We start from the raw sequence: 144,179 nt of genomic DNA, 5'->3' as shown, positions 1-144,179 counted from the left end.
TAATTAAGTCCCCACCTAACTTCCTCCACTGGAGGGGTACCAAAAATTGCTAACTCACACATTCCAGCATTATTTTTTGCCAATGATGCAGTTCTAATGATTAGGATGCCCTAGTGCCTTACGCACTCTGGAAGAGTCCTTAGTTGCCATATCAAAACTACCCAGGAATGAGACAAACTACAGGAAATCACACGTCTTTGGGGATAACGCTGGGGACAGTAGACACCAGCGTGCCCATGTGATGGGTCAGCTGAGCAGTCCTTGCTGCATTTTTTATGTTTTTTTTTTGGTGCAAATTTTATCATCCTTTTTTCCAATATTGTCTTAAGCATATTCTGAAACTACTTGCCTTCAAGAAATGTAGGAACAGCTTAACATACCTTTAGATGTTAGGCAGTCCTGATGTGTGTTACAGCGTTTGCCGTTTCCTATAAACTTCTGTCAGAATGATAGATGGGTAATGGTAGCAGGGGTAGTTCATTGCTAAGTTAACGCAAGTTATTACAGTAGTTTTTTGTATGGAGTTATGCTTTTAATGGACTATGTATTAATGTTTTAAAGCTTACTGTGTGTTCTCAACACATTTTTTAATGATTTGTACTGTGTTCTTTTATGATTTTTACTTACATATTTGATTACCTTAAAAGTTTGATGCCACCTAGGGTGCCACTTATCCCTGGATGGAACCGCAGTGTAGTACTGGCAAGACTCATGGGTCCTCCGTTTGAGGCATTTCGTTCCTGTCCCTTGCAATTTCTTTCCTAGAACATAGCTTTCCCTATAGTCATTACATAGCCATGATGCACAAGTGATGTGCAAGTCCTCACTTTGCAAGAATATTTTATCCAAGTTCATGCAGGCATGTTTGTCCTGATGACTTGTCCTAAATTCATCCCCCAAGTGGTCTCTCCTTTCCACCTTAAAAAAACAATTAAACTGCCAGTCTTTTTGTATCACCCAGATTCCTTAAGTGAAAGAGCTCTCCACACTCTAAATACCAATAGCGTTAATGTACTAAATTGACGGAACTAAACCTTTTAGTAAAACTCAACAGCTTTTTGTTGCTTTTGCTAAACCTTGTAATGGTCACCTTATAACAAAAAGTGGCATAGGTAGACAGATTGTTAAACGTATCCTAAAATGCCATCTAAAAGCCAAGAGGGTTCTGTCCACCCCAATTAGGCTGCATCCTACCTGGACGAAGGAGGCAAACATAGGGTTTCTGGGGAATATTGCCTTTGCTGATATTTGCAAAACAGCTACATGGTAAACTCCTCACACCTTTACCAAGTATTCCTATATGGATCTCCTTGCCCATCAACAGGTTAAAGCTGTCCAAACATTATTAAAAAATCTGCTTCAGACATCTGAATCATTCACTGACTAGCTAGGGGGGTACAGCTTTATAGTCTATGCAGAGCATTTGTATATACATCCACGCACGGTGAATGTAATATGTTACCCTATAAGCTTCTGTTTGCTTGTAATGCCCTAGGTTCAAATGCATTTACCCTCCTCCCTGGATTAATTGTGTTTGCACATCTCTGTAACATTAACTGTTTACCTTATTGTTATACACCCCTTTACTGTACCCCACAGTCTGTTTACTAGCCACTCTGTACTTCACATACTGTCCGAAAACAATCTGACGATGGAGCTGGTGCCCATGAGCATTCCCCATCAGTGTGAGTGGTCACAGAAGACCATGTGACTTGAAGGAACTTCTTCGAACAAAGGAAGCTTGCAATGTCCAAGCCCAAAACTAGACAGCAGGAATATGCACAGCATGTTCATCTACTGGTTTACAAGCTATGAACGGATGCTTACAGGTTAAGTACAAAATTCCTTTTGCCAGTGTCCTTGACACCTCCTCAGCCCTGCCACTGGCCTACACTCATCCACTCCTGGCACAGCCCCAGAAGTCTTCCTCCTCTAATAAGGTCATGAAGAGGGTAGCAGAGTTCCTCTACCTATAACTACCCACCAAAGAGGTAAACATGAATGTCCTCACAGAGGTTCTGCAGCCAAGGCAGACATCCCAGAAACCCCTTTTACCTTTTAATGAGGCCCTCACTGATGAACCGCTGGGCATCTGAGTGAAATCAGCATCTTGCCCACCATGAACAGGCAGATCGTGAGAAAAGACAGACCTGCTCCAAGAAGCACTGCTTTTCTCCTGGAATGTCCCACACCAGACTTTAGTGGTCCAATCCTCTACCACCAGGCCCACCCCAAATGCTTTTCCAACCACTCTGCCAGATTAAGTCAAAGCACATTGAGATATTTGAGAAGTGCATGTCTTCTTCTGCCAGCCTTATCCTAAGTTCTGTTAACTGAGCTGTCTCCTAGGTTGGTATTCACATGGGACATGGTGGCTGAGATCTTGTCAGCAATCCTGAAGGACCTCAGTACAAGTCTCCAGTAAATCATGCACAACTGGCAGGATGCAGCAAAGTATGTTATTCGCTATACCCTGGACACTACCGACTGTTTTGGTAGGGCAGGAGGAGGGACCTGTGTGGTGCTCTGGCGCTACAGCTGAATATGTTCCACAGGTTCTTTAGTGACATTCAGCAGTCCCTGAGGGACATGACATTTGATTGAATGTCTCTCCTTGGCGACCAGGTGGACTCAGCCTTGGAGCACTTCAAAGAGAGCAAGACAGTGCATTCCCTTGAACTGGCGCCACCTTGACAGTTGCCACAATAATTATGTCTCCCTCGAGGCCTTGGATATGGGTTCCAGAAGAGGCCACCTCAGACTTTGCCTTAGCAAAAGAAGACTTGCCAGGCCTTCAAGTCAGAGGTTGGATCAGGCCACCAACATCCAGGACCCCAGGAGCAATGAACTACCCAATCCCCTGCTTCCACGGCTGGTGCAAAACCAGTTTAATTGGCCCTCACCTGCCAGAGTCGCCTGTTCAGAGTTTGTATAATTGTTTACCTCCCTGAGTGCCAGTGCATCACATAAGACATATGGACGCCACAAATCAGATAAGCTCCCACCTTTCTCTCCACCCCACCTAAAAATGCCACCTACATTGCATTGACTCCCATAGGACCACTTGTCCATTCTGCAAAGGGAGGCTCAGGCTCTCTTGGAGAAGGGAGCCATAGGGAGGGTTAGGACTGATTTTTATTCATCTCATGTGCCGAAGAAAGACTGAAGCCTCCATCTTATCCTCAACCTTCACCCTCTGAACTGCTTCCTCAAGAATGAACAACTTCAAAGTGCTGATGCTGATACAAGTTCTATGTGCCCTGGAGGCAGGATAGTGGTGTTAGACCTACAGGATGCCTATTTTTATATCCCCGCCCTGCAGTCCCACAGAGGTTAGCTCTGGTTTCAAGCAGGCCACAAGCACTTTGTTTTCAGAGCTCCGCTCCGGCCTTGCCAGTGCTCCTTGAGTGTTTATAAAAGTGATGGTGGTGGTCACTGCACATCTTCAGAGGTTAGGAATATCAGTCCTCCCATAACTGGCTGATTGGTTGTTAAAGGCAAGCTTACATCAGACAGTCATTGACCACCTACAGATGACCTGTTGACATTGCTGGAATTTTCTATTAACATGCTGAAATCATACCTGACACCTTTACAGATGCTTCCCTTCATTGGAGCCATCCTAGACATCGTGCTCCACCATGCCTTCCTCTCTCCCTCAACAAGTCCAGGACATTTGGGTCTTGTCCTGATGTTTCAACCTTTGGCCTAGTTATCAATGAGAGTAATTCTGAGGCATTTTGGCCTCCTGCATCCTTCTCATGTAGCACACCAGGTGGCACATTTAGACTCTGCAATGGGATCTGGTATCTCAGTGGGCTCAGCACTAGGAGAACCCTTTGGATTTCATCAAGGTATTGGAGGAGACTGCAAATGATCTGCAGGGTGGCTGCTGGACTGCCATTGGACTTGTGGCAGACTCCTCAACCTACTCCACCCAGAGCTAACGGTCATGACAGATGATTCGTTGCTGGGTTGGAGAGGTCATTTTTGGGACGTGGAGGTCAGGGACTCTGGACTCCAGCGGAAGCAAGCCTTCACATCAACTCACTTGAGCTACGGGTGATTAACTGGGCATTGAAAGCATTCCTCCTGCCCATCAAGGGGGAATTGTTAGTGGTTCTCATGGACGACAACACCAAGTGGTACAGCAAAAAGCAAGGTGGAGTCTGGTCTTGGGTCTTATTACAAGAGGCTCTGTACCTTTGAACTGGCTGAATCATCAGAGCATCTACCCTGTCATAGAAAACCTAACAGGATCTTTAAATGCCATGGCAGACAAACTCAGCCCAGGTTACCTAGCAAATAAAGAACGACAACTGCAGAGGGTGTCTTCTGGTAATAGGGAGAAAAGTGGCTCGATCTTTTCTCCACCTCACAGAATGCACAGTGTTCAAGCTTTTGCGCTTTGGAGTTCCCAAGGCAGTTCTCATTCTGTGATTCCTTTGACTAGGATTGAAACTTTTGAATTCTCTGTGCCTTCCACCTCTGTTTATGCTGCTCCGGGTTCTGAAAAAGATAATTAATGTCAGGATCCAAATCATCCTAGTGTCTCCAGAGTGAGCAAGGAGAGTGTGGTACACAGAACATCTGACCATAAGCATTTGTCCTCCAATCCGACTGCCTCGCCAACCCTCTCACCTCCCTGTCCTGTAAAGTAAAATCTTTTTGTCCCAATTGTTATTGTTCCAATACAGAGATGTTAACAAGGGCAGAATCTGAACACTAAGAAAGAAACTGACATCAGCATGCAGAGGTGACAAATATGTAAGGTCCCAACATTGCATCTGTAGCAGGAAGGATTCTTTGCAGAACTGCCCAAAGCCACCTACAAATGAGTGAGGGAATTGCTGAAGACAATTCTCTGGACCCATTCTGGCGCATGGAGGTATTCAGAAGGTGAGGAATCTGCAGTTAAATAGAGTATTCACTAGAAAGAGATTTATCGAAGCTATGCAACTTGTTCATCATACCCTCTTCAGTTCCTTTCATGGAAAGTAGCCTTTATAGTCTGAAAAGTACCACACCGGAAAGGTAATGTGGTTTTATAAGATTTATTTAAGATAAGATGTGTGTGTCCAACAGGCCAGACAGCACAGCTCCAACTGCCATTTTTATAACATTTCTGACACTACATACATTTCCATAGCTATGGTTGTTATGCTGCCACCATTTTAGGTTTTGTTGAACAGAACCTAACACATCTCCTCCCCTACACATCCTATATTCACACCCTATTTATGACCCCCTCGTATGTTTCCCACTACAAAATTTTAAAATAACAATTCTCTTATTTTTTATTTTTTGCATTTCAGTTTGGTTTCCAATTGTCTACATTGTCTACATAATGAACATACATTTACTTGTTTATTATTTGCACATAGTCTTTATGCCAAACTGGCAGTCATCTTTCTCCTTTAGATCTCAAATACCTGCCTGAATCCAGGATTGTTTTTCCACTGACTGCTTTTCTTCCAGACATAATTATTATATTTTCTTCAGATAATCTTTCTGTGTTCCACCATTTCCCATCATTGAATTGAACCACTCTTTCCCTGGTGGCAAAAACTCTCATAGGGACCAAAAATTTGGAATGACCTTTGGAAATTATCCCTGGCAATCTCACTTTAACCAAATCTCCAGCTTTGAAAATCTCTTGATGCCTACTTTTCTCCCTTTCACTACTCACACATTTGCTTTGCACATTTTCACAATTTTGATAGACCTATTTACATTTTTCCTCTGACACCTTCATATCCCAGATCTAAGGCCTAACCAACTTAGTTGTAGCCATCCTGCCACTCAAGGCAAATGATGACACCTCTGTGGTAGCATTGGGAGTGGTTGGTAAAGCCTACAATAATAACTTCAGTTGTTTCTTCCAATCTAACCCATTTGCTACCGACAATTGAATGTTGTCCTTCGTCTGTTGCATCATTCCACTAACCTATTACTGCTGGGATATTATAAAGTAGTGGTTATGTGCTTCATACCCCAATGCAACAAAAACTCTTATACTTCTTTGATATAAACTGCACACAATTGTCCGTAACCATTTCACCCGGATCACCTTCTCTCAGAAAAATGTTTTGTAAAAATTAATTCACTGCTTCAGTTTTGGCCTGTCTTACAAACTGAACTTCAGGTCATCTGGCCCCGTAATCTGCCAAATCCAAGCTGTATCTGTTTCTCTCTGCCAACACATGCAGAGGTCCTATTATGATGAAACCCAATTTGAACCAAGGTTTTTCTTATAGAAACAACTAGCCACAGATTCCTTATCTTAGAATTCTTCCCCAGGCGTCAGACTGGATCCGGAAAGTTTTCCTCAGCAGTACCTCTGCACGTCGGTAGAGGGCGTCGAGCGACTCCGCAGCAAAGTCATCCCCTCACATGACGTCAACGGACCTCATGTATTTCCTCCTTCGACACGCTGACGTCAGTTTCTTCTTTTCCGTGCAGCAATGCGGATCTGGTGTCCTGGGTACCTCGAGCCCGTTTGGCTTTTCTCTCCATTGGGTATTTTGTGTCATTTCTTGTCAGTGAATAGTTTATATGCCTTCTGGGCTTAGACCCTGTGAATCCTGTTCCAGGCAGATGTCGGCCACGGACCCTCATTCCATTTGTTTGTGGTGTCTGGGGTCTCATCATATCTCCGACTACTGCGATGCCTGCCATTGTTTGAAGCCGAAGTCTTTGAGGAAGCATCACATTAAGCTCCTTGCGGTGTGGGTGCACAGGTCCCCTTTGTGCCGGTGTCGCAGTCCGTCTTGGTCTTCACGGTCCAGGGAGCGCTCCAGGAGCCATTCTCGGATGGTTCTGTCGACCTCGGTTGCACCCTCGGTGTCTCCAGGTAGGTCAACCCAGGTGCCTGCACGCTCTTCGGCATCTCCACCTCCGCGTTCTTCTCCAGTGAAGTCTGTGCCTGTGTCAACCCCATCCCTTCTGCTGTATCCCAGCACCGGGACGACTATGGACCAAATGCAGCGTTATTATACATCCCTCCATTCTGTCTTTGGTCCTTCCTCTCCCTCTGGAGCGCCTTTGGGCCCTATGGAGATTGTGAGTTTTTTGGCAGGGTTTTCTCCAGCGGTTTCCCCCTCAGTTCCTGCTCATACTCTTGAATCTGACTGCGGAGTCGGGTCGGCGCACAGCCTCGTACGACCTCTGTCGCCTTTGCCTGATCTTGTCCTGATGCCCCTCACATCGCTATTGGACCAGTCAACTCAGCTTGACATGCCTATATTGATCTCTCCGGAGACGGACGAGGCCGCTTCCAAGGAAGCTTCCCCCACTCGACATCGGTTGACGTCACCACCGACGCCAGGAGCAGCGCTGGGGAATTTGCATGAGGCTTCTGTGCTTCTGCTTTCTGTACCTCTTGCACATCTTCTTGCTCCTCTTATGGGGCCCATTCCTGGTTCATCCTCAGATTGGATACTTGATTTGGGTACTGCTAGTGGTCTAGACTCCTCTCCAGTGTCTAGCCTGCTCTCGTCTCCTTGCAGAGATTTTGAAGTGAGTGTCTGCTGTTTTGGGCTTGCATCTTCCTATGGTGCATTTGTCTATTGATCCGTTGTTATCTTTTACTCAAGATCCATCTGGCACCGAACCAGTTCTGCCTTTTTGCGAGGCTCTCTACAATATCCTCTAGGTGTCTGGACTCAGCCTGTCTCTGGCCCTTCGGTGGATTGTTCTGTTTCACACAGGCATCTGCCAGCACAGACAGACCCCTTGTGTCTCCGCCACCACCCTTCTCCTCAAGGATTTGTTACTCAAAGTGCTTTGGGCGATCCTGCTCTGGAGCAGGTTCCACCCACTCTGCTGCACAGAGATTCTAGGCAGTTTGATGCTGGCGGCAGGCATATTTTTGCCTCTTCTAATGCTGCTCTTCGTTCAACACTTCCTGTGTGTTGGGCTGCTTTTCCCATGCTCTTTGGGACTCTGTGGAACATTTACTACTATCACTTTCTGACGATGTTCTCCCTGCTCTGATGTCTTTGATCAGAGATCATAGATGGTCAACAAGCTGCTTGACTTGCAGTCCAGTCCGGTACGGATTTTACCGATTTAATTGGATGGATCATGTCTGCTTCTGTTGACATACATCGCAGGGCTTGGATGGCGGCTTCCAGCTTCTCATTTCCGGTGCAAGATGCTCTCCTTGATATATCATTTGATGGCAAGTCGCTTTTTGGGGCACACGTTGATTCTGCCTTGCGTCGTTTCTGTGATTCCCATGGTGGGGACTAATGTCCTTCCTCTCTTGCACACGTCATCGTCTGTTGCAACTATATATGGACTGTCAAGTTCCTCTCTGGTGTGGGCATACTCAGCCCTTCTCTTTTGTTATGGTGTTTGTTGTGTCAGTTGGATTGCTTCATACTCGTATTTTTGGTTGCGTTGTTCTTATCCACGTTGGATCTTTTTGCGCTTCTTTTGGTGCACACAGTGTTATTTCTTTACTGCTGCTCCTGTCAGCGGAGCAGTGGTTCGCATGCCTTATCTTGTGCCTCGGCTGTAGCAGCCTCCTCTGTACCGGGGATTACTTCCACAGCCATAACAGTATGGTCCACCATAATTGTCATAGTGAGTTTCCACTATTCCTTTAGTTTACATTTGGCAAGTCTTTGCCGTGCTTGGTAGTATCTCTACTTTTGAAATGGGCTGGGTGCCCTCTTCTCATTTGGCCTGCTTCCTGGCAGAACGTCTGCCTTTGATTGGTCTTTTCCTACCACGGTTCGTGATTTTCTTTCTGTTGTCCATTGCTGCCAACATGCCTCTCCTTTGATTTACCCTTGGCATTTTGCCGTTTATCTCTGTTGCTAAGAGATTGGGTTGGACATTTGCTCTTTGAGCTTTTGGTGGTGGATGCTGTTTTACGCATCTTTCTTGTTTTATTCCCAATGTGGACGTATATTGTGGTACTCCTTCGGGAGCCAATTCTTGCCTACTTTTGGTAGGGTCTCTCACCTCTGGTGTTCCTTCCTAAGAAGGTTTCTTTTCTTATTTTTCCAATGGGTTCTCCATTTCGTGCTTTTCCTCTGCTACAGGCTCACATTTGTGCTTGTTGCAGTTTTTGCTCCATGTCTTTTAGGATCAGGGAGCTATGACTCAGTGGCAAAGTCTTCTGCCTCTAGCGGTACAGGCTCCTCCGGACAAGGGTTCACATCCCGCCAATGCTATCAGGGGCTGCTAATCATTTGTGTTTTTGGTTCTATCATACCCACTGTTGATCACATTTCTTCCAGGGCCATTGTGCCCTAGCTCAATGATTGTACCTTCTACCTTTCGAGGCACTGGCTTCCCCATTCCAGGGATTCCAGGCTTCCCTAAAATAAAAATAAAAAATAAATAAAAAGAAACCAGAATTCTTCTGTTGTGGTACTGTACTGATACTGTCCATTTCACTATGGGGTTCTTGCCTCTAATTCACATTGTTTTATTGCCAGCTCCTTTATGGTCATTCCTGAGCTGGATAGTCCCTGTGTTGTTGTTTATGGGTTCTTGCTTTCTTTTCCACAGGATGTTGTGGGTTCTTTATCGTACTCCCTCTTCTTCAGGCAGTGCGGTTTCTCGTTTTGACCCTTACAGAGATATCCTTTATTCTTGGATTTACTCCTTGGTGCCACTTTCTACCCCCCCTCACCCTCCCCACCTTAATAGGTGGGGTATGGTGCTAATTCCAATACTGGCTTCTGCAAGATTTTACAAATTGCTCGGTGCCCTCTTTGCCCCTCATCCTCCTTGTTCATGCTGATAGCCTGTGATGGAGTACTATCTTTTGTGTCCTGTTGTCGGTATTTCTTTTGTTGTTTTTTTGGTATTTTGCTCCCGGCATATGGGGGGGTTATTCTAACTTTGGAGGAGGTGTTAATCCGTCCCAAAAGTGACGGAAAAGTGACGGATTTACCACCAGCCGTATTACGAGTCCATTATATCCTATGGAACTCGTAATACGGCTGGTGGTATATCCGTCACTTTACCGTCACTTTTGGGACGGATTAACACTCCTCCAAAGTTAGAATAACCCCCATGGTTTGCTCCCCTTCTGGGCATGCCTCTAGGGTCCCTTCCCTAGTGTTTCTTATCTGCTTGGTCATTAATTAATTAATTCACATTGGTTCTGTTGGATCCCTCCCGGACCTTCTACCCTTCTGCTTCCGGGATGGTTCTGTATTTTTTCTTCCAGCTGCTGTTGTTAACACCTTGCTTATTTACTGTCTTTCTTCCTTGGCATGAGCAACGGTTGTCTTTCAAAATCTCTTTACGTCTTTCGGGACCTTCTCACTCTTTCAGACGTGTGTCTCTTCACAGGTCTCAGATTCAATATTCTTTCACCCCTCATATTCCTTACGGGGTGCTATGCTTGGTTTCTTTGCGATTTCAAGGAGCTCTGGCTTGGTGGCAGCAGGCTACCCCTCTACAGGTGTTCACATATCACCAACGCTCCTACATATTAGCAGGTTCCTTCCTTTATTTCTGTTGCACAAGTCTTTGGGTGCCTTGGTTTGCGGTTGATAATTCAGCCTCCAGTTCCCCTGTCAGCTTGTTTTCTGACATACATTTTTGCTCTGAGCTCTCGCAGGAACATCTGCTCCTTTTACCTTGTCATTCCAGTTCTCCTTCAGTGCTCTCTCTTTTTCCCCCTCTATCATTACCATGCCTAGTGTATATCAATACACTTTGTTCTTGAGCAAGGCCTTACTGGTCTTTCCCATTTTGTTGTTCCTTTTGAGCCTGGAGTTGTTTCTCTGCTCCTTCTGAGCCTACCATCCAGTTCGTCTGTACTCTTTCTGGTTCTTCATTCACTCTCTGACTGGAGTACTCTCTCATTCTGACATTAAGATTGTTGTATGTCATGGTTCTGCTGGTCTTTCTCTTTGCATCTTTTACACATTTTATATCACATGTGTGTCTGTCTTTTCTGGTGCCCCTTTATAGGGTTCCATTTCATCATCTGCTAGTTTTTTTCGCAGGTTTCCCTCCCCTGTGGGGGTGGTTGCTGCCTAGTCTCAGATGGAAGTTTTTCCTTACCAGCCATGACTTAGCTTTTCTGTAGGAAGCTTGACTGATGTGTGGTGGGTACCTATGGTACTTTCACCTTATACCAGGTCCAGGTATTCCCCTCTAAGTGAAGTGTAGGCAGTGTCTAGAAGCCAGGCTCTCTAAAGGTAGCTGTGGATGAGCAGCCCAGGTGAGACATGCAAAGCTCATGCGATACCACTGTAGTCACACAGCACTTACACACATGAAAGAAAACACCCAGTTGTACAAAAATAAATGTACTTTATTTTTGGAACAAATCACCACAAAATATTAGACAGGTGACGCACCCTTAGGAGGTAAGTAATACACTAAGGGCCATATGTACAAACACTTTTTCCCATAGGCACAGAATGAGGAAAAACCTTTGCTACATCTGGCCCTAAATAAATACACTAGCAATTAGAAATAGGCATAGAAAATGTTAGAAAACAGTGCAAATAGTAATAACCAATAGTGACCCTAGGGGGAGCTCAAACTATATCCAAAAAAAATGGAATGCGAACAAGGTACCCCCACCTAGGTAAGTGAAATGTGTAGAGGGAAGCTGGGGGTATTAGAGAATCACAAAGTTAAGTAGCTCGTACCCCCCAAGCGACCAGGAATGCAGGAACAAAACACTGGGTTTTCCCCGAACCACCCAAAAAGAGGAAAAGAAGAAAAAGAAGACACCCAGAGAAGACTGCAAGAAAACCAGTGGTGGATTCCTGATGAACGAAGACCTGTGGAGAAAGGGGACCAAGTACAAGAGTCACACAGGAGTCCAGGAGGAGTAGGAGGTACTACCCACCCAGCTGTGCATGCAGGAGTTGATCGACGGTACTAAAGAACAGGTCAGCCCTGCAGCCCTGGAGCCTGGGAAGAGTTCCTGATGGATGCAGAAGATGTCCCACACTGGAAGGAAGATTGCTAGTGGGTGTCAGTGCGAGATTGCCACCAACAAGCCTTGGCATAGGCAAACTCGTGGTTAATGGAAAAGAGGAGCTGCCAGGGACCAACAAGCCCCAGGAGGACTCAACCCAGGAGGGGGAGTCACCGGGGACCCTCAGCATCACAGAGTCCACAGGAGCAGAGGCAGCACCCACAGGAGTCCCACTGGACGAGGACAAAGGAGTCTCAGAAGAGGCCCACGCAGCAGGATAACCACGCAGGAGGCTGTGCTTTGCAGGTTGGAGTGCTGGGGGCTGGAGCTGCACGTCGCCTGAAGATCCCTTGGCGGAGATGCAAACAAGCCTTGGCAGCTGCAACAGACGGGGTACACAAGGGTACTGTCCTGCGTGGGAAGGCAAAGGCTTACCTCCACCAAGTTGGCAGAGAGGACCAAGAGGACTACTGCTGACCACCACCTATGATGATGCAGGATCCACATAGCTCAGCAGGAGAAAGGATCCACGCAGCCGGTCGTCGCTTGTCGTAGGTGCATGTGGTTGCAGGAGAGTGACTCCTTCACTCCAAGGGAGATTCCTCATTCTTCATGTGCAGGCTGAAGAGTTGCAGTCTTCTGAGGACGCACAGCAAGGAAATTGTTGGCAGGAAAACTTGAAACAATGTTGCTGAAAAGTCCTTTCTCCTTGGAAGCAACTTGTCGGGCCCTGGAGGTTCCAGTCGCAGTTCCGGAGGCCAGAAGTCGAAGCAGAGGTTGCAGTGGAGTCCTGCTGGAATCTTGCAGGCCGAATCTCAGGACCCACCCAAGAGAGAGACCTTAAATAGCCCTGAAGAGGGATTTGTCAGTTAACCAGGTAATCACCTATCTGGAGGGGGCTTTGATGTCACCTGCCTGGCCTGGCCACTCTGATGCTCCCAGAGTTCCCTGCCAACCTTGGAAACAATATGGCAGAACCCAGGGACCCTCTGAAGGAGCTCTGACACCACCATTGGGGTGGTGATGGACATTTCCATTGTCCAGTTTCACACCAGAGCAAGGACTGGGGTCCATGATCTGGTGTGGACTGGTTTATGCACAGAGGGCACCAAATGTGCTCTTCAAAGCAAACCAGTGGCTTGGGGAGGCTACCTCTCCAAAGCCAATCACACCTATTTCCAAAGGGAGATGGTGTTACCTCCCTCTCCCAAAGGAAATAATTTGTTCTGCCTTCCTGGGCTTGATCAGATCAAGCAGCAGGAGGGCAAAAACCTGTCTGAGGGGTGGTAGTGGCTGGGCTGTCTGGAAAACTCTGTAAGACTGGTGGTAGCAAAACTGGGGGTCCTCTAAGGAGCCCCAAGATTGCATGGAATCATACTTCCAATACTTGCAACAGTATTGGGGTATGATTCTGATATGTTTGATACCAAACATGCCCAGTTTCGGAGTTACCATTATGTAGCTGGACATAGGTAGTGACCTATGTCCAGTACAGTCGTAAAATGGCATCCCCCCCAATCACAAAGTCCAGGAAAATGGATCTGAAGTTTGTGGGGGCACCTCTGCTGGTGCAGAGGGAGCCCTCACACACAGGTGCTTGCCCTCTGCCCTCTGGGCTGAGAGAGCCTACCATAGGGGTGATTTATAGGGACCTGGTGAGGTGACCTGTAGTGAAAATGGGTGCACGCACCCGTTTCATTCAGGTTGCAATGGCACGCCTGCAGAACCCTTTGCGTCGGCTCCCTATGGGTGGCAGAATAACTGCTGCAGCCCATGGGGATCCCCTGGAACTCCAATGCCCTGGGTACTGAGGCACCACATACTAGACACTTACATGGGGGGACCAGTATGCCAATTGTGGGAAGAAAAAGTTACCAGCAGCCAAATTTAGTGGAGAGAGCACAGTCTCTGGGGTCCTGGTTAGCAGGATCCCAGTGAACACAGTTAAACACACTGACAAACAGGCCAAAAGTGGGGGTAACCAAGCTAGAAAGAGGCTACTTTCCTACATTTTCCCCGGTGGATTTGCAGTTCCTTTTCTCGTATGAGTCACGTATGTTTTTCTCTCACACACTCTGTCATGACCCTGGTTATTCCTCTCTCTTTCCGGGTTGTTTTGTGCGAGACTGGTGTGGTCTTCTCACATCCCTCCACCAGTTTGGGGATTGTTTGGGTATCTAATTCTAAGATAAGGAATCTGCAGCTAGTTGTCTCTATCAGATGGACAAGTTACTTACCTTTGGCCTCATCTGGTAGAGACACAGACTAGCCGCAGATTCCTTATTGACCCACCCAGCCTCCCTGCTTGCAGAGTGTGTCGTCTTCAATCTCGCTTAGTGTGTTTTTGGGTGTTTTGTAGTTTTGCTACGTCTCAAGATTATCTTTTCCTTTCTGGTTGGCATATTGCGCTGTTTTTCTATTTTATTGCCAGTTTCTCTGTGGCTGTGGTTGTTCTGCGGCTTCAAGTCACTGAAGAAACTGATGTCTGCACAGGGAATGTATGGACTCCGCTGACGTCATGTCGGGGGCAATGTCACTGCGGAGTCGCTCGATGCCCTCTACCGACGCACAGAGGTACTGCAGAGGAAACATTTCTGGATCCAGTCTGACGCTTGGGGAAGAATTCTAAGATAAGAAATCTGCGGCTAGACTGTCTCTCTACCAGATAAGGCGTTACTGAAGGTAAGTAGCTTGTCCATCAGGAACTGGTACGACCTCCACAGGACTAGGAAATGTAACTTGAGACTTATTGCTAACTGCACATGCCATGCATTCCCTCACATAGTGCTCCACACTACAATCCATGGCTAGCCACCAACATATTTCTTTGATTCTTCTTTTCATCACTCTCATACACACATGTCCTTCATGTGCCAATGTCAATACTTTATTATGCATTCCTAGAGGTACTACTAGTACGTCCATTCTTTTCATTACTCCCTTGTTCATGCTAAATTCAGAAAACACATGCTTAAATGACATAACTTCCTCTGTAACATCTTTTTGAGACCATCCTTTGGCCAACAACTCAGCCACCTGCTGAATACCTTTATCTTCTTGTATAGCTGACATCCACTCTTCTTCCCTCATACATTCATAATCTGAACCTAGTAATGATTCCACCAACAAAAAATAATCTTTTGAATCTTCATCACTCCCTACATCCTTGCTTGCTAGCCTAGACAAACAATTAGCAAAGATGTTCTTAGCTCCTGAAATGTATTCCAACTTAAATTGAAATTGCAACATCTTGTAATGCCACTTGGCAATACATGGTTAGCCTTACTTGCACCTGTGGTAGTAAACACCCCCAACAAAGGTTTGCGATCCACACAAACTGTAAACTCCATTCCCCATAAATAAGTTCTGTAATGATTCATACCCCACCAACATGCAAGGGCCTCCCTTTCAAAAACGGAATATGTGGACTCTGCACCTTGTAACAGACGCAAAGCAAAAGCTATGACCACTTCCTTTTCTTCTCTCTTTCGTAACAGTACAGCTCCCAAACCATGTTGGCTGGCATTCATCACTAAAATAGAGGAATCATGAGTATCATATGGTTGCAATGGAATAGCATTTACCAATTCTAGTTTTATAGTTTGGAACTCTTCATTTTCTACTTCATCCAATTAAAGTGTTGCGATGAGACTTGTCACTACAATTGGGAATGAAACAAGCATAAAAATCCAACATTTTAAAAAATGACCTTAACTAGTCTTTGTTTTGGGGTTCAGCGATTCCTTGATCGCTTTCATTAAGTTCTCCTTGGATTCCACCCCCCTCGAAGTTAACTTGTATCCTAAAGAGTCCACTGAATCCATAGCAAACTTGCACTTAACTGCCTTCAGAGTAATCCCCTTCTCCATAAGGATGGTCAAAACTTTACCCAATGATCTATTGTGGCTTTCCATATCCTTCCCATATACTAGAATATCATCCTTGAAACATTTTACATCTGAAATCCCTGGAAACATAATATCAACCACACTTTGAAAAACAGCTGAGGCTGATGCCAAACCAAACGGCAACCTCTTGAAACTGAAAGCCCCAGCAGGCGTGACAAATGATGTAAGATGAGGACTACTCTTGTGCAAAACAATTTGATGATATGCAGATGACATATCAAGTGTGGTGAATACTTTGGCATCTTTCAGAAAACTCACCATTTCAGTTTTATTAGGCTAATTATGTCTATCCACCCATATTTTCTCATTCATCTCTCTCAAGTCTTTGCACATCCTTAAACTACCATTTTGTTTTCTTGCTAAAATCACCGGTGACAACCAGTCTGAACTTTCAATTGGTTCAATTATTCCTTGTTCAGTTAAACATTTGAATTCCTTTTCCGTTTCTTCTCTCACGACTAATGGCACCCTCCTAGGCTCATGAACCAGAGGCTATGCTCCCTCCTTTAAAACAAAGCAACACGAAAAACCTTTAACTTTGCCCAATTTCTCACAGAACACATCAGGAATTTTGTTCCCCAGTTATGTGTTCCCATTGCCCAAACATTCACACGTTTATCCTTCAACAATACTTGCTCTTGACTGTTGGGATCTAATATAATTCATAGGTTCTTCTTTTCCAACCAACCCAATAAACATGATCCTCCTTTGGCTACATACACTGTTGCTAAAATACTATAGGGGTCATTACAACCCTGGCGGTTGGTGTAAAAGCAGGGACACACACATGTGTAGTGAATCCTAGTTCATTTTAATGGGATAACAGGAGTTAGCTTAGCCTCTGGCTTGCAGACTCATGCCCCCGTCACCTAGTGACTTTTAACCTACTTAGCTTGCTGTGTCTTAGCCCATTTAATTATTTATTTCTTCTAAGATGGCTGCCTTGTTTATAGTTAGGCCACTTGTTATGGGTAACATTATCAGTGTCACCACGTCAAGATCAAGCACCAAAGACAAACAAACAGTAGGTGTTCACACTTAGGGATTTTCCCTCTCTATACTTTCGAGAGATTGTTTATATTAATTGCCGTCCCAAGCATGTCTGTTATCTATTGTTTAGGAACACACCTACGTCAGGGGTCCTTGTAGATCTGTATATATACATCACACTTTAGACAGATAATCAGAGGGATTCCGACCAGAGGGCATCGCCGCCATCGCTGATACCGATGCTGCAGTCGTCTTGACGCTGACCCAGTCTTCGTGTCCCTGCGGAGTCTGAGATAGAGACCTCATTCCAAGGTAACAAGGGTTGGGGGCTCCTCTCATGGACATGGCATTGGCAGATTAGGTTTAACAAACCCAGCTCTCCTTTAGGTAGGAGGTAACTCTACTGTATCTGTGTCATTGCCTGTGTTTTTATGAGACATGATATATCTGTGAGAAAAGGGTAATCTCCGTTTGACCACGACACTCCCTGAGATATCTTATTTTCGAGTCCATGTGTAACGGCTGCCATAATTCACCTTTTACTATTGTGTTTCTGGTGAGGTGCTGCTAGTGAGCCGGTAAGGTTGGGACAACAGTTGCGACTTGTTGTAGGCAAGACGTAGTTGCCTACAAACAAAAGTACTGTCATCCTTAAACCAGCAGTCTTGCTCAGAGCAAGAGTCCAAACTACGACATGGCGCCACCAACGATGGTGTTTAGGCACTAATTTACGGACACCCTATCACTGTCTCACAGACAACAGGTACCCTAAGTACCATTATACGGAGATGTCCGTGGTCTTTGGGAAAATCCTCCTCCGCTAAAAAGGTAACACCTGATTAAGCTGTAGGTTGTTCGAGCTCGAACTCATAAAAGGACTTTACTACCCATTTTTGGTGTTCCGTTTCTCTAAAGAAATATGGCTGATGCCATAGACATTCCTGAAAATGCTAGGCATGCACTAACACAACACTTATTAATGCATGGCCTTACCGAGTAGGGCGGGGATGTTACTCTGATAATAGAAGCTAATGAAGCATACCAAACAGAAACATTTTACTGTTGCGTCACCTTTCCTGAGGTTGACCAAAGAACGCACACATTTCACACACATGAAGTTGCAAACGCACCTTTACGGTACCAAGCATACCAGTATCATGTAATATCGCTCACCTACCAGGAGCATCAGAACTGGTTCGAAGGTGCCCTACCACATGTACTACAAAGAGTGAGGTTAGGTCCCTTAAGTAATGATGGGCCTACGTGGCCTATGTTTGCCACATACACTCCTCATCCAGGCTTACAGAATATGCTGATAGCAGATTTACGAGTTTTATATAATGAATTAGTGGCATTATATAGAAGATTAGTCTAGTTCGTACTGCGAACATTGAACATACCACCAGCGCGTCCAGCACCACCAGTTGCTGGTGGTTATCCATTGGCTACTGGGATTAATCCACAAACAGTGCATACTATTATGGGTAAAGTGCCCAAGGATAGGGAAAAAATACCGTTCTGGATTGCCCAGAAAACGAATCAGCTGGAAGCTGTGTTTCCCCATATGGGACCAAAGGAAAAACATAGATTGCTCACTATGTGCTTGCCTTTTGGGATGGTTCCCTCGGTGGATGACTGTGCCACATGGGGTCCAGTCTTTGCTGCCATATATACTACCACACATGGTACCCCGACACTTGCCAACTTGCTGGAAGTGTTAAAACAAATACAAAATGAGCATGGGGCTGCACCAGCCCTGGATTTGGGGATGAAATTAATGCGTAACTTTGACGCCGTATCCTAAATAATACTCAGTAATATTAAGGGGGAAGCGGTAGCACTGGCAATTTGCCAGCGTTTCCGGGAAACTCCAAACCAGGCACAAGAGAGACAGCTACAGAAAATAATTTCCGATATCTATACTAGTATAGGACGGGATAGTTTGGGAGAGAAACCAAAAAAATTTGAGTTACAAGGTACCGCCCACAAGGAGGGTACGAAGCAGGCACAAGAGGGCTCTAAGAAGCACTGGGACAAACAAAAAGATTTCAAAGAAAGGAGGAATAAGAGAGCTGATTCTCCACACCCGGAAAACTCCGAAAGGAGATATAATCTCAGAAATAGGGAGCACATTAAAACTCCAGACAGATATACTGATTCACCTCCCTCTTGTTCCTTTCAGGACGCACCGGATAGATGGAGTGAGAGAGGGGGCCATCCAGATCGACGTCCGGAATATGTGAAAGAGAAGAAAGACTCACAGCAGTCTACCATTAAAAAAGAAGAAAAGATTCCTCAGCAAAAGCCACAGTTTAAAAAGAAGAAGGTGGCAGCACTGACAGTTAAAAATGCCAGTAAAATTGAGAACGCTGTTGAGGAACAAGATGTGGGCAGTGACTCTGTTAGACAGTTCGGCAGAAGTCACGATATGTCGCCAGAGCCTGAAAGATCATCTGGATGCGACAGCAACTAGCGATTACATCGCGGTTGAAACAGCGGATGGCCGGTTCTCCCCCCCAATAGGGTTTATGATTTAAAAATTCAGATAGAGGGAGACGTGGAGCGCACTATTAGTGTAATATTTTGGGATGAACTTACTAGTGATATCCTATTGGCCGAAAGAAACTGGCCACCCGAACACGTCTGCAAGCTCCCGCATGGGGAAGATGTCATTTTGCCTTCTTTCTCCGATCTTGTTCCAGAAGCAGCGAAAGAAGCCTATGCTGCTGAATGGGATTTAACGCAGGCACCTGCACTATATCGCAATCATGTAGGTTGGGACAAGGAGTCTCCTTGTCATATTATTCCCGTTAGGTCTACACCCCAACAGCAGCCGCTATACCCTGTTAGACATGAAGCGAAAGCTCCTGTGAAGGAGATCCTATCACAACTTGAGTACCAGGGAGTAATTGAGCCCTGTACATCTGCAATGAATATTCCGTTATTCCCTGTTGCAAAGCCAGACCATTCATATAGAATAGTCATTGATTATAGACACTTAAATAGTCATACACGCACATATGCTATACAAAATTCACACAGCACAGCACCGATAAACAATATAGTGCGTAAAAAATATAAAACATCATTAGACATATCTAATGGATTCTTCTGCCAGAATTTAGCACAGGAAAGCCGGGACCTAAGTGCATTTTCATTTAGCTCTCAGAAACGCTTTTGTCGTTTACCTCAAGGCTATAAAAATAGCCCAGGCCTGTTTTCAGCCCGTGTAACATCAATATTACATGATATTGATTCCGAGGCATTGTCCTATGTGGATGACATATATCTCACAGACGACCTCGACATTCATCTTGCGAGGGTCGATCGGATCATATTGGGGTTTGCAGACTTCGGTTCTAAATTCAATTTTAAGAAAAGCAAGATAGCCTTTCTTAGTGTATTATTCCTGGGATATGAGCTATCAAACGAGGGGAAGGGCCTGGCCCGCACTTTCTAGAGAAATGTGCTCAACTACAGCCTCCAAACACACTTAAGAAATTACAGTCTTTACTGGGTTTCTTCAATTTTGGCAGAACATTCATTCCAAATTATGCAGAACGCATCAAGCCACTTTATGACTTAGTTCAGCCCAGTTTTTCTAGCAGACGCTGGACAATTGAACACACACACATCCTTAGGGACATGCAACAGGACATGCTAGAAGCTAAACACTTACACACACGTGACAATAAAACAAACATGGTCATCAGAATAATTGCTTGTGCCCTTAGATTTACTAAAGTCACCTTTAATGAGGACGGCACGGTATCCATAGCATATAAAATCACATTTATACTCAAATGCTGAACAGCGTTTTGCACCTACAGAAAAAATTCTGACAGCAGTTCCGATGGCTGTCATAAAAGAGAGGCCACTTGCCCAGGGGAAACGTATTATTGTTGTCTCCCTGGTGCCGGCCTTAGAGGCTGTCACCAAAGCAAGCGTTCCTAACGCTAAGGCATTACATCCATGTTGGATTCAATGGGCAACTTCTCTGACCGCCACTGATGTCGATTATATATTCGATCCCAAGCTTCAGACACAAGAATTTCTCCAGTATGAACAAGAGTACCCCGCTCCTCTGAATATCTTGCCACTTGACAGCTACCATACTGTCATATACACTGATGGTTCGGCACAACCGGCTGTAGGTACTAAACATTAATACTCGGCAGCTTGCGCAGCTGTGAGCGGGGTGATGGAAGATGGAGTTTTCCACCCTCACAATACCTACACGCAGACCTTAGGGGACTGCACGGCCCAGTTGGCTGAGCTTAAAGCTCTTATTCTAACGCTCGAACATACTGAGACAGGAAGCCAGACTTTGATAGTCTGTGACTCATATTACTGCGTCCAGTCATACAATGAATATCTCAATCATTGGATACTGAACGGGTTTAGAGATTCTAAAGGGAACACAAATAAACACAAGACATTGTGGGGGAGGGTGGCTGATCTTAAGGATAAGCTACTGTATGTCCATGTAGTCCATACATTGGGACACCAACGTGTAGGAGTACACGTTACCGGTGATCCATTGGCTGATGAGGCGGCCAAAACAGCAGTAGCTACGGCTTCTGTGGCTGCAGTGACTCGTTCACAAACGAGAATGGATAATGAAATATTGATTGCCGTTAAAGCTTCGGCTGCAGGCAAGTGCCTTCCGAAAGGATACCCTACAAACAATACTTACTATATCAGTGCACAGAATGTTGCTTACACAACGATTCCTGGGGTTGGAGATCGAGTGATCCCCAATGAAGACCAGAGATTAGATCTAATTAAAGCAGCGCATGAGGGTGTCGCTTCTGCACATGCTGGTATACAGGCCACGATAACACTCCTACAGCAATGCTTCTGGTGGCCTGGTCTATGCAGAAGGACAAAGCATTATGTCCTTTGCTGTGACATTTGCCAGCAGATCAAGGGCTCTAATATCAAACTCCCACCGCAGACATCCCTCTTAGTGTCCAAGAAGCCACTACAGTGTGTGTACCTGGACCATTGTGGTCCCTTATAGCCTGATGGTGCATACAAATACATTTTAGTAGCTGTAGATTCCTGTTCTAGATTCCTGTGGGTATGGCCACAGCGGTCGGCTGACGCCGGACTGTTATAAAAGATTTGCTGATCTTTATCGGTACATACGCGGTTGCAGCATTCCACTCGGACCAGGGCCCTGCATTTGCCTCTAAGGCATTCAGGGACAACATGGGGACGATGGGTGTTGAACTCCATTACTCCTCACCATACCATCCCGAGGGAAATTCGGTCGTGGAGAGGCGGAATCGTGATCTAAAGCAGTCCTTAACAGCTTGAGTATTAGGTTTAGGCTGCAGTTGGTTACACCACCTATATGGGGTCCAGAGAGCACTGAATAATCTGCCAAGACGGTCCTTGGGGGGACGCTCTCCATATGAGGTTCTCTTTGGGATACCTATGTATGTCCCAGATCTTGATGCCCCTGGTATGGTGGCAGCAGACACAACATTTGACATAAAAGAACGTCTCACTGTTTTACAGGAGTTTCAACAATTTCGTGATGATAAATCATCTGCAAGTGCTGCCACCTTGGGAATAAGGGATTTGGCGAAAACTTCAACTGGCTGGATTCCTAAAGTTGGGGATCTGGTTCGTGAGAAGATCGCTGTAAAGGAGGAGTTTAGTCCATCATACAGGGCACCTGTACCAGTCTTGGGAAAACAAGGCACCAGGACTGTCATCTTACCACCACTGTCTGGTTCTAAGACAAACACATTCATCTCCATTGATAACATCAAACTACACCATATGGCCGATCCTTCACAGTAGACCAGGAGGTCCCTTGGGTGGTTCCCGATCCCCTCTCACTACCCAACAGGACATCCATCTACATAGTAGGATGAACATCACTTCTACAGACTATGCAACAATGTCAACTGCTGTTCCAGACAACTCCTCTACCATGGGGAGGGCAGAAAATTAACTCTTGTTGGTTTCAGTCACATCTTCAGTGACCACCCCGCTTCAAGATTTAGCTGTATTTTACACAAACACTTCAACGACTGATGAAGTTGTATACCAAGAGCCTCCACGTGCAGTGGACCAGAGTACATCGGCTCCTGTGTTTGCAGAGACTACCTCTGGCTATTTCATTGACATTGATGATTTTTCTTCAGATTCATCCACTACTGTGATTGACAATGTTACCAAAAGTAGTAAGCTGTACCGATGGCTTAAAAAGAACTATTAGAGAGGCCCATGGAACTACTTGTGGTTCTGTTTGACATATTCTGCATTATTTTTATGGATTGGTTTTGTGACTGTGTTCTTTTTACTTATAAATTGTCACTATATTCCTGATCGCTCCTCTGTGGAGCCTGTTGATGAAGTTTTAACACCACATCATTCTTCACATAAGGTCCGAAGAGATTTGTCCCCTGTAAATATTACAGCAATACCGATTACTGATGGGATTGTGTGGGACAAAGTTCCATTCGATATATACAGGCCTACAGAAATTATTCAAATACCATGCGTGTTCAAAATTTCAATGACTGATGTAATTACACCTGATGTTGTCTCTGATGATTGGGATGTCCAAACAGTTGATTCCATGCTAACTGAAATGAAGGACTATTCCGCTTTTGAAAGTGATGATGTATATGATTATACAATGAATTATGGGGGAATGTTCTGCTTTAACAATTGGGGACATCACTACCTACACCGTGCCACTAGATACAGGCCAGTGTTGAACTACACACAGTGGGAACACTGTTCTACACCACTGGTGGGGAGTCCAAAGTATTATAGCGATAAATTTACATACTTTTCTGGGCATGATACAAGAAAAGCGGAGTCGTATTATTTCAAATTACCTCCAGCACAAATTAGAAAAAGTTTGATAGCAGGATCCCAGTGACACATATCAAACACACTGACAACATAGGGTTTTCACTATGAGCCCTGGGCCCTGGCTAGCAGGATCCCAGTGAGACAGTAAAAACACCCTGACATATACTCACAAACAGGCCAAAAGTGGGGGTAACAAGGCTAGAAAGAGGCTACCACCCTACACATAGGTATTGACCTATGTCCAATGAACGCGTAAAAAAGCGTGCCCCGAACTCACGAAGTCCAGGAAAATGGTCCTGGACGTTGTGAGGAACCTCTGCTAGTGCAGGGGAGCCCTCACATACAGGTACTTTGCACTCAGCCTTCAGGGTAGGAAAGCCTGACATATAGGTGACTTATTAGTGACCTGGTGCAGTGAAAATGGCTGTGTAAGGGTGCATGCACCATTTCACACAGGCTGCAATGGCAGTCCTGTAGAAGCCTTTGCGTGGGTTCCCGATGGGTGGCAAAAGTAATGCTGCAGCCCATAGGGATCCCCTAGAACCCCAATGCCCCGGGTACCTAGGTACAATAACTAGGGCTTTATAAGGGGGCACCAGTATGCCAATTATGAGTGGATTAGGGTGTTAACATTATACAACAACTAAATTTATGGGGGAGAGAGCATTAGCACTGGGGTCCTGGTTAGCAGGATCCCAGTGACACAGTTAAACACGCTAATAAACAGGCCGAAAACCATAAGCACTGGGGTCCTGGTTAGCAGGATCCCAGTGACACAGTCAAATACACTGACAAACAGGCCAGAGACCATAAGCACTGGGGTCCTTGTTAGCAGGATCCCAGTGACAGTCAAACACACTGACAAACAGGCCAAAAATGGGAGTAACCATGCTAGAAAGAGACTTTCTCACAAACCAATGCAAACAGTTGTAGCAAAGGGCACTTCAAAGCAGTCTAGCATGGTGACAGCCCTCTGTTAGACCCATGCTTCCCTCAGTATGTTGACAAGCGCCATTCCATCAATCACTTATTGAGAATATAAACAGAATCTAGATAGATAACCCCAAACAGACATTCAGCTTAATTCCGAACCCTCTGATTCTCTACCAGTGGACAGTCTTCAATCTGCTTGTTTTTACGCAATAGATTCACAGACATCCTCAATTCCGTGTAATGACATCTGTATTTAACCACTGCTCCATCTTGACCACTGACTCCCCTTTGTAGTGCACACCGCCACATTGGTGACCACCAGATCCATTTTGATTACAGACTCCATTTCGTGCTTAACTTAGCTTTAGCCACTGTCACGTTAGAGGTGCAGACGGACAAGTTATGCAATGTGTTTTCCGCTTATGTTTTTACTCTACGTGTTCTCTTCTCACCAAGGGCTAGGACATAATATGGGGGAGCGACCGGATGATAAGGATGTACCAGGAGAATGTTTATGGTACGGCAAGGAACAGCTTAGTTTTGAGAACGCACCTTGGGATCTGGCCAATCTCCGTGTGTTTTTTCGAAACTGACCTTAGGCAGCAGGCATTTGAGCAACAACTCTTCAAAAGGGGGCGGGGGAGGGATTTCTAGAATTCTCCTCTCCTGCTAGTTTATGGTATATAATAGGCTGAGACCAGGCTGGCGTGAACAGATTAAACTCTGGTTGAGACAAGGACGCTTGTGCTCAACATTCTCCCTTGAGGTTAGTTCTCTCTCTTCATGGTCGACTAGGTTCACGACCTGTTGCTGGCAAAAAGAGATGAAGCAAGTGCGCCCCATAGTGATGAATAATTTTTTATTATTATTTCTATCTTTGTATTGTGCATGAACATATAGTCACTGTATATGCAGATATATAATCCGTGCTTAAATTTGTGTATTTTTATTGTTTGGTTTTATGCTCATTATTATGCTATTACCATGATTATTTTTGGAGCTGTATTTGTGTTGCTGCATTTGTCCTAACTCCTCTTTTCGCACCTTAAACAGTGCTTTAATAAATGTGTTACTCAGACTAAGAGCTTTGCATTGTTGTAATTCCTTTCATTCATGTCTCCTCTCAGTTTGCAGTAAAGCAGTACACTTTTATTTCACTGCGGTGATTTTCTTCAAATGTGCACTCAGGTTGTATACCATTGACCTTTCTATTTAAATCTTGCAGAGTGCCTTGATAAATGTGTTTCTCAGACTGAGAGGGTTGCATGCCAGAAATTCCTTTTAGAATTTGTGTATTCTTCTTGATCTGCAGTAAAGCAAAACACATTGGTGTAGTCAGGCAGTCTGAGGAAGGGGTTGAAAGTGTAAGATTTAAAAGTGAAAAATGTTTGGCAAAAATTCAAAGGCAGCAGCGCAAACCATTTCTAAAAATGCATTTGAAATTCCAGGATTGATGAGAGAGCTATATAATGTTTTAGTGAACGAGTTCTCTTGCTTATCTGGACTCTGAATTTTGGGCCAAATGTTTGGGGAAGGCAGAACCACAAGACGTGGTTATATGTCTAAAAAGGGTGCCTATTACATGGAAAGATGACCTTTCTGTTCTTGCAGACAGGGTTGGACAATTATGTCTGCCTACAGGAACCATAGCTGAGCGTGCTGCAGTTAAAGTTGCCCAGAACAGACTTCGTAAACGTAGAGGTAGAATAAATCAGAAAAAAAGTTCAATTAGCCATTGCCAAAGCCGGTGTAAACTGGATTCCAGATTTGTGAGATACCAACGTCTGGGACAGTAGTGATTTTTCAAGCTCTAGTCAGAAAGAGGTTAAAAAGGGGTGGGAGCCAGTGTCAGCCAAATGAACACAGCAAGAACGAAGTTCACGCACAGCCAATATTCAGACGAAAATTGCAGCACACACCACAGAATCCACATGGAATTTAAATGCATTCCTTAGAAGATTATACCAGCAAGAAGTTAATGATATCAGAGACAGATTTAAACAGAGAGCTGGGGAAACATTACTCACTTGGATGGTGTGTTTATTGGATACCGGGGCTTCTGGTGTCATGCTGGATATAGGAGATGCTCCTAAATTCTGCTGTCTTAGCTCAGATCCTCTTATACAAGAACAATTTAGGAGTTATCAGGGACCCCAGCAGGATACCTTACTGCAGTTAGCAGTTGATTGGTGTAATCATAAGTATCCTACAGAATCAGGTTGGCCCCCAAATGATAAACCCTGGTACACATTAAGAGATGCAATGCAAATACTTAAAGAGGAAGTTATGAAGACAGCTTTCTTTCTGAATGATGCGCATCATCTATTAGACGGACCGCTCGCTGTCTCAGTGCACAATATAATTATTCGTCTGGCTCCTCCAGCTTATAAGCAAGTAATCATGACTCTTCTAATTAATCAGAGACGGCAGTCATTGAAGTATGTGCTTGAAGCTGTCAGGGAGTTAAGTGATTTAGGGCAATAGGACAAACCAGAGAGAGCTTCACGTTCTGAGAGTCACACACATAACAACAGGGTGTCCAGGAGAGACATGTTTATGGCATTACTAAAGGATGGTATCAGCAAGGAACAGATTGATGGGATAGATACCAAAGCTTGTGGGAGATGTTCCGCAAAAGAGGTTTGGATTGGAAGGAAGGTAGCATCAAGGTAAACAAGCAAGATAATAAATGCGCAACCCAGAACCAGCCACAGGTGCAGGAGGATGGGAAGGAAAGGGAGAAAAAAATGTCTTCACGAGGGAGGGAGGAGGAAGAGTTGGACAGCCAGTGGTTAACTTTGGAGAACAGGGACGGGGAGAGTCTACTCGCAGGTATAAAAATATATATATCCAGATCTGACTTGGGCAAACGTTGCCCAGTTTAAATCAGACTAGGAAACTGGCCATACTCCTGTACAAAGTTGGGCTTGTAAAGATAAAAGACAGATTTAGAAATACACTGAAAACACAGAAATATGCAAAAAGTTTGAGCATTAGTCAATACTGGAGCTGAGGCCTATTTAATTTATGGAAATCCTAAAAAGTTTTCAGGTCAGCAGTACACCATCACAGGGCTGGGGGGGGAAACAGACCCTTGCCGTGCAAACTACAGTTCAAATGAAAATAGGAAGAACACTAAAAAGAGAGTATACTGTTTTAATTGTGCCCCTTCTGGAGTACATACTCAGAATTGACCTTTTAAAAAGAATGACTTTGGACTTGGATGATGGTTATCAGTTTGGGTCAAAAAGATACATTTCAGTGGCAGCCACGAGAGTGGGTCATCTGAAGATACCCCCAGTGAAGGTGCCACCAGCCAGCAAGCAAGGTAATTTGTTTAAAGCAGTACCGCATTCCAGGAGGGCAGAGGAAATACGTGAAACCATAAAAGATATGATTGAAGCTGGTGTAATAGCTCCAACCACCACTGAATGGAACAATCCCCTATGGCCTGTGCGTAAACCTGACAGGTGCTATAGAATGACAATTGATTACAGTGAGCTGAATAAACATACGCGCCCTTTGGCAGCCACGGTCCCAGACACCATCCCTTTGATTGAACGAATACAGAAACATAAAGGGACATGGTGTGACACCATTGATATTGCCATTGCGTTCTTCTCTGTATCCTTTGCCCTAGAATGTCAAGAATAATTTTCTTTTTCACATGCTGCCAGACAATTCCAGATGCTATCTTTGCCAGTGGGGTACATAGAACCATCATCTGTCACTGGCTGGTGGCAGAACACCTGGATGAAGTATCTATCATTCCAGGCATGCAATTGACCCATTACATTGATGATGTGATGATTCAGCGAGAGACAGAAGAAGAGGTGCAGACTCAGTTGGAGCGAGTTGTGGAACTCTTGCAGAGGAAAGGGTAGATGATTAATTCAGACAAGACACAAGGATCCTCTCAAAATGTGAAGTTTCTAGGGATTTAGTGGAATCAGGGACACAGGGATGTGTTGCCGCAAGCAAAGCAAAAGATTATAGACTTTGACACTCCCCCGCACTTAGCAGGAGACACATCGATTCATTGGATTGTTTAGTTTTTGGAGACAGCATATTCCTCATTTGAGTCCGATCTTGGGATCTTGGACCCTTTGTACAAAGTGACAAGAAAATGTGAGTTTGAATGGGGTGAAGAGCAGCAGTGTGTGTTTGATTTGGCAAAGGAGGCAATTCAGCAAGCTTTAGATTTGTGGCCAGTACAGGATGGAGACATAGAGTTGTATGTAACCTTTCAGGGGCAATATACCAAATGGAGCATGTGGCAAAAACAGGGAAGAACAAGGGTGCCCCTGGGGTTCTGTATTTAAAAATTACTTAATTTTGGGGAGTGATACACTCCTTTTGAGAAACAACTGCTAGTGTGTTATTGGGCTCTACTGGACACTGAAAAAATAACCCTAGGTCATAATGTGATTCTAAGACCAGAGATTCCAATAATGCAGTGGGTGATGAGTTCACCCAAAGCACACCACATATCACATGCACAAGAAGCTAGTATCATACTTTGGAAATGGTACATTCAAGATAGAGCTCCAGCGTGACCTGCAGGCACCGCCACTCTACATGAACAGGTGTCAGAAGCCCCAGTGTAGGGTGAGAAGAGGGTGTAGGAGGTACCACATGTAAAAGAGTCACCAGTGAGATTGGGTGAGCCATTTGAATCCTTGTATCCTGAGGATAGGAAGCATGTATGGTTCACCGATTGTTCAGCCAAATATCTGGGAGCTAAAAGACATTGGAAAGCAGTGTCATATAATCCAGTCACCAAAAAGTTGTTGACCACTATAGGAGAAGAGAAGAGTAGTCAGTATGCAGAATTGTATGCTATGTAACAGGAGCTCCCAGGAACTTGTCATATTTACACTGATTCTTGGTCCACTGCCAATGAGCTAGCCACCGTGCTTCCCACGTGCTATGCTCATAAATGGTTCATCCATTCAAAGGAGGTGTGGGGCAAATAGTTGTGGCAAGAAATTCGGGAAATGCTGGAGCAAAGTACAGTTACTGAATATCATGTAGATGCTCACTGTCCCATTGATTCACTAGAATGTTGGTTGAATTCTCTTGCAGATGACAAACCCAAAATCTCAGAGGCAGAAGTGGCAACAGAGGATTCTGCCTTGGTGGGGATGGCTAAGTGGGTGCACCAAAAATGTGGACACCTGGGAGAGAAAACCAGTTACAGGTGGGCAGAGATTAGAGAGATGCACATTCCCCTAGATTCGATAAAAACTGTGATATTGCAATGTCCTGTTTGTCAGCATACACAACAGAGATCTGTCTCCCAAACTGTTGAGGTCAATTGGGGAGAGGAAAGTTACCAGGACAGATATGGAAAATGTATTACTTTGAGCCACTACTGACTAGTCGCGGGTGTCAATACGCCTGCCCAGTAGTGTACTGTAACTGAGCCGACGCGACCCCGTTACAAGGCGATCCCCTGGGACGCATGGAACAGCACCCTGGGGGCACCTCCCAGAACCCAGAAGCCATTTTGCAGGACGACGGCCCGGATATCCGGGAGGGACAGTCAAATCGAGAGACTGCAGCGCGGCCGGAGGAGGAAGAAAGGAGCCTGACCGAAACGCCGGAGGAGAAAAGAAACCACGAACCGCCGAGAAGAGGAGAGGGAACGCCGATACGGAGGATGGCCCCTCAAACAGAACCCTCGCAGAGCGCTTCGCAACGCCACAGTGCCTGTCATGTCCCTGGAGAGACATGGCTTTCGCAGGTATGTGCCTGCATGCTTAAACCTTCAGAATACTATTGGTGAAAGGGTTTTTCTCACCTTTTCAACTTCCATTTGAATTTTCCTTTTATTCTGTGTTTTGTTTTTCCCTTTCCATTTGAAGATACTGGGGAATTTCTCTCTTTTCTCTTTTTTTAATTTTTTTTTGTTTGTTGCAGTTTGGTTGTTCTTTTTTTTCTCCTTTTTTTCTATGCCTGTCGGGTTCAAAGAAAAATGAGTTCAGGACCACGTCTTATAAGTTTGAGGGTCCTATAGAGTCTACCAACAAAAGGCTCATTTTGTTTTGTTTGTTTTGTGTTTCCAAAAACCTACATAATTTCTTTTGGGCAACTATTAGCTGGGATCACATTCTAATGATTTCCTGGTGATATGTCCCCCTCCCCCAACCCCACCCCCTACCCCACAAACTAAGAGGTCTGAAAGAAAAGACACTTACCTGTATTATATATTTTTTTTCTTTACTTTGGGGGAATGACGCCAACACCGCTCTTCTCCATGAATCCCGCCATAACTGAAAAACAAGAGAAAAAGAAAGAGAGAAGAAGACCAGTTAACAAAAGGACGAAGAAGGACTTAAGAACAACAAAGATAAAAGACTAAAAAGAAACATTTGTTGAGCTATAACAAAATAAATCTATGAAACCTTGTTATATCGTTATCTCTTGAAGCCTCATTTCTGATCACAGTAAGAGAACCCACCACAATGGTGTCAGAAGTGGGATTTTGAAACACAAGAGTGCGGATCCCCTACACAACGCAATGGAAACGAGACCCACTCTAGAAGACATGATACAGAGACTGGCCGAAGGCCAACGTCATCTCCAGATCGTATGGGAAGAACCCAAAGGGAAGCAAAAATGGATAGGGAGACACTTCAGAACGCTCTTAAGGGTCAGGCTACCATAATAGCCAACAACCAACTAGTACATGAGACTGCGTTACAGAAGTTAACAGATGCAATCGCAGCAACTCTGGTACACCTCAATGTACCAAGTTCAGTCCTCCAAAAATATCAAGATGGTTAAGATCCTAACGCGTTCTTCACCAATTTCAAATGTGTCGCTACTTCTGCCACCTGGCCAGAAGATCGATGGGGCCAATATGTGGCTCCTATCCTGACCGGGACCTTACAAGCCACCTACCAGGCTATAAACCCTGGCGGTACCAACCCATATGCTGAAATCAAAAAGGGAATCCTGGAGAGACTTGGACATGACACAGAATACTTAGGTTCCACAAAACCAAGTGGACCCCTATGGAGAATCCACAAGCCCTATATTTTTGGATCCAAGACCTGGGACGTAAGTGGTTAACACCTAATAGCCCAGATAGGGATGAAATAATTAAAATTATCTTATTAGAATCATTCCTGGAAGCCTTACCACCATCCACCCGAAACTGGATCAAACAGCATCCCAAAATAAATACCACCACCGCAATAGATCTCGCCTGTGCATACCATCGAGGACCTGAGTTTAAGACTGGAATATCAAAAGGACAATCAACAGTACCCCATTCTTCAGTTTCAGTATACCGACCGAAGCCCATTAAATCCCTTGAAGATCTTCCCCTACCCAGAAGCCTAGGAAAAAAAACCAATCAATTACCACAATTCTATAACTACGCTGAGTGGGGTCACAATGCACGGAATTTGTCCCCACAAAGCCGACAACTCAGAGCCTATGGAAATTGGGGTTACAAGAGGTAGAGTATTTTATACGGGAAAGACGCACCCCAATACACCAAAGATTTGTATGTCAATGAACGAACCACCCTGGCACTCATTGATTCAGGCTGTAGCCAATCCATCATCAGGGCTGATCTAGTAGACAAAACGTTGTCCCCAATAGAGGAATATGTATCTATCTGTTGCATTCACAGTGATCAAAAACTTTATCCATTAGTCCCTGTGTCAATAGAGTGGAATGAACAGAAAGAGACTATGCCAATGGGAGTTATTACCCATTTAGTCGAAGACGTCATTATTGGAACAGACTTTTACAATTTCCCAGAATTGTTGAATAGTATTAAAAAAGAAAAGGGAAGAAGATCATGGTGGGAAGAGGCCCCTTTTTCCCAGATACATATTTCTGCAGGGAAAAATAAACCTAAAATGAGCAGGAGAGAAAAAAGGGAAGGAAGAAAACCCTATCAGAGACAAGAATAGTCTCCTAAACCTGATTCTACCTGAAAGACAGTGCTAGCTACCATACCCTCTTTCCGAATACGTCAGCGGGAGGACCCTGCTCTAAAACATGCATTGGAGGTTGCGAGAACAGATAAGACTGGACAGGTGGGCCCTTATTTCATAATACAAAAGGGATTATTATATCGGGTAACAAAACGTGGTGATCAAGAACAAACGCAATTGGTAGTACCCCAACCTTTTTTAATACAAACCCTACACCTGGCCCACAGTCTAATGGGGGTGGTCATTTCAGAAGGGAAAAAAACAAAGAGTACCTTTTGCGTCGATTTTATTGGCCCGGGGTCTTCTCAGATATACGTCGCTTCTGTCAACAGTGCCCTCATTGTCAAAATAAATCTATGAAACCTCATTATATCATTATCTCTTGAAGCCTCATTTCTGGTCACAGTAAGAGAACCCACCACATGTACACTTATTCTGGTTACCTGATTGCTGTTCTCTGTAAACGTGCCACCATAACTTTGGACTTGTTAATGTTATATCATGGAGTACCACTCCAGGTCCTGAGTGACAATGAGTCACACTTTAAAGGAAAATTGGTGCAGGACTACTGTTTACAGTACAATATCGAATGGATATATCATATCCCTTACTATCCACAAGCCTCAGGGCTGATTGAGAAAATAAATGGCTTGTTGAAAGCTCAATTGCAAAAATTGTCTGATGGAACTCTAAAAAACTGGAGAGAGCATTTAAATGAAGCTCCCAGATCTGGGTTTGCACTCAAAGGTATTCAGGTCTTGGGGAGAGTGATCGATGCAGACTACCAAGGAGAAATTAAAACTATTCTTTTGAATTTTGGAGATACTGATTTGATAAAACACCCTGGAGATGGGATTATTCAAATGGTGATTATCCCATTGTATGGAGGAATAGTTAAACAAGGATCTGCCCCAGACCTTCTTACAGTATGTGGGGAAGGAGGTTTTGGTTCAACTGATAAGAATCCTGGTGCTGAAGTGTGGGTAGAATCCCTGAACCATCAGAAATCGTATCTAAGGGCCAGGATAATGTTTTATTAACTATGAAACCAAGAAAGGACAAATGGGAGCACATCCCAGCTGACAAATGTTATTTGTGAGAATTATCATACTTTTATTTTACAGATCATACTACAGCTTGCTTCTGTACTTAGTGTACAGAGAGACCCAACACACCCAACTTCAACCTGATTGATCGACCACATCGAGCGACACCACTGCTACACTTGATGGAGAACATCAGAACCGCCTTAGCACAAGTTCTGCTCAACAGGTCAGACTTCTGCATGGGAGCTATGCAGAGTACTGTGGATGTTCTATCAACCTCTTTGACTGCAATACATACACCTGCAAGTGTCCTGTTGCGTACGTTTAATGCCACCAACCAGGATGGGGATGTTGAAGAACATGATGTGAAAACTAATTTCCGTCCATATGAGTATTGTAGGGAGTCTCAAGAAGCAGCAAATGAGAAGTGGGATGATCTTACTCAAATAGTTACATGCAATATCACCACATGCGATGTCTGTTACCAGATGTCTTGTATTCCTCGTGATTTTGGAAAATGCACCCAACTGCGTCTAGAAGGAAAAACATAGGCGGTCATTATGAACCTGGCGGGAAAGACCGCTGACCGCTGTGTCTGCGGTGAACAGAATCCCACCGTTGGCGGTGAATGGAAACCTGCCATATAATGAACGAAAAACCCAACCCCGCCAAAAATTCCCAGACCACCACTCCCCGCAATGACTCTGTCGGCGGGAATCCCGGCCCACCACACCCCGCCACCGCCAAGCACACCCACATCCCGCCCTCCAAATAATGATGCACAAATCACCTCAGCGGACAGTAGAGGACAGACGACCACACACCCAGCACGACATCATCATCACCTCCTACGCCGACAACACCCAACTTATACTCTCCCTTACAAAGGACCCCGCCAGCGCCAAGACCAACCTACAAGAGGGTATGAAGGACGTCACAGATTGGATGAGGCTCAGCCGCCTAAAGCTGAACTCTAAAAAACGGAAGTCCTCATCCTCGGCAACACCCCGTCCGCCTGGGACGACTCCTGGTGGCCCACGGCCCTCGGCACTGCACCGACCCCCACAGACCACACCCGCAACCTCGGCTTCATCTTGGACCCTCTTCTCACCATGACCAAGCAAGTCAACGCCGTGTCCTCCGCCTGCTTCCTCACCCTCCGCATGCTCCGCAAGATCTTCCGCTGGATCCCCGCCGACACTAGAAAAACCGTGACCCACGCCCTCGTCACGAGCCGCCTGGACTACGGCAACACCCTCTACGCCGGGACCACAGCCAAACTCCAAAATCGCCTGCAACGCATTCAAAACGCATCGGCACGCCTCATCCTCGACGTACCCTGCAACAGCCACATCTCTGCACACCTGAGACACCTGCATTGGCTCCCAGTCAGCAAAAGGATCACCTTTCGACTTCTCACCCACGCACACAAAGCCCTCCACAACAAGGGACCGGAATACCTCAACCGACACCTCAGCTTCTACGTCACCACCCGCCTCCTCCGTTCCTCTGGTCTCGCACTCGCTGCTGTCCCTCGCATCCGCCGCTCCACGGCGGGTGGGAGATCTTTCTCCTTCCTGGCGGCCAAGACCTGGAACTCCCTCCCCACCAGCCTCAGGACCACCCAGGACCACTCCGCTTTCCGGAGACTCCTAAAAACCTGGCTATTCGAGCAGCAGTAACCCCCCCTTTCCCCTAGCGCCTTGAGACCCGCACGGGTGAGTAGCGCGCTTTATAAATGTTAATGATTTGATTTGATTGGCGGCTGAGACCGCCATGGGCGGCAAGTGGACTCAACAGCAACAAGTGCACACATTGGATAGGCGTATCACCCACACACCTGACACACATCCAGAACCCCTCAAAACACCTGCAGACACACCCCACAATCCCTTGCAACGAAACCAGGACAAGAAGACGGAGAGCACCAGAGCCAGACAGCGAACAGCAGCATACAGGAGACGCACATCGACCCACAGAGGAGCACCCTTACCCCGTCCCCAGTCCCGACGCCATCCACCACACTCACCATGTCCCCCACCAAAAATCCACGCTTCACCGAAAGGAAGCAAATTACCATGGTGGACGAGATCCTGAAGGTGGAGCCACAAATATTCGGGCCGAGGTGCAGCACACACCCATCGCGCAGAAATTGGAGCTGTGGCAGACCATTGTCCACAGGGTGAATGCAGTGAGACACCATCCACGCACCAGGAACGACATCCGGAAGAGATGGAACGACCTGCAGGGGAAGGTCAGGGCCCTGGCATCTAGGCACCACATCACAGTGCAGAAGACTGGGGAAGGGCCACCACCGACTACACTGACTGGGAGGAGAAGGTCCTTGCCATCCTGCACCCAGAGGGACCCACTGGAGGAATGGACTCAGGTAAGTCATCTACAATTACTCCATATACAACACATCTGCAATGCATGCACCACCCCACCCCACCCACACCCACCTGGACCTACACCCCACCCAGCCATTACCCACCACATCCACCACCCTGCACTAACTACAACCCACTAACAGGCCCACATCACTCCCGCTGTGCACAGCCACCCACCCCTGCACGTACCCACAATGGAACAATACCCCACACCACAATGCAACCCCACCACTGGCACTAAATGCTATGTCAACCTCACAAAGGCACCCTGGAAGGCCACTGAAATTAACACCAGCACAAAAAGCACAGTCCTGTACACCTCAAACCTACATGCATATGTAACAGACATGTGTATGTCCCCCAACAGGCACCACCACCCATGCAACCCTAACTGACGGGACAAGGAGTGCCACTGCCCTCCAGAGAGACAGAGCCACCTCACAAGACCTTGACGAAGGATCCCTCGACTCTGATGAACAGGCAGGCCCCGCACACAGTCCTGGATTCTCACCATGCAGCAGCCCCACCCAGGAAACCACTGTCACCCCTAACACCCAGTCAAGACCAGCAGGCCAGGGGAGGCGTACCCTCACCAGTGTACCCAGGGCAAAGACTGGTGGAACACAGCTACAGAGGCCACAGTCTCTCACTCCCAACATGCAGGAAGGCGAGGGCCCCAGAACAAGTGGCACATCAAGCCCTTCTAGGGGACTCAGGCACAGGGGGCTAGGGCAAGTTCAAGGGTCTCAGTGGGACAGGGGAGAGGCCACAGGATGGATGCAGCAGCCCAGGACGTTATTGCAGAGGTATTGGGGGCCTACCAACCTACCCAAGACAGGTTGGCACAGATTGTGTCCACCCTGGAGCAAAGTCAGAGGATACAGCAGCAACAACACAAACAGACCATGGAGCAGTCGATAGAGCACAATGGCCACCATTGCTGGGGCACTGCTGCAGTTGGTAAAAAAACTGCCTGACACCCACACCGGACAAGAGGCCCCCACAACAGCCCTGGACAACCAGCATCTGATGACCCAAGCAGCAGAAACATCCCAGGAAATACCCTCCCAGGAAGCGCATTTACCCGGGAGGCAGTGGCGGCCAGATCCAAGGGCAGGAGCCCTTTAAAAAGCTACTATCGCGCTCCCGCCCAGCGGGAAGCGCATTTACCTGGGAGGCAGCGGCGGCCAGATCCAAGGGCAGGAGCCCTTTAAAAAGCTACTATCGCGCTCCCACCCAGCGGGAAGCGCATTTACCCGGGAGGCACCGGCAGCCAGATCCAAGGGCAGGAGCCCTTTAAAAAGCTACCATCGCGCTCCCGCCCGCGGGAAGCGCATTTACCCGGGAGGCAGCGGCGGCCAGATCCAAGGGCAGGAGCCCTTTAAAAAGCTACTATCGCGCTCCCGCCCAGCGGGAAGCGCATTTACCCGGGAAGCAGCGGCGGCCAGATCCAAGGGCAGGAGCCCTTTAAAAAGCTACTATTGCGCTCCCGCCCGCGGGCCGCGCCCGGGCCAAGGGCGGGCCCGTCCTGCGCCCGTCTTCGTCCGGATGAGGCTGGGCTGGGCCTACTCTCTTTCATCCACTGTCTAAATACACCAAGTAAGCTTTAACTTATACATTTTCAGGTATACCACAACCTTACAGGCACAATGGGGAAAAGGAAAGCTGCCGATTCTCTAGATCCTTTGTCAGACAGTAAAAAGCAGAGGAAGTGCACTGCTAAATTGGTCACCAAGCCCAAAAAACCCTTCGAGGAGATACACCAGTTGTTTGATGAGGTTGAGGCAATTTTAAACTGTTCACCCAATCATAATGGTGCCTCCCTCGGAAAAAATGCCCTAGTGCCACCTGGGAAGATACAAGACTATTTTAAGAAAAGGTCAAAGGATCAAGGTCTGGACCCAGGGTTGACCAAAAACAGTGCAACTTTATTAACAACGCACCTGCTATCCGTCCCCCCCTCAAATGATACAACAAATACGACAAATGTATTGGTGCACAGGTGTGGATCTCCCCATGTGGAAACAGAGGGCAACATCCCTAATTCTGCCATATCACCGAGTCCTGCGATCAATCTGATCTCGAATATACCTTGTAGAAACCGGTTTGAGGCCCTAGCCGAGGATGACGAAACTCCCAGAGTTCTTGATACAACAACAGACGATATCAGTAAAGAAGCTATCCATTGCACCCCAAAACCAGTCCCTGTCTCCCTTTCAATGCACCCTGCCACTGAGCCCAGCAATGCCCTTATACTTCAGAGAATAGAAGAAGTTAGGACCCTGGTTTTACAACTGGCCAAATGCTTCCGGGAGAGCTTGGAGTGTGGATGCAAGTGCAATCATAGGGATGAAGAGACGAATATAGGCCATACAATGCCTGATCCAACACTATCAATCCAGCTTGCACAGGGGGGCCAGGTTAGTGATCATCAAAAGGAAAAGATATATCGGGTTGGCTCAGATGGGAACGTAATACGCCCAGAATCCAACACCACACAGGCGAGCCAATATTATAAAAGACCATTAGATGAGGCGGATACTATGGGAAACCATAGTGCCATTAATAAATTCCCCTCAGGGCCCTCAAATTACCTGCCATCAAAGAGCCATAAACAGATTGACAATCTCCCACTCAGGAGGTCCTATGTCATTCCTAATGACAGTGACCTATTTGCTCCCAAACACGCTCCCGGTTGTTTTAATGGCCCTTCCCTTCAGAGGACTCCTCACGATCCAGTTTTATTGTCAAAACCCCAATGCCTCAAGCCTGGAACTAATACTCTCTTTTTAAAACAAGTCCCGAAACTGCTTCCTGGACTCAGTGAGGATCATGAGTCTAGGGTCAACAAAGTAACCACTGGCTTACTGACCAAAGGTCCACTGGCTACGACACCAAAGAAACTGTCTATCAGTTATACGTTCAGATATCTGTAACACTAAGCGGTGGTGTCCCTTAGGATCAACATACGACGTAATTTCAATCGAGTTCCACAATAGATCCCTGGTAGAAAACCTTGTTCTGTTCAATGACCGAACTCTCCATCTTATGGAACAAAGAAGGGGGTACATCACCTTAGAGACAGCACTGGAGATGGAAGGCCAACTACAAATTTCTGATTACTCACGTAACAATGCAACTAGTATTCAGTCCAGGCATGTCGACTCTATCCGGCCTAACCCAGTATGACTGGTAATAGCCCAGGGACCAATTCTCGGGATTAGTTTAGCGGAACCCAGTCCGACGATTTCTGATGGACCTACTGATACAGAGTTGATTCCTGAGAGGCTCAACCCGCAGCCACCAACCCCGGTCCTTGAGGAAAAAGGCATATCAATCATGACATGGAATTTAGCAGGCCTTGGGAGGAAATTAGACGACACTGACTGGTGCTCGTATATCAACACCCAAGACATATGTCTTTTTCAAGAAACATGGACTGAAGAGCTGACTACCCTAGATGGGTTTCTTTCTTTTAATGTGGCAGCTCAACCCTCCACAAAACTGACGGGTCGAGCTAAAGGAGGACTTCTGATGTTAATAAACAAAACTGTGCAGTGCACATATAAGACTCTAAAGATCTGATGGGGCTACAAATTACGTTCCAACAGGATTTCACCATAACGTTTGTCAATATTTACGCCCGCTCGGTTTCGCGAGGGGCTGAGTACCAAGTTTTCAAACAGCTTCTTGATTTTCTAGACACCTAGCAATCAACCTCCTACCTAATAATAGCTGGGGATGTAAACTGCACCTTTGAACCCTCTGTGATACTAACTGGTCTCACAGAGGATGAAGATCAAACATAGGGGATTGCACAGCTGACTAGTGATAATAACTGTGTTGACTCTCGTGTAGCTATCCAATTGGCATCCCTTTGTTTGAAACATGGTCTCAGGGCATGTAATGGCCGCATGCCCTCTGACCTGGATACTGCACCCACTTTTAAACGTGGTTCAATTACAAGCGTAATTGATTATTTTCTAGTGGATGTGAGACTGTGGCCCTTTCTGAATGATATGAAGGTGGATGTTAGAACCAAAAGTGACCACTATCCCTTGCTACTCTCTATGTCAGGTGATGTTTTTGGTAGGACTTTGAACAAACAAACTACCTTGGTCCCTATTCCTACCATGAACATCACATCTACGAAGGTCAGGTGGCCAAAGGTCCAGTCAAACCCCTACCTGTTACGCGAGATTTATCAGGCTTTTATAGATATCCTTGCTCCATACAGTGACCACGATTCCAATGATATCCCCTTCTTATCCATACACGAAAATATGATCATGAGATTACAACGTATATTCTATAGGAAGGTTGGGGCAAGACACCAAGGAGCTACTTCTAACACATGGTTTGACGAGTCCTGCCACACGGCCAAGAAAGGATTAAAAGGTGCCCTCATGAACGGATCCCATGGGGAAATACTATTAGCTAGACGTACTTACAAAGAATCCATCACCCGAGCAAAAAAAACCTGGGAAGATACAACTTGGCAGGGATTATTGGATGCTACTCAATCCAACAATAATAAATTGTTTTGGGAATTGTTAGGTAAACGAGAGAAAGAGGGCAGGATTGGTGTGAGAAGCCATATACAGCCAGAAAAATGGGTTGACCATTTCTCTGGCTTATACAGGAAAATTGAGACCCCCACAATCTTAGTTACAGGGGAAGCAGGCCAAGATTTTCTTTCTACCCCTGATGAGCATTATGGACCAGCTCCTCTTGTAGGGGGCTCACAGGATTTTAAGAGCCACATCTGCTTTACTACCAAAGAAACAGCCAATGCTATTAGTTCTTTAAAACTTGGGAAAGCTCCAGGCCCAGATAAAATTCCGGGGGATCTCTACTCGTCTGAACCAATAGTCTGGACTTGGTATATCAATACACTCTCCAATAAAATTGCCGAAGGGGGGCAGATCCCCATGACATGGAAGGGTGCAGAAATTATCCCCATCCATAAAAAGGGTAACGTAAACCTTCCGACAAACTACAGACCAATCAGTCTAATTGATAACATCCAAAAAATATTTGCCAAGCAACTCCTAGGTAGATTAACCAATTGGGCCAAAGATCAGAACATTCTTTCCCCTCTTCAAGCTGGATTTCGACCAAGGACCAGTACAGTAGACCAGGTCTTTAGACTGGCCATTCTGTACTAGAAGTATACTGCCCTGGCTAAACAACCATTATACATCGCCTTTGTCGATTTGAGATCAGCATTTGATCTGGTCCCGAGGGAAAAGTTGTGGGAGGTGCTACAAAAAATAGGGACTCCGGCCAATCTAATCCAACTTTTAAAGCGGTTGCATGAGGACACATATACGCAGGTGAGATGGGGGAACCTAGGCGAACTAACGGACAAAATCACCAGAAATAGGGGTGTTCGCCAGGGTTGTGGGTTGGCACAATTTTTATTCTCTATTTTTATTAACGAGGTTGTACAGGTTTTAATGACGTGCCAGAATGATGCCCCCACCCTATGCGCTCAAAAAATTCCAATCCTTCTTTTTGCTGACGACTCTCTTCTTATTTCTAAATCTCCCATGGGCCTTCAAACTCTTATCAATAGATTTAACTCCTTTTGTCGAGATTACGGCCTAGAGCTGAACCATAAAAAGACCAAGCTAATGGCGTTCCGCTCAGGAGTGCGGAAGAAATGTACTATCCATTTAGAAGGGAATCTCCTGGATAAGGTTTCTTCCATTGATTATTTGGGCGTAAGGATTGCTGATAATCTGAACTGGGGAGAACAGATCAATAAAAGTGTGGGTCGCCTGCAGCATGGTGCGGCGTCAATCCTGCGCTTCTACAGGGGTACGACAGCAAAAACTGTCTCCCCGGCAATTAAGATCTATATCGCCAGAGAACAGGGTGCCGCCGCATATGGAGCAGAGGTCTGGGGGTTTTCTGACTGCAACAGGCTCACTATTAGTGAGAACAGTTTTGCGAGGTCCTTGTGTGCTTGTCCTCCTAGTACTCCACTGATACCACTGTTCTTAGACTTGGGCCTGAGACGCATAGCCGATCTAATTATCTTAAGACCATTTTTATATTGGATACGACTATGGACTAACCCCGAATTAGACGTTTATAAGACCTCACTCCACGACCTGCTAAAGTGTTCTAACTCAACCTCTATTCCCTGGGTCAAACATGTATCCAGTTGGTTTAACAAACTCGGCCTCAGTCACTTTTGGGAGGAACCCCATAAACTAGAAAAGGCTCACTCCATTGTGCTGAAGCGCATATATTGGTCCTATGTATGCAATGATTATATTACCCACAGAACTTATGGCACTTTAACAAATCGCTTCACAGATTTTAAGTGGTATCCACAATTTGAACCATATTTAGACAATATTCCAGACATCCTCGTAAAAGCTTATATGCCAGATTCCGTTTCGGGTCGCTGCCGTTGAAGTCATTGATGTGCAGATGGGGTACAAAAACAGATACAAGTACATGCCCAGTTTGTGGTGCAAAACGGTTGAACATTTTATGTTTTTTTGCCCTGCTTACTCCCTTCCCAGGTCTAAGTGGATCTGTCATATTTGCTGTGAAATGGGGATAAGAGACTGTGCCTCTGCTTTGAGGATTCTAAAAAGTCACCATTCTACGGTTTTAATACTTGCTGTTAGTAAATATTTATTAGTAGCATGGCGAATACGTAATTCCATTGTAAAGACTGCGTTTTAATCTAGAGCCCTACTTTTACTCTTTTACTCTTATAAGAACTGTAGGAGGGGGGTTGAAACCGTATTATGTGTATTATGTGTATTATGTGTACTGAGAATTTTAATTAGACTATGCTTTTATCCATGTTCCATAATATTTTTTATCTATGTTTTATATTACTATTATCATTATTGGTCTTATCCTTATTCTTATTATTATTTTATATTCGCTTTGATGATTGATTGATCGAATAAAGCATGTGTTTAAACTAAACCCTCCCAGGAAACCCAAGGGCCAACCATGCCACCCCAAGAAGCTCCACAGCAGGCGCCGAAACATACTCTTAGGCCAAGATATGGCACTGGAAACCCAGCTAAGAACAAGGCCCTCTCCAACAATTGACTCTGCTACTACTGAAAAGCAACCATCCCACGCATTCACCAACAACACTTAGTTGAGGGCAATATGAAGTACTATTCGACAAAATGGACCCATCTAAACCATCCAACAAGGCTGCCACCAAGTTAGTTTTGAGGACACCCAACCCTTACGACTCCCATCACTGTATATAGCACATTTCACTCAATTCTACCAATAAAACACATTTTTACACCTGTAACACTGTCCCCTGTCTTAAATTGTGAACAAAGTGGAGTATGGATGCAACAGGCAGAGAACAACTTTATTGTCAATTTGTGCTTGATGGTGGTACTGTGTGCCCAAATGGTGGCAAGGAGAGAATGCATATATTTTCTGTCAGTACCATGCAGAAGTGGTCCATGTATCACCTATCATGACCAATCCCCCCTATAAGACAGAGCACACTGACAGTTGTAGTCACTAACCCCAATGACAGGCTTAAGTTCCACGCAGTTATTGGAAGTAGAGTTGTATCAGTTGGTTCCTGGAATGGAAATCTTCCCCTTCCTCATCCTCACCATCACTCTCCTCACTTCTCTGAGGTAGCTGATCAGGTCCTATAGCACCCTCCACCTCCAAGAGCGGGATAGAATGTCTCACTGCCACGTTGTGCAGCATTCAGCAGGCCACCACTATTCCACACACCTTATCAGACCCATAGGCCAGGGAACCCCCAGATATATGTAGACACCGGAATCTAGCCTTCAGAAGACCTATAGTACGCTCTATTACCCTCCTAGTACGTCCATGGGCCTCATTGTATTTCCTCTCTGCATCTGTCCTGGGATTCCTCACTGGTGTCAGGAGCCAACGCAAGTTTGGATAGCCAGAATCACCTACAAAATGGTTCAATACAGACTCGTCATTGTTATGCCCCTTAGTCAGACAGGCTGGTTTTCTGCAATGTGTCAGTTATTGACAGGCAAACTTACCTATGATCCACCCTCTGTCCTCTTGTAGTTGTTCCATCTTCTGTGGCACACTACTGTTCCTCAACACAAAAGAATCATGGACTGAACCTAGAAACATGGCATTCACATGTGAAATGTACTGGTCTGCAGTACATACCAATTGGATGTTCATGGAGTGAAAGTTCTTCCTGTTTCTGTACACCTCTTCACTGGGGGTATGATGGGTATGTGTGCGCCATCGATGGCACCTATGACATGGGGACTGTTTGCAAAGGCTTAGAAGTCAGACTTGATGGCAGGGAGGTCAGTACTTTGGGGAAACCGCACATAGGATTGCAGATGTTGTACAAATGCATTCAGAAATCTTGTCAGTACCTGGCTGAACATTGGCTGTGAGAAACCAGCGCCCATGCCCACTGTCACTTGAAATGAGCCTGTGGCCAGGAAATGGAGTACAGAGAGCACCTGCACCTCAGTTGGAATGGCATGCTGATTACTATTTCCCAGAGTTAGTGCAGGATCCAGTAATGCAAAAAGGTCCTGAATAGTTGCAACTGTGAGTCTGTAAGTGATTATGATCTGATGCTCCACCATGGTCCCCATATCCACAAGTGGTCTGTACACCGATGGTGCCCTTCCTCGCCACAAGGGTCGGTACCTACGAGTGGTTACAAAAAGGAGTGATGAAGACACATACATAGGCACACTTCTCAACATTTCTGCACTGCATTGTTCACTGTAGTGTCTCTACAATAACTGCTACCTGACAGATATACATGTACATCACTAGGAGGGAACAGAATAAATCATGTGTGCTACTACATGGAATGGATAGAGGCCTAGGTGCTTCATGTGGCTAGTAGGCCCTGCATTGTGAGTAGTAGGAAATTCAAGATGCGTAGGTGATGGCAAAATGTCTGCCCACTGTAGATCTGCCCCTTTGTGGTGGAAGTGACCTCATACCGCTAGCGGTTGACGTTACAGCGTAAGGCGGTAAAGACCGCTGTTCACACCCTCATTAGCTAACATGGATGCCAATGGGGAATCCTGGCGTATCATGATCGCCGCCGGCGGTGACGGTGCATACCGCTGCGGAACATACGCGCGTTCGTCATCGTTTGATCACTTGACTCCCTGATCTCGTGCGGACAGGTACTCCACTCTGTGTACTGCTGTGGCCTGTCTCTGGCTATGGATGTGCCACGTGGTGCAGGTGAAAGGGCCCCGGTCTTCACCCAGGAAGAACTGGAGAAGCTAGTGGATGGGGTCCTGCCCCTGTACGGCAAACTTTACGGACAGCCAGAGGTACAGGTGAGTCTGGGTTTGGAGGGCACTGTGTGTGTAATGGATGGTGTGGATTGGACATATGTTTGCTCCTCTGAGCCTGCATGGACCATGGTGCATGAAATGCTGCGTGCAACTGTCCTGTATGTCTGAGAGTACTGTCCGTCCCATGTTGGGCAATTTGCCAGCTGTTCCTATCGTGTAAGTGCCTGACCTCTGTGTTCCATTTCTGTGTCGCTCTTCTAGGTCAGCCCCCACCAGAAGAGGGCACATTGGCATGCCATCGCCAAGGAGGTGCGGACCCTGGGGGTCTACAACTGGCGGAGCACCTACTGTTGAAAGAGGTGGGAGGACCTGCGGCGCTGGGAGCGAAAGATCAGTGAGGCCCAGCTGGGGAAGTCCTCCCAACATCGTGGAAGGGGTGCCCATCGGGCACTGACCTCCCTCATGCGACGGATCCTGGCGGTGGCGTACCCAGATCTGGATGGGCGCGGCAAGTGGGGAGGCAGTGGCCCACGGATCCTCCAAGGCAGAGACAACGGACGCCCAGGGGACCAGTGGGTGAGGTGGTGAGGTGACTTCCACGGGGGAGGCTACTACCACAGGAGGTAGCGACCCTGAGACCTCCTCCGAGGGGGGTCCCCCAGCGGTGGCGGACCCTAGTGCACACACCACTACTGTGAGAACTTCTGCCACCCCATACCATCACCGCCCTCCCTTCTGCTCCCCACCGAGTTGCTCGTGCCCGCCCACCCAGAAAGGTGGGCGTCTCCTTCGCCCCAGACACCTCCTCCCCTGCCCCAATCAATCCTGCTGCCCTCACAGAGGAGGCTATTGACCTCCTGAGAACCATCTCTGTAGGGCAGACAACCATCATCAATGCCATCCAGGGACTAGCATCACAGGTGCAGCAGACCAGTGCCTATCTGGATGGCATTCACGGTGCTGTGTCTACCCTACAGAGATCTTTTCAGGCTCTGGCCTTCTCTTGGATGGCAGACAGTTTCCCTGGCCGTTCCGTCCCCCCTCCAACCTCCTCTACCCCTTCCACCACCCCACTCCCTTCACCCGTCCAAAGCACACACTCAGACCCGCTGACAGGCACATCAACACACAAGAAGCACACTTCAAAACACAAGCACCACACCTCCCACCACAAGCATTCACACAGCCAACAGACACCTGCACACACAACGTCCACTTCCCCCAATGTGCCCACTTCTTCTGCCTCCCTATCTTTCCCCTCTACATCCACACCCTCATGCACTGCACCTTCACTCACTGTTACTGCTCCTCTTCCTGCACTCACCACAATAGCAGACAGCCATAACATGCACCCCATATACCACACCTGCACTCACCGCCTCTACTGTAGTTGACACATGCAGCACACTCACCAGACTTGCAGACACCCACCCAACATACATCCACACTAGCTGTCTGTCTTCTCCCACTGTGTCCACCCACCCACCTCCCAAGACACACAAACACACCAAGACACCCACCCATCAGATATCCACCACACTACAGCATACTGAGCAGTCACCTGCACCCACTACACACACCCCTACACCCCATACATCCACTCCCTCTGCCTCCACTCTCACGCCCTCATCCACGCCCACCCCAATTGCTCCCAAGAAACTTTTCCTCCCCCGTACTGATCTCTTCCAATCCACTGGCCCACCCCGTCTTATCCCCAAACGTGCCCACCTCCTTTCCCTTTCTGCTCCTTCCACATCAAAGCCCACCCCGGTCCACCCTTCAGATTCCCGTGCCCCTTCGTCAGGGAAGAAGAAGGCCCGGTCAGAGCCTAGGCCGTCCAGCTCCACAAGAGCCAAACAGCCCCCACCCCCTTCAAAGGAGAAGCCCACCCCCCTCCACCCTCCACAATAAATTCAAAGGCCCACCCCTGTCGAAAATCCCCACCACCCCCTGCCCCCCTTCCGTGAGGTGCCTGGATCCCCATATGGTGCCCCGTGCTGTGGAGTACCCAGCACTTGTGGGAGTAAGGTGGGGCCTGTTGTGGCCCATGACAATTGGGATTTTACGGACTGGCCATTGGCCCTGTTTGCACTATTGGGCTCAGTGAGCTTCTTATTATAGTTTCTATGTGGCCTGTGTTTGGGCTGCACGCAGTTACACCCTGGTGTTTGTTTTAATTTTTTATGGGTGTGGGGCTTTTGTATATACTATGGTCAAGTTGCATTGTCCTTCGGTCGGGTACATACCTCTTGGTGTGGGGTGTATGACTTGTGCTGCTGGGAAGGGTTGGGGGTCGTTGCCTGATGGGTGGAGTGGGTGGGTATGTAACTGTGCCCTTTCCTCCCTTGTGTCGTAGGTTGCGGTACTTACAGTCGTCGTCTTCGTCGGCGGTCTCGGTCGTGTAGGTATATGGCAAGGAGCAGGGCTAACATGATTTGCAGCTCTCTATCCATGGCTGCCGCTGCACGTTCTGTGGGACTCCGGTATGTGGTTTCTTATATTGGGTTCATTTCCGCCTGGCTTTGTGTGGCAGTGGTTCCCGCCCCAGAACTGGCGGTGGAATGGTGGTTCATTATTTGATGGGCGGGTTGGGCCTTTCCAACGGCCCGTGGGCGGACTCTGCCGTCATTGGCGGGACTCCTCTCCTGGCGGTGGGTGGTTCGCGGGATGCGTGTGTTTCGTTTGGATCATTATTTGGCGGTTTTTGACCGCTCCTCTGTTGGCGGTTTCTACCGCCACCGCCGGCGTAGCAGAACAGACCGCCATGTTCCTAATGAGGGCCATAGTCTTCTGAAGAGATACCTTGGGGGACACCAAACTCTGTGTTTTTACTGAATGGATCAACATTGCAAAAACATAACCAACCACATGGCTTGTCATCATCTGGTGACTGCTGCCTGTTACATCATACATGTTAAATAACCAGTGGGGTGGTTGTTCTCTTGTGGCAACATTACTTTCACCTACATTCCTGCTAATATCACCGGTAGACTGTGTACCTTTACACGATTTAGGACTCATGATGTTTCCATTTAACTCTGTACATACCCTTTATCCTAGGGAGGCAGCTCAATTAAGTGAGGACTGTGATTCAGATATTCAATTATTATCCCAATCAGAATATCTAAGCTGGAGTCTTTCTATTGTAGGTGTACCCATGTTAGCTGTTTATAATACTCAAATGATCAATAAGTTGGCATGCTTAATGGTTAGAAATATTAATCACACTTCTCTTGCTTTCTGTGAATTCTTTCTAGATATACATGGTACTAGAAAAGCTACATTAGAAAATAGGGGCGCTATTGATTATTTGTTATGAAAGCATGATCACAGGTGTTCAGATTTTCAAGGCATGTGTTGTTTAATCTGTCAGACAACTCTGAATGCATCCAGTCCCATATTGATGCTTTGGTGAAAGGAGTAAAACAAGATGTAGATTAAGGGTGGTGGGACTGGTTATTTCAGTAGTTGCCTGATTTGTGGCAACTGCGCAAAGTTTTGGGTGGAATTTTTGTGGTGATTGCTCTTGTCATTTCATTATGTTGTTGTGTACAAAATACATACCCAATTTGCTTGCAATGTTTAAACCAAAAAAGTTGTTTTTAGACCTGTATGTTATGCAAGTCATTGGTCAAATGATAGAGTGTAATCATATCTGTATTTAACCACTGCTCCATCTTGACCACTGACTCCACTTTGTACTTAGCCTAGCTGCACACCATCACATTGGTGACCACCAGCTCCATTTTGATTACAGACTCCATTTTGTGCTTAACTTAGATTTAGCCACTGCCACATTAGAGGCAATGTGTTTTTCGCTCATGTTTTCACTCTACGTGTTCTCTTCTCACCAAGGGCTAGAACATAATATGGGGGAGCAACAGGACGATAAGGATGTACCAGGAGAATGTTTATGGTACAGCAAGGAACAGCTTAGTTTTGAGAACGCACCTTGGGAACTAGCCAATCTCAAACTGACCTTTGGTAGCCAGCGTTTCAGCAACAACTCATCAAATGGAGGGGAGGGGGATTTCTAGAATTCTCCTCTCCTGCTTGTTTAAAGTATGTAATAGACCAGGCTGGCGTGAACAGATTGAACTCTGATTGAGACAAGGGCGCTTGTGCTTACCATTCTCCCTCAAGGGTGGTTCTCTCTCTTCACAGTCGACTGGATTCACAACCTGTTGCTGGCAAAAAGAGATGAAGCAAGCACGCCCCATAGCGATGAATTTCTTTTGATTATTATTTCTACCTGTGTATTGTGCATGAATATATAGTCCCTGTATATGCAGATATATAATCCATGTTTAAATTAGTGTATTTTCATTGTTTGGTTTTATGTTCATTATTATGCTATTACCGTGATTATTTTTGGAGGTGTATTTGTGTTTCTGCATTTGATCTAACTCCTCCTTTCGAACCTTAAACAGTGCTTTAATACATGTATTACTCATACTAAGAGCTTTGCATTGTTGGAATTCCTTTCATTTGTGTCTCCTCTCAGTTTACAGTAAAGCAGTACACTTTTATTTTACTGTGGTGATTTTCTTCAAATGTGCACTCAGGTTGTACACCAATGACCTTTCTATTTAAACCTTGCAGAGTGCCTTGATAAATGTGTTTTTCGGACTGGGAGGGTTGTATGCCAGAAATTCCTTTCAGTATTTGTGTAAAGCAAAGCACACCGTCAACACAGATTATTTGTGAGCAAGATGCCCTCAGATCCTTCTTCCATATCACCAACATCTCTCTCAGGACAGATCTTGTCTACTAACAAAATCCAACAATGGCCCAAGAAGGTCCTGCCAACTGCGACCCCCCCCATCCCCTAGCTGCATCAGCTGACAGCCAATGCAAAATCACTTGCATTCATACTACACCCGCCAATGGCTTTGGCGGATGGGAGCAATTGCCTCCCCTATGTGTCTATGTTGTGGCACAGCAGTGGACACCTTCCTTCTCACAGTATGGGACTGCCCAAGACTGGAGAAGTTCTGGAGTGGCATACTGACATGCTTGGGGGAGGTCCTTTCATGGCAGGTACCCCAAAACCCTCACCTTGCCCTCCTACACCTCATGGAAGACATGGGTGAACATAGATACTAGAAGTCCCTGTTGCAGCTGGGCTTCACACTAGCCAAATGAGACATAGCAAAAGATTGGAAGGCATATTCCCCTCCGAGGCTCAAAGTATGGAAGAAGGGAATGGAGCATTGCATAGTATGGAGATGGCAGTATACAAAGCTTGGAGGTGCCCCCACTAACACTCCAAAATATGGCAATGTGGGGCAGATTATAGAGGGATAGTATTACACAGTTTTACGTTAAAGCACAACTAGATCCCAAATCACCTTGGGACTATATGTACATAGCAGACTGGGAGGGACGGCTAGGAGAGGTAGAAGAGAAGATATACACATGTCACAGTCCATTTTGTGACTTGGAACGTGGGGGGAGGAGGGAAGGGTGGAGTGGGCAGGTCAGTAATTCATATAGTTGATGTAAAACTTGATGTACGCAATTTTTCATTCTGTAGACCGGTAGACCAATGTATATCTTACTTCTATACATCAATAATAAAACAAAAAAGTTCCCCAAAAAAACAAAATCACTTGCATTCACCCTCAAAATAGAGGACGTCTCTTCCAAAGAACACCTGGCTATAAAAACTAAGGCAGTGTGACACAATTTTCCCTCCTCAAAAAGTGAGATGTTTCCTGTCTGAAGCCAGACTCTGAACAATATCTAAACCTTACTCCTATTTCACTGTGATGGAAACAACACACTACTTACACCATCTGTCTGACAGCACACTGACCTTCTGAAAGACATTCTACATACTTCTGCATGTCTCCTCAAAGACTGGAAGAAGTTCAAGCAAATCATCCTAAGGTGAAAGAACTACACTGGGTCCATCCTGCCAATTTCACCTCATGTATATCTATATGTGTGTTATTTATGTATGTATATATGTGGTATTTCTGTAGCGTGAACCTAGCCAAAGGGCAGCAGTGCACTGTATGGGGTCAAGACCAACATAAAGCCAATGAATGATAGGAGAGATGACTTGTTTGTGGTTTAATGTATTATGGAAATGTGTTCTTTAGAGAGATATGTCTTCAATTATTTCCTAAACTGGAGCAGCGTTTCCGTGGTCCTGATGGATATGGGGATGTTTTTCAGATTCTGTGTGCAATCAATGGAAAAACCAGGTGCATTATTTTACTGTTTTTACACTTCTTAACCTGCACTCTAAATGATATTTAGGACATGTATTTTCTGCTGGGTGGTCTGTTTCTTTGCAGTAGGTAAGCACTCTATAATTAACTTTATATACATACATACATTCACACAGACTTGGTTGTGAGCATTGAAAAGATGGGTGTGAGCAACAGTCCTTCCCTTGTGATGTTGAAAAGTACATTTGAAAGGCACCACTGCAACATGTGATGGGCCCTTTCCCTCTTGCCTAATTTTTGCTTTCATAATTCCAAGATTACCTTTCATCTCCCTGCAAGAAAAGCAGGAAACAATTCTTGTTAAACAGGCCTCTTGACTTGGTAAGGAATAATTATCGAGCACTAGTAAACTCTAGTTAAACGAAAATCAAAAAAGTGTAAGCTAAGATGCTCAACACGTCAGATAATTGTGATTTTAAACAGCTCTCTGAAGAAGTCTTGTTTTCAAATAATACTTCCAAATATGGCACAATGCCCTGTGTGACGTGTAGCTAGGGGCCCACCATTAATGAAAAAGCACTGTTAATGTGCATAAACATGTTTTTCTAAACCCATCAGTAGAAGATAAAACTACAACTCCCACAGTGCACCTTGATATTTGCTAAAACATTCTCTCTCTCCAGCTTAAGATCTCCCATAAGAAGGTTTTGCGTGGCCTGTATGCAGTTGCCATTTTAGATTCAGCTCCTTAACATTGACATATCGTTTCTCTTTTCAGTAGTATTTTTTTCCAAACTGTGGATAAACATGTTTTTTAAACCCATCATTAGAAAATAAAACTACAACTCCCATAGTGCACCTTGAATTTGCTAAAACATTATCTCTCCCCATTTTAATATCTCCCATAAGATGGTGTTGTATGGCCTGTAAACAGTTTCCATTTTATATTCAGCTCCTTGAAGTTGACATACCTTTCCTCCTTTTGGTAGTAACTTTTCCCACACCTTTGTGCGTGAATGTGCTGCATGTGCATCTGTGACAATCAATGACACCTTGTTGTCTGAACAGCTAGTTCCATGGTTGCACATTTGGAAACACCATGGCCCTCATTACAACCCTGGCGGTCGGTGTTAAAGCGGCAGTAATAGCACCAACAGGCTGGCGGAAAAAAAAATGGAATCACGACCATGGCGGAAACCGCCAACATAGACAGCCACTTTAACACTCCGACCTCTACGGCGGTAGAAACAAACACCGCAGCGGTAACCGCCAACAGACAGGCGGAGGACAAAGTACCGCCCACCGTATCACAACAAGCCTATCTGACACTTTTTCCGTGGCAGAACCAACGCTATCAAAAGCACGGTGGAAACAGTACACAGAAGGGAAGCCACTCACCTCTCGACACCCAACGAGGAACCAGGAAGCCATGGAGCCCGACCTACACATACTGCCAATGCTGGTCTTCCTCCTGCTCTGTCAGGAGCAGGACAGACGCCATTGACGACCACAGAGAGTACTGCACCTACAACACAGGGGAGGGGGGAGGGAAAAGAGAGTGACACACACACACGCAACACGCAATACCCCCACCCCCACCCTCACCCACAACACCATACACACAAATACATGCAGCAACATTACATATACATCCCACCCCACCCCCTGGAAGAACGCAAGGACAAAATTAAATGATTGTAACGATTGTAATCATGAAAAATCTGATAGTGAAAGTTCAAAATTCAGTATATACAAATATGTACACCAACTACACAAGTCCGGATAGTGTACCAATCATTGTCCGTGGACCAGTGGTCCCAAAATGCATGGGCGAAGCCCACACAAGATACCTGACTCGAAACGGAGAGAACACTGCAGGGGCATCAGATCGAAAATAAACAGGCACCTCAGGGGCAAGAGAAGGGGGGCACCTCAGCCGGATGAACGCACAACACCACTGCTGCACGAGGGGGCTCCATGCCCATTGCTGTATCCTGGGGAGTACAAAGCCACAGTCTCTCAAGTCTTTCCAGTGGGTGGTTTGCCCACTGGTTTATCCTGGGGAGTGCAAAGCCACAGTCTCTCAAGTCTTTAGAGTGGGTGGTTTGCCCACTGCTTTATCCTGGGGAGTGCAAAGCCACAGTCTCTCAAGTCTTTACAGTGGGTGGTTTGCCCACTGCTGTATCCTGGGGAGTGCAAAGCCACAGTCTCTCAAGTCTTTCCAGTGGGTGGTTTGCCCACTGGTTTATCCTGGGGAGTGCAAAGCCACAGTCTCTTAAGTCTTTCCAGTGGGTGGTTTTCCCACTGGTTTATCCTGGGGAGTGCAAAGCCACAGTCTCTCAAGTCTTTACAGTGTGTGGTTTGCCCACTGGTTTATCCTGGGGAGTGCAAAGCCACAGTCTCTCAAGTCTTTCCAGTGGGTGGTTTGCCCACTGCTGTATCCTGGGGAGTGCAAAGCCACAGTCTCTCAAGTGGATAACAGTCTCCACTGGTTCCGGAGGGGGCATTGTGCCCAGAGTGCTTCATCCTGCCAAGGACTGAGGTAGTGGATGTGATTCTCCACTGGTTCTGGAGGGGGCCTGGTGCCCAGAGTGCTTCATCCTGCCAAGGACTGAGGTAGTGGATGTGATTCTCCACTGGTTCTGGAGGGGGCATGGTGCCCAGAGTGCTCCACATGCAGTGTGGCCGGTCCCATTCCCTCACCTGGGTGTGTGTGCCACGAGATTACCTAGGAACGGGTAGCATGATACGCCATGGAGGCAGAGACATACCCCACACTGCTGCGGCTTCGCCTTCTACCTGCAAGTGCAAACAGTGATGGAAGTCATGCCTCATGGAAGCTGGGCAGGGTCCAGGAAGTCTCCTCCAGCCTCGGACGACTGACCACTGGGGATGGTAGCCATGTCAGTGGTGGTGCCACTGTTCGAGCACATCGCGGGGCTGGTGGAGGTGCTTGCGGCATTGTCTGTGGCGGCGGTACTGGCGGTGGTGCATGGGTCAGCACCTGTTGAGGGACACAGCAGGACGTCTGCTGCAGCCTCGGATGGCTGCCCTCTTGGGAAGATGCAGGGGACTGTTGCTGAGGATGCAGATGTGGCGGTGGCTGTGCAGGTGGCGGTGCTGGTGGCGGGGCAGGTTGCGGTGGTCGCCGCCGTACAGGTTGGTGTAGTCGTGGACAGAAGGGGTGACACTAGTTCATCAGTCGGTGCCACCGGGCCCTGTCCTGACCTGCTCTTCTGCTTTTGTCCCTTCCCCACCTTTGATGATGCCGCAGGTGTCTTGCCACTGTCCCCTTTTGTTTTGGCAGAGCCCTTGGTGGCTGGTAGGTGTGGCTTCTCCCTCCGGGATGTGGACACCTTCTTCATCTTGGCAGGTGGCGGAATGTCCTTGCCCTCGCTACGTGGCACACTGGCAGCCCTGACGGGTGGCGCACTCGATGACCCGGCAGTTGCTGGGACCACTGTGCCTGGGGATTTGGTGGCTGAGGTGCTGGGCTGGGACCTGGAAAGCCCGGCCCTGGGGGAAGGGCAGTGGGGGGAGGTGAAGGGAAGAGGACAAAGTTTGCCAGGAAAAGTTTTTTAGACACACTGGGAAGGGAAGATGGAGGGGGTTTGGGAGTGGAGGAAGAGGTAGTGGTTGTATGAGGTGTACGTTTGCTGAATTTGGGTGAAGGTGCATGGGCCGGAGGCTGTTGTGAGGTGGATGGCTGTTGGGTGGGTGTATGCCTTCGTTTGTGTAGGTTGGGAGGAGGGCTCACAGACACCCTGGGAGAGGACACTGGGGATGTGTGCATGGTAGTGGGGGTGGGCGTGCTGGTGATGGGGGTAGTGGCTGAGGACGTAGTGCATGCAGGTGTGAGTGGAGACAAGATAGGGGGGGAGGAGAGGGACACAGTGGAGGCAGTGGCTTTTGCTGTGACTGCATGGGGATGGTGCTTGTGTGAGTGCTTGTGGGATGTGTGGTGCTTATGTTTGCTATGTCCACTCTTGTGTGTTGATGAGTGTGCATGCTGGTCTGATGGTGTGCTTGGGATAGGCTGAGGTACAGGGGATTGGGTCGGGGTGGAGGAAGTTGGAGGGGGGAGGCTGGACACAGGGACAATAGCTGCCATCAGTGCTGAGGCCAGAGCCTGAAATGCTCTCTGTTGGGCCACCTGCCCAGAATGAATGCCCTCCAGGTATGCATTTGTTTGTTGCAAATGCCTCTCAACACCCTGGATGGCATTCAAAATGGGAGATTGCCCAACAGTGAAGGATCTCAGGAGGTCAATAGCCTTCTCACTGAGGGCAGCAGGGCTGACTGGGGCAGGGCCTGAGGTGCCTGGGGCGAAGGAGATGCCCACTCTCCTGGGTGAGCATGCACGGGACACACGCTGAGGGGCTGCTGGGAGGACGGTGCTGGTTGGAGGGCTGGCGGCTATACCTGTTGACGCGATAGGCACAGAGGTGCCCGCCACTGCAAGGGAGCTCCCATCAGAGGAGTCGCCGCTGTCACTGGTGTATGCTCCTGTCCCCGCCGTGGAGCTCCCCTCGCCCTCCGTCCCGCTGGTGGGTTCAGACTCTGTTGCTTCACCCTCCAGGGCCAAGTGGGTTGCAGCTCCCTCCTGCTCCGGTGCCACTGCTCCTCTGCCAGATGATACTATTGCACACAAGAACAGGGAGACAAAACAAAAAGGGGGGGTAAAGACAGAAGAAAAACATGTTCAGTGCATGCAACACCACTACCGTTGGCAGACACAACACACAGGAAGCTGCCCTTTTCACTACGCCATGCACTAACAGTTCCTAGCAAATTCACATGCCCATGGGGTACGAGGCCTAAGCCCAATTGCTGCACACCTGGAAGTCACAGGAGCCTGACTAGGTGTAGATGGCTATTACCAGTAGTGGGGTTGGGGTGCCACAGAGCCTGCCTAACAAGGGACCTTGCCTACCAAGTTCGCCCTGGCCTAGGGGAACCCACTGCCCACCTCCCCCACCCAGACACCTCGTAATGAGTGCAGAGTCAGCTGAATGAGAGTGTATTCATCCCCTTGTGGCTGCTGTGATGCCCTCAAGCGCCCATCCAACTCCGGATAGGCCACCGCCAGGATCCGGTACATCAGGGGGATCATGGTGCAACGGGCACCCCTTCCATGTTGGGAGGCCATCCCCAGCTGGGCCTCTGCCGTCTTCTTGCTCCAGCGGTGCAGGTCCTCCCATCTTTTATGGCAGTGGGTGCTCTATCTGTGGTAGACCCCCAGGGTCCGGACGTCCTTGGTGATGGCACGCCAAATACCCTTCTTCTGGTGGGCACTGACCTAGAGGAAAGGTATAGGAGAAAAGGAAATTACTCACCCGTCTAGACCGTCATACTCATTGCCCACCAGTTCCCACCAATGCCCTGACGCACATACACTCACCATCCTCACATGCAGGCCTCTGGCCTCCCCCCATGTATCTTCCATCCACACCACTCAAAACAGGCATTGCCCACGCAGCATGCTCACAGTTTACTCACCTGTTTGTCTGGAGGACCATACAGTTGCGTGTACTGGGGGAGGACCCCATCCACTAGTTTCTCCAACTCCTCCAAAGTGAAGGCTGGGGCCCTTTCCCCAGACACTGTAACCATCGTCGCTTCCAGACACAGGTCACAGCAGCACTTTCAGTGTAGGTCCTCTCCTGTTGAAGGTCAGGTATTAAGTGAGTGAACAGATAGAAAATGGCGGTCGCGTCCACGGCGGTGCGTACCGTCACTGCCGGTGTACATCGTCCTTGGCTCCTGGGACCCATAGGGCCCAATGTTAACAAATGCTGAATTGCGCCGCGTTCTTCGACTACCCACCACGACGGTGTACATTGCCAGCGCAGTTACCTCATATCCCCTTGTCCCACCTTACAGGTCAGGCAGCCGCCATTTCAGGGAGCCACATGGGATGGATAAAAACTGCGTCACACATATCTAGTCCGGGAATACAGACAGATACCGGCACATTGCGATTTACCAACGTTTCAGAAAATAACACATTGTGATACCTCAGTGTTAGATGACCCTCTGCTCGCTGTTCTCCTCCATAAGGCACGTCTGCTGGGGCAGGTGATGAGATGGCGGCATCCTCCGGTGTACAGACCCCTGGGGGACCTGTCGACAATGGAAGAGAGACACATCATAATCACATACAGACTTGATTGTGCAACAATCCTGGAACTGTGTGCCCAGTTGGAGCCAGACCTGATTTCAGTTATCTGCCATCCCACAGGAATCCCCCCTGTAGTGAAGGTTCTGTCTGTACTCCATTTCCTTGCCAGTGGGTCTCTTTTCAAACAACAGTGGCCATGGCATCAGGGATGTCACAGCCAATGTTCTCTAACATGTTGTCCAGAGTGTCATCTGCCCTGCTGAAACACATGCGCACCTACATTGTGTTCCCTCAGGTGGAGGATTTGCCCACAGTGAAAGGTGACTTCTATGCCCTGGGACATATCCCCAACATCACTGGTGCCATTGATGTTACACATGTGGCATTTGTACCCCCCGCAGGAATGAACAGTTGTACAGAAACCGGAAAAGCTACCATTCGATGAATGTGCAGATGGTGTGTTTGGTAGACCAGTACATCTCCCATGTGAATGCCAAGTATCCTGGCTAAGTGCATGACGCTTACATTTTGAGGAATAGCAGCATCCCTTATCTGATGGGGCAACTCCAGAGGCACCGTGTGTGGCTAATAGGTGAGGCTAAGGTCCCAACACAGTTGACATAGGTTTCTGAGTATGGGGTTGTCCCTAAGGGATGGAGGATGTCCAACAGTTGTCCCTCGACATTTGCAGGTGACTCTGGTTACCCCAACCTGTCATGGCTACTGACCCCAGTGAGGAATCCCAGGACAAGGGCAGAGGAACGCTACAATGAGGCACATGGGTGAACTAGGGGGATTATAGAACGCACCTTCGGCCTCCTGAAGGCCACATTCCAGTGTCTCCATCTGACAGGTGGCTCCCTATACTACTCATCGAAGAAGGTGTGCCAGATAATCGTGTCCTGCTGTATGCTGCACAACCTGTCTTTGCGACGCCAGGTACCTTTTCTGCAGGAGGATGGGCCAGATGGTGGTCTTGTGGCAGCTGTGGAGCCTGTGGACAGTGAAGAAGAGGAGGCAGAAGAAGAAGATGTCAACAACCGAAACAACATCATCATGCAATACTTCCAGTGAGACATAGGTAAGACGATGTAACTGCTTCCCACATCTCATACTATTGTTGGAGCTAGCATAAGTCTGTCATTTTCACTCAGTGTATGTACCCTGACTTGTTACTTTGCATTTCCATTTCGCAGATGTGGGTCCCACTTTGTGCCCTCTGCTATGTTTACTGCTGGCCTACAGCTGTGTTACATTGGTATGTGAACATGTACATTGACATTGCTATATTTCAGAGATGTTGCAATTTCACATTTGTGAAAGCACAGACTGACTCCAAATTGTTTTGTGATTCAACTGTGTTTATTTCTGTGCAAATAAGTGTGGGGGGGGGGGTTGTAAAATGGGCTGGGTGATGGTGGAGGAATGTCCATGGCAGAGTCCAGTCTATTTGTTTCACAGGTGCATTGTCCAATGTGGCATAGGAAGTGGAGCAATGGCAGTTTAAGGTAGACAGGGTGTCAAAGTGGGACAGAAGGGTGACATTCAGGGGGGTCTTATTTCCTGGCGGGGGTCTTGGCAATGTTCTCTGTCTTGTTCCTGGATCTCAGGGACTGTTTGCGGGGTGGTTCCCCATCTGCAGGGGGTGGGATGCTGGTGGCCTGTTGTTCCTGTGTGGTGCCTCCTGTCCACTAGCGCCGGCGGAGGTGGAGGGCTGTTCATCGTCCAGGCTAGTGTCAGGGGCCCATTGGTGTGCCACTGTGTCCCTCCTGGTGTTGAGAAGGTCTGCCAGCACCCCTGCAATGGTGGCCAGGGTGGTGTTGATGGACTTCAAGTCCTCCCTGATCCCCAGGTAGTGTTCCTCCTGCAGCCGCTGGGTCTCCTAAAACTTGGCCAGTACCATGCCCATGGTCTCCTTGGAATGGTGGTAAGCTCCCATGATGTTGGAGAGTGCCTTGTGGAGTGCCGGTTCCATGGGCCTGTCCTCCCACTGTCGCACAGTAGTCCTCCCAGCCTCCCTGTTATCCTGTGCCTCTGTCTCCTGAACCGTGTGCCCACTGCCCCCAGGTCCCTGATCGTCCTGTGTTAGTGGGGTTGCCTGGGGTCCCTGTAGTGCTGGACACATTGCTGATTGATGTGTCCTGGGGGCAGAGGGATGGGCCCTCTGGGTGGGTGGTGTGGTGGTGTTTCCTGAGGGGGGAGGTTCAGTGGTGGTTTGTGACTGTGTCAGGGGAACCGATTGTCCCGAGGTCCCTGATGGGCCGGGCTGGTCATCTTGATCCAGGCGTGCAGAGCTGCTGTCATCACTGTGGGCCTCTTCTGGGGGAGACTGGATATGTCTGGCACCTCCTGTCCGGTGACGTTGGGTAGGGGTCCTGTTGGGGTGTAAATGCATAGTTATTGTAACTGTGTGTGCCATCTTGTGCAATAGGTGAGTTAACCTCTACTCCTGTGCTTGCATTATTGCTGTGGCCCTTGTGTGATTGGTGATTTTGGGGCATGAGTGAGTCTCTCTACTGGACATGCTTTGCTGATGGGTGGCCATGCATTGGTGTTACATGTAGGGCTTGGTTTTGGGATGTGTGGGTTGGGTTAGTGGGGTATCTGTGGGTTGTTGGGGCGATGGGTGTGAGGGTGAGGGTGGGAGTATGTGATGGCATGCAGGTGGGGTGGGGGGGATAAAGTAGTAAAGATTTGCCTTACCAGAGTCCAGTCCTCCTGCTACTCCTGCGAGGCCCTCAGGATGCATGACCGCCAAGACTTCCTCCTCCCATGTTAGTTGTGGGGGAGGAGGTGGGGGTCCACCGCCAGTCCACTGTACAGCAATCTGGTGTCTGGATACCACGGAACGTACCTTCTCCCGTAGGTCGTTCCACCTCTTCATGATGTCATCCCGTGTTCTTGGATGCTGTCCCACTGCGTTAACCCTGTCGACATATTCTGCGCCATAGCTCCATCTTCCTTGCAATGGATGTCTGCTGCACCTGTGATCCGAATAGCTGTGGCTCTACCCGGACGACATCCTCCACAATGACCCTGAGCTCCTCCTCAGAGAACCTGGGGTGTCTTTGAGGTGCCATGATGTGGTGTGGGTGATGTATGAGGTGGTGCCTGTTCTGATGTGTGAGGGGATGTGTTGGTGTGTGTTGTTTGAGGTGCGTGGATGTTGTATGAGTGCTGGTGTTGTGTTAGGTAGTCTCTCTTTGTAATTTTTGGTTGTACGGGTTTGGGGGTGATGTGGTTGTGTGCTTTATATTGGATTGGGTGTGTGGGTGTGGTGTGTGTATGTGTATCAGATGTGTGTATTTTGAATTTTCCAATGTGGTTGGGTTTTGTTCGCCTGTGTGTATTATGAGCTCGGCGGTGTGTACCGCCAATGGTTTAACGTGGTTGAAAGACCGCCGCATTGATTCGTGGGACGTGATACTGTGGGTGTATTCCTGTTGGCGTGATGGTGTAGGTTTTGTTATTGCCAGTTTATTACTGACCTTCGCTGTGGCGGACTTGTGTGGGTGTCTGTATTGTGGCGGATTCCGAGCTGTGGGTCATAATACCTATAGCGGAATTCCGCTGCCGCAACGGTATGTTGACGGTCTTCTGCACTGCTGAAAGTGGGATTTACCTCCAGGGTTGTAATGAGGGCCCACGTCACTTGTTGTTCTTGGTGTGCTTGTTAGGAGACAGCTCATTTTAGCCAGACGAAATGAACAAGCTGATCTGCATCTCTCTCACAGTGTGATAAGAATACTACTTTATTATATAAACAGGTTCTGTGCTATTATTTGGGTGAGAGGAGAACTTCCATGCCAGAAATATCACAGAATCACTAAGAGCTGTTACTGAGATACTGCTCTGCTGACACTAACCTCCATCCTGCCAGAGTAGATAACTTATCCTGGCTTCCAGACACCTAACACTAAGGTATGGGGCTTAGACTATCCCCACTGATGTGGCAGAGGGTACTCCCACTATGCTTTCTTTAGTATAGTCTTAGACACACATAGAAGTATACAAACATTAGCTTTAGCAACAATTGCCATGGTTTCACTGTTTGTTCTGTTCAGCATTTTAACAATGCTGGTTTCCTTAGTATGTCTCATCTTGCTAATAATTGCAGCACATGCTTCTTAAACAAGAATACGATCATTTCAACAAATGTCTTGAAATGCTCCTTGTATCTTATGTTTACCTTGGGCGAGCAAGAGTAAATAATGAAATGGTCAGATCTGTTTCCACTATGGGGTTAGAGTGTCATATTCGAGGTTGCCAACAACATCTCGCACTGTTCTGTTCGGTGGTTGGATATAGTACTATGAGCTAGCTGAGATACAACAACACTTACTGATAGTGCATGTGTACTGAGTGTCTATACTGTGAAAATCATGTTGGTCTAATGCACAGTCCTGCTATATTTGCAGGAGCCATATAACATGGTGCCACCAATATTTTAGGCCAGGTACTTATTTAACAGGGTCTCCAGAGCAGTTTTCTCACATATGTCCACAAGGCTCCTTCCACCCCATTATGGAGGTGTCTGGGGTGAAAGGGATTCACCCTCTTTAGCTTCATATGAAGCACCTATTTATGTCTGTAGGTTGTTCAAGTTTAAACACTTAAAAGGGTTCCCCACTATAGGTTGCTTTTTTTAAAATATGATTCATTAAACTTGGTGCAAGTGATTGTTATTCCTGTTAACTGTGGACAGGCAGTACCTGCACATTTAACTGGATGTGGGCTCACCCCTTGCAGGGAGATGTTACCTTCGTGGCTGAGGCACACAAAGGTTATAAATGCAAATCATTTTATTCCTGGTACACATTCCTGCAGTTGACGCAAACACAAAAACTTTTCACAATTGCACTGAAGCAGTGATATCAGGCCACTGCAGAGCTTATGAATACTTACAAATACCATTACCATTTCAGGAACATCAAACTTGGTTCCAGGGAATCCTTCCACATGCATTACAAAATGTAAGACTGGGTCTCCTCAGTGATGATTGGTACCTAGCCGGTTTTAGCCGGCTTCACACCAGGTTCAGTTAGACTGTACAGATGTCTAACACAGTTTGTTGTGCGTACAATAATGACTGCCCCAGCAAGGTCTGCATAGCCACAGATAGCTGTGCCTGCAATTAGTCTGGTTACTATTAATGGCATTGTGGGTAAAATACTCACCAAATAGGAGGACATTCTCTTTTGGATTGCTCAAAAAACAAATCAGCTTGAAGCAATGTGTCCCCAAACAGCCCTAAAGACAGATTTATAATTCTTATTATGTGTCTACTGCTTGGAATAGTTCCTCCAAATGAAGACTGCGCTACTCGGGGTAAGACATTTTCTGTACCCCATCAGTTGCCGTTTTGTCTGAAGTGCTAAAACAAATCCAGAAAAATAAGGGGCGGCCCCTGCCCTGGACATGGGGATGAAATTAATAGGCAGTTTTGCCACAGTACCATCAATGATTTTAAATAATATTAAAGGGGAGGCAGCATCATTGGCAATATGCCAGCTTCTTGAGCCAGTCGTTCCTGCAGATCAGGAACACAAGATGCCTAGAATAATTTATGAGACCTACGCTTCAAGAGGCCATGATAATTTAGTAGCCAGGCCTGGTAAGCCACAACCTAACATAAGATCTGATTCAGATACCACCAAGCAGACACCTGAGTCTTCTAAAATCACTAGGATAAAACAAATAAAAAACAAAAAACACAAGGTGGACCTCCACAACATAAGCCCACTAAAAAAAGTTATTTGCTTAAGCGTGATACACTGAAACAGCCTGATAGGTATCAGTATTCTGATACATCAGTATTCTGATACACGTCCTTCTTGTTTATTTCAGGACTCATCAGAGAGGAAGTCAGAGAGTGGGACAAGGGGAGTACAGACAGGAAGAGTATGTGAAACCAAAAAAGGACTCACAACACTTCTGACTGCACCATAAAAAAGGATGAGAAACCTCCACAACAAAAACCCCATTTCAAGATCAAGAAAGTAACAGGACTTTCTATTAAATATGCCACAAACACTGATCTTGCCAGACTCTTTAAGAGTTTCTGATAGTGCGACCTAGTCATGATTTTATTCAAGTTGAAACCCCAGATCAGCGGTTGAGTCCTCCAGACAGACATTTTGATTTGGACATTCAAATCGAAGGTGATATCCCACATGCTATTAAAGTAATATTCTGGTCACAGTTATCTAATACTTATGACATTCTCTTGGCTGAGGTAAATTGACCACCTGAGTTTGTTGGAGAAGTCCCACAAGGGGAGGATGTAATGTTACTATCTTTCTCTAGTTTTGTTCTGGAGAAAGTTAAAGATTATGCCCCAGAATGGGCTCTTGCACAACCCTCTGCATTATATCACAATCAAACAGGGTGGAATAAAGATTCCCCTTATCTCATATTTAAAGGTCCAGCTCTCAAGCACAACCACAATACCCTATTAAACATGAAGTTAAATGCCTTGTTAGAGAAATTTGAGGCCAATTAGAATATCAAGGTGTCATTGAAGCTTGTACCTCTCCGGTGACTAATCCTTTATTTCCAGTAGCGAAACCAGATCATTCTGATTGCATAATCTCTGACTATAGATATTTAAATAATCGTACACACATCTTTGCTCTACACAACGTACACAGTATAGCTGTGATGAACAACATGGTTCGTAAAAAATACAAATCAACGTTGGATTTATCCCATGGCGTTTTTTGCCAAAATATAGCGCCTGAAAGGAAATATTTGATGGTGTTTACCACCCTAGGGTCACAGAGAAAATTCTGTTGACTTCAAGGGGTTAAGAACAGTCCAGGCAGGACTCTTTGTGGCCTGTGTAACGTCAATTCTACAAAAAATGTACTCAGAAGGGTTATCAAATGTTGAGTACATTTACCTCCCAAATGAAATTTTAAACACAAATTTCGCCAAAGTGGATTGCATATTTATAGGATTTGCAGACCACAGCTATAAATTCAACTTCGGAAAATCAAAAATTGCTTTTCTTAGTGTCCTCTTTTTAGGAAACAAATCATCAAATGAAGGCAGAAGCTGTTCACCACACTTCTGAGAGAAGTTTGCTCTTTCGCAGCTCCCAAATGCATTAAAAAAGCTACAATCACTTATTGGCTTTCTAAATTTTGGTAGATCATACGGACCAGATTATGCATACTGAGTTAAACCATTGTATGACTTAATTCGTCCATATTTTTCAGACAAACATTGGTCTACAGAATACACAAATATTCTCAGAACATTGCAAACTGACAGGTCTGCATCCAAGCACACACTTGTGCTAGCCAAATAAATTTAGGGCCTTATTTAGTTCTTGGAGGTCCCAATGCCAAGCCGAGATGGTGGCCGACCTGAGTAGACTGTCAAGCTGATGATGTTCCACCTGCCATATTTAGAGGCTACAGCTCTGCAACATCTGGTGGCAGTTCGCTGGTGGAGGGAGGACATTGAGGGGCCCAATGGACAGCAGACAACAGCAGTGGCTGTGGAATACAGGCAAGTGACACACACAAACTGTACCTTTGCCATATGTGCCCCCCTGCACTATACAAGACACACCACACCACATACACAACCGTATCCATTGCCGGTCCACCACAACGCAACACATATATGCCGCACGCAAACAGTGACAAACATCCATGACACAACATACATTTGCCATTGATACCCCACATACTCACACAACACAATCACAACAACCAACACAGCTACACACTCATCTACAAAAATACACTCACACAAAGGCACAGCACACATCACAAAAATGACAACCACACAACACCACTCACCTAAATGTTGCATGCAGCAACACAAGACACAACACAGCATACACAATATCACAGTCTTATGAAAGCGGCACACATACTGACACAACCACAGCACCCACTCCACCTCCCTCCTTCTCACACACCAATCGCACTACGTACACACATATTGACTCGCACACTCAACTCGTAGCATAACATTACAAGTATAGGCCCCTTGCCAATGTGCATGCATGGACACAGTTGACAGACGTGAATGTACCGTCATTGTGTTGCCAGCATTCATTTGGCAATGAATACTGGCACCATAATGGCAGTTGTGTATGTGTGCATTATGTGTTGTGTACCATTGTGCCCCCATCCAAGTGTGTCCCGCTCGTATCTCTGACATATGCATGTCGTAGTAACTTTAAAAAATGACTGTGACATGCATGTGCCTGCCGTGGTCCCGACCTCCCGTGCAGTGCCCACCCTATGCACCCTGTCAATGTGGCGTCCCTGCTTTCACGTTTTGGTGACAGTAGCAGGGGTTGTGTTTTCCAGTCGTATCCAGTCAAAGACAGGGGTGGAATGGGGAAAAAGGTGAGTTTCACCCCTTCCCCCCAGCCCCCAATCTGCCAACTCCAATGTGGGGGTCGCACCAGCACTTTTTTCTTGGTAGTAAGGCACATCCAAATCTGTACAATGGGAAGGATGACTGAGGTCCTGCCAGCATCCTCTCTTACCTCTTTTCCCTCTCCCGCCATCAGCACAGGTGGTATTTCTTGGCGGAGACAGTGGTTCAAAACCGGGCTTTTGTCCATGGGACTGCCAACATCTAAATACGATGAAGGTGTACATGTGTCACCTTTAATGAAGATGAAACAGTACAGACTGCATATAAATCATATTTGTACTCTAAAGCATAAATGTGTTTTGCATCAACTGAACAAATGATGACTGCAGTTCAAACAGCTGTTCTGAAGGAATGTCCATTGCCTCCTGGGAAGCGAATAATTGTGATTTCTCCCATTCCAGCCTTAGTCTCTGTCATAGAGATGAGCGTTTCTAATGTCAAAGCCTTCCATCGACAATTAATTCAGTGGGCCACTTCCTTGACAGCTACGGATGTAGATTACATTATTGAACCTATATTAAGAATACAGGAATTTCTCCAGTATGAACAAGAATACTGAATGCCAAATTAAAGTTTACCTCTAGATCAGTATAATTTTATAATAAGTACTGATTGTACAGACCAGCGCGCATTTGGTACTAAGCATAAGTACTCTACAGCAAGTGCTGCATTGAAGGGTGTTGTGAAAGATGGAAAATTTCAGGCACAAAAAACATACACAGAAACTTTGGGTGACCGTGCCACTCAGTTGGCCTAACTGAAAGCTTTGGTTCTGACACTGCAGAATATGGATCCTGAATTCCTGACACTTAAAGTTGTTTGATTACTATTACTGCGTCCAATCCTATAGTAATAATTTACATTATTAGCCCCGGAATGGATTCTGAGATTTTAAAGGTAACTCTATCAAACATAAATTTCTTTTGCGAAAGGTGGCAGGATGAAAAGATGCTGTGCCACGGCTCATGTAACACATACATTGATCATAAGCATGTTTGAATATACATTGTAGGGAATTCATTGGGTGATGAAGCTGCTTAGGCGGAAGTTCAGATTGCATAAGTAGCTGTGATTACTCGTTCTCATGAGAATTGATGATGACATCATGGCTGCGGTCACTGTTTCAGTTTGTGGCACACCATTACTGAAAAACATTCCAGCAAACTACTTTGCGTGCCCAAAACATTCCTTTTGCCTGCATTCCCAGGGTGGGTGATTGAATGATACCCAACCAGGACCGCAGGTTGGACCTAATATTAGCTGCCCATGGAGGATTAGTGTCTACTCATGATGGTGTACTGGCTAAAGTTTTATTGTTTTAGAAACGCTACTGGTGGCAGAATCTATACAAACAGACTAAACAATATATCCTCACTTGTGTCATTTGTCAACAAATTAAATGTTCCATCATTGCTCGCCCAACTTCTAGTTTCCAATAAACCACTACAATGTGTCTATTTAGATCATTGCAGACCACTCCATTCAGATGGTGCCTTTGGGTGTGGCCACAGTGATCGGCTGACGCTCAAACTGTTATCAAAGGCTTGCAAATCTTTATTGGTACTTAAGCAGCAGCAGCATTCCATACGGACCAGGGACCGACTTTTGCCTCTAAGGCTTACCAGGAGACTATGGAAACCCTGAGTGTTGCTGTGCATTATTTCTCCCCCTATCATCCTGAGGGAAATGCAGCAATGGAAAGGAAAAACCATGACTCAAAGCATCTAGAGTATTGGGTTCAGGTCATAGTTGGATCCATCACCTGAATGGGGTCCAGAGAGCTCTAAATAATCTGCCTAGAAGATCTTTGGGTGATCGGACCCCATATGAAGTCCTGTTTGGGTTCAGATGTATGTTGCAGATTTAGATAACCCTGGCACATTGGCGGCTGATGTACAATTTGATAACAATTAATGTTTTGCTCTCTTCTAGGAATTACAAGATTTCTGGGATGATTGCTCCTATGGGAATTGTAAACATTTTGCCACTGACGAAGTGAAGGAGCAACCAGCAACTTCTGGCTGGATTCCTAAAGTTGGGGATCTGGTCCAGGAGAAGATTACTGAACAGAAGAAGTTCAGCCCATCATACAGAACTTCAGTGCCTGTACTTGGTGTTCAAGGTACTTGAACTGTGATTTTTCCTGCGCTTGATGGTTGTAAACAGAAACGAGTTTCAATTTATTTAATTAAGCTCTGTCATGTGGCCAGTCCTACACAATAGGCCACAAGGATATTTAGGTACTTCCCTTTCTCCTCTCCCTATTATTGCCCAGGAGATCTCTCTAAATATATTTATTTCCTTGAGGGCGGCTTCTGATTCTGATCATGCACTTGTGTCTGTTTCTAGTGTCAACACAGGATATGTTTCTGATGTGGATATACAACGCTCAACTGCTACTATTGGCAACACAATTATATAAAATCAACCACATTTGGAGTTAACTACAGATTCTCCTTTGCCTCATACAGCTCCTGTTTTTTAACATACTGCTTCTGGTTATTTAGTGGACATTGATGATTTTTATTCCTAGTCGTCACACGCTTCCTTGCCTGGTGCTCGTGCGCTATAATTTTGGTTGAAAAAGACTTACTGTATTTCTCCATGACACTATCTTTGGATTGGACTTGCTTTGTTCTTTCTTTTCATCTGGATTCGATTTTTTATAGTGTCCATTCAATAGCAGAAAAAATACTATCACCAAGAATGTTCTTCTCCAATTAATAATGTTCTTTTCCAGAACTGGTAGCTGAAGTACCCAAGCCCCAGACTTCCACGGATAGGGACAGAAGAGACCTTTCCCTTGTGACTATTACGTCTATTCCCGTTCATGATGGTATTGTTTGGGATAAGATTGCATATGACATTTTTGGTCCAATAGAAACTTTACAAATTCCATATGTTTTTAAAATTGCTTTGGATGACTATCACTCGTGGTGCTGTCTCTGATGATTTGGATGTCAAAACAATATTTAACATGTTATCTTAATTAGAATCTTACACAGTATTCTAAAATGAGGATTTATATTTGAATTCTGCCCATCACTATTTATACAGTATAGAGCAAGTACACCACATGCTGTTTTTAACTATACACAATGAGAACACTGCTTAAAACCACCCTCAGGGAGTCCCTAACAATACTTATAAAAGTTTCACTATTTTTCTGGTCATGTTCCCACAGACCTGGTTTCATTTTACTATAAGGTAACACCGTCACCAGCTAAGAAAAACATGCTGACACAAACAATATTAATTTATTCTGATTCCTTTGTTTCCCATATGACACTGAAGGGTTATGAATATTGGAAGGATAACATTAATTCAAAATAAAATTTGGGTACAAGATACTGGCAGGCCCAGGACATTGAGCCCTTATTCAGGGCTTGTTTGATTCTTAGGCAGATGATAGTTTTAACCAAAACTATTCAGCAGGCTATGTGTCTTGACTAACACTAAAAATGTAATCACATCTATCATTCCATCTGTTGTACAATTTGATAAATGGCAGCAGTATGTTAATATCACAGAAGAACAGCTTAATGAAATGGTGCAGAATGGTACATACAACTCCTCACTTTTTGGTTCAGAAGGGTAGGTGGTGTGACCTGTTGATACTAAAGGCTGCAAAGCACATTTTCTTTAACTCTTCCAAGGGTTTTAAAGCTAGCAGACCAAATCCCAGGTATGCCCAGTCACAACACTCCAGTGTGGTAACTAACTACAGTGTGGGTACTCCACGTAGACTGTTGCAAAGCAACATTTATCCCTCCTAACTGAAAACATGGATCTGATGGATTTTCAATTAGGTCCCAGATCTTCATGTTCAAAATGCTTTCTTTATGCTATTTACAATGAAGTTTGGAAGGTTTCCCAACAAGAAGCCGCACAGAGGTTGTATTAAATTGATAAAGAAAATTTAGGAAAGACTTTGGCTGTTGTTGATAATGGCATAACTGCACTATCGACTTGCATTAAATCACTGAATTATAATGTGTCATCTGCGTTTGATATTATACAAAATTATGTGTCTGCCCTGTTACATGGTCAGAATCAATTAAGATCGATTTTGCAATTGAGTTGGACATTGCAGATTTTAAAATCAAACCGAGTGGCATGAAGATACTTGAATGAAGCTGAATTGTTTTTCCCTTACAATTTGTTTCATTTCCAACAAGTGATGTCAAAGAAAGACGCAACATGCAGCATGCCTAACACAGAGCATTTGGAAAAAACTGCCTTCCACAGTAACTGAAACACCTTCAGATGTGTGGTTAATCCATGGCTTCATTTCCTTGCGATTTTCTATATTTTATTTCATGTCTTATCTGAAATACTTTCAAGTACGCAGATGTGAATAGATGGGTGGGAGTTTCCTGCAGGAGACATGGGTTCTACCCTTCAATTAAAGATGTATGAGTGGCAAGTGAGAGTTTTTTTTTTTTTTTTTTTTTGGAAATGAATGCACAGTTTCCTTGGGCCATTCATTGCTTTGTAAAGAGATAACACTGTATAGCACATGTAATGTGTCCATAGCCAACTTGGCATGTTATTTGAAGGATGTTCACGTATCCTTGGTTAAGTCAGTTTTTTGTTACTTTCAAATGGAAGTTACTTGATTCGGAATGACCAAGGTTACTGTAGAATGAAGCCTAGTGCCCCTTATATTGTAACAGCTTCCAAGATCGTCACCTGCCGTATGACTGTGTTATACCCTCCAAAGCAGGCGGCGGGGGAAATAACCTTGTGATCAACTGTCCCTACTTCTAAAATTAACTTTGATTAGCTGAGCCGACTGAAAGCCTTATTGTTTCCAAAAGAAGTAGCATTAACATCTGCCAGATAAACTTTTGATCTCCAGGTCGATGGATCATCTTCAGAAATCCACTTGCTGTTGCACACTAATTCGCCACTGCATTTCAGAGAGCTTGTGCACCATATTTTTAATGCTTCAAACACTGCTGGTGTGGTACACTTTTTAAGTCAATTGGTTCTGTATTTGTCTCTGCCTTTCAGACTGCAGCGTTTTCAGAGACATTCCGTCTCATTAATCCTGTGCATTATTATCTTGGTCTTATTTTGTGGCTCTGCCGTGGAAGTGTCAGAAAATGACCAAATGGGGATGCAAATACCACACGTCCTTCTGTGTCATAAGCATATGGTATAGTACTTTGGATTGTCTACGCTACTGGAATTAAAGGACAACTAGTCCTGGTCTTTCCGGCCTGTGTGGTTTCAGGGTGTGCAGCCTGTATTCAGCTGTCTCTGGTGCTCTTTCAAATGCGCACTGGATATATGCCTTGTATTATAATCAGCTTAGACTATGGACATGGATCTGCTGGTGTCTCCATTGGGGATGTACATTCAGGCCCTCATTACAACCCTAGCGGTCGGTGTTAAAGCGGCGGTAAGACGGCCGGCGGTAAAAAAAAATGGAATCACGACCATGGCGGAAACCACCAACATAGACAGCCACTTTAACACTCCGACTGCCACGGCGGTACAAACCGCTTGGCAGTCACCGCCAACAGACAGGCGGAAGACAATGTACCGCCCACACTATTATGAGAGGCCAATCCGCCACCTTTTCCGGGGCACAACCAATGCGAACAAAAACATGGCAGAAACAGGACTTGGAAGGGAAAACACTCACCTCTACACATTCCACGAGGAACCAGGACGCCATGGAGCCAGAACTCCAAATACTCCCTGTGACTGTATTCCTGCTCCTCTACCAGGAGCATGAAAGATGGCGGCGACTACCACGGTGAGTACTGCACCTACATCACAGGGGAGGGGGGAGGGAAAAGAGAGTGACACACACACGCAACATGCAAAACCCCCACCCCCACCCTCACCCACAACAACATATACACAAATACATGCTGCAACATTACATTTACACCCCCGCCCCACCTGGAAGAACGCAAGGACAAAAGGAAATGAGTTGAATGATTGTAATAAATAAAAATCCATTAGTCAAAACTTTAAATACTGTATATACAATTATGTACACCAACTACACAAGTCCGGATAGTGCACCATTCATAGTCCGTGGACCACTGGTCCCAAAATGCATGGGCGAAGCCCACACTCGATACCAGACTCCAAACATAGAGAACACTGCAGGGGCATCAGATCGAAATGAAACAGGCACCTCAGGGGGAAGGGAAGGGGGGAACCTCAGCCAGATGAGTGCACGATGTCAGCTCCACGAGGGGGCTCCATGCCCATTGATGTATCCTGGGGAGTGCAAAGCCATAGTCTCTCAAGTCTCTCCAGTGGGTGGTTTGCCTACTGCTCTATCCTGGGGAGTGCAAAGCCACAGTCTCTCAAGTCTCTCCAGTGGGTGGTTTGCCCACTGCTCTATCCTGGGAAGTGCAAAGTGACAGTCTCTCAAGTCTCTCCATTGACGGTTTGCCCACTGCTCTATCCTGGGGAGTGCAAAGCCACAGTCTCTCAAGTGGATAACAGTCTCCACTGGTTCTGGAGGGGGCTTTGTGCCCAGAGTGCTTCATCCTGCCAAGGGCTGAGGTAGTGGATGTGATACTCCACTGGTTCTGGAGGGGGCTTGGTGCCCAGAGTACTTCATCCTACCAAGGAATGAGGTAGTGGATGTGATACTTCACTGGTTCTGGAGGGGGCTTGGTGCCCAGAGTGCTTCACCCTGCCAAGGACTGAGGTAGTGGATGCCTTTCTCCACTGGTTCTGGAGGGGGCTTGGTGCCCAGAGTGCTTCATCCTGCCAAGGACTGAGATAGTGGATGCCTTTCTACACTGGTTCTGGAGGGGGCTTGGTGCCCAGAGTGCTTTATTCTCCCAAGGACTGAGCTAGTGGATGTGATACTCCACTGACGGTGGGGCAACATGCAAGCTGGCCAGGCTCCTGGAACTGAAAACCAGCCTCGGACGACTGACCATTGGGGATGGCAGCCATGTCTGCGGTGGTGCCACTGGCTCAGGATGTTGCGGGCCGCTGGCGGTGCTGGCGGCAGTGTCAGTCACCACGGTGCTTGCGGCTGCCTCAGTGGCATCGTTACTGGCGGCGGTGTCAGTAGCGGCGGTGCTTGTGGCGGACTCTGTGGCATCGGTGCTGGCGGTGGGCTCTGTGGCATCGGTGCTGGCCACAGGCTCTGTGGCATCGGTGCTGGTGGCGGGCTCAGTGACTGCAGTGCTGGTGGCGGTCTTTGTGGCGGCGGTGCTGGAGGCGGTCTTTGTGGTGGCGGTGCTGGTGGCGGGCTCTGTGGCATCGGTGCTGGTGGCGGGCTCAGTGACTGCGGTGCTGGTGGCGAGCTCAGTGACTGCAGTGCTGGTGGCGGGCTTAGTGACTGCGCTGCTGGTGGCGGTGCGTGTGGCGGTGCTGGTGGCGGTCTTGTCCACCGTGCAGGTTGTCATCGACGTGGACCTGCCCTTGATTTTCTGGCCCTTCCCCACCTTGGATGGTGGCGCAGCTGTCTTGCCACTATCCACTTTTGTTTTGCCTGAGCCCTTGGTGGCAGGTGTTTTTGCCTTCTCCCTCCGGGATGTGGGCAATGTTTTTACTTTTGGAGGTGGCGGAATGTCCTTGCCCCCGCTCCGTGGAACACTGGCAGCCCTGTTGCTTGGCACACTCCAAAAGCCCGCAGTTGCTGGCACCACTGTGCCCGGTGATGTGGTGGCTGAGGTGGTGGGTTGAGACCTGGAAAGGCGGGCCCTAGGGGACGGAGGGGGGGCGGAGGTGTAGGAAAGAGGTCAACATTAGATAGGAAAAGCTTTTTAGACACACTGAAATGGGTAGATTGAGGGGGTTTGGGAGTGGAGGAAGAGGTAGTGGTTGTAGGAGGTGTACGTTTGCTGACTTTGGGTGAAGGTGCATGGGCTGGAGGCTGTTGTGAGGTGGATGGCTGTTGGATGGGGGTGTGGCTGCGTTTGTGTACTTTGGGAGGAGGGCTCACAGACACACTGGTAGAGGACACAGGGGATGTGTGAATGGTAGTGGGAGTGGTGAGTGCATGTGAGCGCTGTGTGGTGATGGGCGTGCTGGTGATGGAGGTAGTGGCTGAAGATGTAGTGCATGCAGGTGTGAGTGGAGACGAGACAGGGAGGGAGGAGGACGACGTGGAGGAGGGGGACACAGTGGAGGCAGTAGATGTTGGTATGTGTGCATGGGTATGATGCTTGTGTGAGTGCCTGTGGGATGTGTGGTGCTTATGTTTGCCAGAGCCACCCTTGTGTGTTGAGGGGTGTGCATGCTGGTCTGATGGTGTGCTTGGGATAGGCTGAGGTACAGGGGATTGGGTCTGGGTGGAGGAAGTTGGAGGGGGGAGGCTGGACACAGGGACAATAGCTGCCATCAGTGCTGAGGCCAGAGCCTGAAATGCTCTCTGTTGAGCTGCCTGGCCAGAATGAATGCCCTCCAGGTATTCATTTGTTTGTTGCAAATGCCTCTCGACACCCTGGATGGCATTCAGAATGGTAGACTGCCCAACAGTGAGGGATCTCAGGAGGTCAATAGCCTCCTCACTGAGGGCAGCAGGGCTGACTGGGGCAGGGCCTGTGGTGCCTGGGGCGAAGGAGTTGCCCACCCTCCTGGGTGAGCGGCCACGGGACACACGCTGAGGGGCTGCTGGGAGGGTGGTGCTGGTAGGGGAGGTGGCGGCTGTACCTGTTGATGAGGGGGGGCACAGAGGGGCCCGCCACCACAAGGGAGCTCCCAACAGAGGAAGAGTCGCTGTCACTGACATCACCTCCTGTCCCAGCCATAGAGCTCCCCTCGCCCTCCGTCCCACTGGTGGCTTCAGACTCCATTGTCTCGCCCTCCAGGGCCATGTGGGATGAAGCTCCCTCCTGCTCCGGTGCCACTGCTCCTCCACCTGATGATGCTAATGCACACAAGAACAGGGACAACACAAAAAGGGAGGGGGGAAGACAGAAGAAAGACATGTTCAGTGCCTGCAATACCTCTACCATTGGCGGACACTACAGACACAGCAGCCCTCTGCACTACGCCCTAATTAATCACAAGGACATGGGGTACAAGGCCTATGCCAGATTCCTGCACACATGGAAGTCACAGGAGCCTGACTAGGTGTAGTTGGCGCTTACCACTGGTGGGGTTGGGGTGCCACATAGCTTGCCTCACGAACGTACCTTGCCTACAAAACTTGCCCTGGCCTAGGGGAACCCACAGCCCACCTCCCCCACCCAGACACCTCATAATGCGCGCAGAGTCTGATGGATGTGACTGTACTCACCCCCTTGTGACTGCTGTGATGCCCTCAAGCGCCCATCCAACTCCGGATAGGCCACCGCCAGGATCTGGAATATCAGGGGGGGTCATGGTGCGACGGGCACCCCTCCCATGTTGGGAGGCCATCCTCAGCTGGGCCTCCGCCGTCTTCTTGCTCCAGTGGCGAATGTCCTCCCATCTTTTACGGCAGTGGGTGCTCCGTCTGTGGTGGACCCCCAGGGTCCGAACGTCCTTGGCGATGGCACACCAAATATCCTTCTTCTGGTGGGCGCTGACCTAGAGGAATAGTACAGGGGAAAAGGATAATCTTTAACCGTCCGGACCGTCACAGTCATTGACCCACGTTCCCACCCTTGCCCTGACGGACATACACTCACTGTCCACTCATGTAGGCCTCAGTCCCCCCCGTATCTTCCATCCACACCACTCCAAACAGGCATTGCCCATACATCATGCTCACAGTGTTCTCACCTGTTTGTCTGGAGGACCGTAGAGTAGCGTGTACTGGGGGAGGACCCTATCCACTAACTTCTCCAACCCTTCGACCGCCTATCGTGACGGTGATCAACAACAGCGCAGTTACCTCATATCCCCTTGTCCCACCTTACAGGTCAGGCAGCAGCCATTTCAGGGAGCCACAATGGCATACATTTTAAATGCGTCACACCTATCCAGGCCTTGTATACACACAGTGACAGGCACATTGCGGATTGACAAATGTGTGCAATAAAAAAAAAATGTAATACCTCAATGTTGGCTGACTCTCTGCTCGCTGTTCTCGTCCATAGGGCACGTCTGCTGGGGCAGGTGAGGAGGTGGCGGCATCCTCCGGTGTACAGACCGCTGGTGGACCTGTCGACAATGGAAGGGAGACACGTAATAGTCACCTACAGACTTAATCGTGAAACAAACCATGAACTGTGTGCCCAGTTGGAGCCAGACCTGATGTCAGCTATTCGCCATCCCACAGGAATCCCTCCTCTAGTGCAGGTCCTGTCAGTACTCCATTTCCTGGCAAGTGGGTCTTTTCAAACAACAGTGGCCATTGCATCAGCGATGTCCCAGCCTATGCTCTCAAATGTGTTGTCCAGAGTGTTGTCTGCCCTGCTGAAACACATGTGCAACTACATTGTTTTCCCTCAGGTGGAGGATTTACCCACAGTGAAAGGTGACTTCTATGCCTTGGGACATATCCCCAACATCATAGGTGCCATTAATGGCACACATGTGGCATTGGTACCCCCCCCCGCAGGAGTGAACAGGTGTACAGAAACCGGAAGAGCTACCATTCATTGAATGTGCAGATGGTGTGTTTGGCCGACCAGTACATCTCCCATGTGAATGCCAAGTTTCCAGGCTCAGTGCATGATGCTTACATTTTGAGGAATAGCAGCATCCCTTATGTGCCGGGGCAACTCCAGAGGCACCGTGTGTGGCTAATAGGTGAGGCCAAGGACCCTATACCATGTGAATAGTTGTCTGGGGTTGTCCCTAAGTGTTAGTGTGTGTCTAACGGTTGTCCCTCGACATTTGCAGGTGACTCTGGGTACCCCAACCTGTCATGGCTACTGACCCCAGGGAGAAATCCCAGGACAAGGGCAGAGGAACGCTACAATGAGGCACATGGAAAAACTAGGAGAGTGATCAAAAGGACCTTCGGCCTCCTGAAGGCCAGGTTCCAGTGCCTCCATATGACAGGTGGTTCTCTCTACTACTCACCAAAGAAGGTGTGCCAGATCATCGTGGCCTGCTGTATGCTGAACAACCTGGCTTTGCGATGACAGGTGCCTTTTCTGCAGGAGGATGGTCCAGAAGGAGGTCTTGTAGCAGCTGTGGAGCTTGTGGACAGTGAAGAAGAGGAGGCAGTAGAGGAGGATATCGACAACAGAAACAACGTTATCCAGCAATACTTCCAGTGAGACACAGGTTAGAAGATGTCACTGGCTCACATATCTCATACAATTGTTAGACCTATCATATGTCTGTGACTTTCACCCAGTGTATGGACACTGACTTGTCACTTTGCCTTTCCATTTCACAGATGTGGGTCCCACTGTGTGACCTCTGCTACATTACCTCATGGACTAGAGCTGTGTGATATAGGTATGTTGACAATACAATCGACATTGCTATTTTCCTTAGTTATTGCACATACACATTTGTGAAAGCACAGACTGACTCCAGATTGTTTTGTGATTCAAGGGTGTTTATTTCAGTGCAAATTAGTGGAGGGGGTTGTAAAATGGGCAGGGTTGATGGTGGAGGATTGTCCATGGCAGAATCCAGTCTATTTGTTTCACAGGTGCATTGTCCAAAGGGGCATAGGAAGTGGACTAGGGCAGTTGATGGATGGGCAGGGTGACGAAGTGGGACAGAAGGATGACATTCAGGGTGGTCTCATTTCCTGGCGGGGGTCTTGGCATTGTTCTCTGTCTTTGTCCTGGATCTCAGGGACCATTTGCGGGGTGGTTCTCCATCTGCAGGGGGTGGGGTGCTGGTGTCGTGTTCACAAGTTCCTTCAGCACCCCTACAATGGTGACCAGGGTGGTGTTGATGGACTTGTGTTCCTCCCTGATCCCCAAATACTGTTCCTCCTGCAGCTGGGTCTCCTGAAATTTGGCCAGTACCATTGCCATCGTCTCCTGAGAATGATGGTACGCTCCCATGATGTTGGAGAGGGCCTCGTGGAGAGTGGGTTCCCTGGGCCTGTCCTCCCCCTGTCGCACAGCAGTCCTCCCAGTTCCCCTGTTTTCCTGTTTCTCTGTCTCCTGAACCTTGTGCCCACTGCCACTAACCCCAGGTCCCTGATTTTCTTGGGGTGGTGGGTTTGCCTGGGTTCCCTGTAGTGGTGGACACACTTCTGCTTGACGTGTCCTGGGGACAGAGGGATGGGCCTGCTGGGTGGGTGCTGTGCTGGTGTTTCCTGAGGGGGGAGGCTCTGTGGTGGCATGTGCCAGTGTCAGGGGAACCGACTGTCCCAAGGTCCCAGAGGGGCCGGGCTGGTCATCTTGATCCACATGTGGACATGTCTGGAACCTCCTGCGTGGTGACGTTGGGTAGGGGTCCTGCAAGGGTGTAAAGGCATGATTATTGCATCTGTGTGTGCCATTGTGTGCAATGGGTGGGTGACCCTGTAATCCAGTGCTTACATTCTTGTGTAGGACCTTGTGTGATAATTGGTTTGGGGTCTGTGTGGGTATCTGTAGTGGACATGCTTTGGTGATGGGTGTCCATGATTTGTTGTTGCATGCAGGGCTTGGTATTGGGATGTGTTGGTTGTGATAGTGGGGCATATGTGAGGTGTTGGAGTGATAGGGTGAGGGTGGGGTATGTGATAGCATGCAGGTAGGGTGGGGGATGTAATAGTTAAGACTTGACTTACCAGAGTCCATTTCTCCTGCTACTCCTGCCAGGCCCTCAGGATGCAGTATAGCCAAGACCTGCTCCTCCCATGTTGTTAGTTGTCGGGGAGGAGGTGGGGGTCCGCCGCCAGTCCTCTGAACTGCAATCTGGTGTCTTGAGACCACAGAACGCACCTTCCCCGTAGGTCGTTCCACCTCTTCCTGATGTCATCTCGTGTTCTTGGATGCTGTCCCACTGCGTTGACCCTGTCTATGATTCTGCGCCATAGCTCCATCTTCCTAGCTATGGAGGTGTGCTGCACCTGTGATCCGAATAGCTGTGGCTCTACCCGGATGATTTCCTCCACCATGACCGTGAGCTCCTCCTCAAAGAACCTGTGGTGTCTTTGTGGGGCCTGGGTGTTGTGTGGGTGATGTGTGGGGTGGTGTGTGTTGTGATGTGTGGGGGGATGTGTTTGTGTGTGTTGTCTGAGGTGCGTGGATGTTGTGTGAGTGATGGTGTTGTGTGCCTATGGATGCTAGTATTGTTGATGGTGGTGTCTCTCTCTGTGCTTCTTTCGGAATTGTTGGTAGTAAGGGTTTATGGGTGATGTGGGTGTGTGTTTTATATTGGATTGGGTGTGTGGGAGTGGTGTGTGTATGTGTATCAGGTGTGTGTATTTCAAATTTTCTAATGTGGTTGTGTTTTGTATATGTGTGTGTATTTTGAGAGCGGCGGTGTGTACCGCTGATGGAATTCCGCGGTTGAAAGACCGCCACGTGGATTTGTGGGTCGTGATAGTGTGGGCGTATTCCTATTGGCGTGACGGTGGAGGTTTTGTAATCGGCAGTTTATCACTGACCTTTGGTGTGGCAGACTTGTGTAGGTGTCTGGATTTTGGCAGATTCCAGCCTGTGGGTCGTAATAGCTGTAGCGGAATTCCGCTGCCGCAGCGGTGTGTTAGTGGTCTTCTGCACGGCGGTAAGCGGGATTTTACCGCCAATGTTGTAATGAGGGCCTCAGTGTTGTCCTGTGTCTTTACTTTTGCTGCAGGAGGCTCATTATGAGTGACCCATGCCAGATTGGATGGATACTTCTGCTCCAGGATCTGTGTTGCCTGCCTCCTCGTCACAGGCTACACTTCTGGCACCTTGGTCTTCGGCTTCAGCTGATGAGGCTGGTACTGGCCATGTTTGAACTTTTGAACTTGCTCTCCAGGCTACTGTGGGTATGTCGTCTGTGGATGCAGGTTCCCTCCAGGATCCTAATGACTTTCTGGACTTAGTGGATACCGACCTGTAGTACAGACACCTGTTAGACTTTTAATTCATCCCATTTTTATTTTTAAATTGGTTTGAATTTTTTTTTAATGTAGCTGTGGTAATTTTTTAATTGCCATTTTTCATATCTACTGCTTTCATTTGTAGATATAGTATTAAAGTTTTATGCTATGAGATATATTTTATATGCTTTTAGGGTGGCTAGTGTGAGAAAGTCACCCTCTTAGCATGTTCACCCCAACATTTCTGACTGATACTGATGGTAACTAACCTTGACTGTGCCCTGGGCTGTGGTTAACAGGCACAGGGCCAATTCTCTGAATAAAAAGTATATGGTTTAATGATAATGTGATAATTCCAGTTGACAATGACAGACCCTGCAAGTCCCTAGCAGTTAATAGGGCAAGAGGGATTCAACTACCTAAAAGGCCCTAGTACATACTAGGGCCTGGAAGTTTAGAAGACCAGTAGATTTACTGCACTGGAGTGGGCACTGCTGTGGTCATGCTGTCCTTTGTAAAGGCAGCCCTGCTTTGCAGACTGTCTTTAAAAATTAAAATGTATTCAAAGTGACTCTGGAATAAAAGATAATAAATGGTGCAGTGCTTTGTGGGACAAGAAGATGCCACACTTTGGAGGAAGTTGTCATAACTCTGGGTGGCTCCCTGCAGCTCATTGGGCAGGAGTGCCCACTGGCTGTCCCCCAAGATGATGGAATAAAAGTGGCTGATTAGCATTGGAATTCAGATCTGCTGCCTGAAACCACAAGAAGATGAAGGTCTGCCCTGCTGAAACCCTGGTTTGCAGCTCAGAGGCCTGTATACTTAAGGACAGCCTGTTGCCCAAAGGACTTTGCTGTGCTTCAAAAGGGACTTAGGAATGTATTCCCCGAAGCAACAAGTTAAAAGAGCTTCTCTGCACCAACTTCCACAAACGTCCCCAGCCTGGAGTGTGTCCAGTGGGCTAGCAAGGAAGTGTTCCAGGTGCATTGTGGAATTGTAGTCCCCACATCCCAAGAAGCAACTCGGAAGTTCTGGAACCTAGGATTGGGGTTGTGGATCACTTTCAGGCATCAAGAAACATAGAGACATGACATATGATGATGGGTAGATAAGTGTGATAAGATGAGAGCAGGAATTCATAGATATCTAGTATAACAACCCACCCAGGGGCCATGCAATGACCCACGAACATGCCAAGCACAGAAACAACATACACACATATTTACATATATATATATATATATATATACATACATACATACATACGTTGGTGTTTGATTTTTTATCCTCTGCCATTTTTCACATATCTCATACATCATTTTAGTGTAAGATTTCTCTTTCTGATTTCACTAGATTCTGTTAACACCTTTCTCTTTGGGACCTTTGAAGACTCTTTTGAAATTTTAAGTTGGAGCATTTTGGTTTCATTAATTATTTTATATTCAACCTGCCTACAAAAATCTTTTCAGCCCTGAAGAAGTCGTTTGGGATAAGAGAAAACACTGTCCCGAGACGAAACACGTGTTGGCTGGCTTGAATCATGGCTTGATTATAATAACATGACGGATGAACCACAATGAATTGACTGTCATAAATTGGCTTGACCTGTGAAAAGTTATAATAATTTATGATGTTTGCACAATAATAAATGATGGGATTTGACGGATGAATTACAATGAATTGATTGTTTGACCTGTGAAAAGTTATAATAGTTTATGTTGTATACACAACAATAAATGCTTTGATTTTTTGATTTTGGTAAACCAAAATTATATTCGAATGGATTGTGCAGTTGAAAACTAAGACTGGATTCTTACAAATTTTATAAGAGGTACCGCACATTGCTGTGATTAGTTTTGAGGTTCCTTTGCAACCTGTTTGAGGGTTGGGTGATCACCCTCGTGCAGGCATCCTCTTTTCTTGAGATTTTCGGTCTATTTGAATCTTGAGCGCCTTGTTCCTAGCATTTCACCCCATTAGTAAGTTTACATGTAATAGTAGCCTGGCTGCTGAATTCTGGATACGTTGTAGTTTTTTCATAATAGATAGAGATGATCCATGGTAGAGGCCATTGGCATAATCCAGTTTGGATAGTACAAGCGAGATAATAGCTTGCACCTTGTGTGGAAATCCGAGGCGGGGAAAGATGCGTTGTAAAGTCCTCAAGGTGATGAAGCTTGTTTGTGCTAATTTGTCCACTTGGGCATTCATAGTTAACTTGGAATCCATGGTGATTCCTAGGTTTTTAACTTCCTTGGATAATTGAGGAAGTGGTCCGAGATCGTCAGGCCAGACACACAGAGGGTCATAACTTTTCCAGTTACCACATATGAGTATTTCCGTTTTGGAGGTATTTAGTTTGAGATGGCTCCAGGTCATCCACTAATCAACGGCTCTGAGGCAACCGAAGATTTGTGAGTTTTCAATGTTTTTGGGGCATTCTAATTTAAGTAGTATTTGTGTGTCATCTGCATAGTTGTAGCATGTGAAATGGAAATCATTGATCAGTTCTGGTAAAGATATCATGTAGATGTTGAAAAGCAAAGGTGAAATGATTGTTCCTTGGGGGACCCCTGCTTTTGTGAGATAGGGTTTGGACGAGAAGGGGGGCGAGTGGATGATATTTTTTGAAGATAGGAAGTAATCCAGTTGAGAGCAATCCCTTGTATGCCGGCTTCGTGGAGTCTTTGACTTAGGGTGTCATGGTCAACCGTATCAAAGGCAGCTGAGAGGTCCAAGAGAAGTAGTGCTGCAACTCCATTGCGGTCGACTGTGTTTTTAAGATCATCCCAGATTGCTATGAGTGCTGATTCAGTGCTTCTTCCTGGGCGGAATCCAGTTTGGAAGTCTGAAAGTATAGAGTTGTCTTCAATGAATTGTGACATCTGGGCGAACGCTGCTCTTTCTATCAATTTGCCCAGGAAAGGTCCATTTGTGATTGGTCTGTAGCTGTTGGGGTTTTGTGGGTCTAGGTTTGTTTTCTTTAATAATGGTCGTATGTATGCCTTTTTCAGGTCTACAGGAAAAGTTCCTGATGTTAAAGAGTTGTTGATGATTCTTCTTAAAGGTGTGGCAGCAGAAGTAGATAGAAGAATGTTCTTGAAGATTTGTGGTGGGCAAGGGTCAGAAGGGCAACCGGAAGGTCTGCTTGCTTTGACCAAATACATAAATTCACCCTGGGATATTTGTTTGAAGGACTGTAGAGGTTGGGTTGGTTTATTCTTAGAGGGTATTTTAGGAAAGGGGTTGGTGCTGATGTTTTTCTTCTGTTTTAAATAGGAGTCCAATGTGTCTGCCTTGGTTGTGTAGTGAGTTGCCAATTTGTTTGTGAAATCTTGAATAGTGGGATGACTTCCTTCCATGCATGGAGGTTTTTTTTAATTAATTGAGAATTTTATAACATTCCTTGGTTGTAGATTGAACATTTTGAATTCTGTCTGAGTAGTACCTTTTTTTTTAGCTTTTTTGATTGATGATTTGTATATCCTGTTAAGTTTGTGTAGCTGCAGTTTGTCTTGACTGTTTGTTTTGAGCCAGGTCCGCTGCAACTTTCTGATTTGTTGCTTTATCTTTTTAAGTTCTGTGTTTCTCCAAGGTGTTGGTTTTCTTTTGTCGTGTTTAGTTTTTCTGAGTGGTATTAGGATATCAAAAGCTTCCTGTAACCACTCATAAAGTTTTGGCACAGAATTAATTGTATCTAGATTTGTGTTGGCTGTTTGTTGTGTTTCTAAATCATCAAAATTGAGTATGCTCTATGGTCGATAGATGCATGTATGTAAGTAGTTGTGGGGTGTGTTGATTTGTGGAGATGTATGTCAGAAAGTTATCAAATGGTGGTCTGACCAAGTGATTGGCGTGATGCTATGAATAGTAACTAGTTCAGGCTTAGCAAATATGACATCTAGGATGTGTTCAGCGATGTGTGTGGATTGTGTACAATCTGATGTAGGTTCAATGCGACTAGGCCAGTGGTGATAGCTTTTGGATGGGGCATATTGGGTTTGTCAAACCAAATGTTTAGATCCCCAAGAATGCATAGGTTGGAGTATAGTGTAATAAGGTTTGAGTCTGTGTTTAGAAAAGCATCTGGGAATGTGGAGTTGTTAGGTGGAGGTCTGTAAAGGAGGAGAAAGTTACAGGAGGAAGTTGGTGGCATCTGGTAAGAAGGGCTTCACAACCTTGTATGGAGATGTTGTCTGTTTTACTGAGGTTCCATGCCTGTTTGAATATAATAGCTAGTCCACCTCCTCTTTTGCCTATACGGTTTTGTGTGATGGTTTGATAGCCTGGAGGAACGGCTTCGTGCAACACTGGGACCATGTCATCTCCCAACCAGGATTCAGTTATGAATAGTAAGTCAGGTTGTGTGTCTGTGAGCAGGTCGTAGATGTGGTGCTTGTTTTTGGAGAGTGATCGAGCATTTATGAGCTGGCATTTTAGAAAAGGTGTGTTAGTGGTAGTGTTCTTTTGTTTAGGAGAAGGGTAAGTAGTATAATGTGAGCTTGAAGCAGGAGTGTTGCTAGTTGTGATAACTGTTTGAGGGTCACAATAGTCTTGCTTTTCAATATAGTGTTCCTCTTCCAGCAGGTTAAGGAGGCATTTTGTTGGGTCTGTGTGTGTGGGTGGTGGACTTGGTGGCTGAGAGAGAAATGAAGAGTGTACTGTTTTTTGTAGGGTAGTCTTATTATGTAATAGACAAGGGGATGCGAGGTTGCTATGAGTGGCATGTTTTTTATTTTGTTTGCGTTTGTTTAGTGTGGATGGAGTATGGGTTAGGAGTGGTGGAGGAGCATGTGGATCATGATGTAAGGCTCTAAATTGTGCAATGGAGGAGAGGCGAGTGAATGAAAGTTGCTGGGTTGGGGTGCTTGTGGTAGGTGTTTGTGAAGAGTGAGAAAGTAGGGGTGGAGATAGGATGGAATTTGTATTCTTTGTGTAGTCCTGAGGGTGGGAGTGGGTATGACGATAAGTGTAATGTAAGTTTGTGTTGATTTGATGTACTGATGTTTGTGGTCTGTCTTGTTTTTGTGGAATAGTGAGAGGGGACATTGGTGTATTTGTTTTTGGTGAGGGATTTGTATGTGAGTTATTGCCGGTGAGTGGAATTTGAGTGTCCGATGGGGTGTTGATGTGTTTTGGAGATGAATGTACGATGTGTGTAAGAGGTGATGGATATGTGTCAGGGGAGTTAGTGTTAGTTGTGATGACTGGAAGAGGTAATATGTGAGATGGGGTGAAATATGGAGATTGTATGGTTGTGTGTAATTGGTGAAGAGAGGGGAAGAGTGTTTGTAGATGGTGTGTTTGAAGGCAGGGTTTGGGCATTGTTATGATGACAGGTGGTCTGTGTGGAGCAAACAGCGGATAGTGCTGTTGGTTAGTATGAGCAGAGAGTTTGTATCTGGAAGGCTGAGACTGAGAGAAATGTATACTGTAGTTTTGTATTGTGTGGGTGATGGCAGGTTGTGTTAGTGGGAGTGGACAGAGTAGTGTTTGCTGTGAGAATGCAGGTATTTGACTGTTGTAGTTGTGGGGAATACGTGTATATGTGTTGTATAAAGGGTGTTGTGTTGGGTGATGGGACATTGCAATCTGTCTGCGGTCAGTTTGTGATGCATGAGTTGGATTCCTTTGTAGAATATGTATTTGCATGTTGAGGGATGTGTAGGGGCTGGAACCATTCCTGGTCAATTGAGAATTGGGCAGCATTTCTGTCCCTAGTCCCTAGTCCCTAGTCCCTACCTGTCCCGAACAGGCAGCTGCCCTTGTCCTCTCCACCCTTAGCCTTGAGGCTCGGGCTGAGACGCCCTGAGTCCTAGCCTTTAATAGCCCTACTGGCCAATAAAAAGCTGGTCCTAACCCTAGCCAATCCAATTTCAAGCCCTGATTCAAACAACTAATGAGAGACCCAGCCCTAATCACCAATCATAGCCCTATTCCTGATCACCAATCACAGCCCCAGCCCTAAAACCAGCAACCAATCAGAATCCCAGCCCTATCCACCAATCACAGCCCTAGAACCAACAGCCAATCAGATTATCAGCCCTATCCACCAATCACAGCTCTAGAACCAACAGCCAATCAGAAACTCAGCCCTATCCACCAATCACAGCCCTAGAACCAACAGCCAATCAGATTCTCAGCCCTAGAACCAACAGCCAATCAGATTCTCAGCCCCATCCACCAATCATAACCCCAGCCCTGGAACCAGCAACCAATGAAAAGACCATCTCCCAACAACCTATCGCAACAACATATGCAACAACCAATATTAACTTATATAAGGAGCAAGTTAACTGAAGTCCAGTCCCTGTGGTCAGGGGGAAAGGCAACTGCTGCTCTATTCAGAATCTCCTTGGATACAGACAGGCTGAATCCACACTTCCAAGCTAGCAGAGTCTACTTTCCAGGTAAGGGAGAGATTGTTTAAGAAACAAACACTGGAATACTGCTGGGCGCGCACTCTGAAATTGGGCTTTTTTAAAGGCAAAAAAAACAGGGGGGGCAGACAGTTTTTAAGCACAATTTAAATCACAGAAACAGATTAAAACAGTCTCCTAAAAACACACTCTGCAAGATGTATGTAGCCTTATCAAGGATGTCAGAAGTGATCACCGAAGGCCGGGAGCCAATTTGATTCAGGGGTATTAGATTAAGCTTGCTAACCCATTCTTTGAGTTCCTCCAGCAGGAGACTCACAAATATTTTTGTTTCGATGTCAAGCAGGGATATTAGTCGATAGCTGTCAAGGTTCCCGTAGGGACCCTTCTTGTGGATTGGGGTGAAAAATTGCCCATTTCCAGGAGCCTGGAATTTTGTTTTCCATGCTGCTGGTGTTGAACAGATTGCAGAGCAGGCCTGCCCAGAGGGCGATGTCGTGTTTCAGTATTCCTGCCAGGAGGCCGTTTGGCCCCAGGGCCCCACTCGATCTGCAACGTCATAGTTGTTCCTCAATGTTTTGTACTGCAAAGGATAATGGCTTTGACTTGGAGCTTGAGATAGGAAATGATTTCAATGTGTTTGGGCCACCCTAGAGGTTGGAGATGTGTTCAATCCACTTTCTTATTTTTGTTTCGATGTCAAGCAGGGATATTAGTCGATAGCTGTCAAGGTTCCCGTAGGGACCCTTCTTGTGGATTGGGGTGAAAAATTGCCCATTTCCAGGAGCCTGGAATTTTGTTTTCCATGCTGCTGGTGTTGAACAGATTGCAGAGCAGGCCTGCCCAGAGGGCGATGTCGTGTTTCAGTATTCCTGCCAGGAGGCCGTTTGGCCCCAGGGCCCCACTCGATCTGCAACGTCATAGTTGTTCCTCAATGTTTTGTACTGCAAAGGATAATGGCTTTGACTTGGAGCTTGAGATAGGAAATGATTTCAATGTGTTTGGGCCACCCTAGAGGTTGGAGATGTGTTCAATCCACTTTCTCTCCAGAACCACGTTACTTTGGATACCGGTTGTCCTGCGCTTCAGTTGTTTGACAACGGACTACAGCGACCAGCTGTTCTTTTCTTTACTAGCTTTCACAATTCTGCTCCATTCCTGATCAATGTAGGCCTGCTTTGCTTCCCATATTGCCTTTTTGCATTCCTTTCTTAGGTCATGGAAAGTGCACTGGTGGCCTTTACCCAGTGGTTGTTTCTTTAGGAGTCTGGCTGTTTTGTTAAGTTGTTGTCTTGGTTCATGCAGGCCTTAAGGCAACAATCTTTTTCTGCTCGGCAAACAGCCAATCTTTTAAGGTTGATTGGGCTCTAGCTGGTTCCTTAGCGAGGTTAACATGGCCTCCCATTTTGAAATTATGTCCACCTGTTCCGTTTGATCAGAAGCTAAGTTGGCTTTCCATGCCTTATATTTTTCCATACAGATGTTGGACCATCTTATGTGATGTAAGTGGCTTCCTGGGTGTTGTTCGCCTATCGTCTAATGGAGCATTGAGAAGATTATTGTTCACTATTTTCATTATTTGGGGTGGTGGTCGCTTTTGCATCTCACCTCTATGCTGAAATCTTGGAAGTACTTGAGGATGCCCTAGGGTAGTGGTTCCCAACCTGTGGTCCGCGAAGCTTCCCCTGGGGGTCTGCGACTGCTTAGAAAATGTAATAATTTTAACAGATTAGGTCCCCTGCTTTGCATAATGACTTAGTGGGGGGTCCCCTCATACCAATAATGATTCAGTGGAGGTTCCTGGGTTCCAGTATTGATAAAGTGGGGGTCCACAGAAGTCAAAAGGTTGGGAACCACTGGTCTAGGGTAGAAGCGGACTTCTCAGAGGTGTGACTCGGATTAATTGGGGTGTCTTTAGAGAATCTAGCATTTTGGGCCCTCAGTCCTAGGGCCTCTAGTAGTCTAACCAGGGGGTGGTCGCATTTGTCGATGTCCCTAAAAAGCTATTCTTGTAGTGGGATACCCAGACACTGATCAAGGGCACCTTCTCTGGAGCTTCTTTTACCATGGTTGGCCATATTTAGGTTGAAATCAACTGTGATGATCCAAGGGGCATTTCCGAATGCCACTCTTAGGGATAACAAATCTTTTTCGGTTGTGTCTAGCAGGTGCTGATTACGCGTCATATTAAGGTTGATGTAAATATTTATTATTATGACGGACATGAAGGTTTGCTCCAGCAACCAATTTTCAATAATGATAGCTAACATGTGATCTGATTGCAAGTCAATGATCTTGGCATTGAAAGATTTACGTTTGGTTATGTAGGTTGAGAGGCTGCCTTTTGGGTGCCCTTTGGGCTTAGCTTTTGTAGCTGGGCTTAGGAATTCTTCAAATCCAGCTAATGGATTTTCGGCTACTTTCCAGGTTTCCTGTAGGCAGATTATGTCAAAGTATTTAAAAAAGGATTCCAAATTGGTGTATTTAAATGCTTCACATACCTGTCTCCTAAGTTAAGCCTGACTGCTACATGCCAAGCTACCAGGGCTTGAGCCGGGGCTACTTTGTGGGTCCCTGACTAGGCACAACCCTGTGTTGGGGGTGTACTGCCAGTGGTAGGTGTGTACTTACCTCTACCAGTACTTATCCTCTATCAGCTAGTTTTTTGAGTCTCCTCACGACCAATGAGAGGGAGTCGCATGGCTAGTATGTAGTTGCCATTTTGAATCAGCCCTTTAAAGCTGAAATCTCCTTTCGGTAGTAACCTTTGCCACACTTAAGTGTGTGTGTGTGTGCGCGCTATGTGTGCATCTCTGATAGGCACTTTCGCCTTGTGGTCTGAACAGCTAGTGCCAGGGTGGCAATTTGGGAACGCAATGTCACTTGTTTGCTTTCATGGTGTGCTCGTTAGCAGACAACTCATTTTAGCCAGATGAAACTAACAAGCCAATCTGCGTCTCTCACAGCGTGGTAAGAATGCTACCTTATTATATGAACAACTTCTGTGCTATTATTCGAGGAGAAGAGCACTTCCATGCTGGGAATGTCATGGAACCTCTAAGAGCTGTGTCTGAGATGTAGCCCTGCTGACTCTAACCTCCATCCTGCTAAAGAGGATAACCTAACTTGGCTTCCAGACACCTAACACCAAGGTATGGGGTTTAGTCCATCCCCACTGATCTGGCAGAGGGTATTCCCACTATGCTATCTTTAGAATAGTTTTAGACACAGACAGGACTATGCAAACATTAGCTTTTGCAAAACTTGCCATGGTTGAACTGTTTCTTCTATTCATGATTTTAACAATGCTGGTTTCTTTAGTATTTCTCATCTTGCTAATAGTCACAGCAGATGCTTCTTATACAAGAATACAATCATTACAATAAATGTTTTGAAAATGCTCTTTGTATCTTTTTGTGTTTACCTTGGGAAAGCAAAAGTAAATAATGAAAGGCTCACATCTGTTTCCATGGATTCCTTGGAGATCAGAGTGTCATATTTGAAGTTAACAACAACATCCTGCCCTGTTCAGTTTGGGGGTTGGATGTGGTACTGTGAGCTAGCCGAGATAAGAAAACATTTACTGATGGTATATGTGACTCTATATTGTGAAGTTTGTGTTGATCTAATACATAGTCCTGCTATATTTGTAGGAACCATATAACACTGTGTGGACTTGGGACGTGGTGTAACCGCCAAAGATGGTGGATGGCATCTACCTGAGCTCCGGGTTGTCAGGCAGGGAAATCCACGAGCATCCTGCCAACCCAAGCTCAATCTGCCACTATTGATGCAGGTTCCTGCCCATATTGGAGCGAGACAGCAGCAGAGATCATTCACAGTCACCAAGCCACAGTGAGAGCAGTATGAATCTCTAGGCGAGCCCAGGGCCGAGCCTCTGCACCACTCACCCATGAGGCCTGTTTTCAAACCCTGGCCCTGTGCAGCACTCGAGATGGGCCGAGGACATCTTGACACATGGGAGAGATGCCTGGTCGCACCTGCTCACCACAGCTCAGTGGATGAGCGCACCAGCAGTGCACCGCAGCTGCTGCACCCACATCTTAGGAGGGATGCCAGGAGGCCTCCTCGTAGGTAGCCGGGGCCCTCATAGATGGTCTGGGAGCAATGCAACACCTGTGGGAATTATACTTTGAAAGGGAGTCACCCCTTGGTAAGGGTCCTTCCTTTTGGGGGCCATATTTATTTTTATTCTGCCCTCTTCTGATGGCAGATTTGGCGTTCTTAGGCTGATCTGCCCTCTGAGGTGTGATGGCAGCCCACTATACACCAGGGATTTGTACTGGAGCATCCCCTTGGGTAAGGGTTGCTCTCCTTTGGGCCATATTATGCCAGGAGGCCTCCTCCTAGGTAGCCGGGGCCCTCATAGATGGTCTGGGAGCAATGCAACACCTGTGAGGGACCCCTGACCCCACCACAACCCACCAGTTAAGCGCAACAGCGGCACGCTGCAGTGGTTGCATCTACAGCATAGGGGGGCAGGAGGTGCACCCTGCACTGCCAACGCATTGCGGTGCATTAAGGACAAAGGCCTGGGGCGGGGCCAGTGGAAACAATGTCTTTCCCAACAGCAGTGACATCTTGACTGGGGAGCCACCGCTAACTATGAGGTGAGTACCAGGGGCAGCCCATAACACCCATGCGGACTGAGACGTGGGGGCCCCTCAGCATGAGAGATTTTGAGGTACAGCTGCTTGGGGACCACTTTGTATCTGGGACTGCAGCCATCCTTTGCCCCCAGACCCTGGACTAACTAAAACAAGTACACATGAGGGGGCACAGCAGAGGTGAGAGATGCCTCATAATCCCGTTTGGGATACCCATTGCGGAGGTAGGCCTGCCTGCACAAAGAGTGGGAGGGAGATTGAAAGACTGCAGTCTGCCTTGGAGGCCCAACCAGGGTCCTGATAGGAGAGCAGGTAACCAGCATTGCCCTGTGCTGCCCAGTGCTGGAAACTGTGACTTGCGTGGCACCTCCCGGGACTGGAGTGAGCCGCAGGCCACTTACCCATGCCTACCCTGCACATAGCTTCTCAGCCCTGCAGATGTTGGGAGACTCTTGATATAATCAATGTAGGGCTGCACTTTCCAGATGGCTGACAGTGCCAGCCCTCCTGATACGTGACCACATTAAACTGCCTCACCCTACCCCACGTCCCTCTGTAGCCGGTAGGGACACCTGCGGCTGAACAGAGAGACAGGCATCAGCTGTGCATGAGCTGGCAGATCCCTCCCCTCACCTTCCCACCCTGATGCTACTATCGGCAATGGGCTGTCAAAAACAGACAAGGGGACAATCCTGGCCACCCTTTCCCGTGCCCGGTCCCCAGATTGGACCACATTGGTGCATTTGAAGTTAACCTACTCCCAGGAGTCCTCTGACAAACTAGATGTTATCTTGCATACAATAGAGACCTCTCGGTCCTCTGTGGAAACAAAAATAGAGGCGCTCCGCACAGAATTTGGCCTGCTACAGAGTGATCAGCGGAAACTAGTCTCCAGGGTGACAGATATGGAACACTTCATTGAAGACAATAAATCCCAGTTGGCAGATCAAGAGAGTGTCCAAGTGACCTCCTCAAGAGTGTACAGCCCCTAGAACTTTGAAAAGAGGATGCCGAGGGTCGAGCTCTGCTCAATAGTATACAGGTTGTTGGACTTACCAAAGGGGCTGAGAACTCCTGCACAATGATCATGTGGAAGGGGTAAAATTCTTCACTCCATCTCAAACACTGTCCCCATAATCCCTTGAGCAGGCAACTGGTTACCGTCCACCACCAGGAGAGGCACCCTGCCCCTTTGTCACCTGAGTACTTCATTACCAGGACAGAGAAGTCATCCTGCAGGCAGGCAGGCAAAAGGCTACACTTAAACTAAAAAAGAGTAAGATCTCAGAATTCCCCAACTACACCATGATGGTACAGCGCAATGCTCCCCTTTCCTAGGAGTGAAGCGTCAGCTCTGAGACCTCCACGTCCAATAGTCCCTACTCTATCAAGCAAAACTGAAATTCATCCAAGATCAGCACACTGGGACTGGATCAAGAACCACCTAGATGGAGGCTTACGCTCCTCCATAGAAAAGAACATTGTGTCCCACCCCAAACGCCAGCAATGCTGAGGCACTCGCCATATAGACAGACCCCTGGGGCAATAGTGTGGCCTTGCAACAGGGGCTGAGACAAGAACAGCAGTTCACCGTAGCAGTAGCTCTTGCGATACTTCAGGACTCGACTGCACCAGATTCCGATTCAGGCTCTGCCATCAGAGAGGACGGCAACACCTCTGGAGCTTCAGGCCACACAGTAATATTTCCTGGTCACCCAGCAGTTGATGATCTGATCTAACAATACCTCTGCATAATTAAGCTATCACTTATCTCCTTCTGTGCCGAGGACGTCTCAGAGCCATCCTCAGTCACACAGTCATTGCACCCACACATGTATGGCGCGCTCCCCCGTGGGCCCCCTCCCACTACAGCACTATGTTGAGGATGGCAGAGCAATGCTTCCACTGCCACACTCAGCCCCTTCGCCCCCCTATTCGATCTAATATCGTTGGCACGCTCACGGTGCACCAATGTCATCAAATGCTGCCGCAGATGCAGTGGAAGCCATTTGCTTCCACCGCATCAGGAGAAAAGACATCCCAAAGGTGAGTCCTTTTCCTGGGGTGTGAGGGGGTGGAGGACGGACAGATGGGGTTCTTTTTAAGGAAACAGACACGGGTGAAAGGAAAGTTTTTTCTTTCCTCCGTGCCTATTTGGAGTGGATTGCTGCTCCACGATTAAAGTGAGGGCCGCAATCGTGAAGTAGGAATACTATCACAGGAGAACCAGGGATTTGTTTTGTGTTGGGGGAGTAACCCCTTGGTCAAGGGGCGCTCCCCCTGCGGGGCATCATAATATCATAATGCTTCCATGTTTCTCCCCCTGCCCTTCCCGGGGGTAGTTTGGGCATTTTTCTTCAGCCGAGCTGCCTCCCAGGAGGAGCCAAAACTTGCTAGATAGCAGGGATTTCATTATTGTGATGATTACTTGAAGAGACACCCTGGTGGGTGCGGATGTCCACTAGACACTAGGGAAATGTATGCCGAACAGGAGTGAGCCCTTGGGTGATCATTTTATTTTGCATTCTGCCCTCACCAGTATACAGATGGGCTGTGGGGGGTGGCGGAAGCCCACGAGAAACCAGGGAATAATGTTTTGAAGGGGAGAGAAACCCTCTGGGGAGGGGGGGGAAGTCCACTAGACACCAGGGAAATATATGCAGAACAGGAACGACCCCTTAGGCTATCATCGCTCCCCTTGTGGGCAATCTTTTTGCATTCTGTCCCCCACCAGAGAGCAGATCAGCTTTTTTTAGGTCGATCTGCCGCCGGGAGGGGAGGAGGAAGCCCCCTATACACCAGGGAATTATACTTTGAAAGGGAGTCACCCCTTGGTAAGGGTCCTTCCTTTTGGGGGCCATATTTATTTTTATTCTGCCTTCTGCTGATGGCAGATTGGGCGTTCTTAGGCTGATCTGCCCTCTGTGGTGTGATGGCAGCCCACTATACACCAGGGATTTTGTACTGGAGCATCCCCTTGGGTAAGGGTTGCTCTCCTTTGGGCCATATTATGTTTGCATTCTGTCCTCCCCCTTGAGGGCAGGTTTTTGGTCCTTTTTGAGTGCACTGGACCTCAGTGTGGGGGGTAACACTTGAGTCACCTGGGAATAAGGTTATGTATGTGGTGGGGAATCCGCTTCAATGGTAATGTTTATTTCCATCTGGTAGTGTCTGTTTCCTTTTGTCACACTTCCTTTTGGGGGAAAATGATTGTCTTGATTGATATTATGTAATTTTTATTCATGTTTTAATTTTCTTTTCTTTTTTTACTCTAGAGACAATTGTTTCCTTTGTCTTTTTTGTGAATCCTGTTTGCGAGTATAGCTTTGGCAGATCTGTCGTTTGTGGAGTTGTGGTTGGTAAGCAACTCATTTTGTGATCTTTTTATATAATGTGTATCCTTTGCCTGTTTGCATATTTTTTTGACTACTGTGTTAATGTTTGAATCTTTAGCTTACTGCTTTGTGACATGTCATGTTTTTTTCTCCATTCCAGTTTGATTTCTTTGGTGGTTGCTATGTCTGTGCAGAGTAGGTACAGGTGATCCTCAGTCTTGTTGTCTCTGGCAAGTGAGTGGTGTCATTTTTTAGTATATAGGTCTTTGTGTGCTTTGTATTGATTGACTTTTCCTTCCAGATTACTTTATGGCAGCAGCTTTACTTTCTGGTTGATAAGGCCATAGTTTGTTTATTACTTATTTTACAAAGTTTTGGTTGTTGTTGACTTATAAGTTATGTTATTTTTATTAGTAAGGATTATGGCCATCTGCAGGATTACCACTCAGCAGCCTGTTCGTTTGCTTTTGCTTCCTCCGACCATGGTTCTGACACTGACTCTGCATCTAAGGCACAGAAGGAAGTCCAAGATTCTGGCAGCTAATTTTATGTCTGAGAGGAATCATCTGAAGAAGAAACCATTCTGTTTGGAGGAAGTGCCTCTTATAGAGGAGGACACTGAGATGCTGATTTTGAAGCAAGGGGAATCTAGATTGCAGCATGAGGCTGAAAGGCATCACATTTTAAATGCTAAAGTCTAGACATGGTGCAGTCTATGTTGTCTGCCTTTAATGGTGTTGCAGGGTGTAGAGTCAATACAGAAAACTTTTTGCCTATAAATTTCTTTCAGTTGTTTATGGACGATGAATTTCTGAATGAGAATGTTGACCGAATTCATTTTTATGCTGAACCGTATTTGAGGGGCAACAGCGCTAAACCTAAGCCCCACTCTAGAACAAGCTGGTGGACTCCCACAAATCTGGATGTTGTAATGTGCTGGGCCAATGACTGGCGGTGTGAATAGTTTTGTGTGTCACATGTGAAAGGTGTGTGAATGGCTCACAGTTGATGCCTTGACTCGACTTTACTGCTCACAAGCTCAGTCATTGGTTTCGTTTTTTGAAATTTCAATTATTGACAGTGTGTTTTATTTTTGTAAAATCTCTTGATGATAAAATGTACAATTTAAACCTTCTACTCACCCTCGTGCCAAATCCAACTAGTATGTGTGTGTACTTGAGGAACATATGGTTGTGCAGTATTAAATGTCTTTTCCATCTTTCTCTGCCAGTGTGTACATTGCCTCTAAAGAAAAATCTACCAACTCTAGATATTTCATAAACTAGACGCCCAGGGGAGTACAGGGTGTGCCTCTCATGGATTTTCTAACCCACAATGCCCAGCAAACTTCACCATTTGTGGCATATCCTTCCAGAATCAAAAGGAAACCACAAACTTCCTAACACTCAGGGTTTCCCCACTTGTCTAAACAAAATGCTGCCCACTTGTGTGGCTGGGCTTAGTGCCAGTGATAGGAAGGGGTCAAACTAACATCAATGGTAGTCCTTGCAAAGGAACCCTCATTGACCTTGCTTTGCTTTGTTCTGTGACAAGCACAATGCCCAGCCACACAAGTGAGGGAACATTTTTATCAGAAGGCTTGGGGAATGCTGGGTGGAAGTTGGTTTGTTGTTCCCCGCAGATTCCAGAGCTTTCTTTCAAAGAAATGTGAGGAAAAGGTTTTTTTTTTTTGTCAAAGGGTTTGCAAGAAATTCTAGGTAACACATCCTAGAGACTGCCGTGGACCTCACCCCATCCTGGATTCCCTTAAGTGTATAGTTTTCAAAAATGTACAGGTTTGCTAGATTTCCCTAGGTCCTGGCTGAGCTAAGGCATCAAATTCACAGCTAGACACATTGCAAAAAAGGATCCGTTTTCAGTGGAAAACTGTGATGGGTCCACATTGTGTTTTGGGCAGTTTCCTGTTGCGGGCACTAAGCCTACCCACACAAGTGAAGTACCATTTTTATCAGAAGACTTAGGGAAATGCGGGGTGAAAGGAAATTTGTGGCTCCCCACAGATTCCAGATCTTTCCATCACAGAAATGTTAGGAAAATGTGCTTTTTTTTTTGTCAAAGTTTGAGGTTTGCACGGGATTCTGGGTAACACAACCTGGTAATTGCCACACAAGTCACCCCATCATGGATTTCCCTAGGTGTAAATTTTTCAGAAATGTATAGGTTTGCTAGTTTTCCCTAGGTGCTGGCTGAGCTAGGGCCCTAAATTCAAAGCTAGACACATTGGAAAAATGTGATGTGTCCTTATTGGGTTTTGGGCTGTTTCCTGTTGCCGGCACTAGGTCTACCCACACAAGTGAGATACCATTTGTATCAACAGACTAGTCAAACAAGTATTACCAGTTGTATTTCTCTGCATTTGCACCTTCCAAATGTAATTTGGGGAAATCCCCTCTAATTCACATGCCAGTATGGGTACCCACAAATTCAGAGATGTGTAAATAACCACTGCTTCTAAACTCCCTATCTTGTGCCCATTTTGGAAATACGTAGGTTTCCTTGATACCTATGTTTTACTATTTATATCTTACCATATGAATTTCTCTGAACCCAGTACACATTGAAAAAAATTGAAAGGTGCAGCTCAGTACTTGGCTCTGGGTACCTCGAGGTCTTGGGAAAACCACAAACCCTATATATCCCCGCAACCAGAAGGGTCTAACAGATGTAATAGTATATTGCTTATGTAAATTGCCCATTGGGATGACATGGTACAAATGAAAACGTCACAAATGCCCATTTTGTCCTATTAATTTTCAATATTTCTTTATTTCAACACTTGGGGCCTAATTTAGACCATGGCGAAGGGGTTACTCCATTGCAAAGGTGATGGGTATCCCATTCGCTGAAATCTAAATACCATTGTTTTCTATGGTATTTAGATTTTGGTGACCAGGATATCGGTCACCGTTGCAGCAGAGTAACCCCTCTGCCAAGATCTAAATCAGGCCCTTAGTTTCTTTGGGAAAACCTTGAAGGATCTACACAAATGGTACCTTGCTGAATTCAGAATTTTGATACGTTTTCAGAATATATAATATAATATCTCCCAGTAAAATGTCAAAACTGAGGTAAAAAAATGTGGTTTTCTGAATCAAGTTTGCCTGTCCCTGATAGCTGGGAAGATGGTGATTCTAGCACTGCAAACCTTTCATTGATGCCATTTGCAGAAAAAAAACACACGTTCATCTGCAGCACTTGTTCCCATTTTTCTAAAAAACTAAACAAAATATAGCTATATTTTGGTTTGTTTCATGGGGAATCCACAAACCCTGGGTATCTTTAGAATCCCCAGAATGTCAGGAAAAAAAGAATTCAAATTTAGCATGGATAGCTTATGTGGACAAAAAGTTATGGAGATCTAAGCGCAAACTACCTCAAATAGCCAAAAAAAAGGCTTGGCACTGAGGAGGGGGGAATGACCTAGCAGAGAAAGGGTAAAGGGAGGGCTTGAACTTGCAGAAACTGCTCTGGTCTGCCTGCTATTTATATAGAGTGGAACAAATCTGCATTTTCTCACTATGAGCCTGCCACAACTCCCACATGGCGCTGAATCATCACCTGCCTGATCTGCCTGATCTACAGTCCATCACGTAAGGATTGTCTGCTCAGACTGCTAAACACACGGACTCTTGGAGAGCACAAAACCCACACCTCCGGCAATACACACGCTATTCTGCTCCCGATGACTTATATGTCCACTTAGGATGTTTTCTACACATTCAGACTACCTATGCCGAGTCACTCCGACCAAGCTGCCCATATCATAGACATGGATTGGAGTGTACCCCTCCCTCCAGTCCCTACATGGCAGCTGCCCCGAGAAGTGCTCGATGACCCAAACTTCTGCGACGCCCAGCTTACCCATATCAGTCATTATTTTGCAGAAAACCACACCAAAGGCTTCTCATTAACTATTGAATAGGCCTTGGCATAGAAATCGTTTGGCAGAGTTTGCGTGAATCGGGAACTCCACGCTATGCAAAGTAGCATGAAGATCCAGAATTCCGCTCTCCGGTGCAGAGCGAAGTTAGTTCGTGCTCACAAGATTGGGTTCTGGTGATCTCCAGGGATTGCGACAATTTTCCTGGGCCACTAACGAGCACGTGCAAGACTTCAAATTCTCTTGTGTTGCTTCCAGGCATGCCAGCGGCCAAAACGGGTTGCTCGCAAGAGCAAACTCACTTCTGAAGTAGATTTTCTACTTCAGAGCCACTAAATCTAGTCAAAAATAGCTTTTTTTTAACTCGATTTTCTTCTTCAATGGACCCTGCAATTTGTTTTTCAGACTGAGAAGCCTTTTGTTTTCTTCAAACAGGAAGGAAGTGTGTCAGAGACTCCAACTTCATGTTCCTATTGAGCTGGGTCCTCCCAGTGCTTTGTCCATCCCCGGTCACTTTTCACTTGGATTTGAAGATGGAAGGATCACTCTTTTTGTTTCCTGGATATACTTTTGGATTTAAGGACTTTGGCTTTCATTACGACCCTGGCGGTCAGTGATAAAGTGGTGGTAATACCGTTAACAGGCCGGCGGTAATAAATATGAAATTATGACTACGGCAGAAACCGCTCAGACAGACAGCCACTTTAACACACCGATCACCAGGGACCGCCTACAGCCAGACGGAAGACAATGTTTCGCCCATTGTATTATGAGACACCAATCCGCCACCTTTTCCGGGGCGGTACCAACGACATCAAAAGTCTGGTGGAAACACTGCACAGAAGGGAAACGACTCACCTGTGGAGACTCACGGAACAGCCACGCCGCCATGGAGCCTGAGTTGCATGTCTTCCCCATGCTCTTTTACCTTCTGCTCTATTACGAACACCAACGCCTGCGAAGACAACCACGGTGAGTACTGCTGCCTAGCACACAGGGGAGGTGGGGAGGAAAAAGAGAGTGACACACACATGCAACACCCCACCCCCAACACCACACACATAACCAGATGCAGTAACAGTACATATACACCCTGTATCCCTCAGGATTAATGCAAGGACATAAGGAATTGATTAAAGTGAGTGTAATAAGATAAAATAGTATAAATGCGTGCATCAAAATCAGAAAGTATATACATATTTACAAATGTAGGGACACTGCCCAGTCCTCAATGTCCATGGACCTCAGGGCCACATCACATAGTCCAAGGCCCCACCTTACTCCTGTAACAACATGGAAAGAACACTGCAGGGGCATCAGGTCGAAAATAGACAGGCACCTCAGGGAGACAGGGAATGGGGGTGGCACCTCAGCCAGAAGATGGTACAACGCCACTGGTCCTGGGGAGTGCAAGGCCACAGTCCTTCAATTGGGTGATTTGCCCATTGCTTGGTCCTGGGGAGTGCAAGGCTACAGTCTCTCAAGTGGGTGACACGCCCACTGGCTCTTGATGGGGCTACATGCCCTGTGCTTGATCCTGGGGAGTGCAAGGCCATAGTCTCTCAAGTGGGTGACTTCTACCATTGGTTCTGGAGGGGGCATTGTGCCCAGTGAGCTTCATCCTGGGGAGGCTGGGGTGAGTGGATGGCTTCTTCCACTGGTTCTGGAGGGGGCATTGTGCCCAGTGAGCTTCATCCTGGGGAGAATGGGGTGAGAGGATGGCTTCTTCCACTGGTGCTGGAGGGGGCATTGTGCCCAATGAGCTTCATCTTGGGGAAGATGGGGTGAGTGGATGGCTTCTTCCGGAGGGGGCATTGTGCCCAGTGAGGTTCATCCTGTGGAGGATGGGGTGAGTGGATGGCTTTTCCCCTGGTTCTGAAGGGGGCATTGTGCCGTGTGATGCAGATCTTGGGGAGTGCAAGGTCACAGTCTCTCACCTAGGTGTCAGACCCACAGGATTTGCTGAGGCCAGGCCGCACAACAACCCATGGACGCAGGACTGCACACTGTCCGCCAGAGGTGACGGCTGCTCAGTGGTGGCAGTGGTGGTGCTGCTGGTGGAGCTGGCCATGGTGGAGGGAGGCTCCAGCCCATCCTCTGCAGCTTCTGACAGCTGCCCACTGGGGCTGCTGCTGCTGGCAGTGGTGCTGGTGCTGGCAGTGGTGAGGGGAGGCTCCAGCCCATCCCCTGCAGCCTCGGATGGCTGCCCACTGGGGCTGCTGGCAGCGGTGCTGGTGGCGGTGCTGGCAGTGGTGGGGGGAGGTTCCAGCCCATCCCCTGCAGCCTCGGACGGCTGCCCACTGGGGCTGCTGCTGCTGGCAGCTGTGCTGGTGGCGGTGCTGGCAGTGGTGGAGGGAGGCTCCAGCCCTTCCCCTGCAACCTCGGATGGCTGCCCACGGGGCTGCTGCTGCTGGCAGTGGTGCTGGTGGTGGTGCTGGTGGTGGCGGTGCTGGCAGTGGTGGGGGGAGGCTCCAGCCCTTCCCCTGCAACCTCGGATGGCTGCCCACTGGGGCTGCTGGCAGCGGTGCTGGTGGCGGTGCTGGCAGTGGTGGGGGGAGGTTCCAGCCCATCCCCTGCAGCCTCGGACGGCTGCCCACTGGGGCTGCTGCTGCTGGCAGCTGTGCTGGTGGCGGTGCTGGCAGTGGTGGAGGGAGGCTCCAGCCCTTCCCCTGCAACCTCGGATGGCTGCCCACGGGGCTGCTGCTGCTGGCAGTGGTGCTGGTGGTGGTGCTGGTGGTGGCGGTGCTGGCAGTGGTGGGGGGAGGCTCCAGCCCTTCCCCTGTAACCTCGGATGGCTGCCCACGGGCTGCTGCTGCTGGCAGTGGTGCTGGTGGCGGTGCTGGCAGTGGTGGGGGGAGGCTCCAGCCCTTCTCCTGCAGCCTCGGATGGCTGAACCACCATGGTTGATAGTGGGGGTTCTGACTGAGTCCCAGCATCAGGCCTCTTGTCCTTCGTGCCTGCTGGTGCAGGCCCCTTGCCCTTCCTGCCAGCAGCTGGGGATGGCTCCTTGCTCCTTTTGGCAGCAGCTGGGGACTGCTCCTTGCCCTTCCTTTCAGCAGCCGGGGATTGTTCCTTGCCCTTCCTTTTAGCAGCTGGGGGTGCCTCCTTGCCCATCCTTGCAGCAGCTGAGGGTGCCTCCTTGCCCTTCCTTGCAGCACTTGATGCAGCCACCCTTTCAGTGTGGCTGGCTGGTGCCCGGGATTCTCTCCCACCTGGAATAGTTGTGGACACTACTGTGCCTGTGGACTGGGTGGCTGAGGTGCTTGCCTGGGTTTTGACCACCCTGGCCTGATGTGAAGGATGGGGGATAGGGAAGAGTTCAATGGTGGAGAGGAAAAGCTTCATAGGGACATTGGGGTGGAAAGAGGGAGATGGTTTGGGAGTAGAGGAAGAGGGAGTGGTGGTAGGAGGTGTCTGTCTGCTGTGTTTGGGTGCAGGTGAACGGGATGGATGCTGTTGTGAGGTTGATGGCTGTTGGGTGTCTGAGTGCTTGCGTTTGTATACTTTGGGAGGAGGGGCACAGACACAGTGGGAGAGGACACAGGGGATGTGTGCATGGAAGTGGGGGTGGTGACTGCCAGTGAGGGGCGTGTGCTGTTAGGTGTGCTGGTGATGGGGGTAGTGGATGAGGATGTAGTGCATGCAGGTGTGAGTGTAGACGCAACTGGGAGGGAGGTGGAAGACGAGGAGGAGGGGGCCACAGTGGAGGCAGTGGATGTTGGTATGTCTGCTTCTGGATGGTGTTTGTGTGAGTGCCTGTGGGATGAAGTGTGGTGCTTGTGTTTGCCATGTCCACTCTTGTGTGTTGTCCTGGGTGCATGCTCGTCTGACTGTGTGCTTGGGGTAGGTTGGGGTTGAGGGGAATGGTATTGGGTAGAGGAAGTTGGAGGGGGAAGGCTAGAAACAGGGACAATGGCTGCCATCAGAGAGGAGGCCAGAGCCTGGATTGATCTATGTTGGAACACCATGCCAGGGTGAATGCCCTCCAGGTATGCATTTGTCTGTTGCATTTGGGCTGCCAGCCCCTGGATGGCAATCACAATGGTTGACTGCCCGACAGAGATGGATTGCAGGCGGTCAATAGCCTCCTCACTCAGGGCAGCAGTGCTAACTGGGGCAGGGCCTGAGGTGCCTGGGGCAAAGGAGGTGCCCACCCTCCTGGGTGAGCAGGCACGGGAAAATCACTGAGAGGCTGCTGGGAGGGCGGTGCTGGTATGGGGGTGGCGGCTGTACCTGTAGCTGGGGTGGGCACAGAGATGCCCGCCACCACCAGGGAGCTTCCATTGGAGGAGGAATCCATGTCTGAACTGTCCCCTCCTGTCTCTGCTGTGGTGCTCCCCTCGCCCTCCGTCCCACTGGTGCCCTCACCGTCGGTGGATTCGGCCTCCTGGGTCCTGTAGGATGCAGCTTCCTCCGTCGTCGGTGCCTCTGCTCCTCTGCAGATGATGCTAATGCACATAAGGATAGGGTAACAAAACAAAAAGGGGGGAGACACAAAGGATACTCTTGGTCAACGGCGCCAACAACACCACCGTTGGCGTACACCACACACTCACACACAGAGAACAGCCCTACGCACTAGGTAATGCACTAACAGTCACACTGCTAGTCACCAGGCCATGGATAGGGACACCTAACGCCAATTGCAGCATACCTGAGACCCACAGACCCCTGCCCAGTAGTGGATGCCTACTAGCTTGGTTGGAGTACTTTCACATCAGAACCCTGCCCAACATGGGACCAACACTACAATACCAGGCCTGGCCTAGGGGCACCCAAAGGCCCCCTCCTCTCCCCACCCGGATCCCACCCCATCAAGCGCAAGTTGTATATTGGGGCACTGTACTCACCCCCTTGTGGCTGCTGTGATGCCACCAAGCACCCATCCAGCTCTGGATAGGCCACCAGCAGTATGCGGGCCATCAGGGGGGTCAGGGTTATTCGGGCTCCCCTTACTCATTGGGAGGCCATTCCCAGCTGAGCCTCCACGGTCTTCCATGCCCAGCATCTCAGGTCCTCCCACCGTTTCCGACAGTGGGTGCTCCGCTTGCCGTAGACCAGGGTCTGCATGTCCTTTGTGATGGCACACCATATACCCATCTTTTGATGGGCGCTGACCTGCAGGGAAATGGACACAGGGAAAAGTATTAGTCTGACCGTCCTGCCTGTTACACTCATGGCCCACCATGCCCCTTCCCATCCCCATTAGCACAGACATGGCCCACCATACATGCTGCACGCTGCCCAGGGCCCATCCACCACCCACCCCTTACATGAGGCCTTCACACACAGCACTCCATGCATTCACGCGCCATCGTACTCACGGTATACTCACCTGTTGGTCTAGAGGCCCATACAGCATTCGGTCCTGGGGTAGGACCCCATCCACCAGTTTCTCCAACCCTGCCGAGGTGAAGACAGCGTCCCTTTCCCCAGTCACTCGAGCCATGATCAGTTCCAGACACAGGTCACAGCAGGACATGCAGTGTAGGTCCTCTCCTGTTGAAGGTCAGGTAGCAAGTGAATGAACAGATAGAAAATGGTGGTGATGTCTGCGGCGGTGCATACCGTCACCGCCGGCGTACATCACCATTGGCCACTGTACCCCATAGGGCCCAATATTAACCAATGAGGAGTTCGACTGTGGTTTTCGACCGCCTTCCGCAATGGCGCACGTCGTCAGCGGAATTACCTCATTTCCACCTGTCCCTCCAAACAGGACAGGTAGACGCCATTTCAGGGGGGGGACAGGCCATGGATCCTAACTACGTCACAGTACACAAATGCACCATTTGGACATCATCAACAAAATACTGTTACAATTACAACATGCATTGAACTGTAGTGGTTGGAGTTCAGAGATAATGACCAACTGCTCACCTTTTTGCCCCATAGATTGCAACCGCTGCGGATGAATAGGAGATGGAGCCATCCCCCTGTGTACAGACCCCTGGTGGACTTGGCAACAATGGAGGACAGGCACATTATCCTCACCTATAGACTGGACAAGGCCACAATCACAGAGCTGTGTGCCCAATTGGAGCCTGACCTAATCTCTGCTATCCGTCACCCCCACCGGGATTCCCCCCTCTTGGGCAAGTGCTATCAGTGTTCCTGGCAACTGGCTCCTTCCAAGTGACAGTGGGCTTGGCAGCTGGAATGTCTCAGCCAATGTTCTTAATAGTGCTGACCAGAGTGTTGTCTTCCCTGATTAAACACATGTGCAGCTACATCGTTTTCCCCTAGGTTGAGGATTTGGCCACAGTGAAAGCTGACTTCTATACAATGGGACATATCGCCAACATTATTGGGGCAATAAATGGAACACATATTGCATTTGTCCCCCCCGCCGAAATGAACAGGTGTTCAGAAATCGAAAGAGCTCTCACTCCATGAATGTGCAGATGGTCTGTCTGGTGGACCAGTACATCTCCCAAGTCAATGCAAAATATCCTGGGTCTGTGCATGATGCCTTTATCCTGAGGAATAGCAGCATCCCAAATGTGATGGCTCAACTCCAGAGGCACAGGGTGTGGCTAATAGGTGAGCCCTGGTTCCCACCCAGTATATGTTAGTGTATGGGTATAGTGTGGGCCCTAAGAGTTAGTGTGTGGCTAACAGTCGTCCCTCTATATTTGCAGGTGACTCTGTTTACCCCAACCTCTCATGGCTACTGACCCCTGTGAGGAATCCCAGCACAAGGCCAGAGGAACGTTACGATGAGGCACATGGGCGAACAAGAAGAATTATAGAGAGGACCTTTGGCCTCCTGAAGGCCAGGTTTTGTTGCCTCCATCTAACAGGTGGATCCCTGTGCTATTCACCCAAGAAGGTCTGCCAGATCATCGTGGCATGCTGTATTTTGAAACAACCTTACCTTGCGTCGCCAGGTGCCTTTTCTGCAGGAGGAAGAGGCTGGAGATGGCCATCTGGCAGCAGTGGACCCTGTGGACAGTGAAGATGAGGAGGTAGAGGATGAGGATGAGGACAACAGAAGTGCAATAATTCGTCAATACTTCCAATGACACACAGGTAAGACAGTGTAAATTCACATTTAATTGACAGTTTAGTGTTTGACTTTGTCACTGGCAGGCTGTTTTTCCCACTTCTATGGCCACTCACTGTACTCTTTGGCATCTCTATTTGCAGATATTTGTGCCCCACTATCGCTCCTGTTGTGTTGACTGCAGCCAACTACAGGTTTTTCCTATGTATACATTACTGTACAGTTGAATTGCAATGTTTAAACCTGAAAAAATGAATACATACCTAAATAACTTGACATACTCCATACTTGTATTTGTTCAAAGGGTGTTTATTTAAGTGCTAAGAAGTAGAGAGGGTAGTAGAATGGGCTGGGTTGATGATGGAGGAAAGTCCAGGATAGAGTCCAGTCTATTTGTATCACAGGTGCATTGTCCAAGGGGGCATCAGAAGGGGAGCAATGACAGTTCAAGATGGACAGGGTGACAGAGTGGGACACAAGGGTGAAAATCAGGAGAGTCTTATTTCCTAGTGGGGTCTTGGCAATAGTCTCTGGTTTCTGCCTGGATCGCAGGGTACGTTTGCACAGTTGTTTTCCTTCTGAAGGGGTGCTCATCAGTTTGGCTAGTGTCAGGGGCACGGTGGTGTGCCACTGCCTCCCTTATAGTGTTGGCCATGTCTGCCAGCACCCCTGCAATGGAAACCAGGGTGGTGTTGATGTCCTTCAAGTCCTCTCTGATCCCCAGGTACTGTCTCTCCTGCAGCCACATGTTCTCCTGCAACTTATCCAGTATCTGGCCCAGCGTATCCTGGGAATGTTGGTATGCTACCAGGATTGTGGTAAGTGCGTCCTGGAGAGTAGGTTCCCTGGGCCTGTCCTCCCCCGGTCGCTCAGCAATCCTCCCAGCTTCCCTGTTGTCCGGTGCCTCTGCCCCTGAACCGTGTGCCCACTGACACTTATCCCAGGGCCCAGGTCATCCTGTATTTGTGGGGTGGCCTGGGGTCCCTGTAGTGGTAGACACACTGCTGATTGATGTGTTTGAGTTGCTATCTGGTGTGCTAGGTGATTCTCTCCAGTGTGCATGCATTGGTGATAGGTGTCAATGCAGGTCTGTGAGGGGTGTTCATGCATTGGTGTTGCATCCAGGGCATGGTATTGGGACTGAGTGGGTTGTGATGGTGGGGTATGTGGGAGGTGGTGAAGTGATGGTAGTGACGGTAAGGGTGGAGGTTTGTGATGGCATGCAGGTAGGGGGGTGATAGTAATAGAGATTTGACTTACCAGCATCCAGTCCTCCTCCTACTCCTGCCAGGCCCTCAGGATGCATGATTGCCAAGACTTGCTCGTCCCATGTTGTTAGTTGTGGGGGAGGAGGTGGGAGTCCACCACCAGTCTTCTGTACAGCTAGTTGGTATCTTGCTGCCACAGAACGCACCTTCCCCCGTAGGTCGTTCCACCTATTCCTGATGTCATCCCTTGTTGTGGGGTGCTGTCCCACGGTGTTGACCCTGTCCACGATTCTCTGCCATAGCTCCATCTTCCTAGCAATGGGTGTCTGCTGCACCTGTGATCCAAATAGCTGTGGCTCTACCCGGATGATTTCCTCCACCATGACCCTTAGCTCCTCCTCTGAGAACCTGGGGTGTCGTTGTGGTGACATGGGTGTAGTGAGAGTGGTGTGGGTGAGGGTGTGTGGGGTGATGTGTTGGGGTGTGTGATGTAAGGTGCGTGGATGGTGTATAGGTGATGGTGTTATGTGGCTCTGGTTGTATGGGTGCTCTTGCTGTATCTCTCTCTGGTGGCAATTATTTCTAGTCGTAAAGGGATGTGGGTATTTTGGGTGGGTGTTTTATAGTGGTGTGGGTGTGTATGGGTGTCAGGTGTGTGTAGTTTGAATTGTCCAATGTGGTGTAGTTCATGACTACATGCGCTTCTGAGCGCAGCGGTAAGTCCCGCCAATGGCTTACCACCATTGAATGTCCGCCGCGGTGATTCATGGGTCATAATGTGATGGGCGTAGTTCTGTTAGCATAACCGTGCGGGTTTGTATACCACCAGTTTATAACTAACCTTTGGGCTGTCAGACTTGTGTGTGTGGCTGTATAGTGATGGATTGGTATGTGTGTGTCATAATATGCTTGGCGATTATCCGCCGCAGCGGCGTTATGTTGGCAGCAGTTGGCATGGCGGTAAGTGGGATTTACCGCCAATGTTGTAATGAGGGCCTTTGTTTTTATGACATCATCTCACTAGTACGTTTAAAAAAAAAAGTTTTATGGTGTGGGGATGTGGCATGCCTTTACAATAAATACAAGGTATATTAGATTGCATTTCTCTGTACTATTTTCAACCTGCTGCAACAATGGCATGCTACATATAATTAACTACATGTTTTCTTGCTTGGTTGTCTTTAGGTGTGCAAGAGAAGACACCCCACATCACCCCCAGTGCTGCCAAAGAAAAGGCCCTACAGTTACTTCGGACCACAGGCACAAAACTCTTTCGCTTGTACATCTTATTGCCACTGCCAACCTAGAGCTGGTTAAAATGGCCCCAAAGAAAGTTGCTTCCAAGAAAGTGGCCAGTGAGAACAATCTGCTTTCTGACAGTGGCGTGCAAACCGCAACCTTTTTCGGGAGACGTGTGCCTGCTGCCACACCGGCCTCCGAGAAGGTACCTGGAAGCACTCCCTCATCAACAACAGCACCAACCCAAACCCAAGACAATGCCTGTCAGTGAGGCAGCCACTGCAATCATGGTGACCCCAATGAGCAGTGATGTTGAATCGGATTAATCCCTTTCACAAAGTGGTACCCAATTGGTTTAGAAAACAGAGTAAGGTGGACGACAGCTGCAGCCAGATCTTCCCAAATTTGGAGCAGAACAGGTGGTTGAGCTTTCTGTCGAGCAAGAACCTCCTCTTTTAGAATCAAGGGCTCCCAGATCTCAGCAAGAATTAAAAGGAACTGTACTACTCCACCAACTTCTGCAAGCACCACTTCTGATGATGATGATAGGGACTCGAGTGGACCCTGGCAGAGTCTGGGAGATGCCAGAAGAGGCAAGGAAAAAAAAAAGTTCCAGAAAACCTTAGCATCATGGAAGAGGATGATGATGATGAGGATGATGACAACAACACAGTTATTGAGGAGGCTAGCACAGAAGAGCCCGACATTACTATCCAACCTGTTCCTAGGGATGTGGCACAGACAGCACTGCCAGCTCCCATATTTGTAAGGCCCTAGCAGTGACTTGCACCAACCCCTACTCCACTATGAGTTTGCACTTCAGAGATGCAGTCAACACACCCACGACCATCTACATCCAGTTCTTCAGGCATTGGCAGTGGCCCAATATAAAATTACTCCTCCCCAGTTTGGGACTTTTTTATGATTAGCAAACAGGAGAACATTGCCATATGCTCCATTTGTCACACGAGTGTTTGTTGAGGTAAGCCTGGTTCACATAATGGTACTGGAGGCTAGACGACTCATGTGAAAAAAAAAGACGCAATCCGGTAGGAGCAGCACCTTAAACAGTTCAACGTGGTCACGGTGATGAAGGTGAGGGGAGCCAGAAGACATCAGCTACACATGGTCAAATCACAGTGAAAGGTGAGGATGAAGAGGGTGACGTAATCTTAAAACAAAGCAGCCCTGTCCCCAGCAGTGCACCAGAATCACCTGCCTCACCGACCTCACAAAGGCACAAGAAGAGTCAGTTAGATGGAGACACCACAGCATAGTGTGACTACAGCACCACTAAGCAGCAATGAGTCTACCACCATCTAGATCTGAAAAATCATCTGGGTCAGTGGCCTCACAAAAGAAGAAAATCCAGACTACAATTACGGGTATGTTTAGGCAGATGGGGCCAAATGTTAGCGCTGCACTGCCTCCCTTTTTCTTTTGTGGAAGGAGTGGGATTCTTAGAGTTTGTAGCAGTCTTCTGCCTTAAATGGAAGGTTCCAAGCCAGACCTATTTTGCCAGAGTTGCTGTTCCTGCACTGCAACATGATGTGCTGCAATTGGTTGGACAAGCTTTGCAGCAAAGTGTTGTCCACACTATCCACCTGACGACAAACATGTGGACCAGTTGTCAGGCGACTGATCACATGTGCATCACTGCACACTGGATCTCTTTTCTATGGGTAACACAAAAGCTATCTACAGATCTTGTCTTGAATTTTTTTTTAAGCTCATTCGGTGGCATGCAACAGTAGCCATGTTTGCCATGTAGAAGTCACACACAGCTGCAAACATCTTTAAGGAATTTAATAACAAGGTGTCTGAATGGCTGTGACCCAGAGGTCTTCAAGTTGGATTTGCTGACACGGATGATGGCAGTAACATAGTCAAGGCCATGGCAGACGGTGTCTATTTCAGGGTTCTGTGTTTGACGCACTGCATTAACCTAGTTGTGCAAGACTTTCTGGAAAAAGAAGACATAGTCAGCACCATACTGACCACCTGCAGACGCATCTGCACCCATTTCAGCCATTCTTTTAAAGTCCAGAAACAGTTGTGGATTATTCAGCGTCATAAAAGAGTACCAGTTAAAGCCCTGATAAAGGAGGTACCAACACTTTGGAACTCAACCTATTTGATATTGCAACATCTATCTGAGCAGTACAAACAGATTGAAAGAGGAGCTGATACAATTGGGAGAGCTATGACCAAGGATGCGGACAAATGGGGCCTAGTCAAATGACTCACACAGATGCTGCTCCCTTTTGAGGTTTTCATGTGGGAAGTTAGCAAAGATTACAGTACAATGTGCCAAGCTATCCCGTTATTGCATCTGCCACAGAAGCAGCTAAAGAAGGTGTCTGAAAGGTTTGGATTCAGGGGTGCGAACGACAACCCAGAAGCTCATGCCTTAGTTACAAGCCTAAGCTATTATTTGACTTGTAAAGTAAGGCTGCAAAATGACATGATCTCATCCAAAGAGTACATCTGTGCCAGCCTGCTTGATCCACACTACAAAACAATTCTTCCTGCTATCAACTCTATTTCTGAAGGGAATGTTTCACAATACAAGAGGTGGATTGTTGAGAAAGCAGGAGAACTGGAAGAAGAACAGCTAACACTTAGGGCCATATTTATACTTTTCGACGCACAACTGCGCCAACGCAGTTGTGCGTCAAAAAATCTAACGCCGGCTAACGCCATTCTGAAGCGCCATGCGGGTGCCGTATTTATTCAATGACGTTAGCTGGCAGCGCCGGCGTAGGGTAATATGGAGCTTGGGCGCCAAAAAATGGGGCAAGTCAGGCTGAGGCAAAAGTTTCGCCTCAACCCGATTTGCGCCATTTTTTTTTACTCCCAACCCCCATTGAAATGACTCCTGGAGTGGGAGGGGACTTCTGCCTGGGCATAGTGGCATGTAGGGGGGCACAAATCAGGCCCCCCTATGCCACAAAAAAATAAAATAAAAATTACTTACCTGAACTTACCTTATGTTCCCTGGGATGGGTCCCTCCATCCTTGGGCATCCTCCTGGGGTGGGCAAGGGTGACAGGGGGGGTCCCTGGGGGCATGGGAGGGCACCTCTGGGCTCCTTCTGAGCCCACAGGTCCCTTAACGCCTGCCCTGACCAGGCGCTAAAAAACGACGCAAAAGTGGCTGGACGTAATTTTTTTTGACCCGCCCACTCCCGGGCGTCATTTTTGCCCGGGAGTGTAAATACGGCGCACATGCCTCGGAGTCAATTTTTTAGACGGGAACGCCTACCTTGCATATCATTAACGCAAAGTAGGTGTCCACACTAAAAAATGACGCAAACTCCATGGACTTTGGCGCTAGACGCGTCTAACGCCAGAGTATAAATATGGAGTTTGTTTTGCGTCGAATTTGCGTTAAAAAAAACGCCGCAAATCCGGCGCAAACGGAGTATAAATATGGCCCTTAGAGTCCCAAACTGCAATTCTGGGGTGCCGCCTTCAATTTCCAGGGAGGGCAGTCTTGTCTCACATCTACGAACAAGAAAACCGGTAACAGCAGCAACATAAGATTCGGACCTAACCTCTGCATTGGCTTGGTTTCAAGTTACAGGTCTTAAGTCTAGTGCAGAGGCCATGGAAAAAGCAATACACTTTCTGACTTGTCCTGTAGCCAGTGTGTCTGTGGAATGTGTGTTTCGTGCAGCTGGTGCAATTGTTACAGTGAGAAGGACCAGTCTCTCTCTTCTGAACATGGAGAGAGTGACCATGATCAAAATGAACCAGCTTTTCCAAACACCTGATTACACCATTCCTGAAACACCAAGGGAGGAGGATGAGGATGATTGGTCCGCATCAAGCATGTTAACTGATCAACTGAACCACCAGAGTTTGAGGATGAACTTTATTTCCTGGACTGAGTATGCCCGTGCCACAGAAATGTTCATTATTTTTCATTCCGATTCTGATTCCTTTCTCTTTCTTTGTTTTAACAAAATGCTAGTTTAAAATTATGTTTGTGTCAGATTTATGCGGCTCCTCCATTGATTTTATAGTCACATACAAGCCCAGATTGGAGTTGGACCCATGTGCAGTGAAAAGCCCCTACATATCCTTTGGAACGTTGGAGATGCTGCCTGCCTCCCTCACATGCCATTGCCTAGCCCATACATCACCTAGCGGGGCTGCCCTAGAAGATCATTGATTAAAAGCCTGCCAGTGCCAATGTCTAGTTCAAATGTGTGGATACCATTAAAAAGGAGTTATTTTGTTTGACCATCGTGCTTGGATTGGAAGAGATAACTAAGTAACTATTGTACCAATGAGTAGTGATATACTGATTGACTGTGATTGTGAATGTGTGAGCGATAACTGATGTATGTGGTGGCTGACAGTGAAGGAGTGAGTTCTACAAAACTGTGAACTTGTTTTTGATGATTTCCAATGTTTGGGGGCTGAGGGGTCACCATGTTTTCCTGAAAGTGAATAGCCTTTCAAAAGTAATGAAATTTACTTGCAGGGTCTACTCCTTTTTTGTGGTTCCTTGTAACAAACCAGGCACTTTACAAAACACAAACCTACACAAGAAATTCTCCAGTTATGTTTCTCTATTTGTTTTTCATTAGTAGTGCACTTCACAAGTCTACCTTGCTCGGTTTGGGACTGAGACGAAGTTACTATGAATCTGGAGGAGAAAGATGGAAGGACTCGGGTGGGACTACCTAAACAGTTAGAAACTAGAACATTTTCGACTTCAAAGTGAACCCATGATGATAGTAAAGACTCTGAGGCCTAGTACTCACTCAGCTCTGTGAACTGGAGAGCGGAGCGTTGATTAGGAAATGCTGCTAAGTATGTGGTTGGTGCTTTGCTAGCTCAAACGTGAAACTCCTATGTTCTCACTCTACCTCCGAGTCTTTTTGGTACACTCAGAAGTCCTCCTGACTCCTCAAGAAGCTTACTTTGCTTTTCTTTGTCCTTTTCCTTTCCTCTATAATATAGCTACTGTTGTTTTCAATACACAGGCCTTCTCCTATTCCTCTCATGCACAAACAAAACTTGCAAAAATATAAAGACTCTAGCTTACCTACAAGACAGGTTCAGACAGTCACCAGAGTGACGGACATGCCAAAAAGAATGGAGATGCATCATCCAATGTGGCAATACAGTATTATTTTCTGTTTAACAATCAGAATTTTTAGAATTGGGTAGGTTACATTCAATCTTCCATATTTCAAAACTAGAAGACATAACACTTAGGATATACTATCTGGGATTTCTCTGGGGCAGAAGGACTGTTTCCAAAGAGTATACTGAACTGTGTTATACTTTTTTACTTGTCCCTTTGTTTTATTCTGCAACAGATTGATGATGGTGTGTTACTCAGAAGCCCATTGAATATTGTTGTAGTTTCTTTTGTGTAGTGTGTCTTTGTCACACTTTTCCCAAAATCCCCTTTACCATCGATTAACTGAACTCCTAACCCTCTGCGCCCGGGCTGTGAAATTTATTGAGGTGTGACCTAATTTTACACCATAAATGAATCACACACTTGCTGGGGCGGATGTGGTGAAAGCAAATAAGAAATACCAACTCACTGCATGACCGTGTATCACCTGAGCAATATTCCACACCGGCACCATCAACATCTTCATTCATGCCTTGTGTGTGTGTTCTGTAAATGCTTAACCTGGTCCAAACACTCCAGGATCTAATTTCATAAGTTTAGTTTTATTATACTATAGCTCCCCACCATTGCTCAGAAGAAATTGATATTCCTTTTTTTTTTTTAAATCTGTTTATTAATTTTTATCGTTGTTTACATTTAGCTGAGCATATCCCCACATTGTTACATCAGTTTATCTTTACATTTGTTGTGTCTCTGCAATTTACATGATGTATCAACAGATCGTTCAGTGTATATTCAATTAGAAAATAGAGCATAGAAGAAAAAAGAAAAAAGTTAACAATAACAGATGACGCCATCAGTAAGTTATATTGCTCATATGTGGTACCGGTCTATGTCCAATGATGTGTGGAGAAATAGCCCAGAGGAAGGGAGGGGTGTATCAAGGTGGGGGAGGGGGCTTGTATTGGGGGTGGGCATACGGCCCAGGTTCAATTGTCGAGATGAGTCTTCTGTTTTCATGTTATCTAAGCTTCACGGAGAAATGGCGCTCAAGTGTATCTACTTCTGGAGTAGACGCATATCTGGTTCAGGGGGGTCGGGTATCATCTTTTTGTTCCAGCTGTTCTATGATAGAATCCCATATATCTGACTGCTTGATTACCTCCCCACTGTCGCTTAGTGTATGTAGTACTTGTGTTTCTGCTTTAGTCCAGTGCAGCATCTCTTGTGTCCAGCGGTGTATGTTTGGTGCGCAGGGTGATTTCCACTGTATAGTGCTTAAGCGTTTGAGTAAGACGAACGCAAGGTCAGCACATCTGTGTTTTTGTTTGTCTTCCCCTTTTTGCGTGCATATCCCTAGTAGGCAGGACTCTGGAGAGGGGAGGAGGGGTAATTTTGACCAAGTGGCTGTTTGTGTCATTGCTTCCTGCCATATGCGATGTATTGGTGGACAACTCCACATCATGTGTAAAAAATCTGCTTCCGGTATGCCGCATCTCGGGTATTCCGGGTTAGATTGTGGGAACATGCGTTTTATTTTGGCTGGAGTGAGTTAGGTCTGGTGTAAATAATTGAATTGCGAGTATCAAAAACTGGCATTTCGTGATACATCTTTTGTGTTTGTCAGTGCCGTGTTCCATTTTTTGGTAGGTAAAGGTGCCAGCAGTGCCGTCTCCCATCTGCTTTTTGCTTGTATTTGGACCTCTTCTGGGTGATTCTGTAGTGCTCAGTATATCCAGGATATATCTGTTTGTGTGCCTGCCCCTGTCAGCAAGTCATGAAGTACTGGTGCGGTGTTAGGTTCATAGCAGCCATTTCCCCATGTATTGCGCACCACTTGTTGTAGCGCCCTGTATGCAAGGAATTCGCCCTTTCCTAGGTTAAACCTGCCGTCAGTGCTTCATATGATAAGAAGTGTCCCTCTTTGAATATGTCGCCAATTGTGTTAATACCAGTTGTTGACCCAGTTTGCTAGTTGTCGTGTCATGTTGTTTAGTCCTGGGGTAGCTAGTAGTGGGATTCTGGGTGAATATGGTGGTATGCGCCCTGTCGACATCACATATCGACGCCATATCCAGTCAGCCACTTCCAGCAAAATATTGCAGTTATGCGCTGGTTTGTCCCGGCCAATGAGCTAGTTTATAGCATCCGATTGCCCCAGCAGGGTATTTACCATTCGCCCCTCCAAGCCATTTGGGTTGCATGACCAGTCCATGACCCAGTGTATTTGTGCCGCTGCATAGTATAATTCGAATTGGGGTGCTCCCATCCCTCCCTTTTCCAGTGGCAGGTAAGTCTTGGCTATGGCTACTCGGCGGCGACCTGTGTTCCACGTCAAGTCTGTCAGCAGGCTAGCTAGCGGTGCAAAGTAGCTCTTGGGGAGCTTAAGTGGTAATGCCGAGAAGTAGTACAAGATTTGTGGTAGTATAATCATTTTAGCTATTGCTACTCTTCCCATAGGTGAAAGTGGGAGTGAGCACCAAAAGGGCATTGAACTTCTTATAGACCTGATCGTTCAATCTAAATTACCTTCTCTGAGGTCCTTCTCGTCATGATATATTTGTACCCCTAGATATCTGAAAGTGGTATAGCACCATTGTAACTGATGTGTAGGGATTGTTTCTCTTTGGGGGTCTGGTATTAATTGCATCGGGAACAGACATGATTTTGCCCTGTTTACCTGTAGGCCTGATATATCTCCAAATGTATTTAGCAGGTGTCATAGGTCTGACAGGGATTCCGAACGAATGCGCAAATATATCAGCGCGTCATCTGCGTATAGAGAGACAACCTTATGTGCTTCTCCAACAGGAATGCCCCACTTTGGAGCTTCATGTCGCAGTCGTGCTGCAAGTGGCTCAATTGCCAGTGCGAACAGTAGCGGTGACAATGGGCATCCCTGTCTGGTTCCTCTGCCTATTCCAAATCTCTCCGATATAGTTTCGCCTGTCTTCACTCTTGCTTTCAGATCTGCATATAGTGTTTTTATCCATCTTATGAATGTATTGCCGAAGCCCATACTTTTTAGGGATCTCATCAGGTATGGCCAGCCCAGTGTGTCAAATGCCTTTTCTATATCCAGTGAATCCGCCGTCCTTGTCTAATCTAATACTGGGGTTTCCGTTATTAGTCGCAAGAGGCATCTAATATATGTGTGTGTACTGCGGCCAGGTACGAAACCGGATTGATCCGGGTTGATTAGTATTGGCATTAGTGGGAGAAGACGGTTTGCCAGTACCTTCCCTAGCAATTTACAGTCAGAGTTTTAAAGGGACAATGGTCGGTAGGATCGGACATCTAGTGGGTTGCGACCTAATATTAGGTGCATTTTTGTGGAGGACCACTATAATTGCCTCACGCTGTGATTCTGGGAGGTGACCTTTTTGGAATGCTTCTTGTAGCATTTCTAAATATGGTGCTGTTATTTGCATTGCAAAAGCCTGATAGTACTCTGCTGGGAGTCCATCCCCCCCGGGGCTTTATTATGTGTCATTTGTTTCAGCGCCTGTTGGATCTCGTCCAGTGCAGTGGGTTTTTCTAGTTCTGACAGCTGTTCTTCCGCCAGCTTGGTTAATTGAGGTGTCTGAAAGAATTCACCTATTTGCTATTCGGGTGGGGGGGCGTTTGACTTGTATAGAGTGGTATAATATTGTTTAAAGGTCTTATTGATTTCTGACTGTGTGTTGACTATGTTGCCTTCATCTGTACGGATGGCGTTTATAGTGGAGTGTTGCTGTTCGCCTTTTAATAGCCAGGACAGCAGCCTACTGGATCGGTCGCCTTCGGCGTGTATTCGCGCTGTGTAGTGCTGGTAGTCATATTTTCGTAAGCGCGCATTGGTTTCAGCCCATTGTTTTTTCAGCTCAATCATATTTCCCTCACCCTCCCCATTCTGTCCCGCCATCCTCTCCGCTTCCCTCAGTCCTCTCTCAATGTCACATAACTCCTTATATAATGTCTTACGGACTCCGCCTGATGCTGCCATACACAAGCCTCTTATCACAACCTTGTGGCCGTCCCATTCCATTGCCCTTGACTACGCCGTGTTTGTTTTAAAATATGAATCTATTCCCTCTGCTAGCTCTTCTCGGAAGTGGGGGTCACGTAGTAAGGACGGCTGTAAACGCCAGGTGGGTGTGCGCGTGTGTGCTCTGCCCCAACGCACTGTAGTTACTAGGGGACAGTGGTCTGATATTGTTTTAGCCAGGTAGAATGCCTTGATTAGTGATTGAGTGAGTTCACTTGTGTATAATTGCAGATCTATATGGGTGTGCAGATGGTATACAGGGGAGAAGAAGGAGTACTATATGTCCGTGGGGTGTAAGCTCCCCCATACGTCATGTAGTCTTCTATCTGACATCCAGTTTCGCAATGTTTGGGATAGTCTTCTACTTGGGGCGCATTCTAGTGGGGGGTGGGATCTATCCATGTTAGCATCTGGTACGCAATTGAAATCTCCCCCCCATATGCTAGGTATCAGTGGGTCCCATGTTAGTGCTGCATAAGTGGACAGCAAAAAATCCATCTGTTTAATATTAGGTGCATATATACCTGTGATGCACAATTGTTTCCCGTCCAGTTCCCCTCTTAAATGGACATATCTGCCGTCTTCATCTATTTGTGTGTGCTTCACTGTGTAGGAGACATTCGGGGCTATCCATATCAGCACACCTCTTGTGTGCGTCGATATGTTAGTGCCGTATATCTTTCCTGACCACTTCCTGTCTAATTTACTTAGATCTTCTGCTGTGAGGTGTGTCTTCAGCAATATTGCTATATGTATTTTATGGCGCTTGAGGTAATTATAAATTCTATTGCATTTATTTATGTTGGCCAGTTCCCGTTGGTCGGTGCGGAGGAGATTAACTTCCAGTACCACTGAGTCTATCTTTCCCTCTAATGAGGTCTTCGTGTGTAGTACTGTTTGTAGCACTTTGTCAAATTGTGTTGAGTGAGCGGCTAGGGTTTCAGACATCTTTTGCAGAGCGTCAGTTTGGGTTCCTGTTTCTCCTTCGAGGGAGGTGGTCTCGGCCTCTGCGTTTGAATGTGCCTTCTGAGTTTTTGTTTTGCCCATGACTGCACTCGTCGTGGTTGCGTTGTTTATTGGGCAGAGCGTCAGTTGTCCGGGTCTTGCCGTGTGTTGTGTTTCATTTGAGTGTCGTATCAAGCCACTGAGTTCACTTCAGGGCCTTACACCCCATCTTTTTTCAGCTTCGTCTTGTTTCTCTTTTACTCTCTCTTTTTTTTTTTTTTTTCTTTTTTCCTTCCTTCTTCTCCCTTCCCATTCCACACACGTCCTCTGCTCTGGAGATGTCCTTTACGTGTTGGGCTGTGGTACTGTTGAATGTTTGGGGAGAGCCAGGGTGGATGTGTGGTCACGAGTGATCGACAATTTTATTTGTTTTTTTTGTTTTGTTTTTTTGTTTTTTCCCTCCCCCTCTTTTACTTTCTCTTCCTTTCTCCCCTCTCTCTCTTTTTTTTTCTTGCTTTCGTCTTTCCCTTCTCCTCTGCTCTCCCTTCTACTGCTTTTCTGCTTGACCTCCTCCTTCCTTTTCCTCTCGCCTTTCTTCCTGTTTCTTCTCCCGCTTTCCTTCCTTCACTTTATCTCTACGGTGCTCTTCTCTTCCCCACCTTCTGCTGTCATGGGAACCGGTTCGCCGGTGAAGGGAAGTGCCGAGGGGGCCCTCTTCCGTCTTCTCGCCTCGATGTGCTGTTCGCGGCTTGCAGAAACAGCCGCACTTCACTCAAGTGCCCTTCCAATTATCGCGCCCGAAAGACAACACCAGCGCCCGCTTATCCCAGGGGGGGACAACGTGCTTGTGTTTTAGGGGTTACCGCTCCGCCTCCCCCCCTCGCTGCGGTCCATCTTCTCTCCCTGGGGGCCGTACTTGTAAGTGAAGGGGAATGCTGGGGGGGGGTCTTCTTCTGTCTCCCCGCTATGGTGTTTTGCACGCGGTACAAAAACTCGAATGCCGCACGCGAGGATCACCACCAGCGCCTTGTGGCCCCCAGGAGGGGGGTCATACCTGTATTTGGGGGGTTTGCCACCCCGTCTCGTCACCTCACCACGGTCCGATGCGGCCGTTCCAGGATCCGGCGTTGTTCTTGTTGTTGGGCCTCGTCAGAGGGGGGAAGGCCTTTCCCCTCTTGTCTAGGCTCGCGCGCGCCGCAGTGCTGCCCCTCCGAGTCGTCCCGATCCTCAATCAGGGTGGCGACCAAAGCCTGAGGCTCACAGTGTCCCCACGCAGCCGATTCTAGCATTTGGACGGCTGCAAGGACGCCAGAATTTCATTAATCAATGGTGGGCCGCGAGCGGAGCTCGGATCACACGTCCGCTCCGGCCGCCATGTTGACCACGCCCCTCAGAAATTGATATTCCTATATTTAATTATCATATCAGGTCTTCTACTTTGCTGTGTGTCAATACTGTTATTGTGGTAGTCTGGTCTGAGTATTCCTACAGTTATAATTTATGATGATGACCCACTAACTCTCTATTTTCTTTCAATCAAGTTGACAGTGATGGATAACCCTTTCATTAATCCTGTAGTTGGAGTTCGTACTTTCTGTCAAGTTCTGTCTGTTAGCGTGCTAGCCTGCTGCTACGACTACTACCTACCAACCCCTTAAGATGCCATCTTGGGAAAACATGCAATAAGATGAAGAAGACTTCCTCACGTCATCTATTCAGGTAGGAAAAGTACTATGGATTGAAGTGAACTTGTTTATTTAGTATTTAACTCCTAATGAAGAAGATGTTGTCTGTGAGTACTGGGGTTTTGTTTGCAAAATAGGAAAGGGCAATCACCCCCTAGAGGTCAATAATAGTTGCAGAGGGCAATAGAGCAAAGGTCTAAGTAATGACATACACCTTTTTTTTAGAAAATTAAAAATAACAGGCTACACTAAAAGACAACAGTGCAAACTAAAAGTCTAAAATGCCAAAATAAATATATGAGGCACAAATGAAGTAAAAACATATTATCCTCTTTATTCTCTACAAATATAAAACCCTCCCTCTCTACCCACAACAGTACCGCCCCTCTCCCTGAACAAATATAACCCTGTCCCTAAAACAACCCTGTCCCAATCAAAAGTCCAAACTTGAAGTCCGTCCCAAATCCCTCGCCACCCACAAGTCCCTCCCACCAAAACAAAAAAATTAAAAAGGGTTTAAAAAAGGGCACTGTCTATATGGGTCTGGAACTGGTCGATGCTCTGCTCTATCCTGGTGAGCTGGCTCTCTGAATGGTCCATCCTCTGTAGGATGTGTCTTTGAAATGCCCTGGTGGAGTAGAAGGGTGCAGCAGCAGGTGCAGTCAGGGACCCACACTGCTGGCAGTGCCACCGGCGATGTAGTGGCTGGGGGCTGGCAATGCTCTTCTGCTGGGTCTTGGGTCCCAAGCAGCTGTTTCAGCCTGTTCCTCCTCCAGGATCACCAGGCGCTGGTACTCGGCCTGAATTTTCCCCAGCCTCTGTTGCCTCAGACGGGACACTATCTCCTGCTTAGTTGGTGGTGGTGGTTGGGCAGGAGTAAATTGTAAACAGTGGTCTGAACAAATACTTGTTCAAATGATAGATAGTGGGTGGCATAGTAGCATTACACTGCTGGTTCTCTAGAGACAATGGAATTTGAAGTGATCTTTGAATTTGAATTTGAATTATCTATCTTTAATTCCAGTGGCCCTGCTCTTCCCCACATGCCTTTCACTTAGTTTAGTTTTTACCCTGACTCCAAAAAGGCAGATGAATAAATAAGATATATCACACATGTTGTGTATAAAACGTGGATATATTTTCCTGTCTGCCCTAAGTAGATGAGGGAAATGATTCACTGCCCTCAAGGGAAAGGAATGGGCTATATGTATTGTATTTGTCACGTTTGTCACAGAGTATACCCTACGTCAAACTTTAAATCAAATCGGGCACTTACTAGTCCCTCTTTACTCACTGGTCTTGCCCCCCATCACAAGTTCTTTCCAACAAATTGATTCACTGGGCAGTAAGGAAAGTAAAGAAACTTGACTTACTCTACTGCAGAGTAAGACAGGTGGATTAAGCAGGTAGGTAGAGCTTTAGCTATAGAAGAATAGATCGGCGTCACTGATCTATCTACAAAAGAAGAGCTCCCTTCTTTAGTCATCTAAGCAGTTATTCATTCGTCCTTTCATTCTTCCCCTATAAACAGTATACACCCATAGCCACCATGATTTAAACTTTACATTCACTCATCCAGTCTTCCACCCAAATTCACAATCCTTTATCCATCCATTCAGCACCCACAATATCTACCCTTTCCTTCAATCATGCTTTCATCCATCCATCTATTTATCCAATACCAATACTCACCCACTCATCCTTTTACATCCACCCATCCATCCTTTCCTTTCACTCTTTTCACCCATCCTTTTCTTTTAACCTTCTGTTCTTTCCCGTTTCCATCAAGGCATCATTTGTATCATACAATATGTGTGCTTTTGCTGAGTTGCAGATAGAAGAGGCCATAATTAACACAACCATTGCTGTAGCTGTAATGCAGGGGGTCCATGAGCTCAATCATGTAAATTCCTTTGTAGCTAGTGAGTAACAGTAATTGTCAATAAGCAAGCAATTTGACTTACCAGTGCCTGTCCCTGCCGCCGCGTCTTCCCCTGCTTCATCTGCTCCTGCATTGGTGGAACTTGATCCAGCTCTTCCTAGTCCACTGGTGGTTGGTGTGGCTATAAAAAAACAGTATACAGTTTTTAGATGCCAGATCCCATTCTTAATTTTTCAAATAAAAAAATGCAACCACAATTGTTACAGTTCGGTTAGCACTGCAGTATCTTCTGTCAAAAACATCACTCTAGGCATTTTGTTGGAATGTTAGAAAAGGAAGATAGACAAGCAAACCAAAAGCTTTGCGTAATGGGGGGGAAGACAAACCAATCAAAAGCTTTCCGTAATATCGGGGCAGAGCTATAGCCTATGATTGATGATGACTTGGAATCATTGAAGAGCAACCAAGGGGTGGTATGCAAAACAGTTAATGAAATACAGAAAAAAGAGAATGCAGGGATAACAGAAATTAATTAAACAAAACTTGGATATGGGAGTTGGTAAAAAGGTAGCCAATATAGAAAAAGTAAACAAGGCAAATTTAAAAGTAGTATAAAAGTATGGGGAGGTAAAAGTTAGAGAAATAATAATAATAATATTAAATAATAGGACTTACTGTGATGAGCAGAGGAATTAGCATTGGTGCTGGTGGTTGGCGCCTCCCCAGCTCTCGCCGGATCCGCCGATGCAGTGCCCTTCTTCTTGCCCTTGGGTGCTGATGTAAGCTAAAAAAAGATAAAAACTACATTAGTGGAACCATTAATTTCCACAAAATGATTACATAACAGCCAAAAGGAATAACATTGTACTTAAATCAGTTCGTCAATAGTACTATACTAGTATGATCAACTATTGTTGAGTTGGCTATATTCCTAAAGACCCTATTTCAAATTTCCTTAAGAAAATCCACATTTAGAATTAATCCATTGCAATGAATGATCGTTTACTCTATTCTCATTTCTCAAGCCCCTTGATGGACCAACTCAGTCTCCCTTTTTTGCAATGCATGCATACTCGCATCAATGTGAAATTGCTTGGGACTGTACGTGATACATAGTCACAGAGCGCTAACTCACTGATATCACTAATTCACTATGGAGTTAGGCGGAGGACAGAGGAGTTTGCGTTGCAATGGCCTCTTAAATAATCAGCCAATGTGAGTGCCTACCTATGAGTATAAAAATCAATCATGTAGCATAGAGCACCTAGATAGCTCTAACTGGATCACATAATAAATAATAATCTAACGTAAACAAAACTTAACTTACCTCTGAGTGGAAGCCGCATGCTATTCGGAAAATAATTGTCATTGTAGAACACAAACATAATAAAAATGTAAAACTAAGCCCTAGGATCTCCACCCCTAGCAGGTCGAGCAGGTCCTGCTCACGGTCGATGATATCTGCCCAGCGATGCGTCAGCTGCTGGGTGGTGAGCTGGACCTGGGTGGTGGCCCTGACCAACCGGCGCACCAGAGCCCAGAGCTGCCGATGCTCCTGCAGGGGGTACCCGCTTCCAGGCCTGCCACCTGCTGCCAGCATGGAGGGGAGGTGGCACTGAACATAAAAAACAAGTACTGCCACCTCCTCCTTGCTGAAGATTTGGGGAGGCTGCACCCCTTGATGGCGGCAGCGTCCACAAGGCAGGTAGGCGCTGTTGCCCCACTGCTGCTCTGGCATGGTGCTGAGTGGGCAGGGTAGGAGAAAAGAAAAAGAAACAGGAGCAAAAGGAAGGAGAAAGGAAAAATAAACAAAAATACAAAAAGTCACAAAAAACACAAAAAGAATTATATTAAAACAGCGTAAAAATAATGAGACAAAAATAAACACTAATACAATAAGTAGAAAAATAGAGGGAGATAAAGTATGATGGGAGGATTGCAAAGATTGAGGGCAGTCCCAGCACCATAAACAGAGTGAAAAACAACGTGGCTGTGCCCTTGCGGACCGCGTGGTGCCGTTCGTGTGAGATTTTGAATGCGAGTACGCACTTCGCGTTCTGTGTGATGTCAAATGTAATGCGAACAGGTGCAATGGAGAACTCCGGCCACTAGCAGAACTCCGTGTAGCACAGCAGAGTTTTTTTGCCACTTCATGCAGTTCCACATAGCGCAACTCCGCGCACTCCGTCCGGGCCTAGTATTGAGTGTGACTCTTTTAAGGTAGTCACTAGGGGCATATGCATCCAGAACATAGTAGGCGTCCACCAAGCGTTGTATAGAGAACTCAAGGACACCGAGAAGTCTCTGGCTGACCTTGAACATCAGGCCCTTCCTGATAATGATGCTTGCCAAAGCAGGTCATGCTGCTATCATAGAGCACCTTCGGTGTTAAAGTTTTGCAGCTTATACATCCCAAATACAGGCCACAGGGGGCAAACCCAGTTGCCTACTGCAGTGGCTAGCCCACCAGGAGGCCAACACTCCCCCATCACTGAAATAGCCCCACATGTAGGCCCCACTCTACGCTCTCGAAAAGCCATACTACAAGCTTTGTACAACTACTACTCAGCACTATATAGAGCGCCCCCTGCCCCCATACCGGTGTATTGAGGGATTCCTGACCCCCCCCCCCGGCCATTGCCTACCATCAGCATTACTGAGTTCGAAGAACTCAACGATTTAATCACACTAGTTGGGTTGAAAAAGACGATCCATGACTTGGCCAGAAATAATATGCCAAGGATGGATGGTCTCTTTGGACTTCGGGACCAGTGCTGCTGTTCGACTCCGTGTGGCTGCCTGCACCGGATCTGTAGTCCCCTCTGAGTGCAACGACCGACACCACAGGCCTGATGCCGCTGCAGCGCCTCTGAATTCCTGTCACAGTGAGTCCAGAGCGCCGACGTCAGTGGCCCCCGGTTCTGACTCTGAGCAACACCTGTGGCCCCGTGGTGTGATTGCAACACCGCAAAGTCTACGCCTTGCTTTTTTGACCTGCTGAATTAATTGATCCCTGCCTTGTCGTAAGCAACCGATGCCTCGTCACCAACGCTGCATCACCTCCCCAGCAAGCACAAAGAACCAATGCCTCCCCTCCCCTGCCTAACAGTAAGGAACAGATGCTTCATCTCTCTGGTAGCAGTAAGGAACCAAAGCTGCACCGGCTCCAGCGTCGTCTCACCTTCCTGACTCCGTGCAGTGTCTTTGTTTCCTCATTGTTTTCCAAGGTACTGTACCTGGGGTCCATGCACTTCCATGACCAGCCCGCACCCCCTCGCGAGTGGTATTGAACTGTTTGAAACAACTTCGTCAAGATGTTGTGATAGCCCCAGTTGGAGCTATTGTATTTCTAAGTGGTATACTAAATGTCATCTTTAAAAAATCGTATCTTTGCTTGTGTGTGTTGTTTTTTTGTCATTTTTGTCTTGTTTTACTCAAATAAATATTGGCTATTTTTCTAAACTGGTGTGGAGTACTTTTGTGGTTTTTTCACTGTGTTACTGTGTGTCTGTGTGTGTGTGTGTGTGTACAAATACTTTACACATTGCCTCAGAGGTAAGCCTAACTGCCTGGGCCAAGCTACCAAGGGGGTGAGCAGGGGTTATCTTAGCTGTGAGATTCCTTGACTAAAGTGAGGGTCCCTACTTGGATGAGTGCAAACCACTGCCAAGTAGAGAGCCCATGGGGCGTGGCTTGAGGCCGATGGAGCAGCACACGTAAAGCGGAGCTCCCGGCGGCCACCGATCTTTGCACAGTTATCTTGAATCCCTGACCCCGGCGATCGCCAGGAATGACCTGTGGCACATAATGGACCCCTGGCACATCAAGAAACTGAAGCCTAGAGAGATCTAGCTGGCTCCGGACGGTCCAACGGCCCTGGCGCTGAAGCAGAGCGGTAGGATAAAATAGCGGCTCTGCCGAGACGCGACAACAGAACCCAAAGCGCAAGTGGAAAACTGGGAGACCGCCTGGCCCCGCCACAGTGAAGAGGGACCGGGACATGGAGAACTTGACTGGCAACCGCGCCGAGCCCGAAACAACTGGCCAAGTGGGTGGTAAGGAGAGGCGGAAGGGAGCACCTGCAGAGAGGGCTGGAGCCGTGCCGTGACCCACGGTGAAGCCGGCGGAGGCGCAAAATGACCTGTAGACCTCCATTTAGATCCCTCCACTAGAGGGAAGAGGGGTGGGGGAGGCTGGCAGGCCCCCGGTCGGGAAAAAGGAACTAGACCGGCGGCCCTGAGAACAGCGCAAAGGCCTGGCAGTGCACTCGGCAAGAACCCAGGAAACTGAGGCTGCTCTCTCCTAGGGAGAACGAACCAGAACTGCCGGAGCGGCAAGGAACCGGGCGAAAGACCGGGAGTGGGCGGCCGGAGGTCTTGACCCGGGCCCCCTCCACCGACAGGGGACCCACTGCAGCAAGTAAAGCTGGAGGGGATACCTGAAAGGATGTTATGATGAAGCAGGGGCGAGATATGGAAACCGCCAGAAACTCCACGCACTGACTCAAAGCAAGGTGGATCGTAGCAACAGTGATTCGCCTGGACAAGGTGAAAGTAAACACACAGAGAGCCCCCCACCACGAGAGGGAGAAAAGGAAAAATCGAGGAAACAACCAACGCAGAGGGAGAACGACACCCAGCCCTGTAAAATCAGCGCACCAACTAAAAATGGGCAAGCCCAATAAACGGGAAGGCCCAGGAGAGGACAACAGCTCGCAAAGAGAAGGAGCACCTGGAGAGGCCGACGGGGGTACCACTCTGGACACCCTACTGCAAGCTATCCAGGCATCCAGAGAAGCTCTGGAACCTAAAATAGACTCCCTGTCTGCAGATCTGACACTCCTAAGAGACGATCACAGAAGATTAACCGACAGAGTAGTGGCCAATGAAAAGTCGCTAGAACAACTCACCCCTGAATGCAAGACACTCGCTAAAACAGTGACCTCTCTGATGACCAGGGTTAAAATACTTGAGACACACGCGGAGGATGCCGAAAATAGAGCAGGAAGAAGCAATCTACGCCTGGTGGGTATCCCCGAAAAATCGGAACGTGAAGCGCTGGACATGGAGTCTTACCTGAAGCAGTGGATACACAAAGAAATAGCACCAGAGGGCCTCTCACGATATTTTGCAATAGAAAGAGCCCATAGAGACCTCCTCCTCCTGCAAGGCTGCGTCCGATCGTAGCAAAGCTTCTGCATTTTAAAGACCTAGACTTCATCCTATCGCAAGCACGAAAAAAGGGAGAGATCACCATGGAGGGACAGCGAATAATGATCTTCCCGGACTTTACCGAAGACACCCAGAAGCAAAGAACCACCTTCATAGAGGTCAAGCGGCATCTTAGAGAACGAGGCATCCAGTATGCCATGCTATTTATGGCCAAACTAAAGATCATTACGAACAATGACACACTCTTTTCACGGCATCACAGCAAGTGCAGGAATGGCTAGATGAGCTAGGACCGACAGAGAGACAATACAAAGAAGGAGTGAATAAAAAAAGAAGAGAACCATCCCAGTGGAAAGGGAAATGCATTACTGACATGGCCCCACCACTCAATCAGACAATGAGGGAAAAACAAGAAGCTGTGAAAGCCGTGGCATCCCTTGGGACGAGGAGACGTCACCTCCGCACGCCGGTCCGTATCCCTATCAGATCAGGATTCGGGGCCAGACGAAATCTCCTGCTCATCACAGGACACAGCCGACAGCCTCCCACGATTCACCCCAGGGACATCAGACGAGATCATCTGAAACAGAAGTGAAGATCCACTAGTGCCCAAATGAATGACTGGAAAGACATGGACTGATGGAACGTAGCAAAAGAGGAACAGCAGAAATAAGGACTTGCGGAGCCGGATGGACCGGAAGCACAGCGGTAGACGACACAGCAGCACAAGCTCAACTGCCATGGGACTCTGTCACAGCCCACTTATCAGAAGTATAGCCGGGGTACTAGGAAGAATAACACGTAATGAAGCAAGTATGCGTTGATACGGGGCCCATGGGCTAGGCACACAGTTCTTGCTTAGCCCCTCACACACAATGGTTACTAAGTTGGGGAAAGTTTGGATGGGGAAAGTTACGTCACCGGTCCTGGGGAAAGGGAGTTTGGTTTATAGAAGAGTTGTTAAGTTAGCAAGCAGTGGGTTTCAAATAAGGGAAATAGATTCAAGTAGTAGAACCAATCGGCCAAGCTCCTGGGTATTGTCACACACGAAATGGGGGTATGGGTGCAAACATACCAAAAACCCACACATAAAGATTGAACATGGATAGACCGCTAGATTATAAACTTCTCACATGGAATATTAGAGGATTGAACAGTCCAGGTAAGCGCCACAGGGTTTACAATCAGCTTAAACGACGAGGTGTACAAATAGCAATTTTACAAGCGACCCACGTCATAGGGAAAGAGGTGTTACGCCAAGGGATCCCCTTCCAAAAAACGGAAACACTCATAGACAGGGACGGGCGCTACGTCCTGGTGAAAGGCCGACTAGGGGGAAGGGACATCACACTAGGAGGAATTTAAGCCCCCAATCAAGACCAGAGCTCTTTCCCACATGCAATGTCCTGTACTTGGGGACCCCACCTAACACAGTCAACAGTAGTGGGAGGCAATTTTAATTGTGTATCGAACACAGCGCTAGATAGATCCCACCCACCGCTGGAGTCCTCCCCTATACGCAGGACAGCCAAGAGCTTCACTGACTGGCAGAGGGACTGGGGACTGATCGACTCTTAGAAGCACCTCCACCCGCTAGAGAGGGACTACTCTTTCTACTCACCCATGCATGACTTACATGTCCGACTGGACGCAATCCTAACCTCCCCGGATGTAAATTGCACGGTACGCAGTGCAGAATACTTATGCCGTACAATATCTGACCACAACCCATTATTGCTTACCCTAGACTGGCGGAGGGACCGCCCCCCCCCATACCAGATTGGCGACTGAATGTAGAGTCTTTAGAAGATAGCGCCTATCGGCAAACCATCCGAGAAGCAATTAAAGAGTTTTTCACGCACAATACAGGCTCTACCCACTCCCGAGCGCAGGAATGGGAGGCGTTTAAGGTGACTATCAGGGGCCAGTGCATGGCAGGAACACTGGGTGTTAGGAGGTCAGTAGAAGGGGAACTCGATAAATATGAGACAACACTGAGAACTCTGGAGCGCAACAGACCGGACAACCAGACCTGGTCCCTAGCATATCCAAGACTAAGAACAAAATAGCAAGCACCCTGGAAAAACTTAGACGATTCGACTATAAGAAATATATCAGTAGACAGCACACGGAAGGGGAAAAAGCAGGGGCCTTACTGGCTTGGCTGCCGTCCCCAAGGAGACAACAGTCACTTGTAATGGAAATAGAGGACACAGAGGGTAGAAGGCTATACAGCCAGGGGGAAATTAATGCCAGTTTCGCCAAATACTACGCAGCACTATATGCCCCCCCTACTGTACCCCTAGAGCCAGACCGGCTGGGATGCCTAGGGAACATTCGTTTTCAAACCCTGGGAGGGGAGGACCAGCAAAAACTGGGGGGAGGTGAGAACCCCACTGGAGGTGACCACAGCGGTGGAGACAATGGCCAGAGGGAAAGTGCCAGGAGCAGACGGGTTACCAGCAGAATTCTTTAAGGAGTACGTGGATCTACTGGCACCACGGCTCAGTGATATATATGGAGAGGCGTTTGAAAATGGTAATCTGCCTAGCTCCACAAATGAAGCCATTGTGGTCCCGCTGCCAAAACAGGATCGCCCGTCTACAGATGTGCGATCGTACCGCCCCCAATCCATGTGGAACATGGACTATAAGATATTGAGTCGTATCCTCGCCACCAGGTTGATGCCCCACATGGAAAAACTGATCCACCCCGACCAAACCGGCTTCATTCCTAACCGTAGCACAGCCATTGATATCAGAAGACTAACTGGAATAATGCATTTGGGTTCCCCAAATCTCTCCACAGCTGCAATATTAGTAGTGGATATTGAGAAAGCGTTTGATAGCCTCAGATGGGACTACTTGCACATACAGTGATGAGGAGGATGGGTCTAGGTCTGGGGTTCCTTAGGTGGTCTAAGCTGCTATATACCTCCCCTACGGCACGAGTCCGCATCGGACGAACAATATCGAGCTCTTATAGAATAGGGAGGGGAACCAGACAACGATGCTCGTTATCACCATTACTGTTCGCCATTGCGGTAGAGCCCTTGGCACTGATGGCCAGAACAGAAGAACACTATGAAGGAATAGCCATAGAGGATAGAACGCACCAGATCGCACTGTATGCAGATGATATGATACTATTTCCGAGAGATCCAAACAGGGATCTTCACGGGGTCGTGGCCCTGCTGGATTGGTTTGGGGACATATCAGGTCTCCGCATCAACTGGCAGAAATCCCTCCTCTTCCCGCTGCAGAAGGGGACCCCTAGGATCACAACCATCCAGAACCTGGGATGGTCCCTGACAACGTTCCGATATTTGGGTGTCAAGATTTACCATGAGCTAAGGGACCTATTAGAAGGAAATGTGAACCATGCAATACGGAAATTAAGAACAGCCGCCCAATTCTGGAAGACACTGCCGCTGTCAATAACTGGACGAGTAGCCCTGATAAAAAAGGTGGCACTGCCAAGACTGCTATATAGCTTTTCAACTCTGCCGGTACCGATACCCCGATCCTCCTTCAGGGAAATTGACTCCAGCTTTATCTGGGGGGCGGGTGCCACAGACTAGCCCTGCACAAACTCCAACGACCCACAGTAGAAGGTGGACTGGCAGCTCCAGATGTGGAATTATATTATCTGGCAGGCCAGCTCCAGTGGCTGGCCAAAGAATGGCATGTAGCAACAACTGCAGAGGCAGAAGACCCCATGAGAGAGAAAACTGCAACAACTCTCGCAGGGATACTTTTAGTGCAAGACGGAAACAAGGAGACGAAGTCTCTTGAACATCAGGTCATAAACACATGCTGGAAGCGTAGCCTACAGCGCACACAAGTTAAATCCCCATTCTCACCGAAGATCCCCCTGAGGGACCTGACCCTGCTCCCCGGAGGGAGATCCATAATGGGGATTAAAAAACTAGAGATGTATGGTGTCACCATGATAGGAGAGCTCTTCAGGAACGGAGAGCTCATGACATACACAGACATGATGGCACATTACGGAATACCACCCGGGATGTTCCTCATGCACAGATCCCTGGCAGCTTTAATACAACGACATTGGAAGCAGGGACTAAGGGAACCACCTACACATGCTGGATGCCACATCATCTGTACAATAGGGGGAGACAAAAAGGTAGTATCAACGATTTACAAAACGCTACAAACAGATGCACTAATCCCTCTCGAAACTCTAAAAACCTTATGGCAACCTGACATTGGGGAAAACATAGATGACGAGCGATGGGGAAACATCACAGCCCAGGTCTACAAAGTATCCAGAAATGCCCGGTTCAAACTGATAAACATATACATATATCACAGAGCATACCTTAGCCCTGCCAAAATAGCATCAATGTACAACAACACGAACAGCGCATGTCCTAGATGTGCAGAGCTAGGGGCAGACCTAATACACATGCTATGGAACTGTGGAGAGTTAAAACAATACTGGGAAGAGGTAATACACAACACCAAGAAGGTTACGGGCAGGAAACTGGCGACCACCCCTGCAGTAGCATTGTTGGGAAGCTTTCCCAGACCTCACTCAAAGAAAGTAACAACTAAGTTCATAGACCTAGCATTGATTCTAGCACGAAGGGAAATCACAATCCATTGGAAGGACCCTAGGGGCCCAAAGGCGCTTAGATGGAGGGACACCTTAGCTAAATGGGCTGAAGCAGAAGGGGAGGCGTTACGCCAAAAAATGGCAAAAGGATTGGGGAGTGCAGAGGGGATGCAGCAATGGGATAGTCTACTAGACCGCTTAAAAGACCCAATAATTGAATCATGGGAGCAAAACACATCATCGGAGGAATCGGACGTGGCTGAGAACAACTATACTAACCTGCAAAGAGACTAGCATCATACCAGACAACTAACAGATTAACTCAGAGTGGCAATGCCTGGCAGGAAGGAGCACAAGGATCCGAGCTGAAATAAAGTATAGGCTGGAAAGAGGGAGTTGAGGGAAAGGTAGTTAATTGAATGTGTGCTGGAAACAATAACAATAAAAACATATTTAAAAAAAAAAAAGTAGAGACCCCATTTCCAACAACCCCCTTCCCACTGACGTTCTTCATCAGCTATTACAACCCACATTCAAAATACACTGGTCCTTACACGGCTGGATGGCCTGGAAGTGCCTCACCAGGATCTTACTATTGATGTGCCATATACAACCCTGTGCTCCTACTTAGTCTCTCTAGGCACTACTAAGTTTTCCTAGGTCCTTCACATCTGACCACCTCTCTGCTTGGCTCAATCCATAGAGACTGTGGGCAGTCTTTTCCAAGGCAATCATCTGCTTACATTTGATCAGATGTGCCAAGATTATGACATTCCCCGGTCAATTCCTCCTTTGTAGGCAGTGTAAAGAAATGGCTCCCTGTTGCAGTTACCCCCCACTTTTTGCCTGATACTGATGCTGACTTGACTGAGAAGTGTGCTGGGACCCTGCTAACCAGGCCCCAGCACCAGTGTTCTTTCACCTAAAATGTACCATTGATTCCACAATTGGCACACCCTGGCATCCAGATAAGTCCCTTGTAACTGGTACCTCTGGTACCAAGGGCCCTGATGCCAGGGAAGGTCTCTAAGGGCTGCAGCATGTATTGTGCCACCCTAGAGACCCCTCACTCAGCACAGACACACTGCTTACAAGCCTGTGTGTGCTAGTGAGAACAAAATGAGTAAGTCGACATGGCACTCCCCTCAGGGTGCCATGCCAGCCTCTCACTGCCTATGCAGTATAGGTAAGACACCCCTCTAGCAGGCCTTGCAGCCCCAAGGCAGGGTGCACTATACCATAGGTGAGGGTACCAGTGCATGAGCACTGTGCCCCTACAGTGTCTAAGCAAAACCTTAGACATTGTAAGTGCAGGGTAGCCATAAGAGTATATGGTCTGGGAGTCTGTTTTACACGAACTCCACAGCACCATAATGGCTACACTGAAAACTGGAAAGTTTGGTATCAAACTTCTCAGCACAATAAATGCACACTGATGCCAGTGTACATTTTATTGTAAAATACACCACAGAGGGCACCTTAGAGGTGCCCCCTGAAACTTAACCGACTAGCTGTGTAGGCTGACTGGTTCCAGCAGCCTGCCACACTAGAGACATGTTGCTGGCCCCATGGGGAGAGTGCCTTTGTCACTCTGAGGCCAGTAACAAAGCCTGCACTGGGTGGAGATGCTAACACCTCCCCCAGGCAGGAGCTGTAACACCTGGCGGTGAGCCTCAAAGGCTCACCCCTTTTTCACAGCACCGCAGGACACTCCAGCTAGTGGAGTTGCCCGCCCCCTCCGGCCCCGGCCCCCACTTTTGGCGGCAAGGCCGGAGAAAATAATGAGAATAACAAGGAGGAGTCACTGACCAGTCAGGACAGCCCCTAAGGTGTCCTGAGCTGAGGTGACTCTAACTTTTAGAAATCCTCCATCTTGCAGATGGAGGATTCCCCCAATAGGATTAGGGATGTGACCCCCTCCCCTTGGGAGGAGGCACAAAGAGGGTGTACTCACCCTCAGGGCTAGTAGCCATTGGCTACTAACCCCCAGACCTAAACACGCCCTTAAATTTAGTATTTAAGGGCTTCCCTGAACCTAAGAATTTAGATTCCTGCAACAACAAGAACTCTGCTCCAGCGACGCCTTCCAAAGGGACCAGCGACCTCTGAATCCTCTGCCCTGCTTCGACGACGACAAGAAACTCCCGAGGACAGCGGACCTGCTCCAAAAAGACTGCAACTTTATCCAAAGGAGCAGCTTTAAAGAACCCTGCAATCTCCCCGCAAGAAGCGTGAGACTTGCAACACTGCACCCGGCGACCCCGACTCGGCTGGTGGAGAACCAACACCTCAGGGAGGACCCCCGGACTACTCTACGACTGTGAGTACCAAAACCTGTCCCCCCTGAGCCCCCACAGCGCCGCCTGCAGAGGGAATCCCGAGGCTTCCCCTGACCGCGACTCTCTGAAACCTAAGTCCCGACACCTGGAAAAGACCCTGCACCCGCAGCCCCCAGGACCTGAAGGACCGGACTTTCACTGGAGAAGTGACCCCCAGGAGTCCCTCTCCCTTGCCCAAGTGGAGGTTTCCCCGAGGAAGCCCCCCCTTGCCTGCCTGCAGCGCTGAAGAGATCCCTTGATCTCTCATTGACTTCCATTGCGAACCCGACGCTTGTTCTAACACTGCACCCGGCCGCCCCCGCGCCGCTGAGGGTGAAATTTCTGTGTGGGCTTGTGTCCCCCCCGGTGCCCTACAAAACCCCCCTGGTCTGCCCTCCGAAGACGCGGGTACTTACCTGCTGGCAGACTGGAACCGGGGCACCCCCTTCTCTCCATTGAAGCCTATGCGTTTTGGGCACCACTTTGAACTCTGCACCTGACCGGCCCTGAGCTGCTGGTGTGGTAACTTTGGGGTTGCTCTGAACCCCCAACGGTGGGCTACCTTGGACCAAGAACTGAACCCTGTAAGTGTCGTACTTACCTGGTAAAACTAACAAAAACTTACCTCCCCCAGGAACTGTGAAAATTGCACTGTGTCCACTTTTGAAATAGCTATTTGTGAATAACTTGAAAAGTATACATGCAATTGAAATGATTCAAAGTTCCTAATGTACTTACCTGCAATACCTTTCAAACAAGATACTACATGTTAAATTTGAACCTGTGGTTCTTAAAATAAACTAAGAAAATATATTTTTCAATACAAAACCTATTGGCTGGATTTGTCTCTGAGTGTGTGTACCTCATTTATTGTCTATGTGTATGTACAACAAATGCTTAACACTACTCCTTGGATAAGCCTACTGCTCGACCACACTACCACAAAATAGAGCATTAGTATTATCTATTTTTACCACTATTTTACCTCTAAGGGGAACCCTTGGACTCTGTGCATGCTATTCCTTACTTTGAAATAGCACATACAGAGCCAACTTCCTACATTGGTGGATCAGCGGTGGGGTACAAGACTTTGCATTTGCTGGACTACTCAGCCAATACCTGATCACACGACAAATTCCAAAATTGTCATTAGAAATTGATTTTTGCAATTTGAAAAGTTTTCTAAACTCTTTAAAGTCCTGCTAGGGCCTTGTGTTAGTCCCTGTTAGCATTTCTTTTAGAGTTTAAAAGTTTGTAAAAGTTTGAATTAGATTCTAGAACTAGTTTTAGTTTCTTAAAAAGTATTCCAACTTTTAGAAGCATAATGTCTAATACAGATGTGAATGTGGTGGAACTCGACACCACACCTTACCTCCATCTACAGATGAGAGAGCTAAGGTCACTCTGTAAACTAAAGAAAATAGCAATGGGCTCCAGACCTTCCAAACTACAGCTCCAGGAGCTGTTGGCAGAGTTTGAAAGAGCCAACCCCTCTGAGGATGGCAACACAGAGGATGATGATAGTGACTTGGAGGGTGATTCCCCCCCACCAGTCCTATCTAGGGAGAACAGGGCCTCTCAAGCCCTGACTCCACAAATAATAGTCAGAGATGCTGGTTCCCTCACAGGAGGGACCAACAACTCTGAAATCACTGAGGATAACTCCAGTGAAGAGGACATCCAGTTAGCCAGGATGGCCAAAAGATTGGCTTTGGAAAGACAGATCCTAGCCATAGAAAGGGAAAGACAAGAGATGGGCCTAGGACCCATCAATGGTGGCAGCAACATAAATAGGGTCAGAGATTCATCTGACATGTTGAAAATCCCTAAAGGGATTGTAACTAAATATGAAGATGGTGATGACATCACCAAATGGTTCACAGCTTTTGAGAGGGCTTGTGTAACCAGAAAAGTGAACAAATCTCACTGGGGTGCTCTCCTTTGGGAAATGTTCACAGGAAAGTGTAGGGATAGACTCCTCACACTCTCTGGAAAAGATGCAGAATCTTATGACCTCATGAAGAGTACCCTGATTGAGGGCTTTGGATTCTCCACTGAGGAGTATAGAATTAGATTCAGGGGGGCTCAAAAATCCTCGAGCCAGACCTGGGTTGATTTTGTTGACTACTCAGTGAAAACACTGGATGGTTGGGTAACTGGAAATGAAGTGTATGACTATGTTGGGCTTTATAATTTGTTTATGAAAGAACACATTTTAAGTAACTGCTTCAATGAAAAGTTGCATCAGTATCTGGTAGACCTAGGTCCAATTTCTCCCCAAGAATTGGGAAAGAAGGCAGACCACTGGGTCAAGACTAGGGTAACCAAAACTTCCACTGGGGGTGACCAAAAGAAAGGGGTTACAAAGCCTCCCCAGGAGAAAGAGGGTGACACTAGAAACAAAGAAAAAGAGTCCCCTGTAGGCCCCCAAAAACCAGACCAGGTGGGTGGGCCCAGAGACACAACCCAAAACAAAGGTGGGTACCAGGGTAAGAGCTGGGATGCCACTAAGGCATGGTGCCATAACTGTAAACAGACAGGGCACCACACCAAGGACACTTCTTGTCCCAAAAACAAACCCCCTAGCAAAATCCCAGGGGTGACCAGTGTAGCCATTGGGGATGACTCCTCAGATGAGGAGGTCTTCATAGCCTTCAACTGGAAAAAGGGCCCAACAGGTGAGTTGGAGATTCCAGAGGGAAGTAGACACTTCCACCACCTACTGGTGAATGGAATCCCAGCCACTGCCCTGAGAGACACTTGTGCCAGTCACACTATTGTGCATGACAGGCTGGTGTTCTCAAACCAGTACATCCCAGGTGAGATGGCCAGAGTAAGAGTTAGCCCAGACAGGGTCACTGATAGGCCTGTGGCTTTTGTGCCCATAGAAGTGGGTGGGACTTTTAGCTGGAGAAGGGTGGTAGTCAGTACAGACCTCCCCCTTGATTGTCTCCTTGGAAATGACTACCCAGAGGTTAGTCAGAGCCCAAGAGAGGAACTGGTCCAGTGCCAGTCCTCTCCCAAGGATTCTGGAGTGCCTGCCTCTGCAGTAAATGCAAGTAGGCCCCAGAAGAAAAAGAAAAGGAAACAGAGTAGAAAAGGTGGACAACCTTTAGCCAAGGTTCCAGCAAGCCAAGGAGATTTTGCTCCAGTAGAGGAGAACTCCAAAAGTGGCTCTGATAAAGTCCAACCTGACCCACAAGAAGTCCTGGCTAGTCAGGCAACTGTTAAGCCTGAGTGGGTGGCTCCTCGGCTAACAGAAGAAAGAGTGGAAGAAGGGTGTTTACTACAAGATGTGGTAACCCCCCACTCTAATACAGCAGACAGGCACCCTGAACCCAAAGAAGCCTGTAACTTAGCCCCTTCCCTTGTAGGTGAAGAGCTAAAGGTGTGGTTCTGGGCACTGACAGCTGTCAGTGGCCTCTGCTGGGTGTTAGCCTTTATGGCTGCACTATCCTTGGCATGGTAGTCTGACCCCATGCCAAATAACAAGTTAGGCCCCCTGACCCTGTTGGTCATGGTGGGGTTACTCCAGCTCTGGGTAACCTCTTTGGGTAAGCTAGGGGTGACCCTGGCTAAGATAAGATTAGCAGAGGTGGATACCTCTAACCCCAAAATAGAGAGAATGGGTGAAGACATAAAAAGCACAGACAAGAGGCAGTTCAGACTAGGTCCTATCACTGTGGAAGTGGGTCAGTTCCCCAGAGGGAATGACCTGAACAGGAGGATGTAAGGCAGAGTAGGCCCTGCAACAAACCAGCCTATTTCCTATACTCTTCCTCGCCTGACAGACTAGGAAGACTCTCCCAGCTTTGGCTGAGTCTCCTGGCCTGTGGGCTGCGGGGGGGCTTGTGTAAAGAAATGGCTCCCTGTTGCAGTTACCCCCCACTTTTTGCCTGATACTGATGCTGACTTGACTGAGAAGTGTGCTGGGACCCTGCTAACCAGGCCCCAGCACCAGTGTTCTTTCACCTAAAATGTACCATTGATTCCACAATTGGCACACCCTGGCATCCAGATAAGTCCCTTGTAACTGGTACCTCTGGTACCAAGGGCCCTGATGCCAGGGAAGGTCTCTAAGGGCTGCAGCATGTATTGTGCCACCCTAGAGACCCCTCACTCAGCACAGACACACTGCTTACAAGCCTGTGTGTGCTAGTGAGAACAAAATGAGTAAGTCGACATGGCACTTCTCTCAGGGTGCCATGCCAGCCTCTCACTGCCTATGCAGTATAGGTAAGACACCCCTCTAGCAGGCCTTGCAGCCCCAAGGCAGGGTGCACTATACCATAGGTGAGGGTACCAGTGCATGAGCACTGTGCCCCTACAGTGTCTAAGCAAAACCTTAGACATTGTAAGTGCAGGGTAGCCATAAGAGTATATGGTCTGGGAGTCTGTTTTACACGAACTCCACAGCACCATAATGGCTACACTGAAAACTGGAAAGTTTGGAATCAAACTTCTCAGCACAATAAATGCACACTGATGCCAGTGTACATTTTATTGTAAAATACACCACAGAGGGCACCTTAGAGGTGCCCCCTGAAACTTAACCGACTATCTGTGTAGGCTGACTGGTTCCAGCAGCCTGCCACACTAGAGACATGTTGCTGGCCCCATGGGGAGAGTGCCTTTGTCACTCTGAGGCCAGTAACAAAGCCTGCACTGGGTGGAGATGCTAACACCTCCCCCAGGCAGGAACTGTAACACCTGGCGGTGAGCCTCAAAGGCTCACCCCTTTGTCACAGCACCGCAGGACACTCCAGCTAGTGGAGTTGCCCGCCCCCTCCGGCCCCGGCCCCCACTTTTGGCGGCAAGGCCGGAGAAAATAATGAGAATAACAAGGAGGAGTCACTGACCAGTCAGGACAGCCCCTAAGGTGTCCTGAGCTGAGGTGACTCTAACTTTTAGAAATCCTCCATCTTGCAGATGGAGGATTCCCCCAATAGGATTAGGGATGTGACCCCCTCCCCTTGGGAGGAGGCACAAAGAGGGTGTACTCACCCTCAGGGCTAGTAGCCATTGGCTACTAACCCCCCAGACCTAAACACGCCCTTAAATTTAGTATTTAAGGGCTTCCCTGAACCTAAGAATTTAGATTCCTGCAACAACAAGAACTCTGCTCCAGCGACGCCTTCCAAAGGGACCAGCGACCTCTGAATCCTCTGAGGACTGCCCTGCTTCGACGACGACAAGAAACTCCCGAGGACAGCGGACCTGCTCCAAAAAGACTGCAACTTTATCCAAAGGAGCAGCTTTAAAGAACCCTGCAATCTCCCCGCAAGAAGCGTGAGACTTGCAACACTGCACCCGGCGACCCCGACGGTGGAGAACCAACACCTCAGGGAGGACCCCCGGACTACTCTACGACTGTGAGTACCAAAACCTGAGCCCCCACAGCGCCGCCTGCAGAGGGAATCCCGAGGCTTCCCCTGACCGCGACTCTCTGAAACCTAAGTCCCGACGCCTGGAAAAGACCATGCACCCGCAGCCCCCAGGACCTGAAGGACCGGACTTTCACTGGAGAAGTGACCCCCAGGAGTCCCTCTCCCTTGCCCAAGTGGAGGTTTCCCCGAGGAAGCCCCCCCTTGCCTGCCTGCAGCGCTGAAGAGATCCCTTGATCTCTCATTGACTTCCATTGCGAACCCGACGCTTGTTCTAACACTGCACCCGGCCGCCCCCGCGCCGCTGAGGGTGAAATTTCTGTGTGGGCTTGTGTCCCCCCTGGTGCCCTACAAAACCCCCCTGGTCTGCCCTCCGAAGACGCGGGTACTTACCTGCTGGCAGACTGGAACCGGGGCACCCCCTTCTCTCCATTGAAGCCTATGCGTTTTGGGCACCACTTTGAACTCTGCACCTGACCGGCCCTGAGCTGCTGGTGTGGTAACTTTGGGGTTGCTCTGAACCCCCAACGGTGGGCTACCTTGGACCAAGAACTGAACCCTGTAAGTGTCGTACTTACCTGGTAAAACTAACAAAAACTTACCTCCCCCAGGAACTGTGAAAATTGCACTGTGTCCACTTTTGAAATAGCTATTTGTGAATAACTTGAAAAGTATACATGCAATTGAAATGATTCAAAGTTCCTAATGTACTTACCTGCAATACCTTTCAAACAAGATACTACATGTTAAATTTGAACCTGTGGTTCTTAAAATAAACTAAGAAAAGATATTTTTCAATACAAAACCTATTGGCTGGATTTGTCTCTGAGTGTGTGTACCTCATTTATTGTCTATGTGTATGTACAACAAATGCTTAACACTACTCCTTGGATAAGCCTACTGCTCGACCACACTACCACAAAATAGAGCATTAGTATTATCTATTTTTACCACTATTTTACCTCTAAGGGGAACCCTTGGACTCTGTGCATGCTATTCCTTACTTTGAAATAGCACATACAGAGCCAACTTCCTACATTGGTGGATCAGCGGTGGGGTACAAGACTTTGCATTTGCTGGACTACTCAGCCAATACCTGATCACACGACAAATTCCAAAATTGTCATTAGAAATTGATTTTTGCAATTTGAAAAGTTTTCTAAACTCTTTAAAGTCCTGCTAGGGCCTTGTGTTAGTCCCTGTTAGCATTTCTTTTAGAGTTTAAAAGTTTGTAAAAGTTTGAATTAGATTCTAGAACTAGTTTTAGTTTCTTAAAAAGTATTCCAACTTTTAGAAGCATAATGTCTAATACAGATGTGAATGTGGTGGAACTCGACACCACACCTTACCTCCATCTACAGATGAGAGAGCTAAGGTCACTCTGTAAACTAAAGAAAATAGCAATGGGCTCCAGACCTTCCAAACTACAGCTCCAGGAGCTGTTGGCAGAGTTTGAAAGAGCCAACCCCTCTGAGGATGGCAACACAGAGGATGATGATAGTGACTTGGAGGGTGATTCCCCCCCACCAGTCCTATCTAGGGAGAACAGGGCCTCTCAAGCCCTGACTCCACAAATAATAGTCAGAGATGCTGGTTCCCTCACAGGAGGGACCAACAACTCTGAAATCACTGAGGATAACTCCAGTGAAGAGGACATCCAGTTAGCCAGGATGGCCAAAAGATTGGCTTTGGAAAGACAGATCCTAGCCATAGAAAGGGAAAGACAAGAGATGGGCCTAGGACCCATCAATGGTGGCAGCAACATAAATAGGGTCAGAGATTCATCTGACATGTTGAAAATCCCTAAAGGGATTGTAACTAAATATGAAGATGGTGATGACATCACCAAATGGTTCACAGCTTTTGAGAGGGCTTGTGTAACCAGAAAAGTGAACAAATCTCACTGGGGTGCTCTCCTTTGGGAAATGTTCACAGGAAAGTGTAGGGATAGACTCCTCACACTCTCTGGAAAAGATGCAGAATCTTATGACCTCATGAAGGGTACCCTGATTGAGGGCTTTGGATTCTCCACTGAGGAGTATAGAATTAGATTCAGGGGGGCTCAAAAATCCTCGAGCCAGACTTGGGTTGATTTTGTTGACTACTCAGTGAAAACACTGGATGGTTGGGTAACTGGAAATGAAGTGTATGACTATGTTGGGCTTTATAATTTGTTTATGAAAGAACACATTTTAAGTAACTGCTTCAATGAAAAGTTGCATCAGTATCTGGTAGACCTAGGTCCAATTTCTCCCCAAGAATTGGGAAAGAAGGCAGACCACTGGGTCAAGACTAGGGTAACCAAAACTTCCACTGGGGGTGACCAAAAGAAAGGGGTTACAAAGCCTCCCCAGGAGAAAGAGGGTGACACTAGAAACAAAGAAAAAGAGTCCCCTGTAGGCCCCCAAAAACCAGACCAGGTGGGTGGGCCCAGAGACACAACCCAAAACAAAGGTGGGTACCAGGGTAAGAGCTGGGATGCCACTAAGGCATGGTGCCATAACTGTAAACAGACAGGGCACCACACCAAGGACACTTCTTGTCCCAAAAACAAACCCCCTAGCAAAATCCCAGGGGTGACCAGTGTAGCCATTGGGGATGACTCCTCAGATGAGGAGGTCTTCATAGCCTTCAACTGGAAAAAGGGCCCAACAGGTGAGTTGGAGATTCCAGAGGGAAGTAGACACTTCCACCACCTACTGGTGAATGGAATCCCAGCCACTGCCCTGAGAGACACTTGTGCCAGTCACACTATTGTGCATGACAGGCTGGTGTTCTCAAACCAGTACATCCCAGGTGAGATGGCCAGAGTAAGAGTTAGCCCAGACAGGGTCACTGATAGGCCTGTGGCTTTTGTGCCCATAGAAGTGGGTGGGACTTTTAGCTGGAGAAGGGTGGTAGTCAGTACAGACCTCCCCCTTGATTGTCTCCTTGGAAATGACTACCCAGAGGTTAGTCAGAGCCCAAGAGAGGAACTGGTCCAGTGCCAGTCCTCTCCCAAGGATTCTGGAGTGCCTGCCTCTGCAGTAAATGCAAGTAGGCCCCAGAAGAAAAAGAAAAGGAAACAGAGTAGAAAAGGTGGACAACCTTTAGCCAAGGTTCCAGCAAGCCAAGGAGATTTTGCTCCAGTAGAGGAGAACTCCAAAAGTGGCTCTGATAAAGTCCAACCTGACCCACAAGAAGTCCTGGCTAGTCAGGCAACTGTTAAGCCTGAGTGGGTGGCTCCTCGGCTAACAGAAGAAAGAGTGGAAGAAGGGTGTTTACTACAAGATGTGGTAACCCCCCACTCTAATACAGCAGACAGGCACCCTGAACCCAAAGAAGCCTGTAACTTAGCCCCTTCCCTTGTAGGTGAAGAGCTAAAGGTGTGGTTCTGGGCACTGACAGCTGTCAGTGGCCTCTGCTGGGTGTTAGCCTTTATGGCTGCACTATCCTTGGCATGGTGGTCTGACCCCATGCCAAATAACAAGTTAGGCCCCCTGACCCTGTTGGTCATGGTGGGGTTACTCCAGCTCTGGGTAACCTCTTTGGGTAAGCTAGGGGTGACCCTGGCTAAGATAAGATTAGCAGAGGTGGATACCTCTAACCCCAAAATAGAGAGAATGGGTGAAGACATAAAAAGCACAGACAAGAGGCAGTTCAGACTAGGTCCTATCACTGTGGAAGTGGGTCAGTTCCCCAGAGGGAATGACCTGAACAGGAGGATGTAAGGCAGAGTAGGCCCTGCAACAAACCAGCCTATTTCCTATACTCTTCCTCGCCTGACAGACTAGGAAGACTCTCCCAGCTTTGGCTGAGTCTCCTGGCCTGTGGGCTGCGGGGGGGCTTGTGTAAAGAAATGGCTCCCTGTTGCAGTTACCCCCCACTTTTTGCCTGATACTGATGCTGACTTGACTGAGAAGTGTGCTGGGACCCTGCTAACCAGGCCCCAGCACCAGTGTTCTTTCACCTAAAATGTACCATTGATTCCACAATTGGCACACCCTGGCATCCAGATAAGTCCCTTGTAACTGGTACCTCTGGTACCAAGGGCCCTGATGCCAGGGAAGGTCTCTAAGGGCTGCAGCATGTATTGTGCCACCCTAGAGACCCCTCACTCAGCACAGACACACTGCTTACAAGCCTGTGTGTGCTAGTGAGAACAAAATGAGTAAGTCGACATGGCACTTCTCTCAGGGTGCCATGCCAGCCTCTCACTGCCTATGCAGTATAGGTAAGACACCCCTCTAGCAGGCCTTGCAGCCCCAAGGCAGGGTGCACTATACCATAGGTGAGGGTACCAGTGCATGAGCACTGTGCCCCTACAGTGTCTAAGCAAAACCTTAGACATTGTAAGTGCAGGGTAGCCATAAGAGTATATGGTCTGGGAGTCTGTTTTACACGAACTCCACAGCACCATAATGGCTACACTGAAAACTGGAAAGTTTGGAATCAAACTTCTCAGCACAATAAATGCACACTGATGCCAGTGTACATTTTATTGTAAAATACACCACAGAGGGCACCTTAGAGGTGCCCCCTGAAACTTAACCGACTATCTGTGTAGGCTGACTGGTTCCAGCAGCCTGCCACACTAGAGACATGTTGCTGGCCCCATGGGGAGAGTGCCTTTGTCACTCTGAGGCCAGTAACAAAGCCTGCACTGGGTGGAGATGCTAACACCTCCCCCAGGCAGGAGCTGTAACACCTGGCGGTGAGCCTCAAAGGCTCACCCCTTTGTCACAGCACCGCAGGACACTCCAGCTAGTGGAGTTGCCCGCCCCCTCCGGCCCCGGCCCCCACTTTTGGCGGCAAGGCCGGAGAAAATAATGAGAATAACAAGGAGGAGTCACTGACCAGTCAGGACAGCCCCTAAGGTGTCCTGAGCTGAGGTGACTCTAACTTTTAGAAATCCTCCATCTTGCAGATGGAGGATTCCCCCAATAGGATTAGGGATGTGACCCCCTCCCCTTGGGAGGAGGCACAAAGAGGGTGTACTCACCCTCAGGGCTAGTAGCCATTGGCTACTAACCCCCCAGACCTAAACACGCCCTTAAATTTAGTATTTAAGGGCTTCCCTGAACCTAAGAATTTAGATTCCTGCAACAACAAGAACTCTGCTCCAGCGATGCCTTCCAAAGGGACCAGCGACCTCTGAATCCTCTGAGGACTGCCCTGCTTCGACGACGACAAGAAACTCCCGAGGACAGCGGACCTGCTCCAAAAAGACTGCAACTTTATCCAAAGGAGCAGCTTTAAAGAACCCTGCAATCTCCCCGCAAGAAGCGTGAGACTTGCAACACTGCACCCGGCGACCCCGACGGTGGAGAACCAACACCTCAGGGAGGACCCCCGGACTACTCTACGACTGTGAGTACCAAAACCTGAGCCCCCACAGCGCCGCCTGCAGAGGGAATCCCGAGGCTTCCCCTGACCGCGACTCTCTGAAACCTAAGTCCCGACGCCTGGAAAAGACCATGCACCCGCAGCCCCCAGGACCTGAAGGACCGGACTTTCACTGGAGAAGTGACCCCCAGGAGTCCCTCTCCCTTGCCCAAGTGGAGGTTTCCCCGAGGAAGCCCCCCCTTGCCTGCCTGCAGCGCT

Source organism: Pleurodeles waltl, chromosome 7, assembly GCF_031143425.1.
Source record: "Pleurodeles waltl isolate 20211129_DDA chromosome 7, aPleWal1.hap1.20221129, whole genome shotgun sequence".
NCBI lineage: Eukaryota > Metazoa > Chordata > Amphibia > Caudata > Salamandridae > Pleurodeles > Pleurodeles waltl.
This window is presented reverse-complemented; position numbering follows the sequence as displayed.